The sequence below is a fragment of the Zootoca vivipara genome, chromosome 17, assembly GCF_963506605.1.
Source record: "Zootoca vivipara chromosome 17, rZooViv1.1, whole genome shotgun sequence".
Taxonomy (NCBI): Eukaryota; Metazoa; Chordata; class Lepidosauria; order Squamata; family Lacertidae; genus Zootoca; species Zootoca vivipara.
Genome location: NC_083292.1, coordinates 29,244,722 through 29,360,557, shown reverse-complemented (window position 1 = coordinate 29,360,557; position 115,836 = coordinate 29,244,722). Strand labels below are relative to the sequence as shown.

The 115,836-nt window shown below is 46.8% G+C and overlaps 4 protein-coding genes across 9 annotated transcripts; 1 reads left to right on the top strand and 3 right to left on the bottom strand.

Moving 5' to 3' along the window:
- The first annotated feature begins 1,877 nt into the window (after window positions 1-1,877).
- VSIG8 (V-set and immunoglobulin domain containing 8) lies at window positions 1,878-28,063 on the top strand. The gene is made up of 7 exons (XM_035099309.1): window positions 1,878-2,089; window positions 14,643-14,821; window positions 16,060-16,261; window positions 19,454-19,618; window positions 19,763-19,885; window positions 21,505-21,733; window positions 24,145-28,063. The coding sequence occupies exons 1-7, from the start codon at window positions 2,041-2,043 to the stop codon at window positions 24,623-24,625; spliced, it is 1,428 nt and encodes a 475-aa protein (XP_034955200.1). The 5' UTR covers window positions 1,878-2,040; the 3' UTR covers window positions 24,626-28,063.
- A 6,366-nt stretch (window positions 28,064-34,429) lies between these two features.
- LOC118076229 (V-set and immunoglobulin domain-containing protein 8-like) lies at window positions 34,430-43,959 on the bottom strand. Of its 2 annotated transcripts, none has more exons than XM_060269670.1 (6): window positions 41,969-43,959; window positions 39,542-39,881; window positions 38,182-38,346; window positions 36,988-37,110; window positions 36,412-36,547; window positions 34,430-35,752 (listed from the first exon to the last, which is right to left on the bottom strand). In XM_060269670.1, exons 1-6 carry the CDS (start codon window positions 41,999-42,001, stop codon window positions 35,329-35,331), a joined length of 1,221 nt encoding a protein of 406 aa, XP_060125653.1. In that variant the 5' UTR covers window positions 42,002-43,959; the 3' UTR covers window positions 34,430-35,328. The 2 variants fall into 2 exon arrangements, with proteins under 2 accessions (XP_060125653.1, XP_034954747.2); XM_035098856.2 differs by having other exon boundaries at window positions 34,431-35,752; window positions 39,542-39,851.
- A 3,434-nt stretch (window positions 43,960-47,393) lies between these two features.
- Window positions 47,394-79,634, bottom strand: LOC118076488 (NACHT, LRR and PYD domains-containing protein 12-like). Of its 2 annotated transcripts, XM_060269665.1 has the most exons (10): window positions 77,781-79,634; window positions 75,353-75,427; window positions 74,107-74,273; window positions 73,404-73,578; window positions 70,009-70,074; window positions 65,236-66,952; window positions 58,603-58,689; window positions 56,941-57,111; window positions 54,164-54,331; window positions 47,394-52,658 (listed from the first exon to the last, which is right to left on the bottom strand). In XM_060269665.1, the coding sequence occupies exons 2-10, from the start codon at window positions 75,387-75,389 to the stop codon at window positions 52,571-52,573; spliced, it is 2,676 nt and encodes an 891-aa protein (XP_060125648.1). In that variant the 5' UTR covers window positions 75,390-75,427; window positions 77,781-79,634; the 3' UTR covers window positions 47,394-52,570. The 2 variants fall into 2 exon arrangements, with proteins under 2 accessions (XP_060125648.1, XP_060125649.1); XM_060269666.1 differs by lacking the exons at window positions 47,394-52,658; window positions 54,164-54,331; window positions 56,941-57,111 and adding an exon at window positions 57,289-57,616 and having other exon boundaries at window positions 58,540-58,689.
- A 149-nt stretch (window positions 79,635-79,783) lies between these two features.
- On the bottom strand, window positions 79,784-110,108 carry SYVN1 (synoviolin 1). 4 transcript variants are annotated; one of them, XM_035098202.2, is made up of 16 exons: window positions 110,008-110,108; window positions 102,770-102,925; window positions 100,403-100,495; window positions 99,166-99,318; window positions 97,700-97,748; window positions 95,798-95,901; window positions 94,042-94,168; window positions 92,115-92,214; window positions 90,847-90,912; window positions 90,536-90,652; window positions 89,355-89,521; window positions 88,967-89,119; window positions 88,650-88,772; window positions 87,389-87,575; window positions 85,804-85,967; window positions 79,784-84,868 (listed from the first exon to the last, which is right to left on the bottom strand). In XM_035098202.2, the coding sequence occupies exons 2-16, from the start codon at window positions 102,899-102,901 to the stop codon at window positions 84,714-84,716; spliced, it is 1,890 nt and encodes a 629-aa protein (XP_034954093.1). In that variant the 5' UTR covers window positions 102,902-102,925; window positions 110,008-110,108; the 3' UTR covers window positions 79,784-84,713. The 4 variants fall into 4 exon arrangements, with proteins under 4 accessions (XP_034954093.1, XP_034954095.1, XP_060125651.1 ...); XM_035098204.2 differs by having other exon boundaries at window positions 88,650-88,769; XM_060269668.1 differs by having other exon boundaries at window positions 110,043-110,070.
- Between the last annotated feature and the right edge of the window lie 5,728 nt (window positions 110,109-115,836).

Genomic DNA, 115,836 nt, shown 5'->3' with positions numbered 1-115,836 from the left:
AGGACTCCCATGTCCTGAATGGGGTAACCGTGCCTCTGAAGGAGCAGGTGCGCAGCCTGGGAGTCCTTTTGGACTCACAGCTGTCCATGGAGGCGCAGGTCAATTCTGTGTCCAGGGCAGCTGTCTATCAGCTCCATCTGGTATGCAGACTGAGACCCTACCTGCCTGCAGACTGTCTCACCAGAGTGGTGCATGCTCTAGTTATCTCCCATTTGGACTACTGCAATGCGCTCTACGTGGGGCTACCTTTGAAGGTGACCCAGAAACTGCAAATAATCCAGAATGCGGCAGCTAGACTGGTGACTGGGAGTGGCCGCCAGGACCACATAACACCAGTCTTGAAAGACCTACATTGGCTCCCAGTACATTTCTGGGCACAATTCAAAGTGTTGGTGCTGACCTTTAAAGCCCTAAACGGCCTCGGCCCAGTATACCTGAAGGAGCGTCTCCACCCCTATTGTTCAACCCAGACACTGAGGTCCATCTCCGAGGGCCTTCGGGCGGTTCCCTCCCTGCGAGAAGTGAGGTTATAGGGAACCAGGCAGAGGGCCCTCTCGGTAGTGGCGCCCACCCTGTGGAACGCCCTCCCATCAGATGTCAAAGAAATAAACAACTTACTTTTAGAAGACATCTGAAGGCAGCCCTGTTTAGGGAAGTTTTTAATGTTTGATTAATTATTGTATATTAATATTTTACTGGAAGCCGCCCAGACTAGCTGGAGAACCCAGCCAGATGGGTGGGGTATAAATAAGTTGTTGTTGTTGTTGTTGTTCTTGTTGTTGTTGTTGTTCTTGTTGTTGTTATTCCTCTGCCACACACTGCCAGAGCCCCCTACCTGTCCCTGACATTGCTGCACTCAGGCCCCGATTTCAGACTTCCCAGAGGCAACTGGTTGGCTACTGTGAGAACAGGATGCTGGACTAGATGGGCCATGGGTCTGATCCAGCATGGTTGTTTTTATGGGGTGTAGTGCAAACACAGCAGCAAGGAGCATGCTGACCCCCCCCCCACAGCACCGCTGCATCACCCATCTCTCACACCTGCCAGGTGATGCTCTTCTGACCTACCTGGTGAGCCACTCCCACGTCCATTTTGAATTAACTATGGTTTGTCTTTGCATCCAAACCTCATACGGTAGTTTAGGGAAACCAGCCAGGATCCTAGACAGTGGTTTGAAGTTAGCTTGATTCTGAGCCAGAATTAAGACCAGCGATGCTTGAATGGACATTTTGTAAGCAAATTGACCCTATCCTCACTTCCTGGACTACTCCACAGGTCAAAAGTACAATCCTCTTCTCCGAATGTTGCTGTTTATGGAGCTCAGAAACATACCAAAATGTGTGTTTTAGATTAAAAATGTGCTCATCTGTGTGAAGAAAAATTTGAAATTCAGTGGTTAAAAAATAATAATCAAACGAATTGCACAATGGAGGGGAAATGTACTACAGGGCAGCACGTTTATTGTATATTAATTGCACAATACATCAAAATAAAGGAAAAGCTCCCTTCCTCAAGTGCTCTGTGCCACATCCTGGATCCAAAGCCTAGCAGCAACTAGCTGTGTGGTTTTCTTTGCAACGTATTATTTTAGGATAATTTAAAAAATAAAAAATAATAGAGCTGAGAAAACTGAACGGACTTGCCCTAAAGTTTAGGCGTGTGGATCCCAGCAAGGGACCTGACTTGCACACATCCTTGGTTTTTTTTTTTGTGTGTGTGTGTGTGTATGTATGTGTGTGCTTCTGTGTTTGGCAACCTCTCAGATGAAAGTGTGACCTAATTGTTAAGTGTGCGCTGCAATTACTTCAAAGGAAACTGGGATGGGTCACAGGCTCCTTTTACAGAGTTTGGAGGCCCTCAGTCACCTGCTGCAAGTCAGCCCAAAGGAATCCTGACAGCGCAGACTAAGTGAGCCCAGGAGAACATTTGACACTCGTCTCCAAATCATCAGTTGACAGACTCTGCCTGCCTTGGAGCCTGCAACAAGCCTCTTCAGCACCCGCTCTTCACAGAAGTCCAGCTTCATATATATTTTTTGCAATGCCAGAGAACAAGGATTTCCGATCCCTCGTCTTCTGCGTGATGCTAGGTAAGGCTACCTTTTCTTTCTTTCTTTCTTTCTTTCTTTCTTTCTTTCTTTCTTTCTTTCTTTCTTTCTTTCTTTCTGCATTTAATTTCTGTGCTGTAAAAGTGACAAAGAAGAGGCGAGCACAAACTAAAGGGCAATAGCCCGCTAGAGAACCCAATATTTTATGTTGTTTTACGATGAAGAAAAAGAGTGTTGCCATTGATGAGAAGCAGTGTGGTGTAGTGGCTGGGGTGTCAGTGGCTAGAGGGAGTTCCGGGTTCAAATCCCCATTCTGGTGACCCAGCCTAACCTACCTCACAGGATTGTTGTGAGGATAAGTGTACACCGGAAGAATCTTTAAGCAGAGGGGAGGATTTTATTTTATTTTTAAAAAGCACAATTTAGCATACATTGTTTTTTTACAATGCCATCATTTTTAATTGAAAGGATTGTATTCAATTTATTCTGTTTTATCATAATAAAAAAATGCAGGTAAGCAGATTGGAATAAATTTAAATAGATAAATAAATAAATGCAGAGAAAAGCAGTGATACTAATCATTAAAAGCCTTGGAGAAGGAAAAGCGCCAAAGGACATCCGTAATGTGGTCATCCAGAGTAGCCTGGCAACCACGTCCTGGGGCAGCGGTGCCACCACTGAAAAGGCCCTGCCTGTCCCCAGTCACCATTCAGCTAACTAATAATGGCTGTGCCAACAATAGGGGGGGGGAGGTTGCTCTTGAAATAGTGTGGAGCTTTGCACAGATAAAAAGCCCCCTGCCTGCAAGCTACATTTTAATATCAATTCAGTTTATAAATATAAATCGCAGTCCCTTCCAACTCTACAATTTTATGATTCTATTACTTTTTTGGGGGGGGGGTTAAAAAAAGAGAGAGAGGAAGCAATGAGCTCATGAATGCTCCAGCCTTGCTTCCTGAGGCTGCCCTATTCTTCCATCCTGCCAGAGTTTCTTCCTTCTTGTTCATTTCCTCCTTATTTACCTGGTTTTTGCAAGCATTTCCCCCTCTTGCCATGTGAAACTGTTAGAACGGGCAGCGTTTTACTTGATGATAAATTGTACCTAAGTTCTACTCAAAGTAGACCTGTTGAAAGTAATGAACCTGTTAGTTGTGCTCATTAACTTCAGTGGCTTTACTCTGGCTTGTGGGTGGGAAATAATCCCAATCAGCTGTCTGGAAACAAACTGGTAGACTTCTATGATGTTTGTGTGTGCTATGGTCAGAAGGGACTTACTTTGTTTTCCAGAACAGCAGCTGTATTGTAATAAATTATTATTATTATTATTACTATTATTATTAACTTTATATTCTACCCTTCCCCCCAAAGGAGCCCTAGTGGGTGGTGGGTGGTATCCATGGTATTCCTGTTTGAAAGCAAACCCAATTAGACTTTCGGCTGCGCAGATCTGCATAAGATTGGGAACTCCCCTTCTGAGATTGTCTTCCTTCAGTTTTCATCATGGCATTCCAGATTAGTTGAACAAGAATATCTGTCCCTGGCTCTGCCCATTATTGTCTTTGCTTTCCCCATTCTCTTTTTTGGGGTATGTGTGTGTGTGTTTTTATAAAAAATATCATTTTTTTATTAAATTTTCCATTTTAACAATCCAATCAAATCACATCAAATGTTCCACATTATACATATACATATCAAATAATCCAAATATTCTGCCAAATTATAATTTTGGGGGGACTCCCCATGCTTCGAAACTTTGGAGGGCTCTAATCAACATCATAATCCTACTACATTTCAAATCTTCTGGTAATTCTTATTTCTCTTTCTGTTGTCATCCTTCATTCATTCACAGCCTCTGAGTTACTCCCACAAGCAAGTTAGAACAAACACTAATATGTTTCTGTGTGGATTTTATGTCCTTGGTTCCCTTCAATTAGTTCGCAGTATCTCATCTGCTCTCCCCATTCTCAGTTTTCCTGAAAAATGCCCCGCGCCCCAATTTGCCTCCTCTTCTAATCTAAGCAAATGGAATTGTATATCCTCTCATGTTTCTTGCAGCTGGGTACTGAGCAGTAAGTGGTTTAAGTCGTGGGGGGGGGGAATGTGAGTTTCTTGAGGAAGGAAAGCAGGAGAAAGAGGTGTTCGGGGAAGATTCCCAAGCATGCTGCCTGCTTGAGATTGACCCCAATTTCGCACCCCTTAATTTGGGCAAACAAGTGGAGGATGTCCACAACTTGCTGTTAATTAGAATAGTGTTGCATGCCACCCCAATCTCAAAGCGCTGCGAGATTCCAGGGCTTCCAGGTGCTTACCGAGGGCTTACTGAGAGCCAGTGTGGTGTAGTGGTTAAGAGCGGTAGACTTGTAATCTGGGGAACCAGGTTCGTGTCTCCGCTCCTCCACATGCGGCTGCTGGGTGACCTTGGGCTAGTCACACTTCTTTGAAGTCTCTCAGCCCCACTCACCTCACAGAGTGTTTGTTGTGGGGGAGGAAGGGAAAGGAGAATGTTAGCCACTTTGAGACTCCTTCGGGTAGTGATAAAGCGGGATATCAAATCCAAATAATAATAATAATAATAATAATTTATTATTTATACCCCGCCCATCTGGCCGGGTTCCCCCAGCCACTCTGGGCGGCTTCCAACAAAACAGAAATTCTAAAATACAGAGATCCATCAAACATTAAAATTCAGAAATCCATCAAACATTAAAAGCTTCCCTAAACAGGGCTGCCTTGAGATGCCTTCTAAAGGTCTGGTAATTGTTGTTCTCTTTGACCTCTAGTGGGAGGGCATTCCACAGGGTGGGTGCCACTACCGAGAAGGCCCTCTGCCTGGTTCCCTGTAACTTGGCTTCTCGTAGTGAGGGAACCGCCAGAAGGCCCTCGGAGCTGGACCTCAGTGTCCGGGCAGAACGATGGGGGTGGAGACGCTCCTTCAGGTATACCGGACCGAGGCCGTTTAGGGCTTTAAAGGTCAACACCAACACTTTGAATTGTGCTCGGAAACGTACTGGGAGCCAATGTAGGTCTTTCAGGACCGGTGTTATGTGGTCTCGGCGGCCGCTCCCAGTCACCAGTCTAGCTGCCGCATTCTGGATTAGTTGTAGTTTCCGGGTCACCTTCAAAGGTAGCCCCACGTAGAGCGCATTGCAGTAGTCCAAGCGAGAGATAACTAGAGCATGCACCACTCTGGAGAGACAGTCAGTGGGCAGGTAGGGACTCAGCCTGCGTACCAGATGGAGCTCCTCCTCCTCCTCCTCCTCCTCCTCTTCTTCTTCTTCTTCTTCTTCTTCTTCTTCTTCTTCTTCTTCTTCTTCTTCTTCTTCATGTTTCCTTTTGGAATTATGCACAGCGGAGACTGCGGTGTCTTTATGATATATGGTTTATTTACACATATATGCAACCTGAGCCTACGATGGAAGGGTTCACAGCATCAACACCTCAAAAGGGTCATGTTTCTCCCATAACTGCAACCTTGGATTCAAACAAGGGGGTCCCGCCCATTTGCTGTCTCGCACCGAGCCCCTTAATCCCTCTTAATGGCTCATCACCAGGAGGCTAGCCTATCTAGTCCAAGTTTTAGAAGCCTTGATTAAGTTCTATAACTTTCTGGATCCAGGGATTAGAGCCGTCTGGCACCCAGTTTGACTCTCCTAACTCATAACACTACCCTCTCCCCAAGAACACCTGTTCCCAGATGTACAAACAACAGCAAAATAAATAGCAGGCAAGTTAGCAAAGGCATTAGAACACACATAATCAAAAACCAATAATAAAACACGATTACACTTTTAATCCAACACCAGGAGAGTAACAGTTTATTTCTTTCATGCGAGTTCCAGTCGATCAGGATCTCTCAAGGCCTCCCTCTTTCTCCTTGGTGCACACTCCCAGTCAGTTCTGCACCCCAAAGCAGCTTACCCAGTCTCCCACATTTGGCAGCCCCAAAATAATGGGCTTCCAACACGTTTAAGCCAGGATGCAAGCCTTAGTACTAGAGCTTCATTACCCTTGCTCTTCCTGGTGGTACTACAATTCCTAAAAACCATTACAGTTTCCAGCATGCAAAAATAACAGCATTTTTAAAATAATAATAATAAATGCTAAAATTTGCAGGAGGATCCCTGCAGCGAATAAGTAAGCAGTCCCAATAACCACCCCCACCCCCACGCCAGTTTCCTACATGGCTCTTTTTCTTGGGATTTCACAAAGGTTCTCAGTCCTAGTAGATTAACAGCTACTTGGAGGCTCAAATAACAGGATCAGTCTTTTAGGAGCCCTTCACTTTCACTTCGGCTCACCTCAGATTGTGGATCAGGGGCTCCAGACACACACTCCAGTCCCAAAACAGTCACTGTAGCTGCAAGCAGGACTTCAAGACCCAACTCTAGGAGCACATCTGCTTCCTCACGGGCACACTGGGGGTCTCCTTCTCTTTCTTCCTCTTGCTGCCCATCCACTTCATCCCCTGCCCCAAACTGCAAATCAAAGTCCTGGCACATGTCCTTATATTCAGGATCATGTGGCTCAATCCGCCCAAATTGGAGGCCAGGAATCCCACCACCTCTGCTTACTTCCAATGTCTCTCAAATGCTTCACGGGCCCAAACAAAGGAAAATAACCCTCACTGTGCCTCTTGCCCCCCAAACTCATGGGACCCTGGATGACCCTGGCTGCCCGGACTACTTAAGGCCTGCACCCAGTATAGGAACTGGTTCCCACCCCGCAATGCCATATCAGGGCACCCAAGGGCCAAAATCATTGAGGGGTTTATCTCGACCAATTCACCAGGAGCCAGCTGCATGCACATAGGTTTTCCTCCACCAAGTAAAACACCATCATTTCCTCAGGTGCTGGCTGCTCCTCCTGCACGTTCACAATTCCTCCTGTGCCCCATTCCCCACAGCAGGCTCCAAAGGAATGGAGAAATCGATCAGCAGCAGCTCCACAGCTCTAGCCTGGTCGCCTTTCTCTGAGGCACCATCTTCCCCCTTGCCTTCAGCTACTGACTGCATCTGTTTGCTGCCCAAGTCCTTCAGCTGCCCACCCACACTCTGGAAACTCCACTTCTGACACCGTGGTGTTGCACACCACCCCAATCTCTGTGTGGTGTGAGATTTCAGGGGTTCCAGGCGCTTTCCCAGGGTTCACGCTTTCCACAGAGGAGACTGTGGTGTCTTTGGGATATACAGTGGTATCTCGGTTTACGGACGCAATGGGTTCCGGGGAGCCGGTCACTCCCCGAGCAGTCCATAAATGGAGTGCCTCTTTTGTGCGTGCGTGAAGCGCCGATAGAGCGCTTCTGCGCATGCGTGCACCGCGCAGATCGCTTCTGCGCACCTGCGTGTCGTGGAACCCGGATGTAAGCACTGCCGGGGCCGCAGCGTTCGCAAACCGATCGATCGCAAACCGCAGCGATCGTAAACTGAGGTATCACTGTATGGTTTATTTATGCACATGTGCAACCTGAGCCTACGGTGGAGGGGTTCACAGCATTAATACCCCAAAGGGTCTTGTTTCTCCCATAGCTACAGTACAGCTTTGGACTCAAACAGAAATCAAACATTGGTCTCAATTGTTGCTTTGACTCTCTCTCCAGCTTGCTGCTTTACCTCTAGGTCACATCACTGCTACCTCTGCTCCAAACTCTGGCTTTTTCCGTTGAGGGAGGGAGGGAGGCCTGCCCACTTGCCGTCTCGCACTGAAACCCTGAATTCCGCTTAATGGCTCATCACCCAGGCTGTCACCTCAGCAGAAGGCTAGCCTGGCTATTCCAAGCATTAGAAATCTGTATTAAATTCTAGCACTTGCTAGATTAGGGGGTTCTGGCACCCATCTTAAAACCCGAACTCTTAACCATGGGTAGGCAAACTAAGGCCCAGGGGCCGGATCCGGCCCAACTGCCCGCAGACAGTCCGGGAATCAGCGTGTTTTTATATAAGTAAAATGTGTCCTTTTATTTAAAATGCATCTCTGGGTTATTTGTGGGGCATAGGAATTTGTTCATATTTTTTTTCGAAAATATAGTCCGGCCCCCCACAAGGTCTGAGGGACAGTGGACCGGCCCCCTGCTGAAAAAGTTTGTGACAATAGTTAGAAGCAAAGGGCTCCTGGTGCAGAATGGAGTCTGAGTCATAAGGGGCAGAGAAAGTGCAGAGCCATTTCCCCCTCATCCTTGCAGAGATCTCACTTATCTCCCTCAGCAAAGGAGTTTCAAAATGGCTGCAATATTACCCACTGGCGGGATGTGCTGTAGCCACTGACGCCACCAGCTCAGTGACCTTTGCTGTTGCTTCCTCATACTTCACTAGGAACGGAAGAAGCTACATCCTACTGAGTCAGTCCACGCTAGGCCACCTACTCCAGTATTCTCCACAGCCAAACCTGCCACGAATTCGCCTTCTGCATTCAAAGCAGATGCTGTGCCACAGAGCTATGTCAGTGCAAGCACAGGGAGATGGGGGGGGGGGGTCCGGCCAGAGGGTGACTAAGCAAAACAGTGGCTGAGCAGGTGGTCTGGTTGAGGGATACCAGTCTGCTGCTCTTTGTGAACTGCCGCCTGAGGCAAGAGTTTCAACCCGTCTAATGGGAGGGCCGGCCTGGCCCACAAGGCTAGCCCTCTGCATGGATTTCGCTCCCACCAGCTGTATGGGAGGGCCACGAACATGGAGAGGTTAAAAAGAGGATTGGACAAATTCGTGGGAGATAAGACTATCAGACCCTACAATGGCTGCGTTCTGCCTTTACTGTCGGAGGCGATATATACGCTCTGAATACTAGTAGTTGGGAACTGCATGTGGGGAGAGGGCTGTTGCAGTTATTATGCCCCACTTGTGGGCTTCTCAGAGGCATCTCATTGGCCCGTGGCGCCAACACGATGCTAGATTAGATGGGCCTTTTGTGTACTTGAACCTCCCTTCCACCAATGGTTTATCATTATTATGATCATTTTGGGTGTTGACAACACTTTTGAGTGGAGCTCCTCATGCGGAGCTCCGATTCTGTTATGTACTGTACTAAGCTTGGATCCTAGAACAATAGGCAAGTAGGATCCTAGAATGCAACAACTGATTGGCCTGCAGGAAAAGACCAATCAGGCTCCAGGAAGGAAGCAGAATCAGCCAATCAGATGGGACTCACTGTGTAAATAATGTATATAAAAGCCTGAGGTTTGGGGGGGGGGCGCTTCATTCACTGTTTTACAAGCTGCAATAAAGAGCATGAAGTCACTACAGGACTCCAAGTATATTCCAGATTCCCAAACTGGATGTTTCCCATTTGGGGAAATGTACAAGCCTACACCCTTTTCTTTACTCAATTCCTCAGTCTACAGGAACCAGGATTTCCTGGAGACAAGGCCGAGAAAATCAGGGTTGTTCCAAGTAAACAAGGACTGTTGGAGGGTATCCCATAATTTTAATTATATAGAGTTGGGGAACAGGTTTCTGAATGTTTCTAAACTATTATAATACCCATTTATTATCTTAATCCTAGACAACGATCTCAGTTTTCACAGCAGGTATGACTAAGTACAACAAGCACCAGAGACTTGCTGTGTTTTCAACGAAAGGGTAGGGAATGATCCTAATATCAGCTTAGGGCCATACTGGACTGACAAGGACTATTCCATAGCCATTGAAATTGCCTGTTTTGTTTCAACTATGTTTTGAGTGGTGATTATGATTATGATTATTGTTTTGTACGTGGGAAAGAGAATCGGAGCAGCAACTGCATTGTTTCCCTTCAGAATGCCCTTTTCTGAGGTGCTTGTTGAACTTTGGATAATTCAAAATGGCTGCCACTTACAGGGTGCTACAGTGGGCAGAAGATGACCAATATATAAATGGGCACCCACCCTTTTTTTCCTGAGGAGGAATATTGTTACTGCAGCAGCTGTGTTGAGTCCTCTCTAAAGAAAGGGCAGCAGCTGAAGGAAGCTTGCTAATAAATTAAATCCCAGTGTGCCATTCTGTGTAACCTCGTTTTTAAACCTGAGTGAGGAGAAAGATTATGAATCCCAGTTTGGATAGCGTTCTCAGTATGGTGCAGCAGTCGAAAAGGACCCAGGAAGGGCAAAGGGGCTCTGCGCTTCGAGGCCCATATTTGCACTGCCCCGATAAGCCACACTTTGGCTTACTGTGTCATGCGAACTAGGGCAAGGTGGCTTAGGGAAATCGAAAAACACAATAAAAGCAGCCGTACATTAAAAGGAAGAAACAGCAGTAAAAGCCAGCAGTAAAACAGCTTAAAAGCAGCTGCATTGAGAAGCATAATAAAACATCATAATAATCAGTGTGGAAAAGCAAAGTAAAAAATAATTATGGTAGGCAAGTAATAAATATCCAGTCTCTAAAGCAGGGGGTGGGGGGACTTGTTGTTGGAATAAATCGCTCATCATCCCTGACCCCAGTAAATGTGTTTTAGACCAGCTGAGGTTTCTGAGGGCTGCCCTTGACGTTTCAAGGGAAACCCCACAAATTGCTGTTTGTACATTGTGGTATTTTAATTGTATGGTGCTTGGTGAGGTTTCTATCCCCTACCCCACCCCACCCCGCCGCCCCACTTTAAAGGTGGCACAAGCATATTTAGAATGGATATGTTTGATCTTCTTGCAGTCCATGGGACTCTCAAGAGTCTCCTCCAGCACCATAATTCAAAAGCATCAATTCTTCGGCGATCAGCCTTCTTTATGGTCCAGCTCTCACTTCCATACATCACTACTGGGAAAACCATAGCTTTAACTACTATACGGACCTTTGTCGGCAAGGTGATGTCTCTGCTTTTTAAGATGCTGTCTTAATAGGTAAAGGTAAAGGGACCCCTGACCATTAGGTCCAGTCGTGACCGACTCTGGGGTTGCGGCACTCATCTCGCGTTATTGGCCGAGGGAGCCGGTGTACAGCTTCCAGGTCATGTGGCCAGCATGACAAAGCTGCTTCTGGCAAACCAGAGCAGCGCACGGAAACGCCGTTTACCTTCCCGCTGTAGCAGTACCTATTTATCTACTTGTACTTTGACGTGCTTTCCAACTGCTAGGTTGGCAGGAGCTGGGACCGAGCAACGGGAGCTCACCCCGTCGCAGGGATTCGAACCGCCGACCTTCTGATCAGCAAGCCCTAGGCTCTGTGGTTTAACCCACAGCACCAATAGCCATCTCCAAATGTCTGTCGCATAGATAATGCAGGATTCTGCTGCTTCAGAGAGGTCGCAAAGCAGTGGGTTCAAATTGCAAGGAAGGGGATTTTTGACAAATGTTGGGAAGAACTTCCCGACAATACGTTCAGCAGTGGAACAGAGTCTTGCTCAGAGGTTGGTGGGTCTTCATGACAGGTTCTTAAGCACAGACTGGATGGGCAGCAAGAGTATTGTTAGCACAAGGATGGAAGAATGAGGAAATCCCAACGAAAGAACAATGGCAAGAAAGACTGATGAGCTATGCGGAATTGGCAAAGTTAACATATAAATTACGAGAGAAGGACAACCGTGACATTAAGGAAGAATGGGAACTTTTTACAAACTATTTTAAAAGGCAACAAAAGGACTTGGACTCCTTGGCAGGTTTTGAATAAACACCCACAATTTATTAGTAGAACATAGGATAGATAAGGCAATGATATGTACAACTTTATAACATGCAGAGAATAATATGTGTAAACAAATCAGAGGGGGGAGCTGAGGGAATTCTCTGGAGGGTGGGAGAGGGAGGGATGGGAGGGTATAAAAAGGGGGGAATGTAATTGGCTATATTGATTGATAAATTGTTTTGTTAAATAAAAATATTTTTTTTTTTAAAAAAAAAGCTCAGACTGGACGGCCTGTCAGGAATTCTGTGGTAGTGGATCTCTGCCGCGTTCTTATGAAAGGCACCGCACTTTGCGAAACCTTTTCTGGTAGAAAAAAACCTGGTTTCGTTTTTTATATATATAATAATTTTATTGGTTTTTATACAAAGAAGACAAACATAACATAGAATATAGACTCTGTCCCTTCAATTTCCCTCCACCCACAAGACCACTTCCGCCACCAGTAGTACCTGTGAGCATTGGGAAACAAAGGGGTCCATTTTTGGCTGGGTTTGACCTCCCCCCTCCTTCCTCCCCCCTCATCCCCTCCCTGCCACTGAGAGGACAGGGATGGAGGTTCTCTGAGGCTTGGTTTTCCCCCAGTTGATTCTTCAGCATAACAATCCAATTTAACAAAAAACAACAACAAAAAGACAATAAGAAAAGAAGAAAAAAGAAAAGGAAAAAAAGAACTATAAATTCCCAAATCTTAATTTCTTAACATTGTAATTGTGACTTCCTCAAATCTCTTCCTCCTGGTCTTCCTAACTTCTCTAATTAATTATGGTGGGTTTTCTACTCTAATTCAAAACCTTATTCTTACCCTATTAACTTAATCCTCCTCCTTCTTCGTGCCGGCCTCCCACGAGCCCTCTTCTGCCACAAGAGGGACTCGCGGGGCCCAGCACTTCAAAGGTTCCATTTTTTGTGTCTGGGTTTCCCTCTACCCCCTCCCCTCCCCTCCCCCCAGTGCACCCCCTGCCACTGGGTGCCACCGAGTAAAGAGAGAGAGACAGGCAGCTCTCCACTCAAACACCTATCTAAACACAAACTTTTTCATATTATTCCAAAAATTCTTTCCTCAGCCCATCTTCAAACTCCCTCCAGAAAGGTCAATTTTTACAACACTCTCATTCCCCCCTCCCGATATCTTTTCCCCCAATTGGATCAGCATTCCTTAAGCAAGCCAAGATGTCAGAAACCGTCATTCAAAAACCAAAAAGCCTTTAAGCTAGCACTCTCACCCCACACCAGTTCTTTCCCCCTTGCAACTCCAGACCCCTATTCCCCCCTCCCCCTGCCTTTCCTCTCGCACAATGACATAACTCCCCACTTCAGTCCCTCCAGGTTCCTTCTTTCCATTAATCTTCATTTCAGTTTGCTTCTCCTTGTCACTCTGTTCTTCTTTTTCAAATCCTTGTTTTACCTCATCCACAAAGTATTTTTTATGGTCCAGATCACCTTCTTCTTTGTCATCAAATTGTTGCTCCTCATACTCTGTCTCAGAGTCAAAATTATCAGAGTCAAAATTGTCCAAATCCTGATCTGGAACCTCATTTTCTAATTTTCTAATGTTGTCGTTCCTTGTAAATGTCCTCCCATATTTGTAGATAATTCAGCACAGCCACCTGGAAGGCTTGAGAATACTTTGTTTTCATAGTTCTCTTAACCGCAGACAGGCAGAAGATAGAGGGCAAAGGGTGCTGGAAAATTCCTTGCTTTTACATGGTCGGCTCCATCTTGGCTGATCTTCTCTTTTGTCTTTAACTCCATCAAAAATCCAGTCCCAATTCCAAATTTTTACTTCCACAGCAACGCAATAGATTTCCTTAGTCTTTTAGCAACTTGACAGCTTTTGACAGCTTTTGACAGCTGTCAAAATACTTTCCCCTTATTAATGCTGAACCTCAAGGGGTGCCGGACTCGGGAGCTGAGAAGGGTTGAAAAAGTCTTTCTTTCTCTCGGGTTCACAATCCAAAAACTTTTTTCCTTTTTCGGCTTGAGGGTATTTAATGCGCCTCCCAATTAGCCAATAGGAAGAGATTGACTTCCGTTTTTTAAAAAAATCTCTCCAATTTTCGAGATTAATTTTTTAAAAGTCCAAATGTAAATTTGACTTACTTTGTGTAAGTCTCTTCTTTTTTTTTTTTTGGAAGAATCCACCGCTTGCCGGGTGAAGACTCGGAGCTTCGCCTCTCGGAGGTAAAATGGATCCCAAAATGGCTCCCGCGACTCCACTCCGCTGGCTCTCGATCGCTCTCCACTCCGCTGGCTCTCGATCGCTCTACTGAGCTCTCGGGCAGCGGAGGATTCGCGGAATGGAGCAGCTGCTGGGTCGTGAGTCACCGGGACGCTCTTCCCGGTGCTTTTGTGGGGAGTCCGCTCGCTCTGCGGGCTTCTCCCCCCTCCGAGAGGCAGGGACTTCGGAACGCGAAGTCCCTGCGTCCTCCTTCCTCGGCGCGACAGACCGGAAGCCTAAAAAGGGGGGAATTTAATTGGCTATATTGATTGATAAATTGTTTTGTTAAATAAAAATATTTTTTTTTTAAAAAAAAGCTCAGACTGGACGGCCTGTCAGGAATTCTGTGGTAGTGGATCTCTGCCGCGTTCTTATGAAAGGCACCACACTTTGCGAAACCTTTTCTGGTAGAAAAAAAACCTGGTTTCGGTCTGGGAGAATATTATCTGGGATACAGCAAGGTCTCACCAGACACAGGAGGGCAATTAAAAGCCTAATGATTAGAGACACCTTCCAAGAAACGGGGACCCCCTTCTTTAACTGCGTCAATGACCAAAAATCGAAATCTTCTTACACCAGCTGCTCAGTGTTCTCAGTGGAGAGCTTATGTTAAGTAATATGTTTGAATGTTGAATGTGTAAGTGTTATGTCTAGAGACAATGGATAAAACAAATGCTATTAGCTGTACTGCTGGATAAGTGTTTAATGGTTATTGTATTTGCTTAAAAACCAATAAAAATTTGGTTGTTTTTTAAAAAAACCCAGACTAATGTGCTATGTGGCTCTTTCTTTTTAGTTTCCTGTTTTGCTGTGAGGATCAAGGAAAGGGGGCAGGAGGTCATCTACCTTCCCAAAGGGGAGTCTGTCAAGCTGGGGTGCCCATTTGCATCAGACCCAGAAGATGACACTCCGGACAATGGCTGGGACATTGAATGGAAGCAAGTGAAGCCAGGCCCACATCCCCAGGATTACCCGGTGAGCTTGTGGTTTTCAAACCCTGTGTCCTCATCTCCCTGGCATACATGGGCATCTAGTGACTGCTGAGGCTGCTGGTAGGGTGGTCATGGGTTCTGCTTCAGGGAGGACAGCCCTCTTATTTGAAGGCATCTGCTAATTCAGGGGTCAGCAGCTTTTTAAGGGGGGGGGCCTATCGGCACACTTAGAATCCCCACCCAGAGTTGCTGGGGCAACTCAGTCAGATGTGCGGAGTATAATAATTAATATTATTATAATTGTTATTTTGAGGCAGTATCACGGGCGCCAGTCACAAAATGGCTGACTGAGCAGGAAGAGCACTGTGGATTTTTGAGGGGATATTTATTCAGCCTTTTCATGGGAGCCATGTTGGAGTTTCCTGCTCTTCTTGAAGAGTTGCCTGGTCCAAGCACAGTATAAACATAAAAAAGGCAGAACAGGGGTGCTGAAGATGCTTATTGACAGTGAGCATCTGGGTGGCAGACTGAGCAGGCAAACCATTCACCTGGTCACAGTCTTCCCCGCCGGTGTGAGATGGATTGTATTTCTGTTTACAGTTTAGTAATTTAGTTGCATCTATAAATAGAAAATAGCATATACAAGTTTTACGCAGATTTGTGCCCTCCGTTTTTGGCAATGCGTACGTGGGCCGCTGAAATCGCTGGGTTTCAGTCTCCCATCTTGAGAAAGAGAGGAACGCCTTAGCATTGAGATCCCTGCATTGCTAGGAGAGCGTTGTAGGCCGAGCCAACATGGCAAGTCAGAAGTAAACCCCACAGAGTTCTATGGGTCCTGCTCCCAATAAATGGGCACACAAGTACCGGTAGTTTGGTTGTCTCCAGAAAGTTGTGTTTCCTGCGATCCTGTCATCACACAGGGAGTAGAAGAGAGCCTCTGCCCCCAGTTAAATAACAACAATGCTAAATAATTAAGCAAAATCCCATGTCCCTAAGGAATTGTTCTCTCCCACCTGTACAAAATATGCAAATGATGGGCATTTGCATGACTTACTTTTAGTTTGCCATTTTTTACTGGTTTGAATAAAAGATTCTGGCTAAGCTAGGCTGGGTCAGCTGCTAAAACTATTACTCAGCACACTCCTCTGGCTTCAGAGATTTCTGTGGGTATTGCTGATGTCAAAACATAACTTCTCCGTCATAAGGACTAGCATCATAAAATGCACTCTCCTCTGTCCAATGTGTTTCCCACCAACCTCTCCTTGTCTGATTCCTCACAAGCTCCTGAGTTACCACAATAACCGTGTCAACTACCCTGGACCTCCTGATCTCCAGCAGAGGGTGGGTTTCATCTCTCCAGATCCCAGCCTGTATGATGCCTCCATGCAACTACGTGACTTGCAGATCACTGACTCAGCCACATACGAATGCACAGTGAAGAAGACCACAGAAGCCAGCCACAAAGTGACCGTCACTGTACAAGGTGGACCTCAGCTCTTGTTCCATTCTTGGGGTGATGGTGGTATCGCCTCACAGGAGGGGTTAGCCTTAAGCAAGTTTCAGAGGGCACATCCTCATCTTTTAATGCAGGGGTGGGGAAAGGCCCGAGGGCGACATTCCTTCCAGGACAGCTTTCCAAGGGCCACTATCAGTGGTGTGGGGGGCCAGAGGCAATAGTGGGCAGAGCAATGAATGCAATTTTTATCTAGCTTCCAAACACACGCCTCTCTGTCTTCAGTCCAGGCAGTTATTGGGTTGTATCCAATGCTAGTCCTGCTCAGAGCAGACCTACTAAAATCAATGGACCCAAGTTGAATGCCTGGATAGCTCAGTTGGTTGCAGCATGGTGCTGATAACGCCAAGGTTTCAGGTTCGATCCCCGTATGTGACAACTTCATGTTGGCTCCTTTCCAACTCTACAATTCTACGATTCTATTATTCCGAGTGGGTCATGTTTATTAATTTCAATGGGTCTACTCTGAGAAGGACTAGCACGAGACGCAGCCCTAAATCAGAGTTCAAGAACATATTCCTGCTCTGCAAAAGCCCTTGGCGTGCAAAGTAGGGCCAGGGAAGGAGAAAGCTGAGAGTGAGCTAGCAAAGCCTGAAAGGCCATATTTGGTCCCTTGAGGTTCCCCTTCTTTGAACATATAGGTAGCATCCAACCAGGTGTGGAATGCAAATTATATGCAGGAGGGATGGAGGGAGAGAAGCGAGTAGAAAGGGTGGTACCCACAGCACTCATCAAAAAATACATATATGCCCACTGTTATGGAAAAATTGGGGGGTTTGGTTTTTCTGCCCAACTCCCCAAGGGTCTGAGTCCCCTGAGTCCATGATCGGTCAGAGATGAATGGATGGAGGCAGGATGCAGTGAAAGCAAGGCAGATATTTAATTTTCTGTTGCAACAGAGTTCCCTCCCCTCCTTGCAAGGATGTAAAAGAGACCAGTGTGCAGGAACCTTTAAAGACTTTTGAAATTGCCCAACTCCTTAGCCAAAGACCACCCAAAGACCATACATACACCACAGGAGGTGGTCTACAACATAAATCCTGGTTACAGGTAGGTAGCCGTTTTGGTCTGGATCGAAGTAAAATAAAAAAAATTCCTTCAGTAGCACCTTAAAGACCAACTAAGTTTTTATTTTGGTATGAGCTTTCGTGTGCATGCACACTTCTTCAGATACAGTGAAATGGAAGTTTCCAGGCACTTATGTAGAGAAGGGGTGGGGAGGGGTGGGGATGGGGAGGGGGGATCACTCAGAAGGGTGGTGGAAATGGGTGATTGACTGACTGATAGCTGTTGATGACCGCAAACGACTGCAAATGGTTTTGCATGAAAAAGCAAGGGTTGAGATGGCTGAAGATCGCTTATCATGTATAATGAGATAAGAATCCGATATCTCTGTTCAAACCAGGTCCCTCCATGGTTTTGAGCTTGGTGATAAGTTGCAATTCAGCAACTTCTCTTTCCAGTCTATTTCTGAAATTCTTTTGTAGTAAGACAGCTACTTTGAGATCTTGTATAGAATGTCCTGGGAGATTGAAGTGTTCTCCTACTGGTTTTTCTGTCTTCTGGTTCCTGATGTCAGATTTATGTCCATTTATCCTTTGGCGTAGGGTTTGGCCTGTTTGTCCAATATAGAGAGCTGAAGGGCACTGTTGGCATTTGATGGCATACACAATGTTAGAAGATGAGCAATTAAATAGTCCTGAGATGGTATGTTGGATGTTGTTGGGGCCAGTAATGATGTTGTCCGGGTGTATGTGGCAGCAAAGTTGGCATCTGGGTTTATTGCAGGCTCTGGTACCAGTGTCCATGTTAAGTCTGGTGGTTGTATTATTGTGGGTGAGGAGTTGTTTAAGATTGGGTGGCCACCCAATCTTAAACAACTCCTCACCCACAATAATACAACCACCAGACTTAACATGGACACTGGTACCAGAGCCTGCAATAAACCCAGATGCCAACTTTGCTGCCACATACACCCGGACAACATCATTACTGGCCCCAACAACATCCAACATACCATCTCAGGACTATTTAATTGCTCATCTTCTAACATTGTGTATGCCATCAAATGCCAACAGTGCCCTTCAGCTCTCTATATTGGACAAACAGGCCAAACCCTACGCCAAAGGATAAATGGACATAAATCTGACATCAGGAACCAGAAGACAGAAAAACCAGTAGGAGAACACTTCAATCTCCCAGGACATTCTATACAAGATCTCAAAGTAGCTGTCTTACTACAAAAGAATTTCAGAAATAGACTGGAAAGAGAAGTTGCTGAATTGCAACTTATCACCAAGCTCAAAACCATGGAGGGACCTGGTTTGAACAGAGATATCGGATTCTTATCTCATTATACATGATAAGCGATCTTCAGCCATCTCAACCCTTGCTTTTTCATGCAAAACCATTTGCAGTCGTTTGCGGTCATCAACAGCTATCAGTCAGTCAATCACCCATTTCCACCACCCTTCTGAGTGATCCCCCCTCCCCATCCCCACCCCTCCCCACCCCTTCTCTACATAAGTGCCTGGAAACTTCCATTTCACTGTATCTGAAGAAGTGTGCATGCACACGAAAGCTCATACCAAAATAAAAACTTAGTTGGTCTTTAAGGTGCTACTGAAGGAATTTTTTTTATTTAACATAAATCCTGTCTGCCAGGATACCTGATAATGGTCACTGATGGCATTTCCTGGGCAGCCTGACTATTCCATTGAGATTGAAGATGCTTTAGTTCCTGAATCTCTTATTTACAAACTTACACCTATTGACAGTTTGCTCATTTTAACAGAAACTTGCCAGATTGGATTTGCGGGAAGGGGGTAAGCCCCCTCGATTCCAGGCAGTTTTGTTAACGGGATTTGCAAGTGAAAAGACAATTGGACAGCTTCCCCCCATTTCCTTCCTTCTACTGCAGAGGAATATTTGAGGTCATTTCGGGAGAGTCAAAATGGCTTTTGGGGATTGTTCTGTTTGCCAAAGAGATTTTTCTCAAGGAATATTCCCTAATATTTTGAAGGGTGATAGATGGGTTTCTGTGGAGTGTGTTTTGTCTACTATGTGTGTGTACCCTTAAAAGTTTATGACGCTCACTGATCTAGAAAGGTTGGTGGCTCCCTGCCATAATAGGAAACTGATGTCTTCTCTCTGCCATTCTAGAAAGACCCCTACTCCCCCAATGCTCGATCATCGGTGACATAGCCTATGGGGCGGATGTCACGCTGCGCTGCTTCACTTCCACGGGCTCGCCGCCCCTCACCTACCAGTGGTCCATGACGCACGGGCATCAATTCAGGGACTGGATGCCCCCCGGAGGATCAATGGGTGAGTGACAACAGTAGGGCCAGCAGGGGGAGGGAAACTACAGGGACATCCTCGGACCTGGCTTGGGAGAGGATCAGGCTGTCTGAACTTTCTCAGAAGCATTCCAATTAACCAGCCCTTCACACTCTTGTTTCTGCTAAGCAGGCTCTGTCCCTGGAGACCTCCACATCAGGGATTTGTGCGAAGACCACGTGGGTACCTACCAGTGCAGCGTGCGGAATAACGTTGGCGTGGCCTATTGCTCCGTGGACATCTCCTTTGGCGGAGGTAAGCGAGGGCGGGGTTTGTCACTAAGGCAACTTATCAAGACAAAACTGTCACAGATATGTGGGAGAGTGAATGGGGGGCATTTTTGTTCAGCACTACTTTTCATTTTTTTTTTGGGGGGGGGTGTCCATTTAAAAACAGGGCTGCACGTGCCCCCACCCCACATCCCACCAGCTTCATAGCTGCCCAGACATGTTGTTTTATTACATTTTTATTACAATTTATTAAATTTTATTACATGTTTTGTTTTTAAAGTTGGGTTTTTGGGGTGTTTGTTTTAATGAAGATTTATGTAAATCATTTCGAGGGGTGTTTGTTTGTTTGTTTGCCAGTATATAAATCCTGCTAAATAAATAGCAGGGGACCCAGGTGGCGCTGTGGTTAAACCACTGAGCCTAGGGCTTGCTGATCAGAAGGTCGGCGGTTCGAATCCCTGTGACGGGGTGAGCTCCCGTTGCTTGGTCCCAGCTCCTGCCAACCTAGCAGTTCGAAAGCACGTCAAAATGCAAGTAGATAAATAGGAACCGCTGCAGCGGGAAGGTAAACGGCGTTTCCATGTGCTGCTCTGGTTCGCCAGAAGCGGCATTGTCATGCTGGCCACATGAGCTGGAAGCTATACGCCGGCTCCCTCGGCTAATAATGCGAGATGAGCGCGCAACCCGAGATGAGCGCGCAACTCCAGAGTCGGTCACGACTGGACCTAATGGTCAGGGGTCCCTTTACCTTTTTACCTTGTGGACTACTTGAAATGAGGCTGCGTTTTAAATTTTAATCCTGTATTTTAATCTGTATTTTAATTAATTGTTTTTATGTTTTATTGTAATTCTGTTGGTGTCGGCCGCCCTGAGCCCGGTTTTTGACTGGGGAGGGCGGGGTATAAAAATATATAAATTATTTATTATTATTATTATTAAATATATAATAAGAAGCATGAAAGGGGTCCCAGGAGAGGCGGCAGATATTTTATTTACTTTTGAAGAAAATTGATTCATGGGAATGTTAGGTGATGGTGAGATAGCCTCCCAGAGGGGCTGTCCAAAATCTCACAAGATCTCAGAGGGCCCCACAATATCTTGTAGGAGCCCCACAGAGTTCTTTGAGCAACCTTCGCAGAGCTCGGTAAGCAAGGCAGAGGGTTCATAACCTCTTTCTGCAGCAACAAAACGTGGGAAGGTCATGCGAGATCTCATAGGGTCTTTGCGAGATCTCGGGTGGCGCCTTCTGGCCGTTTCCTCTCCCCTTTGCTCTTCATTCATTCATTCATTCATTCATTTCCCCACCACCACACCAAGCTGTAATGTCGCAAGTAAATCAGGCTTAAATAGTGCATCTACTGTAATACAGTGGTACCTTGCTTCTCGAACTTAATCCGTTCCGGAAGTCCATTCGAAACCGTTCGAAAACCAAGGCGCAGCTTCCGATTGGCTGCAGGAGCTTCCTGCACTCAAGCGGAAGCTGCACCGGACGTTCGGCTTCTGAAAAAACGTTCACAAACCGGAACACTCACTTTGTGGTGTTCTGGAGCCGATTTGTTCGGCAACTAAGCCGTTCGAGAACCGAGGTATACCACTGTGCTAGGGAACAAGAAAAAGAGTCACTGAAGAGCCCTTTCATTGCAGGTTACCGCAGCGGTTTGATCATCGCAGGATCCGTCATCATCGCCCTCCTGGCCCTGGCCCTGATCATTGGGGGGATCATCTGGTGCTGTTCGTGCTGCTGCGGGAAAAGCTGGTGTAGCGGTTGCCCAGGTTGCTACTGCGGGAAGGATTATTGCTGGGACTGCTGTTGCTCTGGCTGCGCTCAGGAGCCGAAGCAGGAATACCAGGAGACCAAAGCCAGCGAGATCTGGTGAGTATTGTAGCCCAAGGCAGGGGCGAGACTAGCCTTTATTTCACCCGGGTCAAAGAGCCCATTTGGCAACCCCCAAGCACGAAGGCTGATCGCCGAAGAATTGATGCTTTTGAATTCTGGTGCTGGAGGAGACTCTTGAGAGTCCCATGGACTGCAAGAAGATCAAACCTTTCCATTCTGAAGGAAATCAGCCCTGAGTGCTCACTGGAAGGACAGATCGTGAAGCTGAGGCTCCAATACTTTGGCCACCTCATAAGAAGAGAAGACTCCCTGGAAAAGACCCTGATGTTGGGAAAGATTGAGGGCACTAGGAGAAGGGGACGACAGAGGACGAGGTGGTTGGACAGTGTTCTCGAAGCTACGAACATGAGTTTGACCAAACTGCGGGAGGCAGTGGAAGACAGGAGTGCCTGGAGTGCTCTGGTCCATGGGGTCACGAATAGTCGGACACGACTAAACGAATAAACAACAACAACAACAAGCACATTTGCACACACACACACACACACACAGGCTGAGAGCCTCAAGGGCGCCCCCGGGAGGCTTCTCCCAGGGCAAAAAAACCTGGCTAGCTCCCACCACCACTGTAGTTACAGCTCTGCAAACTCCAGAGAATTGCAGACATCACAGGATGGCTGTGATTTGGTTCATGAATTGTTTTGGGAAGTGCAAATTGGGCCAGTTCACTCTTTAAAAGCAAACAGAATCAAATTTCATCTCCATTCTCCCATCTCAAAAGGAAGGATTGGAATAAGTGGGGGCGTCGGAGAAGAATGAAACACTATAATTTCTAAAAGACAGCCAGGGAAGTAAAAAAAAAAAGCGGGCGGGGGGGAGGGACTTCCAAGGTTAATCAGAGCAAAAGAATGAATAGGAAACACCAAAAAAAAAAAAAGCCAAGCAGGGAATCCAGGAGTAAACAAATGAATTTTATGAGTAATTGTTAATGGACTGCTCTGAGCATGGGAAGAACAGGCTATGAATTCCTAAATCAACTGTGATGGTTTTGTGCTCCTCCCTTCTCCAAGCAGTTAGAGGAAACAATTAAGAGGCTCAATTTCCTTGTGCAGAGAGAGAAATGTAATGGCTTCATAATGCACGGATATTACAAATTATTCACAAATATACAGGTCCAGTAGGCAGGTCCCTTCCCAGGACAGGCAGTGCTGGTATTCAAAGCAACACCAGCCCCTAGGACTCATATTCAGGGTAGCAAAACAATAACCTAGTTAACTTATGGAACTCCCTGCCACAAGATGTGGTGACAGCCACCCGTTTGGGTGGGTTAAAAGGAAGGGAAAGGGCTACAGCCCTTCCCCAGGAAAGTATCACCACCCTCTGGGGAATAATGAGGTTTGCAGAAGTGTGTGTTGGGGGGGGGGGGGAAGCAGAGCCTCAGTGGTAGAGCATCTGCTCTGCATGCAGAAGGTGCCTGCTCAATCCCCAGTAGGTAGGGCTGGGAATGTCCCCTGCCTGAAAGCCTGGACAGCTGCTGCCAATCAGTGTAGACAATATTGCGCTAGGAGGGCCAATCGTCTCATTCAGTATATATTTATTAATATGGTATTTCTTGCTATAGATTTTAAAGCATTGTATATACTGCTTGATTGTAAGAAGCACATTACAAAAAGAGCAAAACATTCAAATTACTGCAAAGAAACAGGCATTTAAATACATTTTATTAAATTTCCACAAATTTTCACATAATCCTTTCAATACACAATAATTTTTTCTTTTGTTTTATCGGGTTCCCATCCCATTTTCCATGGTGTTTTTTATTCCACCTCTTTGCTGCACTATGTTGTCGTTCTTGTATACCATAACCTTAATTACAATAACCTCCAATTCTTTCTGTTGCTCATGGTTCAAATCCTGCTCGCGAACTCATCATGTTACAATATTTCTTTAACTAATCCAAAAAAGGCTTCCATTCTTCTATAAGACAGCCATCGTTAAGTTCTCTTATTTTTAGTTTTTAAATTTGCTGATTCAGCATAGTCCATCACTTTACTGTGAGGCAAGCATTTAAAACAGGCATCTCCAAACTGCGGCCCTCCAGATGTTTTGGCCTACAACTCCCATGATCCCTAGCTAAGAGGACCAGTGGTCAGGGATGATGGGAATTGTAGTCCAAAACATCTGGATGGGGATGCCTGATTTAAAACATTCAGAAGGAAGAACTGAGATAAACGATAAGCTAAAACCAGATTCTTTAAAGCAGCCTCCTTTGTTCTCACGCTCATGAAATGGAACATTGCTGGCTGGTTAGGACGCTTGTCAGGATGAAAGCCCCTGTGCTGCAACATTTTGTTGCAGGAGTCATACGTTTCACCTAACCCTGAGCTGATTTGTGGTGTTTCCCCCCCTTCCTTTCCCACCCCCACCCCCGCCAATCCTGTTTCTTGCAGTGTGGATGCCGATGCTCCCCCAAGCAGACCGTGCAGCCAGGCATTCAGTCGCGCAAGCAGCCTCCATTCCTTGCTTGGGGGCTACCAGACGCGGACATCCCAGTACACGCAGTGCCGCAAGTACGCGACCCCCATCGTTCAGGTGAAGATGACGTCTCCCCCCGACAGTGACGTGAGCGTCGTCCTGGCCCCCGAAATCCCGTCTCCCCCCAGCTCGGAGCAAGGAGATGTTTCTGAGCACTACTACCCCACTAAAGGGAAGGATGTTTATCCCGGAGCAATCGACTCTGTTCCTGGATACGTCAAGGGGGACAACTACAAAGGATCCAGTCCGAGGCATCAGATCTACTCTGAGCCCCAAAAATTCTCCACGCCCGCCTCGGATCCCGGCTGCATCCGCTGGCAGGATGGAAACACCAGGCCCTACAAGGGCACCGTAGTCATGATGCGATCAGCAAGCAAAGAAGGGCTCTTGATATGAGGCAGATGCCGGGCGGAGGGGGTGGGGTGGGGCAGGGAATGATGACACACCACATGCTGGGGATAGATAATGCCGACTTCTCATTCAGAGCTGGAGATCAAACTCATCAGCCGGCCTCCCATCTTCATGTTTGTCTACAAGTACCAGCCACTGTTGGGATCTGTCTGTGTGCCACCGTCCTGTGTGGTGAATCACAGAACTGCAGGTCGCAAGGTTCTCCATCAAGGACCTTCTGGTACTGCTCTGACTCTGCCCACCCAGGCTAGCTATTGGATCCTTCAGGGCAGGAAGGAGTGCAAAGATGCTTCCTGCCCCAGCTGAGCCTTGAGCAATGAGGACCTCCTGAGCATCCTTGGCTATTCTTTGGCCTTGACTTCTGGCTTCCTCCTCCGTTTCCTGATTTGACCTTTGGCCCTGACCTCTGGCTTTCTCCTTGACCCCCATCTCCTGATTTGACTTTTGGCCTTGACCTTTGGCTTGCTCTTTGACCCCCATCTCCTGATTTGACCTTTGGCCCTGACCTTTGGCTTGCTCTTTGACCCCGTCTCCTGATTTGACCTTTGGCCCTGACCTCTGGCTTGCTCCTTGTCCCCGTCTTCTCATTTCCCCTTCTTTGGTCTTGATTATTGGCTTGTCCTATGACCTCTGGTTCCTGGCTTACCTTAGACACTTACCTACAGCCCAGCCCTGACAATGTATGGACTTCCACTCTGGCTGAATAGGAATGGGAAGGAGTAGCAGCTCCCCATGAGATAAACCTTCTCTCACCGTTAGAGTGAGAAGGAGGCCAATGCACTTTATTTTTAAGCCTTCAAAGTTTGTCTCTGCCTCAGCCCCATTACTGGCACCATTGGAATTATCCTAATATATTGGCCTCCTTTCCATAGGAAGGTATGCATCCTGAAATTCAACCCAAAAAGGGTTTTGCCTCCACCATTGTCACCTTCCCCTTCCTTAGACCCAACACCAATCCAAATTTGGGAGCAGGGAAGGCCGTGGCAGAGGGTTCCCCAGAGCTCCACCAGAGCGTTTTCTCTTGGAGGGTCTTTTCCCTGTTGGAAACAATGCAAATACCCCCCTTTTCTTGCTGGGGGTGATGGGAATGTGAATGACAGAGGTGGGGAATCTCTGACCCACGAGGCCGTTTCCTCCCCCCAAACTACCCCATACCTACCCACTCCCAACATCATGATGGCGTGAGACTGCCATCACATTGAAATCTGTCTGCAAGCATTTTGTATTGAATTCCCCTGCGAAGGGATTTCAAAGTGATGTCTCTCGGCGCCCATCAGCTGATAAGCGCTGAAAGGTCTCACTTTCTGAAGTCCAATTCCAAGTTGTTTTTATCCAATGCAAATGGACTCCAAAGCTGAGCCTTTTTCAAGTTGTCAGCCGACATCATCATTATTTCAGGTGATTGGCAGGTGGCCAGCCCTTCCTAACTGTCAAAGTTGGCCCGCAAGGGTAGGAGAAAGGGGGGATCTGGCCTGCAGACCACATCTGGTACTTTTTCCCTGTTCTGATGTCTCTGCCACTGATACTAGTCTCCTCCTGAGTTCGAGTAGCGAGTCTTCAACTGAGGGAGCTCGCTTTTGCAAGCACCCCCAAATCAAGCGCTCAAAACATTATTAGTTGTAAGTATTATGACAAGACGATGTATGAGGAATGCTTTCATCCCGCAAAAGCGCCATACAAATGCTGAGTATTATTAGAGTTAGGCTTGTTATTTTAGCAGCTTTTTTTGTTTTTATGAATGAATGCTTCTCAGAAAACAAGAGCACAATATGAAATGATAACAGTATTAGTTAAACTACAGAATGGCATTTGTAACAATCCTGTTTTCCTAAGCACACTTTCTACAGCAGTGGAATACAAACTCTTCTAATAGCCCGATCCTCTTGCATATTTTCTCAAAAGCAAGTCCCACTCAGTTCAGTGGAGCTCGCTTTTGGAGAAATCTTCATAGAACAGTATCCCAGCTGTGCATATGCCATTCTAAATCAGGGGCAAGGAACTGATTTTTCAGGCTAAGGTCCGCATTTCCTCCCAGACAACCTTCCGAGGGCCGTGTGACCGTAGTGGGTGGAGCCAGAGGCAACTGTGTGGATTTGTGGGGGGGGGAGGGACAAATGTAAAACAGTGGACTACTTTTTACACACACACTAAGCTCACTCACTTCTCTGTTATCAGAGTTCAAAGTCACATTCTGTCCTGCAAAATCACTCAGGGAAGGGTGTGACCTGGGGAGAGTTTTGAGGGCCAGGCAGAGAGGCCTTGAGGGCCCCACCTGACCTCTGGGTCGGTGGTTTGCCATCCCTTCTTTTCTAAAGGATGGAGGTGGTTTCGCACGCAGAAATAGACAGGGTCAATTACAGTGGCAGGTGAAAAATAAAATAAATAGCTCCACAGCTAAATGTTACTCTTAAATTTACTACGGCAGTTGTCTTTCTTGCCCTTGGAATTCCATTCACCAGGAACGGGTGACCAGTGTGGTGTAGGGGTTAAGAGCGGTAGACTCGTAATCTGGTGAACCGGGTTCGCATCCCGGCTCCTCCACATGCAGCTGCTGGGTGACCTTGGGCTAGTCACACTTCTCTGAAGTCTTATCAGCCTAACTCATCTCACAGAGTGTTTGTTGTGGGGGAGGAAGGGAAAGGAGAATGTTGGCTGCTTTGAGACTCCTTAGGGTAGTCAAATCCAAACTCTTCCTCCTTCATGCATAGGTCCACTTGCAGTCCTCAGTCTAATTTTATGTGACCATCAGTCTGATTTTCAAAAGTCCTATGCAAGGAATAGCTTGAGACTTCTGGTAAGGAACAATGTGCCCCTCCCCTGACGGCCTGGGGGGGAGGGGAGAAAGAGAGAGAGAGAAGGGGATGTCAGAGGGAGAGAAAAAATGGGGAGGGGAGAGAGGATTTGACCCTGCCCACTGTTGGCTTTGGCTGCACCCACAGGAAAAGCGGCCCCATCAAATTACTCACGAGGGAATGCGGTTCTTGACCAAAAAAAAAGTGTTGTCCTCTCTTGCCATACAAGGATTTCGAAGAGATCACACCCTCTCCTTCGCAAGACAGACCACATGAGCAAATGTTTCTGTTTGTAAATTGTCATGTTTGGAAACCATTTTGCCATTTTAAAATGCTTTTGAGAATGAATGTTCTTTTTTTATTTTAAGAAGCCCTTTTCAGTTCAAGATGCAGGATTTTTGTAACTGTATACTTGAGTATCATCATTATCCTTCTGTGTGTATGTGTGTGTGTATATGTTTTTAAAAATGTGTACTGTATATGGTTAGTTCCCTTCAATTAAATGTAATAAGGATTGTTAATTTCTTCTGAGATATTTCCCTGAAGGAGGGCTGTATAGCCTAAAAAATGCACTAGGCTCCTGAATATTTTTGTGGTTCAATAAATCATCTGCCTTTAATTAATGCTTCAATAGTAGTCATGTTGTTGTGTTGTGCCGAAACCAAGGCTTCATCCATACAGGAGTTTACTGTGGATTTGCTGTTACCTAAGCATGCAAGTATTTAAGAGCACCTACATGGTGTCACTTCATCAAAATCACAGAACTGTAGAGTTGGAAAGGACCCCCCAAAAGTAATCTAGTCCAACCCCTCGCAAGGAAGAAAAACTCCAACCTGTACATTCCCTCTCCATTTAATCCACATTTCCCCATGTTTTTGGATAACAAGATATGAAAAATAAATCCAGTTTCAATGTCTGTGTTGGGGGGCGGGTTATACAAAGGGTTCTATTCAATTTAAGGAGTCCCAATGACATTAAATGATCACGACTAGCATTAAATGAACATGACTAGCATTCTCTGAGTAGAGCTTAGGTAGATACAAGTCAAAGTACATATTGTTCGTTTCCTTGGGATAAAGATCAATGGCTGTGGTGCCTTTAGGATTTACACAAATATACTACCTAAGCAAGGGACGCGGGTGGCGCTGTGGGTTAAACCACAGAGCCTAGGGCTTGCCGATCAAAAGGTTGGTGGTTCGAATCCCCGCGACGGGGTGAGCTCCCCTTGCTCAGTCCCAGCTCCTGCCAACTTAGCATTTCGAAAGCACGTCAAAGTGCAAGTAGATTAAAAAGGTACCGCTCCAAGCGGGAAGGTAAACGCTGTTTCCGTGCGCTGCTCTGGTTCACCAGAAGCGGCTTTGTCATGCTGGCCACATGACCTGGAAGCTGGATGCCGGCTCCCTCGGCCAATAACGCGAGATGAGCACCACAACCCCAGAGTCGGTCACGACTGGACCTAATGGTCAGGGGTCCCTTTACCTTACTACCTAAGCAAAGAGTGGAGGGTTTTACAGAATTAATACTCCAACAGATATTGCCTTCCCATAAGGTTCCCAGGGAGATCCTTAAGCCAAAGCTTTGGGTCCGGCCCAGAAGAAGACCAGCATTTGTGTGTCCAGCTTCCAGCACAGCCCTGCCCTTTGCCTATTGTCCTCTGTCCTTACAAAGTGATGCTGCTTCCAAGTAGGTGGGGAGGGGGAGGACTAATCTCATTTGTCTCTTTGGCAACAGAGCAACCTTTTTGGACATGTAAATGGTGATACTTACTTAGCTAGGCAGCATTCTCTTACAAAGAAACTGGCCTGGCCGGTTCAGCAGCCTCTTCTACTAGATTCTAAACCTCCTTGGTAGAGAATCAGAGAATCATAGAGTTGGAAGAGAACACAAGGGGCCATCCAGTCCAATCCCCTGCCAAGCAGGAAACACCATCAAAGCATTTCTGACAGATGGCTGTCAAGCCTCTGCTTAAAGACCTCCAAAGAAGGAGACTCCACCACACCCTTTGGCAGCAAATTCCACTGTCGAACAGCTCTTACTGTCAGGAAGTTCTTCCTAATGTTTAGGTGGAATCTTCTTTCTTGTAGCTTGAATCCATTGCTCCGTGTCCGCTTCTCTGGAGCAGCAGAAATCAACCTTTCTCCCTCCTCTATATGGCATCCTTTAATATATTTTGACATGGCTATCATATCACCCCTTAACCTTCTCTTCTCCCGGCTAAACATGCCCAGCTCCCTAAGCCGTTCCTCATAAGGCATCGTTTCCAGGCCTTTGACCATTTTGATTTCCCTCCTCTGGACACGTTCCAGCTTGTCAGTATCCTTCTTGAACTGTGGTGCCCAGAACTGGACACAGAGAATCAGAGGCCTGGAAAGGACACACAGATATAATCGAGACCAAGACATACACTGCAAACCTATAACACTGTTAGGGAAAAGTGTGTACAATGTAAGGAATCCATAGAAAAGAAGAGGATGGAATGGGCTTCTGACTGACAAAACTGATTGTGAAACTGAAAACACACATTCCCCTGTGACCTGTGCTGCAACAGGCAAATAATAATACTGCCCTCTCAACAAATGGATTGGTGGTGCTTCTTTCTTCACACACCTAACACGATGCTTCAAAACCTAAGGTAGCAATTGCCAGGTCATTTGTAAAAGAAAAAGAAAAACAATGTCAGATGAAGCATGCGTTGTGTCTGACCTTTTAAATGACTGCCTTGGTGTTTGAAGCATAGTATTAAAGCATAGTATTAAAACAACACTAACAGTTTGTTTTAAGCAAGTCAAGTCACATCCTGCTAACCTGTTTATGGGGCACAAAACCTGATTCGTTTGCACAGCGTTTGCAAGGAGGCCTGGCGATCTCGGCTCTTTATTGAGCATTCATTCATTCTGGTTTCGTTGGCCTGGAGAGCATCCTACACAGTCCAGGGTATCTCCTCATCATTTTGCAGATTGCAAGGAAGTCCAGTTTGTGGGGGTGTGGATCTAGAATGCGAGGCCTCCAAATAGGGTTGCCAGACTCAATAGAGGACAGGACTTCTGTGCCTTTAATTGCCCTGCTCTCTTTTGAGTCTGGAAACCTTAAAGAGAAACCAGCAGACCCTGTGTTTACTTTCCAAGCAAAGGGTCTGCTGGTTTCTCTTTAAGGTTTCCAGACTCAAAAGAGAGCAGGGCAATTAAAGGCACAGAAGTCCTGTCCTCTATTGAGTCTGGCAGCCCTACCTCCAAATCAAGTTTAATTGTGCCACCTGAATTTGTCAATATGCGATTGAACCACACCCCACAGCGGCGACAGTCTGGAGGCGCCCAAGGAGCCCGGTGACACTTGATAGATTATCAGATCTGAAGACGCAAAGGATTTGCATCAAGTTGCTGGAACTCGGTGGACCTGAATCAGGTCACAACTAGGGATGGGACAATTTGGGTTTCTCTCAGTTTCTCGTTTTTTTCTAGGGTTTCAGACAGGGAATTTCCCCAGCCCTACTGAGAGATGCTGGAAACTGAACCTTGTGTGCAAGGAAGGAGCTCTATCACTGAGCTACACTCCTTCCCTAACATTATAGTCCTGCATTGTCATTTCTGCAGTCAGAATAAATGGCCTCCAGGTGCGTTCCTGCTCTAAAATTCTGTTTCTATTGCATCCCTGAGCAACAGGGAAGCATCTCTCCTTAATATTAGACCAGTCCTCAAGCAAAATTTAAAGGGGCTCCTGTGGCTGTTATTCAGTTTTAAACACATACAGTACACACATACCCATATGGAGTGCATGTAGAAGATAAATGCGTCCCACACCAAGCTCATAATACTCTCACAGCCAGAAAACTATACAGAGCAAAAAAAAACGAGGCCACGTTTAAACCTTAGCTGACCTCAGCAACCCCTCTTGTCACATTACAGGAAATTCTTCCTGAGCCTTCCCCCCCCCCCCCCCCGTGGAACTGGTTTAACAAGTGTCAATAAATATCTAAGCAGACTTGCCGAAAGGGTATCTTATGTACGTGAATGGGGACAGGTCTGTGTCAATGGATTCTGGAGTCAAGGTATTCATCATTTCAAAAGGAAGTCTCAGACAGGAAGGGCAATTAATAGCAGGTATTGCCAGGCGTCTTGATGGACGGACTTGCAAATGCGTTGGAGAAACATGACAGTGAGCATGATCTAATTCACATGCACAAGCACAACCCATTTTTGTGATATATCTGAGACATTTTTGGGGTGGTCCTTCTGTCAAGGGGCAGGTGGATAATTTCTGAGGTTTTAAAAGATGCCACACACCTTTGTTCTGGGCACCTCGGAGCAAGGAAACTCTGTTGCAACAGACCAATAGACTCCATTTGTATCTCTGACTTACAGCGGACCTCAAAGGACCCAAAGTCCCTTGATGGGGACTTGGGCTGTAAAAGCCAACTGTGTGTGTGTGTGTGTGTGTGTGTGTGTGTGTGTGTAGAACTGTGACCACAGCTGTGGCCTCAGACATGGCTGAGGTGTGCAGCAGAGGTGAGAGTCCCCACAGGCAGTAGTTGCCATCCCTTGGCCCAGCTCCCCCAGATACACACGTGGTAAGTGGGTCAGGATGTCTGTGCCTTTAGGCTTACACAAACATCCACCCACATGTGCAAACAAATGAGGATCTTGCAGAAAAGGAAGAGTAGCCACTGTTTGCTTTGCAAAAGAGTAAGCTGGTAATAATATATGAGCCAACCCCAGAGGGTGGCAACACTCTGGTTTGGAAGGAGCAATATATGAATCAGGCAGATAATAAACAAAGCTTGCTTGCCAGGATTTGGCGGGGTTTCACCGTTGACAGAGATTCTGATGTTAAACTAAGAGGCACAAACTGACTCACTGCCAGCCCTAAGAATAGATATGATATATTTGTTTGTTTGTTTGATATTTTATTGTTTTTAATATTCTGTTGGGAGCCGACCAGAGTGGCTGGGACAACCCAGTCAGATGGGTGACATATACCAATACATATTATTATTATTATTATTTGTGTGTGTGTGTGTGTGGCAACTGACTTTGCCAATTGCTTCCTCAAGGCTGCAAAAAAAGAGAGAGGTTATGGCTTCTGGTTCCGCCTGCAGGAATGGCTGACCTTTTTTCCATCCCTCCGACCTTCATGAGGAATTTGGCGGTTGCTAGGGGAGTAAATGGCAACCCCCTACCCTCTCCGGGGGTTACGGAGAGGGGCCGCTGGCCCGCGATGCCCCCAAACCCACTCCGATTGTTTAAGGAGTGGGGGGGGGCTTGGGCTGAGCACTCATGAGGAATGTCGGAACTCCCGGACGCCAAACTGCATGGCGGGATCTCCATGATTAAAGAAGATAATTAGGTTTAAATTCATGGACACGCTTCAGAAGGAGGGGCAGAAGCTCTGTTTACTGCCGAGGAATTTACGCTGCTGAGGGTGAGGAGTCAAAGGTTGTATTTTATCTGGAAGAAGGATTGATGGGGACGGAACGACAAGGGAAGTGAGTTTTTTTTATTTTTTTCATATACTCTACGAGTTACTCCATACCTTCCCGGACGTGATGTTCTTGCTTGTTTGGAACGAATGAGAAATAAAAGATATCTGTGGGAGTTGAACTTTATAAATTGTTGATATTGAGTATACTTTTTGAAGATGTAAAATTGTGGACGAGAGAAGCCCCCCTCTAATTGGATAGAAGGAGTGCCTGGAAAGCGTTCGGAGGATTTATGAGGCATGACGCACTTTGAATTTGAGCAGCGACCTGAAGCTAAGTTCAGCTATAAGGCAAGGAGAGCCACTAATTTATCAAGAGTCTATGCATAAGGTGACGGCTGGGTCTCCGGCCTGGAAAAGCTGTAAATTTCATAAAGATCGTTAATGAGAAGAAAATGAAAGTGACTTGAGTTTTCTAAGATGGCGCTGCTCAGTGTTGAAAGACCGACGCAACAGGGACGCTCCAGACCAAGAAGATTTATGGGGAGGCCGGACTGATCAACTCACACAGGAGAAAGAACATATATGAAATCTCGTTTGATACTTATCTCAGCAGCTGGGGAAAAAATCGGATGAAAGAGGAAAACATCTTTGTGACTGTAGGGGAAAGATCGGGACTATTACAGACTTTGAGTGATGATTTGGACATTAGAAAAAGACGGCAGTGAGCAGTTGCGAGGAATCCCCAATTTCTTGAAGCATGGGAACCCCGAAAATTTTAGATGATTTGGCATAACATTCGGTCTGATTGATATGTATTTGTATAATTTGAAATAATGGATGTGATATAATTGTTTTTAATTGGAAAATTAATAAAAATATATTATAAAAAAAAAGAGAGAGAGGTTATGATTTGGTGAATATATTGGCGGTAAAATCATTCAACGTTAAACCAGACCCACACAATCATGATGCTCTGCTCTTCCTCGATAGAAGGAAGCCGCCTTGATATGAGGCAGACCATTGGTTCAGCATAGATGCTGTTTCAAGCCACGCAAATCTCTGAGTGGTGAGAAACTCCAAGGCTTTCCTTGGAATGAAGATCAATGGAGACTGTGGTGTCTTTAGGAGATATGGTTTTATTTACACATAAATATAACCAGCGCGTAGGATGGAGGGGCCCACAGCATTAACACCCACAAAAGATCTTGATTCTTCAGCAGCCTCTTGACCCCCCTCCTTGGCTTCAGCCTCAGAGTTTGAACAGCTCCCTGTCACAGGCTCCTCCTGCTCACTAAACCCTGTTGCCCATTCAGCATCTCTCCTCCCAATCTCCTTCCTCCGACCTCTCCTCCGTGTCCCACCATGAATCCCTGGCTCTGAGCCTTCCTCCTCTGGGGTTTCCCTGGCTGGTGCCTCCCACCACCCCACTTTATCCAGCCAGTTCCTGACACATGGAAACATTAAGCAATTCTGTCAATGCATTAATGTTAATGTATTGCATGCATTAATGTACATTATTATTATTATTATTATTATTATTAGTAGTAGTAGTAGTAGTTTGCTGCTCGCTGCTTTTCACCGTTCTCACCTGTCGATTGGAAAAGAAGCTGCTCGGTCATTTCTTTTAATCATTTATTTGTTAAATTAAGGGAAGCCCTCGTTTCTTCCAAACGTGGGCTACAGCAAATAATTACATTCAGTCACATTTAAATACATAAAAGCATACAATGTACAATCAGTTCAAATAATCTGGAGCAGAAACCATGTCGAAGGTTGCAACCAGCCTGTCGCAAATGTATGGTGGAACGAAAAGGTCTTTTGTGATTTTTCAAAAATCCAGAGGGGTTTTTAATTTGATGAACTTCTGTGAGCATCGAACCACTTGGAGGGCTGGTTTGGCCCAGTTCTTGGCAGACAGCAATGGGGAAAGGGGGAATGGGGCTGGCAGAAGTGGAGCAGAAGTTATAACTTCCTTCTCAAAAGGTATATTGTTAGAGCAGGAGCGAGGAACCCTTTTGAGCCTGAGGTCTGCTTTCCTTTTGTAGACAACCTTTCTAGGGCCATATGCCAGTGGTGGCTGAGGCCCGAGGCAAGCGTGAACCGAGCAACTAGTGTAAATTTTACCTTGGTACTGTAGGCTAGTTTCTACACTCAACCACAAACAACCCATCCTCCATCTTGGAAAGAGTTCAAGGAGACATTCCAGCTAGGCAAAGACACTGAGGGGGGCTAAGCAGAGTCAGAATGAGGAGGATTCGGAGGGCTAGAGAGGCCTCAAGGCCTAAAGCTCCCCATCCCAGCATGAAAAGACCTGACCACTTAGAGGTTTTATTACAATCTAGCGGTACAGGGATTGTGTGAAATAAATAAAATCATTATGTCATTTGTCTCTGGCGGCTGCGCTTGAAATCCATTCACGGCGCACAATTGCGTCCAGCACACAGTTCAGGAATGTTCTGTTGGACCATCAGTTGCGGCAGTCTATACTAAAAGGCCATCTCTGCTCTTGGCTGGCACCATCACAGGAACGCCTCCATATTGCCCAGGATGGCCTCGCTTGCCCTTCTCAGACGTGGTAGAGCAGCTTCCTCCATTATTTGGGCCAGCAGCTGATGGCGAAGATGTCGCCTGGGGCGAGGAAGGCACAGAAGGAGCGTAGTGAACCCTGGCCTTTGTCGTGAAGGTGGTCGAGCAGCCGCCATGGGGGGCCTCGCTTTTCACGCCGCTGCAATCCACGGGCTGCGCCTCTTGGGCTGGGGAGATAATCTCGTTGCCTTCCTGCTCCTTGGGAGGGCCGTACTTGCGGCGCTGCATGAAGCTGATGTTGTGGGGCATGAAATCTAGGACGGATCGTATGCTGCTGTTCCGGCTTCCGCCTCTGGCCCGTGGGGGCGCCGTGTCAACCCTGCGAGGGGAAAGAGTTCTCTGTTTCACTACAGTATTTAATTTCTTTATACAGTGGTGCCTCGCTTAACGAATGCCCTGCTTAACGGAATTTCCGCTTAACGAAAGGATTTTTCGAGCGGAGGTTGCCTCACTATACGAATCCGTTTTACGAAAAATTCGTCTATCGAATTGCGGTTTCCCATAGGAATGCATTGAAATTCAATTAATGCATTCCTATGGGCAAAAAAAAAAAAAATTCAAAAAAAATTCAATGCATTCCTATGGGATTCGCTAGATGAATTTTTCGTTATAAGAAAAGACCCATGGAATGAATTAAATTCGTCTAGCGAGGCACCACTGTATATTTATCATTTCTATCAACAACAACAACAACAACTGCAGCTCAGGCCAGCTGACAAAGGAAACAAATGATTCGTACCTCTGTTGAAAGAGGATGTGGCTGGGTAAGGGAGCTTGGCCTTGGGAGAGTCTCAAGGGCCAGAAAGAAAGGCCTGGAGGGCCACATTTGGCCCCTGGACCTAAGGTTTCCTCCATGGAATGAAGACCCCCTTTCAATGTTCTGCAGCAGGAAGCGGCTTAATGACGGTAGGCTTACGACACGGACCTCCCACCCCCACAAACCCCTTCCTCTCATATATTCCTCTTGCTTCTAGTCACCTTATCTGGTTGGCCTCTTCCTTGTAACGCCTCTTCCTGCAGCAGCAGATCAGTCCCACGACGAGACACATGAGGAGGGTCAGAAAGAGCAGAGAGCCCAGGACTACTCCCACGATGATGCTCACTCGGTTGGACTCTGCAAGGGAGGAGAATACCATGGAGAACAATGAGCTGAGATGGAATGGCTAGGAGGTGCTAAGCTTGATGGCTTTTGATTGACTGGCTAAGTGTCATCTACCCTGATTACATTTCCGAAATCTGTCTGCGATTTCAAAAATTTAAAATAAAGGCAAGGGGGATATGGAAAATGAGTCCAGAAGCCAAGATGGAGGATAGTTCCTTATGCTAAGATTTAATTCCCCTGGAGTTCTCTGCACGACCCTGAAACTTCTGAAGATGATTATTTCTGAAGACCAGTTTCTGGAAACTGCAGGGGAGGAGAATTACTGGTACTGCTTGCGGGCTTTCCATGCATATAACTTGTGGGCTTTCTGTGCATAAAACTTGCTTTTCGGACTCTGCCAGACAAACATGAGATTTGGTATTTGGACAAAATGAAAAATGCTACTCTCTTACCCTTTGAGAAGGAGATCTCCACAACACACCTGGCCGATCCGACTTTGTTGGCCACACTGCACTGGTAAACACCAGCGTGGTCATTGGATAGGTTCTCAATGATCAGGTCACCGGGATTTGGGCCTTGAGAGAGAGAAAATCCAGGAAAAAACAGTTACGATAAGCTCACATAGATCTAGGTTACGCTCCTCCATGATGACTTCAAGATGAGCCAGGCAAGCTTTGCACAAGACAAAATACAGCCGTACCTCAGTTTTCGAACAGCTTAGTTCCCGAACGTGTTGGCTCCCGAACGCTGCAAAGCCAGAAGTGACTGTTCCGGTTTGCGAACTATTTTTGGAAGTCTGGCGCTGCTTACGCGCCTTCTGATTGGCTGGAGGAGCTTCCTGCAGCCAATCAGAAGTCGCGATTTGGTTTTCGAACGTTTTGGAAGTAAAACAGACTTTGGGAACAGATCCCGTTTGACTTCCAAGGTACGGCTGTAGGACTTTACCTTTTGCTGATCATGGCACACGTGTTTGTGGAATGGAGTCCACTGTATCAGATGCATGAAATGTAATCTGAAGAGTGTGTTCACATGTATCTATCTAACTAAATTGGCGGAAGGGGGAGAGGTGTAGGAGACATATGGAAATAGGATTGGCAAAAAAGTTAAGCCTGTGACCAACTCACCCCTGTAAGGAAATATGTAGCTATTGTATTTGTTCAGGCCCAAATGCGTGTTAAGTTCAGCAGTTTCATGCTGTCAAAGTTTTAGTTTGCAGTCTTTATCCCTAATTTGCTTTCATTGCTTCCCTTAACCCAAGGATTTTGTAAATTCATTTTTCATCTTGCAATTTCTCCTCAGCTTCATTTCCTGTACAAGCATCTTTCCTCTACTCCAGAGGTGGGGGACCATTTTCACCTGGAAGGCTGCATTCCTTCCAGAGGTGGGTGGGGGTGGGAGGAGCCAGAAGCAAAAGTGGGTGGAGCAATGGATGCAAATTTCACCTAGGCTAGTTTCTGCACACACTCATGCACCCGCCTCTTTCTTCCATCCACACAAGCAAAAGACAAGAAGCCCAAGGGCCAGGTAGACTGGCCTGGAGGGCCACAGTCAGTACCCGGGGCTTGAGGTTCCTCATTCCCAGTGTTGACCTGCCACTCCAGAGCAGCAAGCATCCCACACACTCCCCATTACTTCCTGGTTCTTACCTTTAATGGTGGTAGCGGAGAGCCAGTTCGCAAAAGGGCGATCTGTGACTTTGGCCCACTGGTACATGAGTGGGGAAGTGCCAGAGTTTGAGGAGCAGCTCAAGGTGACTTTCTGGCCCAAGGCTACCTTGCCTACAATTGAGCATTGTGGGTTGGATGGTCTCGCTGATGGAAGGGAGAGAAAATGTCCTCAGTTAGTAAGTCTGAAGGAAAGGAGGTGGGGGGGGGAAGGAATGAAGAATGTTGGGTGACTACCGGAAACTCTGGCACCGCCAGTACGTTAACCATAGGACCCGAGGCCCACCAACATGTGGGATGTAACACAAGCAGTCAAGTATAACACTTCCTGTTTGCCCAGAGTGGGGGGGGGGTGTTACTCCAGCCAGGAGGACTTCCTATCACACCTAGTCTGGAGCATCCTCCCCCTGCATGTGACCAGGTAGATAGACGTGACCCTGTGAGACCCTGTAAAAGGGCCAGCCAGGCAGCCATCTTTCTTGTTTGACTCTTGATCTCTTGATGTATTTTGCTGTCTGCTGGCTGTCAGCCAGCAGCACATGAGCTCAATCCCCACATGGGATGAACTCAAACGCTCTTCTGCAACTCCAAGCTAAAGCCTGCCTTCCGGGAACCAGCTGTGAACTGAATGTAAGTAAACTTCTCATCATTACTTCTAAAGAAGACTGTTGTGTCTTTATTCTTTTTAAGAGAGAGCAAAGGGGATTTACAGTACAGTGGTGCCTCGCTAGACGAAATTAATTCGTTCCACGGGTCCTTTCTTATAGCGAAAAAATTTGTCTAGCGAATCCCATAGGAATGCATTGAATTTTTTTTTAATTTTTTTTTGCCCATAGGAACACATTAATTGAATTTCAATGCATTCCTATGGGAAACCGCGATTCGCTAGACGAATTTTTCGTAAAACGCATTCGTCTAGCGAGGCAAGCTCCGCTCGAAAAATCCTTTCGTTAGGTGGAAATTTCGTTAAGCAGGGCATTCGTTAAGCGAGGCACCACTGTACCAGGATCAAAACCAATCTGGGCAAGACAGATTGGATTGCTTAAGTAAAGAGATTCAAACGACTCTACCAACTAGCTTCCTGCTATATACTGGGGGATGTATTCTGCTACTGACTCACTAGCGTGAGTGAGGAAGGATAATATTTAATCAATATAGCCTCTCCTACTATCCACAACATTTTCACAAAACATACAAAGAGGGGGAGCATCTATTCCAGCATCCTGCGGCCCCAGCCATATGACTCTGCAAAGCAAGGCAAGTCCCTCAAAACCAGAGCAGTCCCGGACCTCTTGCTCTGCCATGGGACCACAGTCCCTTTTTCTGCATCAGCAGGACTCACCTAGCACCATGACGGTCACCTTGCGGGTGGCCACTGTGGTCTTCTTCACCTTGCATTCGTAAGTTGCCGAGTCGGAAATCTGAACATCCTGCAGGTTGATGGAGGCATCATACTGGCTGGGGTCTTGGATTGCAAAGGTCACCCGCTGCTGCAGGCCAGAGCAGCAGTCGTGGCTGGAGCCCCCGATCACCATGTTCTGCTGCTGGCCAGAGTTGCCAAAATGTCGTGAGTCGTGGGCTGCAGAACCCCCTCTCGTCTGCAGGTAATGGTAGCCAGGGTGGATTACCTGGTGATTGTTGTAGCTCAGGATCTGGTGGGCAGGAACCAGAGAACAACACCGCTGAATCAACAGAGGAAGATTTCCAAATTGCTTATGTGGTCACAGATCAGATCATCAGATCATTCGCAAGCAAATAATAATAATAATTTATTTATACGTCACCCATCTGGCTGGGTTTCCCCAGCCACTCTGGGCGGCTTCCAGCAGAAAAATAAAATACAGTACAGTAATCTATTAAACATTAAAAGCCTCCCTAAACAGGGCTGCCTTCAGATATCTTCTAAAAATCTGGTAGTTGTTTTTCTCTTTGACATATGATGAGACGGCATTCCACAGGGCGGGCGCCACTACCGAGAAGGCCTGGTTCCCTGTAACTTGGCTTCTCGCAGTGAGGGAACCGCCAGAAGGCCCTCGGTACTGGACCTCAGGCAGAACGATGGGGTGGAGATGCTTCTTCAGGTATACTGGACCGAGGCCATTTAGGGCAGGGGTCCCAAAACTAAGGCCCGGTGGGCCGGATGCGGCCCACATGAGCCAATTGTGCAGCCCCCAACGACCCCCGCCACCCACCCTTACCGGCACGCCTCAGTGCGGTTGCCCATCTCCAGGTCGGCGCAGCGCCAGAAATAGCTTGTGTGCATGCACACAAGCTATTTCCAGCGCCGCGCCAACCCGGAAGTGCACCGGAAGTGCATGCGCAGAAGCCATTTCTGGCAGCACCCCACGCCAGAAAAAGCAAGTGTGCACGCATATGGGAGCGTGTTCCCCCGCCCTCCGGCCCGCCGCACAATCGACGCCGGAGTAACCGGCCCAAAGCCGGGTAAGTTTGGGGATCCCTGATTTAGGGCTTTAAAGGTCAGCACCAACACTTTGAATTGTGCTCAGAAACGTACTGGGAGCTCCCAGTCACCAGTCTAGCTGCCGCATTCTGGATTAGTTGTAGTTTCCAGGTCACCTTCAAAGGTAGCCCCACGTAGAGCGCATTGCAGTAGTCCAAGCGGGAGATAACCAGAGATGCACCACTCTGGCGAGACAGTCTGCAGGCAGGTAGGGTCTCAGCCTGCGTACCAGATGGAGCTGGTAGACAGCTGCCCTGGACACAGAATTGACCTGCGCCTCCATGGACAGCTGTGAGTCCGGAATGACTCCCAGGCTGCGCACCTGGTCCTTCAGGGGCACAGTTACCCCATTCAGGACATGGGAGTCCTCCACACCTGCCTGCCTCCTGTCTCCTGCAAACAGTACTTCTGTCTTGTCAGGATTCAACCTCAAGCAAAACAACACCCTCCTCCTCCTTCACAAAACTATATTTGCTTTCCCCTTGGTATTCCACAGATTATTTTGCCTGAGGAGGTGGGAAACTGATGGCGCTTCTCATGTCAGGCGGTAACAGTTTTGCCAATTGCATAGAGGTAAACTCAGTGGGGTTACAGATGGGTAAACCTATCAATTTCATTTTCTCTCCATTTCTCATTTTGATCTATTGTTTACTTCATAAAAATTATACACCTCTTGATTGCAAAAACAGTTTACAAAGAGGAAAAAACAATAAAATGGCCAGTAATTCCAATCTTAAATTCAGTCCTCCACGTTTCTGCATTGATTTGCATTTTTTAAAAAAGTCTTCATGGAAATTCGTTAGTTCATTCATGAAAAATGTCCCCCAGCCCCTGTTCTAGTAGACTCTTGAGTTTCCTGTTTGATAGGGAACAAAGAGATCAGGGTCCACTACAGTTCTGACCATAGCTGCCAAGTCTCCTGTTTTTCACGGGAAACCCCCGTATTTTAAACTGTTTCTCGCTGGCAGCCCGGATTGGAAAAAAATCCCGTAAATCCCCCGGATTTCCTACCTGCCAGGGAGGCTCCATTTTGGGTCCTGGCGGCGCCCGATTTCCGGTGCCCAGACATGGGTAGCGCAGCACTGGAAGTTGCTTCTACGCGTGTCCGGACATGCGTAGAAGCGACTTACGGTGCTACGCCGCTGCTGATCCCGCATTTTTCAGTGGGAGACTTGGCAGCTATGGTTCTGACAGGTTCCTGTCCTGAACAGGCTGTAGTTGGGTTCATCCTGGTTCAGTTCACTTCTGGTACCACACAAGAGGCCAGATGTTTTGAAACCAACAGCTGAGCTCGACCCACGTACTCACCACGTTGTCCAGGTTTGTGGGGTCAGAGTTCATCTGTGTCCATTCGATGTCCAGGTCGCTTGGGCCATGGTCTTGCGGTTCCAATTCGTAGGGGCAGCCGAGCTTGATCGTCTCGCCTTCTGCCAGGTAGATCACCTCCCGGCCCTTGGCATTGATCTTCACAGCAGGTAAAAGAGCTGGTGGCCAAAAAAAGAGAGAGGTATGTACAGCAGCCTGAGCGTCCAGAACCGGCTGCAACTGGTAATTAAGCTCATCCCACAAAGGAAGCCTTTATATATGGCACCCAAGTGTGGAGAACGATTCAGGCAAAGCATTTGGCTCAGCTCTTTAATCTCTGTAGCCCAATGGAGAAGTTCTGAAATCGGGGCCAACAGATGTGTGGTGGTCCACACATTCCATGGAAAAGTCATAAATATGCATACTTAGAATCATGGAATTGTAGAGTTGGAAGGGACCCCCTAAGGTCATCTAGTGCAACCCCCTGCAATGCACAAATGATTACTAATAGTCATAATTACTGCTACTAAATATGTTTTTATTTGGTTTCTATCTTGCCCTTTCTCCCAAAGGATCCCAAAGTGGCAAATACATAAATAATAAAACTTTTTTAAAAAGAATTCTAAAAGCAAAGAATTCTTTCTACCAGTGATCTCAGGGTTGCCAGGAACAGTGTCTTTCAGCCATCAAATGCCGAAGCGAACAAGAATGCTCTTAAAGTCTACCGAAAAATGAGGGAGGAAGACACGCCTGACCAGGAAGGACATTCCATAAATAGGGAGCTGCTACTGAAAAGGCCCTGTCATGGGTGAATGGAATTGGGCACCACCAACAAGGCATCACTTGCTAATTGTAAGGTTCAGGGTGACTGATGATGCTAATTAATTAATTAATTGTTGTTATTTACAGTAAAAACCACCAACCACTGATACAGGGTTTAAGAATTATTTATAATCGAGACAAATTGAAAACACATACAGTGAGATTTTGAAGGAAGGTGACAGCCGAAGCTCTGCGTTTTATATTAGAATCATAGAATTGTAGAGTTGAAAAGGGACCACAAGAGTCATCTAGACCAACTGCCTGCAATACGGGGATCTTTTACGCAACATGGGGGTTGAGATCAAGAGTCTCATGCCCTATATTTTTTGTTCGCTTGTTTTAAAAGAATTCTTTGCACGACGAAAACCAGTAGATATAAGGGAGAAGGATCCCGGTCTCTCTCCCTGACATGCTACAATCCTATATTCTGGGATTCCCACCCTCATGAACAAGCTTCAAAACTCTTGACACCCCACCTGCCTCCCGCAGCCTCACTTCAGTTTTACTGCATTTCCACTTCTGTCTATGCACCCCCTGGAAGATAACTGAAACTGGGAGCTGTATGGAAGGAACAAGTCTTCACAAAACGACCCTCTCCCTGTTTTGTTTTGTTTTTAGCTCAGTCCAAATCCTATTACACTCATTGCTTCTTATATTCACTATGCGCGCCTGTCACTCTCTCTCACACACACACTTTTGCAACAATAAGGACTAGAAACTTGGTGTGTGTGTTTTTAAAGGTATGCTTTGTGGCAAAACCGGGGCAGTTTACACCATTACTCCAGCCTCAGAAAACAAAATTTATTAGGGCTTCCTGACTGTCACTTTCTTGCAGGAGCGATGCAATCCCATAGCAGCAAATTCAGCCTGTTCAATGAAAGTTGCTTTGGTGCCCTCGGGCAACAAAAAAAAAACAGCTTCCCCCACAAAAAAGCAGACCTTTTTATAATATGGAAAGCGAGGGAGAGATGTACGGGAAAGTGCTGAAAAACACTTGCTTGGAGGCAAGTCTAACCTCTCTGCAAACAAATGAAAAGGAATGCTCAATAAATGCTCAGCGTTGTCTGACCTCGCAAATAAAAGGGTTTGCCTGCAAGCAACCTGTGTGCGCTTGAATGCCAGCAACCATGCTATCAAACCACATGCAGAACTCTTTTTTAAAACAGAGGAAGAAGAAGAAGAAGAAGAAGAAGAAGAAGAAGAAGAAGAAGAAGAAGAAGAAGAAGAAGAAGAAGAAGAAGAAGAAGAAGAAGAAGAAGAAGAAGAAGAAACATCCATCATTATCCTCTGGCGCTACCCAAAGGCTCTTACCTGGCGTCAAACACAAAAGGAAGATCCGCAGGCCCCATGTCCCAGCCATAATTCTGCAGTGTATTCCGGAGCAGCAAATATTTCTCAAGGGCTGGGTAGGTCTAAGGCAAGGTGAGCTTTGAGTAGAAGTCCTCGGAAGCTCAGGGTTTTTGATCTCCTTGGCCTGGCTCCTCCCCTCCGGGTGCAAATGCCTTTGGGGTGAATTGAAGGCACACCGTGCAACTCCCAAGGGATGAGTGCTGCCTCTCCCCACCCGGTTTCCCTTCCAGAGATGCTCTTACTCAGTCGTTAAATGACAACTGTATACATCCTTTCGCCTGAAGTGCCAGCACAGCCTTATTCATACCAGTGAAATCATGTCTCGGGGGCTATTTGACTTGGCATTTGGAAGGACAGCAATGGACGGTGACGTCCAGAGAAGGGATTTTGGCGGAAGACCTCCAGAGGACCCGTTTATTGAGCAGGCATCCAGATTTGCTTGCACAAAGTTTACATAATGGTGATACAATGGCTGGACTTTATAGCACATTGGTTCCAATTTATTATATTTTGTTTCGTTTGCACCCTTCTGCCCTTCCTCCCAAAAGAGCCCAAGGAGAAAAACATCAGAATGTTAAAACAACAGTGTTTTAAATGAAATTAAAAAAGGATTTAAAACAGCAATTCCAAAACATTTGAAACATCTAGAAACATATAAAAGCAATCACACGCCTTCACAGTTACTAATTTCAAAGTTGCCAGGGCCAGTAAAAGGTAAAGGAGGCTTGTTGTTGTTGTTGTTGTTTAGTCGTGTCTGACTCTTCGTGACCCCATGGACCAGAGCACACCAGGCACTCCTGTCTTCCACTGCCTCCCGCAGTTTGGTCAGACTCATGTTGGTAGCTTCGAGAACACTGTCCAACCATCTCATCCTCTGTCGTCCCCTTCTCCTTGTGCCCTCAGTCTTTCCCAGCATCAGGGTCTTTTCCAGGGAGTCTTCTCTTCACATGAGGTGGCCAAAATATTGGAGCCTCAGCTTCACGATCTGTCCTTCCAGTGAGCACTCAGGGCTGATTTCCTTCAGAATGGATAGGTTTGATCTTCTTGCAGTCCACAGGACTCTCAAGAGTCTCCTCCAGCACCATAATTCAAAAGCATCAATTCTTCGACGATCAGCCTTCTTTATGGTCCAGCTCTCACTTCCATACATCACTACTGGGAAAACCATAGCTTTAACTATACGGACCTTTGTAGGCAAGGTGATGTCTCTGCTTTTTAAGATGCTGTCTAGGTTTGTCATTGCTTTTCTCCCAAGAAGCAGACGTCTTTTAATTTCGTGACTGCTGTCACCATCTGCAGTGATCATGGAACCCAAGAAAGTAAAATCTCTCACTGCCTCCATTTCTTCCCCTTCTATTTGCCAGGAGGTGATGGGACCAGTGGCCATGATCTTAGGATTTTTTTTTTTTGATGTTGCGCTTCAGACCATATTTTGCGCTCTCCTCTTTCACCCTCATTAAAAGGTTCTTTAATTCCTCCTCACTTTCTGCCATCAAGTTTGTGTCATCAGCATATCTGAGGTTGTTGATATTTCTTCCGGCAATCTTAATTCCGGTTTGGGATTCATCCAGTCCAGCCTTTCGCATGATGAATTCTGCATATAAGTTAAATAAGCAAGGAGGGTTATGTCCAGTCAAAGGCAACTATGGGGGTTGCAGCGCTCAGTGTCCGGGATGAGAGATGCGGGTGGAGATGCTACTTCGGGTATACTTGTTGGGAGTCACAAGTGGGGAGATCTGCTTTTGTACTCGGGTCCTGTTTGTGGGCTTTCAGAAGCCACTGTGGTTGTCCACTGTTTGAACAGGATGGACTAGATCAGGCATCCCCAAACTGCGGCCCTCCAGATGTTTTGGCCTACAACTCCCATGATCCCTAGCTAACAGGAACAGTGGTCGGGGAAGATGGGAACTGTAGTCCAAAACATCTGGAGGACCGAAGTTTGGGGATGCCTGGATTAGATGGGCCTTTGGCCTCCCCCAGTTGGGCTCTCCTGGTGTTCTTACCTTTTGCCTGCCAGAGAGGATGTGACTCTCTAGTGTCAAGAAAAAGGCAGGAAGTGAATACGAGAGTCAGCTGTATACCTGGCTGTTACTCATCCGTATAAGGCAACTCCCTCGGACTGTGATTTTGGGTTGGGATGTGAGGGGAAAGGGTGGAATGTTCCACGTGCTCCAAATCTAGCCATGCCATTTCCTTTCTTGCTTTGCATGTGGATGATAGTTCCTGGGTACAATGCTACAGACATAAAACAGGTTCATTTTGTCATTGAAGTTCCTTTGTCACCGTTTTGTCACTGAAAATGAAAGCTCCTGGGGAACTCTGAGAACTGTGGTTTTTCAAAACAGGATGGTTAAATTTGCCAGTAAGCAACGACAGCTAAAAGCAAAGCAAACTTTGATCAAAGAATGCTAACTCTGGAGCAGCACTGAGATATCCCCCCCCCCACTTTACGAACTTACTGAATTTTTAAAAATACAATTACCAAAGTGTTCTCTTCCAAGACTAATACATATACAGATGTTGAGTCTTGCAGGCAGTCAACCACACGGCATCAAAACAAACTTGGAAAATCTTTTACGTAACAAATTCAGCTCACGTCCACGGAGTGCATATCCATCTAAAGTGTTAAGATATTTTCTCCATGGTGGCTGCTGCAACTGAGATGGAAGGATATTATTGTACAGTACTATTGTTAATGGGGACGCAGATGGCGCTGTGGGTTAAACCATTGAGCCTAGGGCTTGCTGATCAGAAGGTCAGCGGTTCGAATCCCTGCGACAGGGTAAGCTCCCGTTGCTCGGTCCCAGCTCCTGCCAACCTAGCAGTTCAAAAGCAACTGGGCCAAAGGAAACATGATGAATTTTAACAGGGAAAAATGTAAAGTACTACACTTGGGCAAAAAAAATGAAAGGCACAAATACAGGGTGGGAGACACCTGGCTTAAGAGCAGTACGTGTGAAAAGGATCTAGGAGTCTTGGTAGACCACAAACTTGACATGAGTCAACAGTGTGATGCAGCAGCTAAAAAAGCCAATGCAATTCTGGGCTGCATCAAAAGGAGTATAGCATCTAGATCAAGGGAAGTAATAGTACCACTGTATTCTGCTCTGGTCAGACCTCACCTGGAGTACTGTGTCCACTTCTGGGCACCACAGTTCAAGAAGGATACTGACAAGCTGGAACGTGTCCAGAAGAGAGCAACCAAAATGGTCAAAGGCCTGGAAACGATGCCTTATGAGGAATGGCTTAGGGAGCTGGGTATGTTTAGCCTGGAGAAGAGAAGGTTAAGGGGTGATATGATGGCCATGTTCAAATATATAAAAGGATGTCATATAGAGGAGGGAGAAAGGTTGTTTTCTGCTGCTCCAGAGAAGCAGACACGGAGCAATAGATTCAAGCTACAAGAAAGAAGATTCCACCTAAACATTAGGAAGAACTTCCTGACAGTAAGAGCTGTTCGGCAGTGGAATTTGCTACCAAGGAGTGTGGTGGAGTCTCCTTCTTTGGAGGTCTCTAAGCAGAGGTTTGACAGCCATCTGTCAAGAATGCTTTGATGGTGTTTCCTGCTTGACAGGGGGTTGGACTGGATGGCCCTTGTGGTCTCTTCCAACCCTAAGATTCTATGATTCTATGAAAAGCACGTCAAAGTGCAATTAAATAGGTACCGCTCCAAGCGGGAAGGTAAACACATGACCTGGAAGCTGTACGCCAGCTCCCTCGGCCAATAACGTGAGATGAGCGCCGCAACCTCAGATTCGGTCACGACTGGACCTAATGGTCAGGGGTCTCTTTACCTTACTATTGTTAATAAATGATACAAATTGAGACCATATAAAGTCAAACTCACTTTTCTTTGTTATCCCTTTGGTTTTGTTGAATGCGAGGGGGTGAGAGACTCTGTGTTGGACACCCAGGGGTGGAGAGTTGCCACCTGTCCTATATTAATACATTATTGTCCTGTATTTCAATGTAAAATGCTACGTCCTGTATTGATACTGTTTTGTCCCGTAGTTCAGATCCTCTCTCTCCCTAGTTAGGGCCATCTTATTAGGCTGCAACGGATTGCTTTGAAGTTACTTCAGCACTAGATGAAAAACAAAACGAAATTGTCCCCCAAACCACCCGCTCTGCCCTGCCCTGCATTTTGCCAGAACAAAGGTGGCAACCCTACAAGGGGGGCTTTTTCCATCTGCCTTGCCCCCCCCCCCTGCCTTGGGAGCACCCAGAAATGAGCTGCTTGCCAGAACAGCGGTCCCTTAATTGGATATTTTGACTTGTATTAACAAGCTGTGTGTTTTGTTAAATGTTTATATACGTCAAATGGATTGCTAATTGTTGGCTATTATTTTTGTGTGTTATTCTGCAGCAATATGGCTTATTATGGATTGTATTATTGTATTTAGCACTTGCTTTTTGGTGAGCTTCTTTTTGAGGATATTTAGCTGAGAAAAACCGGTTTGTAAAAAAAAATGACAATGAAAACATGCTGTTCTTTTGCCCATCTACCCAGCTCTCTCTAGCTGAAGATCATCCTGCAATTTATTATACGATCCCCTGAAGCCATGATGGGGAACTGCAAGTCCAGGGCATAGATGCTGCTGTCCTTGCCTTCCTATCTGGCCTTCGTTCTGCCCGGACACTGAGGTCCAGCACCAAGGGCCTTCTGGCGGTTCCCTCACTGCGAGAAGCAAAGCTACAGGGAACCAGGCAGAGGGCCTTTTCGGTAGTGGCACCCACCCTGTGGAACACCCTCCCATCAGAGGTCCGAGAGATAAACAACTACCTGACATTTAGAAAATGCCTAAAGGCAGCCTTGTTTAGGAAAGTTTTTAATCTGTGATATTTAATGTATTTTAATGTTTGTTGGAAGCCGCCCAGAGTGGCAGGGGAAGCCCAGCCAGATGGGCGGGGTATAAACAATAAACTATTATTATTATTATTATTATTATTATTATTATTATTATTATTATTATTATTATTATGTCCTCTTCCCCAGGAGACCCTCCTCTCGCTCGTCCTGCTTTGCACCTTCCTTGAGGGTTTTCAGCTGCTTGCAATGTGGTATTGAACTCTGATAATGCCCCTTGCCTGTTTTCAAGGGGTTTGTGTTGGGCGCGAGTGTGTAAAAACAAACCTCCTGTACAAAGGCAAATTTTTACATTGTTCAGTCCACTTTTGCCTCTGCAGTGGCATGTGACCCCCGCAGCCCCTGCCCCGAAAGCTGTCCAGAAGGGAACGTTGCCCTTGAGCTGAAGGAAGTTCCCCACGGCTGCCCTTGAAGTGTTTGCTGTCTCTCCTGGATTTATGGCCGAGGTGACGTCGGCAGTTAAGCCATATTCACAGGAAGGATGACTGTAAAGTATATGTTTCCAGAGGTGTGATTACTATGATGTACAACTCCGCACGAGGCAGCATCTTCTACAATCTACACATCATAGGGTGAAAGACAGAATTTGAGAGTCTGGAAGTGTCCTGCAGTGGAAAGATTTCAATCAGGAAATTGCATGAGTGTGGAGGGCTTGGCACTCAAATACTGCAGTAGCTGCTTTCTGGCTTTTCTTTAGACATGACTGAGTCACAAGGCAGGCCTTGAAAAGCCTGCTACTTACTGCTGTCGTTAACAAGCTCTGTTATTAAAAATGTTATCCGGCGTCATATTTTTTTGGCAGCAATTAAGATCAGCTTAAATGAAAACAATTACTTTCTGCTAATGAATATTGCTGTGGCTGTAGCGATCAATACAGGAGGTGGAGCAGGTGAAGGCAAAGGAATAATTAGGCATGTTTTCAAGACAGAACATGAAGACATCCAGGTACTAGCTCTCTCCAAAGGCTTACTAAGGGCAGCGTGCCAAGTGGAGCAGAGCTATTGTATCTTCTCCTTTTATTTATTTTTTATTTAAAGATAATTTTTATTAAATTTTCCAGATAAATAAAAACAAAACAAAAACAAAAAACAATTTTTTTTTTACATTTTATCTTATATTCGCCTATCTCAGTTCATTTTGCTCTGCCGAGCTTTGACTTCCCTCCCTCCCATCATTCAGTTTTCTTTCCCGCTCCTATCTCGCAGTTTCTTTTAGTCCATCTAGTTAAAACCAATTTGTAGGATTTATTTCAGTCCTGCAAGTGTCTTTAAACTTCTACAGTTCTTCTCCATATAGTCCACGAATTTACTCCATCATTCCTTTTGGAACTTTGTCTCTCCCTGGTTTCGGATCCCGCAGGTCAACTTTGCTAACTCTGCATAGTCAATCGTTTTCGTCTGCCACTCCTCAATTGTCGGTGTCTCTTGTAGTTTTCATTTTTGGGCTAATAAAGTCCTAGCTGCAGTTGTAGCATACATAAATAGTCTCTGATCTCCCTTTGTTATTTCCTCTCCCATCAGTCCCAATAGAAAAGCCTCAGGTTTTTTGGGAAAGGTATACCTAGACATCTTTTTCGATTCATTATATATCATTTCCCAAAATCTTTTTACTTTTTCGCATGTCCACCAAATATGTTAAAAATCACCATCTTTATCTTTACATTTCCAGCAAGATTTACTACTCATTCTATACATTTTGGCTAATTTTACTGGTGTTAAATGCCATCTATACATCAACTCCTTTTCTTGAGTGGGTGGATCCTGACCAAATGTAAGGTTATAAACGGTAAACCAAATCAGAAAGTAACTTGAGAGAACAGTGAATTAAAACTGTAGATAATCAGGTAAAATCTTTCACTTTTCATTTACATCATGACAAAATATACTCTTATTCCTTAGAAGCATGAATTTCAGTGAGCAATTACCCAGGATTAAACAACAGCGATTGAGGAATTGCATTTTGGATCAGAGCCCTTGTTCTCCTTCACCAGTTTCTAAGCTGCTTTTATACAATTCTGTTTTCTGCTGGGGTACTGATTTTCGTTTTGAAGCCAGCGCTCAGATCCTATGCCTTATTGAATTGTATGTGTGTTTTATTGTTTGTTGTTGTTTTTTGCAAGCTTCCCAGAGCTCAATGGGCGGTTCTGAAATTTAAGTAGTACTGAATGAATATGACTGGAACAAGGAATTTCCTAAACCAGCCTTCCCTAACGTGGTGCTGTCCAAATGCTGGGCCTTTTGGGTTGGTGAATGCAAGGCAGAGGAAGGCAGCCCTAAAACCTTTCACCCTCTTTTCCTACTGTCGCTTTTCAGTGGCCCTTTTTTCACATTTCCAACTCTAATATTCCTCCTCCTCCTAAATCCAAATACAGATTATTACAGTCTAACAGCACATGATTTTCAAAGCGCAGTGTGTGCGTGTGTGTGTGTGTGTGGTTGGTTGTTGTTTTTAAGGACGGCTTTAAAAAACCAAGTAAAAATAAAATCTGGGAGCAAGATGAAGTTATCTTGGAGAGAAGAGAATTTTATATAGTTCCCTACCCACCACCCTACTTCAGACTGGTGAGCACTAGGGAATGTATAGACTATCTTTGGAAGTCAGCTGCTTGAAGAACCAGCAGGTGCACATACAATCCCTTTATAACAAGTTACAGGAAGGTAGCCGTGTTAGTCTGCCGTAGTCGAAACAAAATAATAATAAAAATCCTTCCAGTAGCACCTTTTGTTGTTGTTTAGTCGTGTCTGACTCTTCGTGACCCCATGGACCAGAGCACTCCAGGCACTCCTGTCTTGCACTGCCTCCCACAGTTTGGTCAAACTCATGTTTGTAGCTTCGAGAACAGTGTCCAACCATCTCGTCCTCTGTCGTCCCCTTCATCTTTCCCAACATCAGGGTCTTTTCCAGGGAGTCTTCTCTTCTCATGAGGTGGCCAAAGCAGCGTTTCTCAACCGCTGTTCCGCGGCACACTAGTGTGCCGCGAGACGCTGGCTGGTGTGCCGCGACGTGCAGCGATGAGAAGGGTGATTTGCATTGTCACGTGCCTGGCGGCCGCCAATACTCAGCACTGACCCGCCGGAAAGCAATATTTCTCCTCCTCTTTCCCAAAGCTCAGTGCAAACGAGCCTGGCGGCCACCAAGACTCAGCACTGACCCGCCGGACGGCTTGTGAAGCCTTATTACAGGAGATTGCAACCAACGCAGCAATTGGCAAGTGTTTCTTACAGTCATAATTATAGTCAATATAGGGCGGCACAGAGTTAATTTTTTAAACTTTTTTAATGGTGGTGTGCCTCGTGATTTTTTTCACGGAACAAGTGTGCCGTGGCCCAAAAAAGGTTGAGAAACACTGGGCCAAAGTATTGGAGCCTCAGCTTCAGCACCTTAGAGACCAACTAAGTTTGTCGTTGGTTTTATTATGCCCTCCCCCCTCGACTGAGGTTGAATGGATTTTATTTAAAATTATTTTTGGATCGGACCAGGAGTGCGATGGGGCAACGCAGAGCAAGAAGAATGAGCAGGAGTAATAATTTGGAAAATTAATAAAAAATAATTGGGGGGGATGAGTTTTAAATGTAGATCTTGATGCCTTCTCTGCAACCTTCCAGCTTTTTCAGATGTTCTTCCATCGTTGGACTGATATCAGTTAAGTTTAAGCTAGAAAAAAAGCACAACAAATGTAGCTATGACTGTTATCACTCAAGTAGACTGCCAATAATTGCGGTTTTCGGGAAAGAAAAATGTAAGCAGAACATGGCAAAGGGGAACGTTAGGTTTGCACATTTGAAGCGGATTGAATAACTCTGTTGCTCTAGATCAGGCATGCCCAACCTGCGGCCCTCCAGATGTTTTGGCCTACAGCTCCCATGATCCCTAGCTAACAGGACCAGTGGTCAGGGATGATGGGAATTGTAGTCCAAAACATCTGGAGGGCCGAAGTTTGGGCATGCCTGCTCTAGATAAACATCCATGCTCTTTTTAATGACTGCAGGTTGGAAAGTGATGGAAAATGCACTCAAAGTGTTGCATGAATGAATAAAGGGAAGATACGTAAACGCATGGTGAAACCTCATAGTCCTATAACCACCACCAAATAAATCAGTACGTATGCTCAATAGTGGCAGGAGAAAGGGCACTTCCTGACAATCTGCTTTTTGAGGATTCATCACAATTCATTTTGCAGGGAGGTTACATGATGTTGCCTCGAAACAAGTGCTATCTCACAAATCACAGTGATTTTTCCTATCACTTTCCCTATTGCAAAATGCCCAATCTTTTTGGGAAGGCAGGCGGTCGTTTTTATCGTTATCAGCATTATTAATTATTTGATTGTTTGTTACCCGCCCTTCAGCCTAAGGTCCCAACAATTTAAAACAAATTACAGCCACAAGAATATGGCGGGTTATCTATCTATCTATATATATATATATAAATGTAAAAAGGGCATGTGGGTGGCTGTCCACTTTTCTCTGAAACCGCTTGACCGATTATGTTCAAATTTTGACACAACATCACATGCGAATGTCCAAAGGATCTTAAAAAGTTTGCTAAGACAGATGTCACACATCCGCCAGGTAAAACCCCCCAAAAACCCTGTTCCAGAACTCACAAATCACCCTCAAGTGCATGCTGGGAGCACAGATGTTGCAAAACAGTACCCTCTAGCGACTGCTACACTGGTACTGCAGCTAAGAAAGCTTTCCTCTCCACAGCATCTTGCCTCGGCTTCGCAGACTGGGTCGAGGGGCCAGGATAGTTCATGGGTCAGGACAGGGTATGGCCAGTCACAGGGATGAGCTGGGGGGGGAGGGACAGAATAGCTCACAGGTTGGGACAGGATGGGGGCAGACACAGGGATGAGCCAGGGGCAGGAAGGAGGGGGCAGAATACGTCATGGATCGGAACAGGATGGGGGCAGTCACAGGGATGAGCCACAGAAATGCGTGGCAGGGCCAGCTAGTCAAAATATATATCTCAAATGTTGGAGGCCAGGTTAAACAGTTGCATCTTCAGAAAACAATAAACATACAATGCACAAATGAAGGGGGGCACCACAGAAAACACCCTCCCTCAGGCTGACCACCCCTCCAAACTTCCAAGGTTTAGAAGTTTAAATTCCCTTATGAGTGAATACACTTAGGAAGAGTGAGGCCTGATGGTACCTGATTTCTGTAAGAGCAGGACAGGTCAAAATGAGAGTGTGCACATCTTCAGCACACTCATCCGTCAAAGGGTTGCCACTCACGTCCAGATACCTGAGGCTGTTGTTGTTGGCTAGAGCAGAGCAAAGTGCCCCAAAGGACACATCGGAGAAGGCGTTTTCCCGGATTCTGCAGCAGAGGAAGCAAAGACGTCAAAAGGTGCTCCAACCTCTTCAGAGCCTCGCACTCATGTATAACACGACCCCTATTTTTTGGGACTCAAAATAAAGAAAATGGGGGGAGATTGCCCAGAGTTGTTAAGCTTTTTGGGGGGAGGATTTTTTTTGGGAGGGGGGATTGCCACGAGTAGTTGAGCTTTTTGCCCAGAGCTGTTGTTTGGGAGGGAGGAGGGTTGCCAAAAATTCCTCACATTCACATTCACCCAGTGCTATACCAGCTGCATTGTACAGTACAGGATCAGGTTTAAGGTGCTGGTTTTAACCTTTAAAGCCCTATACGGCCTAGGACCTTCGTACCTACGGGACCGCCTCTCTTGGTATGTCTCACAAAGGACCTTACGGTCTTCAAATAAAAACATCTTGCAGATCCCGGGCCACAGGGAGGTTAGGCTGGCCTCAGAGCCAGGGCCCTTTCGGCCGTGGCCCTAATCTGGTGGAACGCTTTGTCACAAGAGACTAGGGCCCTGTGGGACATCTTTCTGCAGGGCCTGCAAGACGGAGCTATTCTGCCAGGCCTTTGGCCAAGGCACAATGTGACCCCCACTCTCCTTCTGTAATCCTCATAGACCTCTAGCCCAATGGTTGCCATTAATTTGATTCTGAATTGATTTTAGAATGTATTTTAATTACTTGACTGTGTGATTTTATGTACACTGTGCTATTTTTAATTGTTAGCCACCCTGAGCCTGGCTTTGGCCGGGGAGGGCAGGATACAAATAAATTTTATTATTATTATTATTATTATTATTATTATTATTATTATTATTATTATGAAAATGCTGCCTGAAATGTATAAAGGGGTGGAGAGGTAATTATGGTTGCCCACAGCAGGGACAGCTCAGTAGCAGCATCTTGACTCTGGAAATGTTTCCTGCCAATCTCAGCTCTAAGCACCGCAGAGGTAAGATAGGAAATAAAAAAAACCCCTGCATGCTCTTTAAGAGCTGCACTTTTGCTGAAGGCTCTTTAAAAATAGATTGAGACACTGTGTTTTGCTTTGCAAAGCCCCTCCTGAAAAAAAAGGTTGTTTTTCCAGCCACTGCAACGCTGGTACAGTATTGTGTCTGCGTGTACATCCAAGTTTTTGCATGAGAGTTTACGTAGTAGTGTGTGCATGTGAAAGAGAGAAAAGAGGGCTTGATGAATAGGGTTGCCAGACTCAATAGAGGACAGGACTTCCGTGCCTTCAATTGCCCTGCTCTCTTTTGAGTCTGGAAGCCTTAAAGAGAAACCAGCAGACCATTTCCTTGGAAATTAAACAAAGGGTCTGCTGGTTTCTCTTTAAGCTTTCCAGACTCAAAAGAGAGAAGGGCAATTAAAGGCACAGAAGTCCTGTCCTCTATTGAGTCTGGCAGCCCTACTGATGAATGCATGTCTGATGTATACTGAATTACAGCATATTACCAAACTAAAAACTATGGAGAGACCTGGTCTGAATAGAGATATTGGATTCATGTCCCATTATACATACTAAAGCTAATTTTGGTCATCTATCCCTTTAAAAATCCCTTGCCCTTCCCTGTGGAACCAACTCCCATAACAGTTGTCAACAGTTATAAGGCAGAAGCCACCTCTGCTTCAGAGTATCTGATGAAGTGTGTATTACACACGAAAGCTCATACCTTGAAAGCTTTTATTTAGTTGATCTTAAAGGTGCCACTGGAATTATTTAAAAAGTTTTCCCCCCATCTTCCATCTTGTTATTTATTATGTCTGATGAATGTGTGTGCTGTGAATATTTGGTTGGTGTGTTTGTGTGCATAATTTGGCCATGAACACTCCTGGTTTGCGGCCCCCAGACTGATCATCAATGAAACACTTGAGATGAAAGGGGTTAGCATTGGGATTTACTTCCACATAGGTGTGTATGGGACTGTAACCTGAACTAGTGACCGTCACATCCTGTAGCAGTAAGTTCCACAGAGTAGTGAAACGCTGCGTGCAGAAGTGCTGATCCTTTGTCAGTCCTGAAACACCAACCACCAGTTTCATAGGTTAATGCCAAGTTCTAGCACTATGAGAATGACAAAACTATTTCTCTCGCATGACTCTTACACACCCATCAACATATTATCAACTTGGATCTGTATTTTGTTTCGTATTTTCCAGTTGCTAGCTCCTCTGATTGATTGATTATTATTTTTTTTGGATCCTGTACAGTATTCTCTATTTTACAATGTATTTTCATTTTAAAAATCAACTTGAGACTCAGCTATACAGCTGCAAATAGAATGTTTTAAATGTGTTGCAAAGTACAAATGTGACACTAGATGGTGAGAGTGAGCTGTGCAAAATTCAATGTTTTTTTCAAAATGCATTTCCAAGGCTTTTAAAAAAAAATATGTGTGTGTAGATTCCACCTTGGTAATTCAGTGGGGCTTTTTATTGTTTGGATTAGGGGTTAGGAACATCACCTTCAGTACCTGACAGAAAGGCTGCTCGTATATTTTCTTAATAAACATTTTAGAAAGGTTGAACCAAACCTCTGGAAACGTACAGGTGGCCTGCAAATATTTTAAAATACTCTGCATACCTTGAGGTGGTTGCTTTGACACTTACACTAGTTTCTGTATCCTGCTCTGCGAATTGCTGAACAGCTCCACTAAATCAGAGAGTCCCTGATCATGCAGCTTGTTCTTGGACAGGTCAAGATTTAAAAGGGTCCGATTCTCCAAGAGGGCCAACCTCAGGTCTTTACAGCACTGTCCAGTAAGCGCATTATTTGCCAAGCTGGGAAGAGCAAAGAAGAGAAGGTGGAAAATTAGGGATTGCTAGACTCAATAGAGGGCAGGACTTCTGTGCCTTTAATTGCCCTGCTCTCTTTTGAGTCTGGAAACCTTAAAGAGAAACCAGCAGACCCTTTGTTTAATTTCCAAGCAAAGGGTCTGCTGGTTTCTCTTTAAGGTTTCCAGACTCAAAAGAGAGCAGGGCAATTAAAGGCACAGAAGTCCTGTCCTCTGTTGAGTCTGGCAACCCTAGAAAACATGGACACACACGGAGTTAGTCTCTCTGAACAGCTCAATTTTCCTTCTTCTATTTTAAAGGCTGGACTCCTAAACCCATTTACTAGGGACCAGTTACCTCTGGATTCTGCAAGGCTGGATCCTGAGCTCCACCCCACCCCACCCTGGTGGGCAGTTCTGACAGGTAGGCAGAAGTGACCTATTCCCCCCCCCATACAGCTACATCCTTAAAGGTAAAGGCACCCCTGACCATTAGGTCCAGTTGCGGATGACTCTGGGGTTGCGGCGCTCATCTCGCATCCTTACCTGCCCCTTTTGTTATCAGGTGTGGGGCAGGAGGTTGTGGCTTGCAGGAAATAGTTCAGTGCCTGCCCAGCATTGCTGTTGCTTCTTTCTCTCTTTCATGCTTCCAGAAGTACCTGATCGCCTATACATTTCTGTTTCATGAAAATGTATTATTAAACAAGTAGGAAAGCGTTGAGTGGCAAGTGTCAAGTCTTGATAACAAATAAATAAATGTGAAATACTGCTGGGCTTTGACAAAGATCGTTGTAATGACGACTGCCAATCTGAACTTTCCTATGGTTTGTCCTGTAGATCATTGATGGCTATAAAGAACTTTCTATAAAATCAAGTCTTACAGACTAGTGATTTAAATCAATTTTATTTAAATCAAATCTACCCTGTGAGAAACTCAGAGAAACCAAAGCTTACACATTCACCCACCTCTGTTTTCTAACAAAACCGCCCACAACTCACAACAGAACAAATTGCAAAAGGGATCAGAATTCAAAGAGCACGAGAGCAAAATGTTTCCAATTTAGTTTTGAGTCAGGAACATTTGCTAGAGGATCAGGAGACCAGTGCAGACCCAGTGAGGATTTGGTAAGGAATAATAGCAGAGTCTAGGGCTTGCTGATCAGAACGTCAGCGGTTCGAATCCCTGCAACGGGGTGAGCTCCCGTTGCTCGGCCCCAGCTCCTGCCCACCTAGTGGTTTGAAAGCACATCAAAGTGCAAGTAGATAAATAGGGACCGCTCCGGCGGGAAGGTAAACGGCGTTTCCGTGCACTGCTCTGGTTCGCCAGAAACAGCTTTGTCATGCTGGCCACATGACCCGGAAGCTGTCTGCGGACAAACACCAGCTCCCTTGGCCTATAGAGCGAGATGAGCGCCGCAACCCCAGAGTCGGACACGACTGGACCTGATGGTCAGGGGCCCATTTACCTTTAATAGCCCATTAGCTGCAACAAACATACCTCAGGCTTTCCAGTCGACACTCTGTATGTTTCAAGATAGAAACAAGCTCCTTTGCAGATTGATTGCTCAGCTCATTCTTGCGAAGACTGTGAAAGGAGAAAAAAAAATATAGGAATGCAAAAAGCATTTAGTAGTCACTGTAGACCTTGCCCCCCTCCTTGTGTCCTTTATATTATTGTGGGTGTTATGTACTGAGCGGAATCCTAGAACAATAGGATTCAGAATCAGCGGGAGCTACCCAATCCAACTCCAGGTGGAAGTGAATCCGCAACCTGATTGGCCTGCTGGAGCAGCCAATCAGGCGGCTGGCAGAAGTGAATCTGCTACCTGATTGGCCTGTAGGAGCAGCCAATCAGGCTGCAGGCAGAAGTCAATCCACAATATAATTGGCCCACAGGTGTAGCCCTGAAGTAGCCAATCACGCAAGGCCCATTGTGTAAATAATGTATATAAGCAGATGGTTTTGGGAAAAGAGCCATTCGTCTTCTCTTCTCCTCCTTGATGAATATGAGCTGAATAAAGAGCATGAAATTCACTCTCGACTCCGAGTATATTTCACTGGCGACGAAGGTGGGATCCTGCTGAGCTGACCGCCACCACGCACTGCACCGCAGCACCGCCACCTGCTGCACCGCTGCATCGCACCGTGCATCCAGGCTTCAGCTCCAGGACCCAAGGAACCCAGAATGGCAACCGACAGCAGCTTCTCGCCATTCAAACCAGCATCAGGAGACTGGGAAGGGTACGCCGCCCGTTTCAACTTCCTCCTGCAAGCGAAAGAAGTCACCAACGATGCCATGAAGAGGGCGACATTCTTCAGCGTCTGTGGAGAGGAGACGTTTGAAATCGCCCGGGCTCTCCTTGCACCTAGAGATGTCGCTACCGTCTCTTACAAAACAATAATGGAACGGCTGAAGGAGCACTTCTCACCACAGCCCTCGGTGGTAGCTTGCCGAAATGCCTTCTACGCAAAGCGGCAAGCCCCGGGGGAAACCATAACTGGGTTTGTGACCTCCCTCCGCCAAGCCGCCCGGTTATGCAACTTCTCAGAGTTGGAGAACATGCTTCGTGACCGCCTCGTCGGTGGCCTGAGGGACGAGATGTTGCAACGACGCCTCTACGCCAAAAAAGACCTCATGTTCCAGATTGCTCTGGAGGAAGCCCGGGCAACCGAAGCCGCCGAGAGGTCAACGCAAGAGGCACGACCGGCCCCGCCATCCCAACCGAGGGTCTACCACGAAGACCTCACCGACGAATCCGAATCTGACAGGGAGGAAGTACACCGAGTACAGCGGCGCACTCAAGCAGCACACACACCACAGCAGCCTCGACGAGAAGGAGGGAACTGTGCAAGCTGCGGGGAGAACCACGAGAGGAGGACCTGTCGTTTCCGCAACGCAGAATGCAGGCAGTGCAGAAAATTGGGACACATCGCCCGGGTGTGTCGGGCTCGACTCACCCGTCGACAAGCATCAGATGACCGACCCAGGAGCCCCAGGTCACACGGCACCATGCACCAAGGCAACTCGACGGAGATCACGGACTACCAGGTATTCCAGTTGCCCCATCCCAGCACAGAGAAAATTTATATAGAGGTACAGATAGAGGGAGCCCCATGCCGCATGGAGCTGGACACGGGTTCAACTCTATCCATAATCTCGGCCCGAACATTAAGGGAACTGTGCCCTAATGGGGGTCCCAAACTAAGGCCGGCCCCATTCACCCTCCGGGACTTCCAGAAACGTAAGGTCCCTACAATGGGGGTGGGGACCTTCAGGGTGCAATATCGAGGGCGAAAGCAACAATTGGACTTGCTGGTAGTTAAGGGCCCCTACGTTAGCTTACTGGGACTGGCATGGTTTGGACCTCTGGGGCTAGCCGTTACCGGGGTGAACCGCACTAGCTTACAAGTGGACGTGGACGCCATATGCAAAGAGTTTCCAGGGGTTTTCGATGGGGCATTGGGACGATATACAGGACCCCCCATTGCCCTACAGCTAGACCCCGCTGTACGACCCATCAGGCACAAGGCCCGCCGGGTCCCGTTCGCCCTGAAACCCCGCATAGACGAGGAATTGGACCGGCTCGTGGAGCAAGGAGTGCTGGAGCCGGTGCCCAACGCCCCCTGGGAAACTCCAATTGTCACACCCGTCAAGCCTAACGGTTCGGTCCGCATCTGTGCAGACTACAAATGCACCATAAACAAGGCTCTCACGGCTCATGCATACCCAGTGCCAGTGGTCAGCCATGTCCTCGCCACCCTGGCTGGGTCAAAAATCTTTGGCAAACTGGACTTGGCCCAAGCGTATCAACAGTTGCCTGTGGACGAAGCCACAGCAGAGGCTCAGACGATTGTGACGCACAGAGGGGCATTCAGAGTAAAGCGGCTGCAATTTGGCGTTAGCGTGGCACCAGGCATATTCCAGAATCTAATGGACTCTCTCCTTAAAGGGATTCCTGGCGTCACCCCCTTCTTCGATGATGTACTGATCGCCGGGCCCACACCAGAGGAATTTGAGGACCGCCTCCGCTCCGTCCTGCACCGTTTCCAGACGGCGGGCCTCAAGGTGAAGCGGGAAAAGTGTTTACTGGGAGTGCCGCAGGTGGACTTTCTGGGATTTAAGGTGGACGCAGAAGGGGTCCATCCAACCGGTGACAAGGTACGGGCCATTTGTGAGGCCCCAGCGCCCAAGAGCAAGCCCGAACTTCAGTCATTCTTGGGACTATTGAACTTTTACCATGCCTTCCTTCCCCATAAGGCAGCGATAGCGGAGCCCCTACACAGACTCCTAGATAAAAGGGCCCCTTGGGTGTGGGGCCAGCGACAAAGGGCCGCATTCCAGGCAGTCAAGGACTTGCTCGTCTCGAACTCGGTCTTGGCACACTTCGACGAGAGGCTGCCAGTGGTGCTGGCATGCGACGCCTCTCCCTATGGCATCGGCGCTGTCCTGGGACACCAACTCCCGGATGGAAGAGAGGTGCCGGTGGCATACTTCTCCCAGACGCTTGCTGCAGCCGAACGAAACTACTCACAGATTGACAAGGAGGGTCTGGCAATCGTGAAGGGCGTAAAAAAATTCCATGATTTCTTGTACGGGCGGCCCTTTACCATAGTGACTGACCACAAGCCGTTGCTTGGCCTGTTTGCCCCCGAGAAGCAGACCCCCCAAGTGTTGTCTCCACGTGTCCTCAGGTGGTCAATTTTCCTTGCCGGCTACCAGTATGCACTAATCCACCGCCCTGGGAAGGCGATGGGCCACGCAGACGCACTCAGCAGGCTACCACTACCAGAAACAGGCCCCGACCCAGCGCCTGCGCAAGAGGTTATGACCCTGGAGCTGCTTCCCGACCGACCCATTCAGGCACAAGAAGTTGCGCACCATTCCACAAAAGATAGGGTCATCTCCCGGGTCCTGGACTGGGTGTGGCGAGGATGGCCCAGCAGCAGCCCCGGGCCAGAATTCGCTGGCTACACAAACCGCAAACATGAACTGTCGGCCCACAAGGGGTGCCTGTTATGGGGAAGCAGGGTTGTTGTTCCCCAGCCCCTCCGCAAAAGGGTCCTCACAGCCCTACACGAGACACACCCAGGGGTAGTGAGGATGAAGGCCCTTGCCAGGAGTTATGTGTGGTGGCCGGGGATTGATAGAGAGATAGAGGCCTGGGTCCAACACTGCCAGACCTGCCAAGAATCCCGCCCGGATCCCCCAAGGGCCCCAGTCCAGCCCTGGGAGTCCGCCCGACATCCATGGTCACGCTTGCACGTGGACTTCGCTGGCCCCTTCCAGGGAAAAACATTCTTCATAGTGGTGGATTCCTACACCAAATGGCTGGAGGTCGCACTGGTACCGTCCACTTCTACGGCGGCAGCCATCCGGGTACTACGTAAGCTGTTTGCAACCCACGGGCTCCCTGACACCCTCGTCTCGGACAATGGAACCGCATTCACGTCAGAGGAGTTCCAGACCTTCACAGCGCAGAACGCCATCCGCCACATCCGCTCAGCACCATTCCACCCTGCCACCAATGGCCAAGCGGAGCGCATGGTGCGGACCACCAAGGACAGCCTCCGCCGCATAACACAAGGGGACTGGGAATACCGCCTTGCCGCATTTCTTCTAGCACAGCACAGCACCCCAAGCACAACGACGGGCCGGAGCCCAGCTGAACTACTCATGGGCCGGCGCCTTGCAACTAGACTGGACCGACTTCACCCCGACAGACCTCAGGATGAGGTAGTGGTGGGGAAAGGCAGGAACCCCCGGACATTTGTGGCCCAGGACCCAGTGTATGCGAAGAATTTTGGGGCAGGCCCAGCATGGGTACCCGCCACAGTCACCAAGGTGACCGGTCCCGTGTCGTACGAGGTACTAACGGAAGGGGGGCAATGTTGGCGCCGCCACTGCGACCAGCTACGGCGACGATTCCCAGGAGGAACCCGGGAGGAGAGCGGGACAGAGGGGTCCCAAGGGGACAGCAGGGCAGTGAGGCCTGTAGAGCGAGAGGGGTGGGCAGGGGAAGCAGAAGCAGTAGGCACAGAGGGGCGCCCCGAGGCTGGAAGGACACCGGAACCAGAGTCACAACCTAGTGGTTCAGTGGCGCCAGACCAGACAGCCCCGGCACAGCCAGCAGCCTCGGAACACGAGCCAGAACCAGAACCCCTGACCAAGGAACACCCCAGGCCACAACGCACACGGAGGCGGCCAGCAGACCTTGGGGACTATGAATGCAACTTCCCAGGCAGGACTGGAACTTAGAGGGGAGGGGTGTTATGTACTGAGCGGAATCCTAGAACAATAGGATTCAGAATCAGCGGGAGCTACCCAATCCAACTCCAGGTGGAAGTGAATCCGCAACCTGATTGGCCTGCTGGAGCAGCCAATCAGGCGGCTGGCAGAAGTGAATCTGCTACCTGATTGGCCTGTAGGAGCAGCCAATCAGGCTGCAGGCAGAAGTCAATCCACAATATAATTGGCCCACAGGTGTAGCCCTGAAGTAGCCAATCACGCAAGGCCCATTGTGTAAATAATGTATATAAGCAGATGGTTTTGGGAAAAGAGCCATTCGTCTTCTCTTCTCCTCCTTGATGAATATGAGCTGAATAAAGAGCATGAAATTCACTCTCGACTCCGAGTATATTTCAGTGGGACTGAAGGGACTGTCCTCTCACTGATAATTTGGAAACTGGTTTGGGAGGCTTTTTCATCAAAATTGGGACCTGCTGTAGTTGGATGGTTTCCCCCCCCTTCCTTCCCCTGCCCCCAAGCTAAGAGACATCATCTGCCTTGATGGGAAAAGGACAGAGAGGGATGTAGGCAAAGGCCACACCCACACAATACCTTTACATAACTATAAGTCCACTTTAAGAGCCATGGCTTCCCCTAACCACCTTCAACCTTCGCAACTGGCAGACTGTATGAAGCTTCTGAACTGGCAAGGCCTAATATGTGTTCGGTTTCTGACAATTGGTTCTCATGGGAAACTTACTTCACACAATTAACTCAAGGCAGTGTCAATTTACTCTTGGCAGAAAGCCAAGGTCTGCCTGGCCTGGAAACTACTCTCTGATTGGTTAATGACCAGCACTGAACTCTGTTATCTAGGAATGCTAGCACAGTTGTTTCTTGTTGGGTGTTAGGAGTAGGAGTGCTGCGTATGGTTGAAGAGAGAGAGAGAGAGAGAGAGAGAGAGAGAGAGAGAGAGAGAGAGAGAGAGAGGATTTATTTTGCTTTGCTTTGTATGCAGAAACTCTGCTGCTTTTATTTTCTTTTAATAAATCCTGTAAATAGTTATTCTGCGTCTAGCCGACTAGTCATTTCCACCTCAACTAGCTTCTGCGCTGTGCAGGGAAACTCTGCTACGTTTGGGCTAAAGCCACTAGAGCTATGCCTGACACTTCAAAATTCTAAGAATACGAACACTTGGAGCCTGCCTGTCTCTTCATCTGCTGCCTCGTTGAAAAGGCCAAAACTTTTGCCGATTTTGATCCTGATATTGGCTTCAGTCTCCCGCTCCTGTGCCAGCCCTTGGCTCTAGTCACTGACCGCAGGGACCTTTGGATAGGAAGACTGTTTGTCAGGTCTCAGGTACATTCAGATGTCCAAGCCTGGCTCTGTGGCAGATACCTGAATACTAAATAACACTTGTCGTGAAGTATGCAACCTACCCATTTAAAGTAGTTCGAACCATGGGCCCCAATCCTTCTGCAGGTGCTGTTTCAGTTTGTGGGTGGGTGGGGGGTGGAGTTGGGCAGATTTAGCAAGGTCCAAAGACTAAATTCCACGTGAAAGCTGCTCCATCAATCATTTGGACTGTTTAATCAAACCTTGGAAGTACAGTCACACCTCAGAAGTCGAACAGAATCCGTTCTGGAAGTCCGTTCGACCTCCAAAATGTTTGACTTCCAAAACGCAGCTTCTGATTGGCTGCAGGAAGCTCCTGCAGCCAATCGGAAGCTGCAGAAGCCCTGTCGGACGTTCGGCTTCCAAAAGAACGTTCAAAAACCTGAAACACTCACTTTCGTTTTTTGATCGTTTGGGATCAAAACGTTCAACTCCCAAGGCGTTCGGGATCCGAGGCACGACTGTACTTGTAATTTGACATCAGCCATGAATTGCATTTCAGCTGCTTACCTCAGTTCTCTGATTATGTGCAGCTCAGGGCTGAGCCTCTGCAGTCCCTCGTTCTGAATGAAGCACGCATCAAGATTTAGGAGGTCAATCTTACCGCAGCATCTCAGCACATAAGCAAGGATGACACAATCCACAGGCATCAGGTACAGTTCCGAAAAGTCCATGGAGGCATCATCCCCCAATGCCTGACACACAAGTGACTTGTTGTGTGCCTCAAAAAGCAAATTGAAGAAATTCAAGGCCCTCTTTTTCCCATCAAGATCCGTTTCCCTACGAAGGATCCAGTCAAGGACTTGCCTAGTGGTCACTGGTGAGAACTTCCCCAGAATAGACTCCAATGGTACCCTGGTTGAAGAGTGAGACAAGCCAGAGAGGAAGCGAAGAAAAATTTCATACTCCCCACCTTGGTCGTTTTGGACTGCTGCCATTATATCTCCAAAACTGTCCTCCTTGAAGTCTAAGTAATGGACGAGGGCAGCAAAAAACTCTTGGACAGTGAGGTGGACAAAAGAATAGGTGACGGCAGGAGGTGAAGTGGCACTTTGTATGTTTTCCACCAAGAAGGTTTTGAGGAGGGGAGATGAAGCCACATTAAACTTGTCCAATAGCGCCTGATCAAACAGAAGAGTGCGATGCCGGAGGCCATACGCAGCCAGCCGGCCAAGTTGTATCATCATCTCCCGCGCCCTTTCACACTCAGGGAGCTCCTTGGTGTGATTGACCATCACATGCCTGGTGTAGCTCACAAAGAGCTGAGTTACCGTTTTGGGAAGGGTGTGTGGCTGTCCGGCCTTGGGGACGAAACAAGGCTGCAAGGCTGTGCAAGTAATCCAGCAGTAAGAAGGATTGTAACAGAGGGTGTACAGAACCTGGCTCTCCCTCACGTGGGCCAAAGCCTCCTTGGCCACCTCAGCTTCTCCAAAGAAGTTGTGGAAGTACTTTTCTCTTTCCTGGGAGAGGAAGCCCACAATACTGGCCACTCTGTGGAAGATCCCTCTCTCCAAACGGGCAAGATTGCTTGGGCGGCTGGTCAGGAGGACGGAACATCCCTTCAGAAGCCTCTCTTTCAGCAAGCTGGCCACAATCACCCCAACCGGTTTCACATCTTCTGGTTGGGCACAAAATTCCGCGTTCCTGCCCAAGTCAAGGTTACTGTTGCTCTCATCCAAACCGTCAAATATGAACAGCAATTTTTGGGGTTCCTGTAGAATTGTGTCAAGTTTAGAGGGTAAACTGGGATACTTCTCCTGGATCAGGCTTTTTAGGCTGGTCATTCCCCCCACCGTGTTGAGGTCTCGGAATTTGAAGAAGAAAACAAAAGTGAATTTCTGGTAGTGTTTTCCAGTGGCCCAGTCGAAGACAAACTTCTGCGCTAGGGTGCTCTTGCCGACCCCAGCCACGCCGCTTACCATCACAAAGTGGGCCGTGCGGCCTGATGGATAGCAACAACGGAAAAGGCGGTCCAGGGTGATCCGCTCCAGCTCCCCCTGCATCTTGCGGCGGACGCGATATTCGTACAGCTCTCCAGCAGCAGCAGCCAGGGCCTCATGTTCTTGAAACGTTTGTCTCCTGAAGTCGACACCAGCGACTATTTTTATATCCACATAGCGGTTGAGGATGGGGAAACTTTGCCCATGTTCGGGCCGTGTTATTGGGCCGGTTTCTTTCAGCAACTTGGTCTGTTCACACAGAATACGTCTGTGTTCAACCTGACAAGCTGGACAGAAGAAAAAAATCGCAGGGTTTACTGAATTAGGCCCAGCCTAGCAGAACAGGAGATCAAATAGGCAAACACTTCCTGGATTGTAGCCTCTCTGGCTACTGGTAGAGCAGGCATCCCCAAACTTCAGCCCTCCAGATGTTTTGGACTACAATTCCCATCCTCCCTGACCACTGTTCCTGTTAGCTGGGGATCATGGGAGTTGTAGGCCAAAACATCTGGAGGGCCGCAGTTGGGGGATGCCTGTGGTAGACGATCCTTACAAGAAACACTGAGAGCCAGTGAGCTGGTTTGGAAATCGCCATAAACCTTCGTTCTAGTCCCTCAGCTTGCTTTTTCAACACATCCAAGAAACTGTGGTTAATCTTAACCAGGCATGATCCCTATCCCATGATCCCTAGCTAACAGGACCAGTGGTCAGGGAAGATGGGAATTGTAGTCCAAAACATCTGGTGGGCCGAAGTTTGGGGGTGCCTGATCTTAACTATGGTTTGAAACAGGGCAACTTGGAAAGCATGGGTTATTATGGAACTGGGCTATTTGCCACAAATACTAGTTATGATTAGGGTACAGCTCAGGGTACAGACAAAATGTTAAGCAAAGCTGAGATCCTTGGAAGGAGGGGAAGGGATTAAAGAGGCATGTAAGCGCATGGCTTTCGGTAGGTCATTCCTGTCACAATAAGCCATGGTTCATCATTGTGTCCAAATTGACCCAGTAAAGCAGAACCGACAGAACATTGCATTTAGACCAGGCATCCCCAAATTGCGGCCCTCCAGATGTTTTGGCCTACAACTCCCATGATCCCTAGCTAACAGAACCAGTGGTCAGGAATGATGGGAATTGTAGTCCAAAACATCTGGAGGGCCGAAGTTTGGGGATGCCTGATTTAGACCAAGGAGAGCCAGGTTCAAATCCCTACTTATCCATGTAGCTTCCTGGGTGTTTTGTGCTAATTGTTGTTATTTATACCCCACCCATCTGGCTGGGTTTCCCCAGCCACTTTGGGCAGCTCCTAACAGAATATTAAAAACATGATAGAACATCACACATTAAAAACTTCTCTAAACAGGGCTGTCTTCAGATGTCTTCTAAAAGTCAGATAGTTGTTTATTTCCTTGACATCTGATGGGAGGGTGTTCCAGAGGGTGGGCGCCACTGCCAAGAAGGCCCTCTGCCTGATTCCCTGTAACCTCACTTCTCGCAGGGAGGGAACTGCCAGAAAGCCCCCGGAGCTGGACCTCAGTGTCCAGGCTGAATGATGGGGGTGGAGATGCTCCTTCAGGTATACTGGGCCGAGGCCGTTTAGGGCTTTAAAGGTCAGCACCAACACTTTGAATTGTGCTCGGAAATGTACTGGGAGCCAAGGTAGGTCTTTCAGGACCGGTGTTATAGGGTCTCGGCGGCCGCTCCGAGTCACCAGTCTAGCTGCCGCATTCTGGATTAGTTGTAGTTTAAGGTCACTTTCAAAGGTAGCCCCACATAGAGCACATTGCAGTAGTCCAAGCGGGAGATAACTAGAGCATGCACCACTCTGTGGGCAGGTAGGGTCTCAGCCAGCGTACCAGATCACTTTCTCTCTTGCCATATTTACCACATATTATTACCGTGAAGACAAAATGGGATAGAGGGCCACAAGCTTCACCCCTGAGCAAGCCTTGTTTTATGTTTATTTTACTTACGCAATCTCAGGCCATGATTGCAGTGGAAACCTAGTCTCCATTTATTTCACCACCACCTGTGCAAAGCTGCGATTGATCTTGGGAAGGAGGCAGAAGGGCTCTGGTCTGGTAGGGTTCCAGATTCCTCCCACCTCCTTCCCAAAGCTGGGCAAGCGCTTACTGGGCTTTGGGAAGGCAGCCAAGCAGCCCCCCACCTTGCAGGGGGCCCTGGCTTTATGCGTTTTTGTATTAACATGTGGCCACCCAAAACTGAACCCTTGTATAAGAAAAGGGCTTGCTTTATTGAAAAGAAGGGCAGAATTAAAGCAAATAAAAATATTTTCCCCATATGAATAGAGATCAATTAAATGAGAATCTCAGTCAACAGGATTTGCACCTCTCACGTAGGTCTGAGAGGATCTCCAGAGGACCCAAGAGGTACTCCCAGGAGTTTGCCAACACAGCAATTGCAAATATAGCTGTGCTTCATACTCCAACACAGGCAACATTCACACAGGCTAAGTACGCAACTGTGCCTAAGCCACATCAACAGGTTGTGAGACGCAACACTGTTTTTGCCAACAGAGCAAAAGCTCTGGTCCCCTGGAGGATAGGCTCACAAAAGCCAGAGAGTGCCACAGCAGGAAAGTCGTACTATGTTTATGACAACTTCTCTTAATGATGCTTTTGCATTTGCAGTTTTTTCGTTTCAGAATTCAGGGGAGATGTTAGCATTCAATTCTGTCCACTGCCCAGCTGCATGTGAGACAGGATAATTGTTTACTGTTTGGATGTGTGACTGCTGTACTTTCCCACACAGGAGAACAGATGTAACCTCATCTCCTGTCATGTGATGTTCTTTGCTTTTCCCTTTCACTTCTGACTGAGAGTGATGGCGTACACACTTTTCCATCGCTCTCTAATAAAAGTAGCTAATAGCTACAACTGTCTACGGTCTTCTTTGCCGGAGCCAGTGGCAGCAAAGAGAATATAGGGCTTTACATCCCTATATTCCAGGCATCCCCAGACTTCGGCCCTCCAGATGTTTTGGACTACAATTCCCATCTTCCCCCAACCACTGGTCCTGTTAGCTAGGGATCATGGGAGTTGTAGGCCAAAACATCTGGAGGACCGCAGTTTGGGGATGCCTGCGTATATTCTAACAACTCCAAGGTAAGCAAGGCTCACCACTCTGCACAGAACAGTCAAGATCAGGTGCAGCTTAAGGAAACACTAAGTTGGCACGTCCCACTCCTTTCAGGTTGCAGGGGGAGCTGCTCACTGAGTGCCCCATGCCTGAGGGCCACCACAATCCCAGAACCAAAATCTGATTCCCTTGCATTGGTTCAATGGACCAATGTTGGTGAACTTTTTTTATTTGCTATCCGGTACCTTTCATTTCCGGGGCAAGGTTGTGTCCGGTTTCATTTAGAAGAATCTCCTTGAGTAGCGCTTGATCTTCAAAAAAAGAGAAAAAGCAAAACAGTTGGAAGTGAAATTTGGCATAGTCTAAGCCACCTCTGGGACCCAGGTGGCGCTGTGGGTTAAACCACTGAGCCTAGGGCTTGATGATCAGAAGGTCGGCGGTTCGATTCCCTGTGACGGGGTGAGCTCCCGTTGCTTGGTCCCAGCTCCTGTCAATCTAGCAGTTCGAAAGCACGTCAAAATGCAAGTAGACAAATAGGAACCGCTATAGCGGGAAGGTAAACAGCGTTTCCATGTGCTGCTCTGGTTTGCCAGAAGCGGCTTTTTTTTTAAAAAAAATATTTTTTATTAAACATTTTATAACAAACAAAAAATACCAAAAATACCAAAAATACAAAGAACATCATTACAACAACAACAAAAACACCAATACAAACAAAAACATAAACATATCATCTTTAATCAACTTTTTAAATCATTGTCTTTTTGGCTTCCCCAACTCCCCACTATCTGATTTTCATTTTGAATATCACTGTAGCAGTTTCTACTTCATCTCTTTTACTTCCTTCATACTATAATCTCCTTAGTTCCTCTTAATCTCATCTTTATATTTGCGTATCAATTTTTCAACCTTATAAACTCCTCTTATCTCCCTAATGCCTTAACTTCTGTATTTCCCTAGATATTCAGATTTTCAACTTTCAAAAGTAGTTCCCTATATATATTTTAAACTTTCTCCAGTCTTCCTCCACTCTTTCCCCTGCTTGATCTTGGAGTCTTCCTGTCAGCTCTGCCAGTTCCATAAAGTCCAGCATTTTCATTTGCCATTCCTGTAAAGAGGGCAGTTCCTCTTTTTTCCAATATTTTGCAATTAAAATCCTCGCAGCTGTGGTGGCATACATAAACAGATTGACATCTTTTTTGGGAATTTCTTCCCCTACTATTCCAAGTAAAAAGGCCTCTGGTTTTTTCAGAAACGTATTTTTATATATCTTTTTCATTTCATTATAAATCATTTCCCAGAAGCCTTTTATCTTGGGGCATGTCCACCACATATGATAGAATGAACCATGCTGGCCACATGACCTGGAAGCTATACGCTGGCTCCCTCGGCCAATAATGTGAGATGAGCGTGCAACCCCAGAGTCGGTCACGACTGGACCTAATGGTCAGGGGTCCCTTTACCTTTACCTAAGCCACCTAGCATATACAACGCTGACTGGACTGGCAGTCGAATCCGACATTGACACTGGTGATGAGACAGCAAGCTGACTCTGGGGACACTGGTCAGGCCGCCGGGCGCAAGCACAGCTCTGTCTTCCCTCCAACCCTATTCTCTATAGGGCTGCTGCCAGAGGTGGCTGATTCATTCTACCCGACCGTAAGGCTGGCTGCGATACAAGGAGAACTGGATTAAAACAGCGTCGCCTCCAGACGTCAGCATCTTGTAGGGTGCTGGTAAGGTAGGATTAGCCCAATTAAAGTGCATTCAAAAACTCTGGCACAACAAATCCGTTTTTATATTGATAATAGTAATAAACTGTTTGCCATTACTTATTTTTATATCCTATTTAATAAAATTTAGGTACTGCTTGATTGTAAAAAAAAACCCCAAAAAACTCCTCAAAGTTGTTTACAAACAAAAAAGAAAAAAGCAGTGAAATGCAAGGGGATGGGGGAAGAGAACCCTACTTTAAAAATGCCAAAATGCTAAAACAGATTTAAATTACCTCAACTTTCTAAGCATCTAGGTAGGCTTGTCTAAATATTCATGTTTTCAGCAGATGCTGAAAAGAATAGTGAAGGATCGACCCTAATAATAATAATAATAATTTATTATTTATACCCCGCCCATCTGGCTGGGTTTCCCCAGTCACTCTGGGCGGCTTCCAACAGAAAAATGAAATAAAATAATCCTATTGAACCTGAGGCCTGGTCCTGCCACTCTCCACCTGGCCCAGGGCGGGTCCTGTCAGGCCTCATAGAACTGCTGCTGGGGATGCTGCCCAGCAAGGACTGGGGTATTTGGGGGGAAGATTTGTTGGGAGTTGTTCCTGTTGTTATTGATATTAACTGATGTTAACTTTTTGTATCTTTATTTTTATGTGGAAATTGTTTGGTTTGTTTAAGGGGGTGGGCTTACAGGGAACAGCCACCCCTCATCAAATCCAGCTCTTCAAACGGCTCTGACAACAGCAGAGGTCAGGAGACAGGAAGGAGGAAGTGAGCGGAGCGGGCCAGGGCTCAGGCAGCATCCAAGAGCACTACCTGCAGCCTTTGATACCAGCAAGGGAGGAGGGACCAGCAGAGATTTCTAGCGGGGAAAGAGCAGAGGGGCATCCTTTCAAATTCACCCCAGAACTGAGGCGATCAGCGGCTCACAAACGCAGGGGGTGGAGATTTGGGGTCCCCAAACTACTCTGCTGGGGGAGGAGCCGAAAAGCGCCATTGGGAGAATCTGATGATATCGAGTAGACATGTTTTCATGAAGCTCTTGCACTGTAAATAATATTCACAATAAAAGTATTAAAGACAAGATGGTTTGGAGTGTCGCTGCTCGAGGGTAGCCAGCAACCTCCCTGACAGTTTGGTTATGTAGATTTCAATGTGTTTTATTCATTTTTGACTTCTTTGCTATGTTTGTAATCATGTAAATCCTTTCATATTGAAGCACTGTTTTAACTGTGGAAAGGTGGCATACAAATATAAATAAATAAATAAATCCAGTTTGAGTTTTACAAATGCAAAACAGGCATTACATGGCACCTGTTAGCACTGCCAATTCCACCGACTGAAGCAGTTGAGTGAGCATATGTGGGGAAAGGAGAGCTCAGGCAAACCGGCCCCGAGTTGTAAAGGGCTTTATATACTAATAAAGTAAAGGTAAAGAAACCCCTGACCATTAGGTCCAGTCGTGACCGACTCTGGGGTTGCGCGCTCATCTCGCAGTATTGGCCGAGGGAGCCAGCGTACAGCTTCCAGGTCGTGTGGCCAGCATGACAAAGCCGCTTCTGGCAAACCAGAGCAGCACATGGAAACGCCGTTTACCTTCCCGCTATAGTGGTTCCTATTTATCTACTTGCATTTTGATGTGCTTTCAAACTGCTAGGTTGCCAGGAGCTGGGACCAAGCAACGGGAGCTCACCCCGTCACAGGGATTCGAACCGCCGACCTTCTGATCAGCAAGCCCTAGGCTCAGTGGTTTAACCACAGCGCCACCTGGGTCCCTATATATACTATATACTAATAGTATACTATCCCTATATACTACCGGTAATAGTAACTCCTTAATAAAACCTTAATTAAAAACACAACAAAAAAGAAAATTCTCACCACTCAGGGAGCAGGGGACAATATATTACCTTTGCGGGCGATTTCCCCCACCATCACCTCAAGGTTGGGATGAGACCAGTGGCGCCTCAGAGCGTAGACACTCTTCCAAAGCCCTATTGCCAAAGCCTTGTTACTGGCAAGGTCAGCAACTAGCTTCTCTGCTGCTACAGTTGAATCCTGGCGCTTCTCTATTTTTTCATAGATCTAAACGAAACACAGAAGACAGAGTTTAGCTAGCTAGCTGATGATGGGGGGGGGGGAAATACAGCAATCTTCTCACTCAGATCAAGGGCCCAGCTATGCTGGCAGCCCTCCTCCTCTGCTGTTTGTTCCTATCAACCGATATTCAGGTATACTGTCACTGAAATGGAGGTTCTATTAAGCTTCCATGGCCAATGGCTGCCAACAGTTATCCATCTCCATGAATCTGTCTAAACCTTAAAAGAAAAAACTGGAACGCAACACTAACCCCAGCCTCCCTAGCTGTTTGGAGAATGTGTCTTTCTCAATATGATGGTATTCTATGGCTCACTGCCATTTAGAGGCTTCTGGGTAAGTGTGGCTATTTTGCCCCACAGCTCCCTCCTTAGGCCAGAGTAGAATGGGGGTTGCATTGGCCAAAATCCCCCCAAACACTCCTTGCATTTGGGATTGTGTTCTCGAGGATCCACCGTTCCCTTAGAACTGCAGCCCCCGCCATACCTTTTTTAAGGACCTGCAAAGCATTGTTACCTGGGCTTGCTCAGGTGTAATGACCTTCCTGCTCCTCAGTTCCTGAACCACCTGGGCGATGTAATTTTCGATGACGTAGATCAAATCCGGGTGGAAATACTCTGTGACTCTCCTTAGCTGGCTTTCTGCGAAAGCCTCTAAGTGTTCGCCAAAGCGTTGCAGGTCCCCTGAAAAGAGACAGCACAGCAACCATGAATGCAGCCAGGAGTCAGAAGTTGCTTTCATGGGGTTGGAATGCTCAGAGAAACACTCCTGAAAGCCTAGAAATGTGGTGCTTTAGCCACATAGACACTAGTACATTTTATATACAGTGGTATCTCGGTTCTCAAACGTAATCCGTTTCGGAAGACCGTTTGACTTCCAAAACGTTTGGAAACCGAGGCACAAAGGGCTGGCTTGCAGGTTCAATTGGAAAAACTGAAAAACACACAGCGGAAGCCGTTTGACTTCCAAGGAGCATTCGGAAACAGAAGCAATTACTTCCTGGTTTTCGGTGTTCAAAAACCAAAACGTTAGGCTTCCGAGACGCTCAAAAACCGAGGTACACACACACACACACACACACACACACACACACACACACACACACGGTTTCCCCCTCCACCATATCCTAAAATATCAGGGCAGTGAACAACAAGCAAACTTTTCTGCAACTTTTCATGGGCTGTTTCACTTAAGTGCTCTTTCTTGAACAGATTAATCAGAACACCTGAACTATCTAGTCTCAGTTACAGGTAGGTTGGTCTGACGTAGTCAAAAAAAAATTAAAAAAAATCCTTCCAGCAGCACCTTAAAGACCAACTAAGTTTTTCATTTTGGTATGAGCTTTCGTGTGCATGCACACTTCTTCAGATACAATACTGGAATTGGTACTAGATTTCTTTAAAATAATGCCTTTTGCAACTCATACACTGGGTTGCTGAACCATGTACAGTATATAGATCAGGGAAAATGCCACAGCTCAACAGTACAGCATCTGATTTGCATGCAAAAGGTCTCAGGTCTCTCTGGCAATCTCCAGGTTAGGGCTAGGACTGTCCCCTCTCTGCCATCCAGTCTACTGAGCTACATGGACCGGCTGTGGGCAGGATTGCTGCGTTGCAGGGGGTTGAGCTAGATGGCCCTTGTGGTCCCTTCCAGCTCTACAGTGCTATGCTCTGACTTGGTGTGATTCCTTAATCCCAATTGCAAGCCTGCTGCTGATGACAGCAGTCCACCTGTCACTCACTCACAGACACAAGCTTACCTTCGGTTATTACAACACCTCTGCAGCTTGCAGCCATTTTGGATTCCACCTTGCTATGATGCCACTCGCTAAAGACTGAAAGGGAGAGAATGAAAAAAGGGGGGGGGGGAATCAATGCTGGAATAGTACTAATGGGGGTCATGTTTGTTAACACTCCCGGTTTTTAAAACCAAGAATGACTGGCCAAGCATCTCACTGCATAACACAGGAGCCAATTCCTAGGGGCCAAGGTCCCTTTGCCTCCACCCCCCCCCATCAAATATTTCAGGGGACTGGGCCGTCCAAAGTGAATGGGCATTGCCATTCAAACGGTTGCCTGTGCACTGGGGCTTACCTGGGCCCCCCAATATTTTATTCAAGTTGGCATGACTGCTGCCTAGGCTCTGTACTAGTCATTCTCACAGGGTGTGGAACGGCACACTGGTGTGGCAAGAGAGAATGGCAAGTGCGGAGGGAATTGAGGACAATCGGGGAAACATTTCATTCTTTCCCACAGCACTTTCTTTGCGGCAAGGAGTTTAACTCAGACTTTTCTTCAGCTAATTACATACATTTACCGTGGGAAATTATTATTATTATTATTATTATTATTATTATTTCTATCCTGCCCATCTGGCTGGGTTTTCCCAGCCACTCTGGACAGTTTCCAACAGGTTAAAAATACAACAAAACACCAGTCATTAAGAACATCCCTAAACAGGGCTGCCTTCAGATGTATTCTAAATGTTTATTTCTTTGACATCTGATGGGAGGGCATTCCACAGGGCAGGCGCCACTACCAAGAAGGCCCTCCACCTGGTTCCCTGCAACTTGGCTTCTCGCAGTGAGGGAACTGCCAGAAGGCCCTTGGCACTGGACCTCAGTGTCTGGGCAGAACGATGGGGGTGGAGATGCTCCTTCGGGTAAATGGCACAGCAAGGGGGCAAGGCAGGCATGCAAGATAGATCTGGGTGCAGCCTTTGGCGCTCAGACCCACCTGGAAGTGAGTTGCAGCCCACTGCTTGAAAAAACGCTGCCAAAATGGCGAAAATCTCCGGGAAGATCAGAGACCAAGAAGATAATAAATTTAATAAAGAACGGGGAAAATTTGTAAGTTACTTAAAAGACCACTGTAAACAATTAAAAACTTTGGCAGGATTCTAAGAAACACTTGCAATGTAGCAAGAACTATGGTGAGAATCGAGTATTAAGGAAATATGGAGAACATTACAAGATGCAGTTGGAAAAGAATAACGATGGAAACCATGGAGGGGTGGAGGGAAGCCCGGGGATTCAGAGAATCCTATCTGTATATGATTGTGATTTATTTGTGATAATTGTTAAAGATAAAAATGAATAGAAATATTTAAAAAGTAAAAAGAAAGGGAAAAAACCACTGCTCTAAGCAGTAACGAAAGCAAGAAAACAGCATCATAATAACAGTAAAAAAACACTTTTTAAAAAGAGAGAAAAACAGAGAAATGGGGTCTGATCTGATGGGTCAGGTGGGCAAGCTGGTTCAAAAACATGACTTCTGAAGCAACAGGTGGAGGTTGCTTTTTTCACCTGTGGCTAGGGTTGCCAGACTCAATAGTGGACAGGACTTCTGTGCCTTTAATTGCCCTGCTCTCTTTTGAGTCTGGAAACCTTAAAGAGAAACCACCAGACTCTTTGTTTAATTTCCAATCAAAGGGTTTGCTGGTTTCTCTTTAAGATTTCCAGACTCAAAAGAAAGCAGGGCAATTAAAGGCACAGAAGTCCTGTCCACTATTGAGTCTGGCAACCCTACCTGTGGCACGTTCCACAGAGCATGGACAACAGCAGAAAAGGCCTGTTTTCAGGACCCAGCACTGTGATATTCTGTAAGGTCCAGTGCCATGAGCAAAATACACCCCCAGGTGATCTAAGTCTGGTATGGGTCACCTTTAGCCTGCCAGGTACTGCGGAACTACAACTCCCATCAGCCCCAGCAAGCATAGCCAGCAGTCAGAATTGATGTGAATTGCAGTTCAGTAACACTATGCAGGGACGGGCAAGGGCGTAGCCCCAAATCAAGCAAAACAATAGAAATACTTAACTAACGGACCAATCACGTAGGTTCTGCCCCCTCTAGCAAAAGCCCTGCCCCCCAAGCCAAGTCCTCCCACCCCCACAACAAAAATACTGGCTACGCCCTTGGGGACAGGAGGCTGTCTCTCAAAGCACCTGGCCCCAGGCTGCTGATACTGTACATTTTCGCAGGGCGGGAGAGAAGATTGAAGGATGGGCTAACGACGACGGCGACAACAACCCTGGACAATGAACGCTCTGTGTTGGAGGGAGAATGCACTCTGTGCATGCTCGGTGACCCTCATCTTTTATTTGCTGGCCAGATTCCAAACGTCAGGAAGTCCCCCAGAGTCCTCAACTGGGACCATGAACTTCAGCTCACCCGGCGGAGAGCACTCACCTGCCCGATTACAGTGATGCTCAGCCTTGCTGGTCTTCTGGAAGCTGACTTTTATGGAGGGCCAGAGAGAGCCGAGGCAAATAGGGATCTGTGCGTACTCAGATCACTCCACGGCCTGGGTCGCTACTGCTGCTGGTCCTTCTTCACAGGTGGCAGGAAAAAAAGACGCCATTTCACGCGAGAAACTTCTCGTTCTGCTTTCACTTTCAGTAGATCGTGGGAGGTGGCTTTCAGGAAGCAAACACAGCCAGCTGTCGAGTAGTTCCTGGTTTCACGTTTCCTCTTATTTCATGCTGCAGATAACAGTCCTAGATTTCTTGGAGGGGGGGGATTTTAGGGCTGCAAACCTTTGCAAAAGTGAAGTGGATAACTGCTTCCAAGTAATCGTCACCCGGTAAGCCAGTGGGGAGGATTCAGGCCTTGGGGCATGATGAGACTCCCCCCCCCAAAGCCTCTTTATCTTACCCTTGCAAAGTTCTCCAGCAAGCACCCCCTCACTGACCCCACTGCAATAGGCACTTGAACCCTTGATAATGCCTCTTTGCTTGTCTGAACGAAGAGAGTGGGAGGATCTTTAGAAGCAAGCTTCCTGTACAAGAATAAACAAATCTACTTTTGGCCCACCCGTGATATGTGGCCCTTGGGTGTTTGCCCAGAAGGGAATGTGGCCCTCAAGACTTAAAATCATGGTGCCGGACCCACAAGTGTTTTGGGCAACTGCCCATTTAAGTAACTGGCTGAAGTAGAAGTAACATAAAAAATAATCATGGTTTTTAAAAAAATGCTGCCAGAGGTGCTTTGATTGCAACCTCTTATGAGGTTGTTGTTTTGCTGTTTTAACTATTTGTGCTTTTATTTTGTATTCTTTATCTTGTGAACTGCCCCGAGATCTTTTGATGAAGGGCGGCGTATAAATCAAATAAAGAAAATAAAAATAAACCTGGATCAGATGAAAGGCCTGTGGAATCCAACATCTTGCAGTTGTTTCTCACCGTCAGACTGCAGGCAGCTCTTCTCCTACCTGGGCAGTTATCTTTCCACAAGGGCCGACATTGATGCCGAAATCCAGCATTGCCCAAGCTCTGCGAATGCAGCTTTCTCCCAACTGAAGTGCAGTGTGTTTGACATTTGCAGGGAAATCAAAATACTTGTTTACAAAGCTATTTTACTACCAACCTTACTGTATGCTTGTGAAATGTGGACCACTTATAAACGCCATCTCCAACTCCTCAAAAGATTCCATCAACGGTGTCGCCGAAAAAATTTACACATTAACTTGGGAAGACAGGCGAACTAATATCAGTGTACTGGAAGAAGCAAAGATCACCAGTGTTGAAGCAATGATTCTTCAACATCAACTTCGTTGGACTGGTCATGTTGTGTGGATGCCTGATTATAGTCTTCCAAAGCAACTACTATATTCCAAACTTAAAAATGGAAAGTGTAATGCTGGTGTTCAACAAGAGGTTTGAAGACTCTCTCAAGGCAAATCTTAAAAAATGCAGTATAAACACCGATAATTGGGAAACACTGGCCTGTGAGTGCTCCAACTGGAGAACAGCCTTTACCAAAGGTGTCATAGGCTTTGAAGACGCTCAGACTAAGGACTTAAGGGAGAAACATGCTAAGAGGAAGACACATTTGGCAAACCCTCACCATGGTCAACTCCCATCCAGAAACCTCTGTCCCCACTTGGAAGGACGTGTGGATCCAGAATTGGCCTCCACAGTCACGGATTCACTGTTAAAACTGTGTTCATGGAAGACAATCTTACTCAGCTATGAATGATCGCAAAGGAAGAAGAAGAAGCCTTTGTCCGTGGAGGCAGAACAGGGAAGCTTATCCTTCATGAATTTGCCTAATGCTGTTTCAAAACCATGCAAGCCATGGTTCCTTTTGTCTATCCCAAGTCTTCCAACCTTCAGCTCTTGGTATCGGGAGGTAGAGAGAAAAAACATTCTCAGCTACTTTCTCTGCACAACAGAATTACAGATAGCACACCATTTTTAATGCAAGTTTTTATTTGACGTATATACACGGTTCAAGCTATTAAAAATTATACAATATTTACAAAAAAATTAAATAATTATCCAAACCTCCTTCACCTCCATGTTAATACACAGCGTTCATATCAACTCCTAAAGGAGCCAAGTTTGACAAAAATAGTAATTATTATTTGCGGCCTTCAAAAGGACCCTGAGCCAGCTGAACACCACTGATGTTAAAAATAAGAAATGAGAACAGAGGTATTGATTCTTCCCAAAGCAATTCCCTTCTCCCAGGTGACACAATTTGAAAACAGATTTTTCTTTTTAAATGACATATTACAGGTTTAATCCAGGTCATACTCAGGCAGATCCATTCAAAGCCATGATGGGCATTGGATAAAACCCAATGAATTTGACATGTAAACAACAACAAAAATGGCAATCGTTTTTACAAAATACCATTTCCCGCTCCCCCTCCCACTATTTATGTAAAGGGGGAATCCAGCAGCTGTAGGATTTCCGCTATCACTTTGACTAGCCATCTCATTTGGTTAAGACCCGGAATGCAGAAGTGAAACCTGGGAGGCTGCTTTGTCAAAATGCATGTAATTATCTGTTCCAAAACCCATGAAATGTTGCAGGAGAGGCTGTGAGGAAGGTAACAGAATCTGGCCACTTTCAAATGTGTTTTTGGAGGTGTGGGGGGAAAGGCCACTCTGCTCTCAAGAGAGAAAGTGTACACAAAATCAAAATATCTTTTTTTAAAACGGGAGGGGAGGGAAACACATGGCTAATATGCTGAGCAGCTGCAAACAGGCCACAAAAACTCAAAAGCCTCCTTGTAAGTCAGGGATAGGGGAGCCTGTGGTCCTCTGGGTGTTGCTGGGCTCCACCTCCCATTGATCAGAGAGATGGGGAGTTGGAGTCCACTGACATCACAGGTTCTGAATGCCTGTTGGTCTTCAGGGGGTCACTTGTGTGGAAACAACTCCATTTCAAATCAAAGCCCCCATGATGGGCTGTGTGCAGTGCCAGGAGCATGGAAAATCCACTGGCAAGACACAGCAATCGCGAGCACACCTCTCTCCCCTCCTTCTGCCCTTTCTGCCAACTTTTCTTCTGTATACAGCAGGTGTTCGGAGAATTTTGGCCTTCAAGATGTTGCTGAATAAGAGTTTCCATCCTCTCAGTCACCACCTGCTTGCAGGGACTGATGAGACATCAGCAACATCTAGATCAGCGCTTTCCAAACTTGGGTTCTCCAGCTGTTCCCATCATCCCCGAGCACTGGCCTTTGCTAGCTAGGGATGATGGGCGTTGCAGACTAAAATCAGCTGGAGGCCCAAGTTTGGGAAACACTGATCTTGAGAGCGAAAGGTTTCCCACGCCTGAATTACAGGTGCTGTCACTTGTGTGTGTGTCCCCTTTGGCTTTTTGCTCCTCCAAAGTTTCCCTTCCCTGCTGCTTTGGGCAGAAGGGAACACATCCATTGCACACCTGAGCGATGGCATTCACTCATTGAAAAAGCAAGCAGCCGAACTTGCTTCAAAGTGCTATACAATGGCATATTTGATCTCAGGTTCATTCCTAGGCCTAGGCAAAACCTGCACAGCAAATGGAAGGGAGAGCCACCAACTGCACCCCCTGGCAGAATCCAAACTGATGGGATCAGACCATCAATCCTGCCTGCCCCCCTAAGAGAAGAGGCTCTAGTATTTATACCCCGGTGAGGAACCTGCAACCCTCCAAAAGTTGCTGGATTACAACTCACATCATCCCTGACCGCCAGCTGTGGCTGATGGGAGTTGGGAGTCCAACAAGACATGGAAGGTTGGCAGGTCCCCCATCTCTGGCTTACATGCAACACACTTCCAAAGCATTGTAATATGGGTTCCTTGAAAGTAGAAGTATCAAGAAGGGTACTGGCAGAAAGGCCACAGCGCAATGTAGGAAATGGGGGAGGGGGGATATGAACAACAGAGCCCTGGGTTAGTGGGACAAAGCACAGAAAGGGCAGGAAGGAAATTGAGGGGTGAGATTTCAACCCGACTGCCTTGTGCTACCCACAGCAAGCTCTCCCACAAAAAAAAAAAAAACCTCTCGCCAGGCATTAAGACAAGGTCACTGGACATTTTGCAAGATGGTGATATGTACTTGATTCAGGATTTCTTTTTCTTTTTGCACATGTACAGCTTCCTGAAACAGAAAGGCTGCTCAAGGGTCCATGTGCAAAACCGCTCTACTACAGATGGTCTTTCAGTGCTACAATTAGAGCGTAATATTCTACCTCCTGGGGGATGTATGCATCTTTCTTAACATTAGCCACATGCACATTCCAAAAGGAGACGGGAGCCATGTTCTCCTCCTAACGTTACGAAATTGGATTCGCAGGGGAGGTGTGGACAAGAAAAAGTCACTTGCTTCTTGCCTTCCTCAAAGGGGCAGGTGGTTTGCAGAGATGTGCCCACTGTGTCAGATTTAGGACACCTTATTACAAAGCGTGGCACGTGCTAACTTTCTCCTGTCTGCCAATTCTGTAAATCCACCTCAGTTTTACTGTGCAGAAAGGACCAAGGGAGCCTTTTCCAAAATTTGGAAAGATGAAGCTAACAGGAGCCGTGATCAAAGTCTTTTATTGAAATCAATACTTTAAGCCACCCTTCCCATGCGCCCCTTTCCCACAACCTCCACCTCAAATCTAAACTGATTGGTTTCTTCCTCTTCTGCTGAGTAACAAACATGAATACTGCATGTCACAATGCCCTAACCCGTCTCGAAGTGGGACAACTCAGACCCCAAAACAACTTGGAAGTTACAGGAAGGTGGCCCAGTTTCTCTGAAAAAAGAAATCTGAGGTGGCCTAGCATCAAATATAGATGGTCCTACAGGTGGTGTCCCAGGAATGAAAACAAAATTAAGCAGGCATCTTGCCAGGGGGTGGGGGGAGGGTGGGATTTCATATTCCATGAGCTGAACAATGCAGCATTTTGCTGGGAGCATGGGATGTTTCAGTGAGAAGGGGCAGAGTCCTATCTCAGGGACAGGACAGTGTTTTCCACCCTGCATGGGAGCAGGGACCCCAGAGGGAGCCTGACAACTTCAGACTGTTTACAGCATGGGGGTCCCAAGTGCAGGGGGAAAGCACACACTGCTGGATCCACCGGCTGAGGAATGTGTCCCAATTAGTTTCTGAAAACTGCCTGTTCTTTAAAAGCAAGGGAGAAAGCATATCACACTCAAAGAGTCTTGTCCCCTTCCAACCCCACTGCAAAGCTGGAGATGAGTGCACTGAGATGAGATGCAAAGGCAGGCAAATGTTCCCAGCCCCCTAACCCCACTCTCAGAATAGCTGCTCAGGTAACATGGGGAGCCACATCACAGGCTCCACTCCTCTCCCTGCTGGCTTTCAGACAGCTTGATCTGGTGTAGCTGGGATCCACAAGCTGATGAACATTATTGTGAAGATGCCAGAAAAGAGGTGTTGGTATTCCCAGAAATGAAGCCAGACAGACACAGGCACGAAGGTCGCAAAAGGCCTGTTCCCCATTGCCGGAAGCTTCAGGAGCTGAGGAAGGGGAGGGCCTGTTGCCTGTGGCGACTCTCAAATAAGCATTTGCTGGTTCTGAGCATTTGGAAAAGAGAGGGTGAACAGGGATTGCAAAGACGAGCAGGCAAACCTGGAATTAATGGAAGCAGAGGAAAGGCAAGAACTGGAAATGCAAACCACCACTAGGAGGACTTGATGGCTGATGTTCCACTTAACCAACGTGCTTTCAGATGCCCTCAGGTGTCCTACGGTGCTTGCATTCGTTCTAACTTTCTCAGGATTGCACCCACAGCCTGCCACATATTGTGCATGCTCAGAACTCGGGACTCTGGATTAGGCATTGCAAGGCCCACACAGGCTGCAGCTGAGAGTCAACTAACACCTGGTTCCAGCCCTTGAAGCAGCAGCGGGGCAAGGCAGACGGATGGCCACCTTGGAGGGCACATCCCACCTCCCCCTGTAACCCTCTCACAGCGAGACCCCAGGACCACCTCTCCATCTCCTGCTGCTTGGAGGAATCCTTGCTTAAAAGTCAAGTAAGGGAGTATGAAAGAGTTTTAAATCGCAAGCCGTATGCCCAGAGAGAGAGGGGAGAGCAAGTGCTACAGAACTCACACCCTCTGCTGCCAAGAATATGTCTCCTCTCAACCCGAGCTCAGAGAGAGCCAGCAAAATTAAGCATTGGGGTGACCTGCCATTTCCCCAGGGTGTTCGTTTGTTTGGGAGGGTAAAAAAGACCTTGTGGTGGGAAGCTGTGGCCTTAAAACGGCTACTGTGAAAAAAGCATCTACAAAAATGTCAAGCATATGTTCCATCCAGTTGGCCTCCACCACCCCCCACCCCCCAAAAATTGAAAAGGCTGCTTTGCTGAGAAATATCCAGCGAAGAACCCACCTAAAAATCCCGCCACAGAATCAGAAATGGAGAACTAAACAAACAAAAGCAAATTGCTTGCAGGAGAAGCCACCCTCCAAAACTGTTGATGGGGAAACCCTTTCAGCCAGGAGATGGTGTGCAAAAGGGAAGGAGGGCCTTCCTCGGGCTGCTCCCATGGAGTCAGAGTCCGTCTGGCTGAGACGAGACAGACTTGGGAACTAGAGGCATTGCTGTCCTTCTGTGAGGGGGTCAGAATAAGACTGGTCTGTGTTGTAGGATGGGCAGAAATCAAGGCAGAGTCAAGTTTTGGAGGCGCATCCCCCTCCCACCCTCTCCAGTCCTGCAGAAAAGTGTGCACCCCCCCTCCCCAGAGGCGGCCGTGTATCGCATCAGCGCTCAGTAGCGCAAGTAAAAGGCATCCAGGTCTCCTTTCTCTCACCGCATGTTGCTTTTCTTTGTCTTTTTTTCTTTTTTTGGAAAAGGGAAAGAAATAGCACAGGCTGGGAGGGGGCAGCAGGGACATCAATGGGAGGAGGAAGGAGGAAATTCCAGTTTTTGAAGTCGGCGCCTGCGCAGCTCTGCAGTGTCTGGTTCCTCTGGGGAAGATTGAGCTCCATCCTGCTCCTGGCCAGATGGCTCTGTGTAGCCCTTGGCACCGGCTGCTGCTGGGGACAGATCTGGGGGGGGGGGAGAAACACCACAATTTGGGGGGTCTGTGCCAAAACTGGCACAAACACACAAGGAGGTAGCATTCCTCAGCATCAAGTTTCTAGTCCTTTTAGTTCAAAGTGTGTTGTGTGTGTCTTATAAAATTTATATACTGCTTGAATGCAAAAAAAAAAACCCCTCAAAGCGGTTTACACAAAAAATTAAGCAAATAAAATACTTGTTTCAACTCAGCTGGAATTTGTTTTAGAGGTCTATTTCCATCCTCCTCCTAACTGTTTGTGTAGTTTTATTTTATAGTCTTGTTCTTATTTATGGCAGGGCTGTAACATTTATTTTTTGTTATGTTCCCTGGGCTCTGTTAGAGGAATAGCAGGATACTAATGTTTTAATTAAGCAAGTATTATTCCATTTTAAAATAAAAACCATTCATTCTACACCCATACTTGCATCTGAAACAGGCTCCCCTGTCCACTGATTAGGGCAATTCTTTCCATCATTCCCCCTCTGGCCAAATCTTTTCTAAGTCACCCTAGGTGCACTTGAACTCAGTAACCACCGCATTCCCCAAGGCTGACCAAGTCCTGACTGTCAAAATGCGGGGGCTATGTTACTTCTGTGATACCCCCACTAAACATTTCATTAGCATCAGCAGCATGCTAAGGAGAACCAGCAGCCAGGAATCCAAAACCCAGCAGCTTCAAAGAAGTAAAATGTGTTAGAATAATAGAATCACAGAACTGTAGAGTTGGAAGGGACCTTAGGGTCATCTAGTCCAACCCTCTGCAATGTGGAAATCTTTTGCCCAACATGGGGCTCGAACTCATGATTAGGAGTCGTACGCTCTGCTGACTTTAAGCTAATGAAGCTGAGAAGCCTGGCATGCTGCCTGCAACTGTATCCCCCTTTCAAAAGCTACATCTCAGCACCAATTGACTCTGGCTACCTGCTTGACCTGCCGCGTCTGTCTCTTCTGCTGGTGAAGAGGTGCTGTCTGCAGACTGGAAAGTGGTGGCAGCGGGTTCACTTGTTCCAGGTACAGGACTGGGGGTCTCCGAAGGGGGTGCTGAAGCAGCTGGGGCACTTGGTGGCTGTGCAGTACGGGGCGTCCTGCGAGAGACAGAGAGGTAAGAGATCCAGCAGGCAAAATGCAAGAACTGCCAGCAGGCAAAATGCAAGATCATACACCAGGCACCCCCAAACTGCAGCCCTCCAGATGTTTTGGCCTACAACTCCCACGATCCCTAGCTAACAGGACCAGTGGTCGGGGTAGATGGGAATTGCAGTCCAAAACACACACACAGGCAATCTGTGACTTACTAGCTGGGCTTGGACATGATACTGCTTTCCCATTTCAATTCTCATTTTATAGATGTAGAAAACCAAATGGTGTATCCTTTAAAAAATTCAACTAGGAACAACAGATTGCCATCAGATGCACGCAACACAGTCTGCACATCAGTGGCTGAAGAAAAGAATCAGAGGAAACTAACATCTTACTACCTTAAGCTGTGGGGAGAGCTAGAAAATGCAAGTTTATGCAACAAGAGAAGTCAAAAGATGCCTGTATAAATAATCTGGTTCATCATCATCGTCATCATATCGGAATATACATTATACTTCTATTACTAGCAATGTTTATACCCTGCCCTTTTAGTCAAAAAGGCTCTCAGATCGGAAAACAGAAATCGTCCCTGCCTTCAGGCTCATAATCTAAAAGACATGCTGCAAGAGGAAAAAGGAATGGAGGGGAGGAGGGAAAAGCAAGCTTTAGCACAAATTCTTCAAACCATAGCCAAAGTCAGTGGTGGTTCCACTTCTACTTAAATTGCACAATCTATTCTGCTATTACTATTCATGGAGAAGGGGCAACATCCCCAATCCTTGACTCTCATTTAGTCACCCTTCTGGCTTTGTAGGAAGCTGAACTCTTGAACCTAATCCAACACTCTGAAGACTTTCCCCTTTCCTGTGGAATTCAAGCAGTCTCACCCTTGCAGGGAGACTTTAGAAGACATCTGAAGGCAGCCCAGCTTAGGGAAGTTTTTAATATTTGATGTTTTATTCTGTTTTTAATCTGTTGGCAGCCGCCTGGAGTGGCTGGGGAAACCCAGTCGGATGGGCAGGGTATTATTATTATTATTATTATTATTATTATTATTATTATTAGAGAGAGAACATCCGAGTAGAAAATGAAGTTAGGGTAGTTCAGGGGGAGATGAGTCTTCGAGATATTGCTGAACTACAATCCCCATCACCGCAGTCCATATGCCCATGCTTGTTTGGATGATGGGAATTGTAGTTCAGCAACATCCGCAGGGCCAAACTAGGCTTGTTGTAGTTTGTGACCGCCCAAAGCCACCCACGCACCAGGACACACAACCAGCCTGTTGACCTCTAAATACAGTAACTGCTCCAATCCCAAGCAACGTCCACCTACTTTAAGGAAATGAAGGCTTGTCTCAAGGCAGAATCAAGACCTGCTGCAGCAAAATGTTGTTGGGGAGCAGGGAGAGAACCAGGGAGATTACCCGATCGTTGCCAACACAGTGAGATACTGGTTGATCTGCAGCATGGCAGCGTCAAGGAGTGTGTGGATGTTCTGCAGGCACTGGAGACGGGCTTCCAAATGCTGCCGCTCATGGCCTTCCATGGCCCGCAGCTCTTCCTCTGTCAGCCCAGCAAACCCAGATGGTGGAACTGGCATCGGAGGGAAACCTTTAGGATGAGAAAGAACAGTGTGCATATGAGACAAGGCGCAGAGGGAAAGAGAGAGAGATCGGCAGGACAAGGAGCTAGTCCCTGGATCACACAGACTACTACCATTCAGATCATCTGTGAAAATGATGGCCGGTGTCCAATGTTATGCCCATTCATTTCAATACGTCTTGTCTGAGTGGGACAAAGGTTGGATACAACCAGGGCTTTTCTTTTTTTTCCAGCTGGAACTCAATTCCGGCACCATTCCCATTGTAAGAGAACAAGGGAGGTGTTTGTGGTGAGTTCTGGCACCTCGTTTTCTAGAAAAATAGCACTGGACTCTCAACCCTTATTTAAGGCACCACCCCCTACACAGGATCACATGTTAGTGACCAGAAAAGACATTTTTTGCCATTGCCCCAGCACCACGGAATGGACTTCCCTCTGCCACAATGGAACCAGAATCAGGACAGACCAAACGAGGTATTTCTTCCTGTGGAAAACCCTTCTCTCTGCATACATGAAGCGGCTGCCTCCAGCAAGTGCTTCAGACACCTTGCGTCGACATTTATTTTTGCCCAGGCTTTCCCTGATCCAAAAGATTGATAGCTAGCTAGCTAGATATCACATAGGTTTTTTATTCACTTTCTTCTTTAAACTGTTTAACATGGTAGTACTGAGATATATCTTTGTTTCCATTGGAGTATATGACATGCAACCATTACATTAATAAATATATATAAAACAAAATGACACAATAAATATTTCTGAATACAGTAACAAAATTGTGCCAACGTGTATATACCAAAATTATTACGATTACAGTTACAGCTCAGATCCTGTTATTACTAGATTTGTCCTCATGCTTTTCTACTGGCTTTTATTCTGCATTTCTGTATAGCACTTAACAAGCATTTTAAATTAAATTTAAACTTAACAATTACCCAAAATCCCACTGATATAAGCAAAAAAGCGAGGCTAATGTTGTGCCACACAGAAGGAACCACTGGTACGGCCTGCTTCCTCTGCCCAGCCAGGCTGCCATCCATAGAGATACAACCACACACAAGTGTTCGGGTTTCTGAGACTCACCAAAGAGAGGTGGGAACGGCATCCCCATCCAAGGCGGAGGGAAGGCGAAACCAGGCACTGTCCCTGCAGGGGCTGTGGTGTCTGATCCGGATGCTGAATCGCCACTGGGCCTCGAGGCGCCTGCTGGGGAAGATGGCAACGTAAAGCTCATGGTTGCCCCACAAAGCTTAAAGCAAGTTCACACAAGTCTATTCCTCTTCCTGGGCTGCACTCAATGGGAGCCAACATACTTGACTCAGGGACCCCGGAGGCACAGTTCAAGGGATGCTCCCTATAGCAGGGACAAGGAACTTGTGGTCCTTCAGGGGAAGCCTCACCTGATGTTTGTGTTCCTGAGGTGGAGGGAGTGGCTGCTGAAGCGTTGTCTGCATTGTTGGGTGGCTGGACGCCAGGCACTGGAGGGAAGGGGCCCATGGGCGGCCATAGCGGGAACATCCCTGGGGGGAAAGGGGGCAGGATGCCTTGGGGAACTGCAGGAAATAATAATAAGAGAGAGAGGAATATGGAAAGATTAGGAGCCACCATGCAAAAGGAACACCAAGGGTCTTTCACAACCCCGGTTGTGGGAGCTACAGTGCTGAGCTCCCCAAATTACAGCGGCGCCTGTGGGAATCCCAGAGCACCACCTGTTCTCTGGTGTTCCTCAGGGGTCACTTGGTGCCAGGAGTATACTGGGGTGAATTCCTGGGAACCAGCTTGACTTACAGTTTGGCGGCTGAGGAATCAGTGGAGTCTGATGCTGCTGCTGCGGTTGCTGCCCTCCCTCCTGTTGCTCAGGGGGGGTCTGCGACTGAGTGGGGAGGGAGGCTCGGAGGACGTCCATCCGGCACGTGGGACAGGTCTGCTGGCGCTGGAACCAGGACCGCAGGCAGCTGTGGAAAGGGAGAGGCAAGCTGGTTGGAGCAAGCGGCTGGGCCGCAACTACTGGCTTGGCACTCTACCTGCTGAAAGCTCTCCTTTGGGCAGGCCCAAGCTGCACCCTCCAATCAAGAGGCAGCAGGAGAGGGGGGGAAGCATCAAATAACACAAAAAGTCCAACAGTGCAATTTTTAAAAAGAGGTCCCAGCTACAAGGACCATAAGCTGCTTTCTGGAGGGTTCATTGCACCAAGCCTGTCTGCTCCATTGCCCTAAGATATAGCACACAATGAATGGAGCATGCAGACATCAGCCACTGATTTATTCAGGGTTTATTACGGACACAGGTGGCGCTGTGGGTTAAACCACAGAGCCTAGGGCTTGCTGATCAGAAGGTTGGCGGTTCGAATCCCTGTGACGGGGTGAGCTCCCGTTGCTCGGTCCCAGCTCCTGCCAACCTAGCAGTTCGAAAGCACGTCAAAGTGCAAGTAGATAAATAGGGAAGGTAAACGGTAGTAGATAAACAGCGGGAAGGTAAACGGAGTTTCCATGTGCTGTTCTGTTTTGCCAGAATTGGCTTTTTCATGCTGGCCACATGACCTGGAAGCTGTACGCCAGCTCCCTCGGCCAATAATGCGAGATGAGCACGCAACCCCAGAGTCGGTCACGACTGGACCTAATGGTCAGGGGTCCCTTTACCTTTACCTATAGCACACAATGAATGGAACATGCAGACATCAGCCACTGATTTATTCAGGGTTTGCAAAAGCACTCCCCAGAATCCCACTGGCAAGCATTCCCCCACCCTCCTCCAGCAGAACGGCAAGGAACCCCCCACTGATGCTACCCTGTGACCTGAAGGCTCAGTGCCAACAAAGTCAGGCCTTCCTCGCTTGTCTACCTTCTGTGCTCGAGACCCTGGACAGTGACCACCAGTCCTAGGCTTAACTGTACCGACTGAACTATCTCAGTGCTGCATAAAACCCATCTCATACATTCAAGCTTCTTAAGTATCAGCCAGCCTCCTACCTGGTGTGGAATATGTGGTTGCAAGGCAGGCGTTTTGCACCCATTACCATCTCCTCCCGGCAGATAATGCACACATTGTCCATGGCCTGCAGTTCTTCTGGAGTGGCGTCGGGGTACCTGGGGAGGAGGAAAAGGATTGCAGATGGTCATGGACCTTCTTCCCTGCCTTTCGTAAGGTCCAACTCATGGTGTTTTATTTAAGGCTCCGGAAAAATACGAAAGCTCTGCCCTCCCCGCTCACCTCAGTAACCCAAACTTGGAAAGAAGAACCACTTTCTACAGCCCTCACCCCCTTCCCAGTGAATACTCACAGGGTGTTCATGTTGCGAATAGCTCGGCGGGACATGATTGCATCTGTCACAGCTTTCTTGAACTGCCTGGATGGACATACACGAAAATCAAGTCTACCACTGATTTGAAAAGTCTTACCAAAACATCTTAAGAGAATACTGGGCAGGACACCCTTCGGTTAACATCTTGCCGAGATAATTACTGAAAACCTGTATGTCTGACTCCTAATTCTGTCCAAGATAGCTGTTCTGAATGTTATGGCTCTGAATCCTTTCTCCTGGGCTTCCCTTCTCCTGCTTCTTTTGTTGATGCTGCTCCCCCATCCTCCTAGTCCCTATTATTTAATGGAATTATGCCAAAAGACATGCAGACTGAAAGCACTGCATGTTCTTTCCCTACCTGCCTCCATCTCCATCCCATTCCTCTTAATTGTTTCCCTGTGTCAGTTTCAGCCACTTGGGGCACAGGTCTGTCAAACCTGCTCAATATAAAATGCCACGTACATAGACTGTGCTATAGAAATCATAACCTTGCAGTAATAAACCACAGGTGGTTTGGGAACACACCAGCAAACAAGTGCTTTTGTTTTAATAAAATTCAGCCTTGCTTTAGCTGTTCCAGGTGTGCATGATGCTGTACTTAAGAGAAACAAGCATCTTCCCCGGCTGATGAGAAAGGCCAGTTTCTTGATGTTGGCTTATTCTGTTTAGAGAAGCTTTTAATGTTTAATAGATTATTGCATTTTAATGTTCTGTTCTGTTGGAAGCCACCCAGCGTGGCTGGGGAAACTCAGCCAGATGGGCGGGGTATAAATAATAAATTATTATTCTCCTCTAAAAAATTTTTTTTTAATTGTAAAATAGTGCTTTCATAAGCGAGTGTGGTATAGTTAGAGTGTGGGACTACGACCTGAGAGATCAGGGCTCAAACCATCTTCTTGTCTATGAAGCTCGCTGAGTGACCTTGGGCCATTGCCTCCGAGGTCTAACCCCATGTGAAATGGGGAGGGGGGAATTGATGTCTGCTACCTTGAGCTCCTTGGAGAAAAGGTGGGATATGAAAGAGGCAAAAAGCACTACCTCATTCCTTCCATAGATGCGACAGACAATAAGCATTAACATTATCTCTCTTCAAATGGCATTGGCCCAAAGTGTCTCCCCTCCCCGAAGACTCTTTGGAAGCTATTTTCAAGCCAGAGGACTTATTTCCTGCACATGTGGAACCCCACAGGCAGACTGGCGCATGCATTCGCAAGTCTGCGCATACGCTGATGCCAACCGCATCTCACCTCATAGCCAGGTACATGGGTCGGATGGCAAACAGTGGGAAGGTGTGCACTTTGATCATGATGGTCATGAAGGCCATGTACAAGAGGACCTTGATGAATCCTGCAGAAGAAGAGGCGGAGGAGGAAAGCAGGGGTCAAGCCAGCAAATAAACCTTCATGTTGCCAAGAGGCAAATCCTTCCCCGCAAACAAACCACAGATGCTCCGTGTCCTCTTCTCACCAGGGAATTTGCTAAGCTGTCACAAATCAAAACCTCCCACCCCCCAAAAAAATTGGCTTGATTTCTCCATGAGGAGTTGCCACTAGGCCCAGGAGAAGGCAGGTCTTTAAAACCCTAAATGGCCTCGGCCCTAAAGGAGCGTCTCCACTCAGCACTGCTCAGCCCAGACACTGAGGTCCAGTTCTGAGGACCTTCTGGAAGTTCCCTCACTGTGAGAAGTGAAGCTACAGAGAACAAGAAGACCTTCTTAATAATGGTAATAATAATAATAATAATAATAATAATAATAATAATAATAATAATAATAATAATAATAATAATTTATTTATTTATACCCCACCCATCTGGCTGGGTTTCCCCAGCCACTCTGGGCGGCTTCCAACTGAATATTGAAAACAGTACAGCATCAAACATTAAAAACTTCCCTAAACAGGGCTGCCTTCAGTTGTCTTCTAAAAGTAAAATAGTTGCTTATTGCCTTGACATCTGCTGGGAGGGCGTTCCACAGGGCGGGTGCCACTACCGAGAAGGCCCTCTGCCTGGTTCCCTGTAACCTCACTTCTTGCAATGAGGGAACCGCCAGAAGGCCCTCGGTGCTGGATCTCGTGTCTGGGCTGAATGATGGGGGTGGAGACGCTCCTTCAGGTATACTGGACCGAGGCCGTTTAGGGCTTTAAAGGTCAGTACCAACACTCTGAATTGTGCTCTGAAATGTACTGGGAGCCAGTGTAGATCTCTCAGGAACGGTGTTATGTGGTCCCGGCGGCCACTCCCAGTCACTAGTCTAGCTGCCGCATTCTGGATTAATTGCAGTTTCCAGGTCACCTTCAAAAGTAGCCCCACGTAGAGCGCATTGCAGTAGTCCAAGCGGGAGATAACTAGAGCATGCACCACTCTGGCGAGACAGTCTGCGGGCAGGTAGGGTCTCAGTCTGCGTACCCGATGGAGCTGGTAAACAGCCGCCCTGGACACAGAATTAACCTGTGCCTCCATGGACAGCTGTGAGTCCAAAATGTCTCCCAGGCTGCACACCTGGTCCTTCAGGGGCACAGTTACCCCATTCAGGCCCAGGGAGTCCTCCACACCTGCCCGCCTCCTGTCCCCCAAAAACAGTATGTGCACCCTGTGGAACACCCTCCCATGAGATGTCAAACAGATAACCAATTATACGACCTTTTGTAGACATCTGAAGGCAGCCCCTGAAGGCAGTTTTTAATGTTTGATATTTCATTGTGTTTTTCTATTTTACTGGAAGCCAACCAGAGTGGCTACAGCATACAAATAATAAAATTATTACTACTACTTTTATGGCTGGCATGTGCAGGAAGGCTGCTTTGTGCCCACCCGGCCAAGCCCCACCAAGAACTGCCACGGGCCAGAAAAATAACTCCAAGGTAGGAGCCCACTGTCTGCTTTCTTCAGTCACGAGGCCCCCGTTAGCTAGGAAGCCGCTTTATATTTGATCATTCATTCACTCATTTATCATTTTATTTGTATGCCGCCTTTCCATAGTTAAAACAGTGCTCAAGGCGGCTTACCACATGACAAGATTTACATAATCAGACCCTGGGGTCATCTAGCTCAGTATTACAACAACTGGCAGAGGCTCTCCGGGGTTTCAGGCAGGGGCTGTTCCCATCCCTGTCTGGGGCCTCCTGCATGAAAAGCAGGTGTTCTGCCCCTGATCCAGAGGCCTTCCCCCATCACCTGTGAAGAGCTCTGTGTAGAGCATGTAGACGGCCTTGTTGTCCCAAGGGTTCTCGCTCTGGAGGTCGATGGAGTGCAGGATGTATTTGATGAAGATGGTGAGCACCATCGTCATGAGGATAGCATACTGTGGGAAAGGAGCAGCGAGAGAGAGAGGACCAAGTCAACTGACAGAACGAGGCATCGATTGGCAAACATGTCCCTAATTCTGCCGTCGCTTCCCAAAACCAAAGCAGCTCGTGGATCAGAAGTCCTCTTCCCTGCTCCCACCAGACATCACTCCTTCACGGTTCAATCCACCCTGAGGGCAACATGGGGGCAGCCATGTCAAGCCAGGCACACCACATCCAGACACCTACAAAGCTGGCAGTGCCAAGGAGCTCACATCAAGCCATTAAGTTAAACCAGCAAGCAATGCAATTCCAACCTACGACACATACCTCACCCTCCCTGCAGTTCTTTGTTTCTGGCTAAGGGGTTTAACAGGGATGCATTCTTGAAGCAACAAAGCAACAGCCTTCCATGAGACTTCGGTGAAGCAATAAAATTGCTAGCACATTTGCAAATTTAAGCAGGGTCCAGTGTGGTTTCAAATTGGTGTGTGGTTCAGGGTCCAGTGTGGTTTCACGTGTTGAGATTTCTGCATTGCAGGGGGTTGGACTAGATGGCCCTCGGGGTCCCTTCCAACTCTACAGTTCTATGATTCTATTATTCTCTCTGAAAGGATGGGCAGCGGCGGGGATGGCAAATACCTTCCTGTGCTTTCAGCGTAATAAAAGACACTCAATGCAACAGGTAACAGCCAAAGTATCAGCATGAAGAGGATCTACAACACATCCCCTCCAGTAGTGGCTGGTGTCCCTTGGGACTGGCAGGGAGTCCAAGAGGAGCTGGAGTCAGAGCTGCTGACAGGCTGGGGAAACTCATTCTAGCTTTGTCCCAATCCTCCTCATCCCCACCTAAGTTCTGCAAGGGCAACCCCGGGACTAAGGAGGAAGAATCCAACAGGCAGGGCCACTCCCTGGACTGGCTGTAAGCAGGAAAGCAAGCAGGTGGGAGGCAGCTTAGGTTCGTGGGCCGCTGCCCTATGGAAACTAATGGACCAGCCTCCACAGATCCCCCTCAAACTCTGACACAGTTCTATCTGGAACTTTAAATCCCTACTGGTTTAGAAATTACCTCCTTAAAAGCAATGAAAATTACTGTCCATTTTCTTGTTTTTAATCTAAATTAAGTCTGTCTTTACTCCAGCTCTAAAAACACTCCTTTGCTCAGAATGTATATGGTGGCAGCTGGTGTAAGGCAAGTGCGTCCTCCCCCTGAACATACACATCTCCATGACTGTAGATTATTTCGTCTTCTTAGACTCACAGAATTGTAGAGTTGGAAGGGTCCACAAGGGTCATCTAGCCCAATCCCCTGCAATGCAGGGATCTTTTTCCCGAGGTGGGGCTCGAACCCATGACCCTAAGATTGAGAGTCTCATGCTCTACTGACTGAGCTATCCCAGCTTAGTTCTTCACACTAGGCTACTGAACAAGAACTTCTCCATGGACTTGCATGGAGAAAATGAGTTTCTGAATTGCTGAAACCCAAGGTTACATCTCCCCACTCCACTTCCCTGCTTCCCAGGGCCATTCACAGCTGCTGGTCTGCTCTCCTCTTTGCAATCTGTGGTCTGTGTCATCAAAGGCTGCCAGAAACCTCTGCTAGCTACTGTGAGCAATGACTTCCATGCAAAGCGCACTCCATTCACCTCAAAGCCAAAGACCAGCTGGACGGAGGCTCCCCGTGTGAGGATGCTGTGGTAGGCATGGCTGACAAACAGGAAATCCAGAATGCCCAGGAGCAGCATCAGAGCTAAAAAGAGGGAGAGAGAGAAAGAGAGATTCGCCATTTCTAGAAGGCTAGCCAGATTAGCCTGTTGCATCAAAAACCCCACACGGTCTTGTGACACCTAAAGGAAAAGACTAGCAAATGTACTACGGCATAAGCTTTCTGAAATGGTGATATTCAGAAGCCAGTAGGAGAACATCCAACCTGCTAGGACACGCTGATATTGACCTCATGGTGGCCCACCCTTGAAAACAAACTTTGAAGGGAAACTCTGGTGTCAAGCAGCTGAAATGTAGTTTGCCAAAAAGTTCGGTTCATCAGACGCTGAATAGAGAAATGGTTTCCTGACCCACTGTGGGTGTTGAATTACTCAGTCGTGCTAAGCCCCTGCTCGTTTCAGCACCAATCACTGTGCTTGCAAATGATCACCGTCTTTCATTTTATTTCATTTTTTGGCAGGCACCTCAGCTTTAATTGAAGCATCACAGGCTGTACTTCTCACACTTTGCTGCCATTTATCTCCAACATTTACAAAAGCCTGCCAAAGGGGGATTACACTTCATAGCATCTTAAGAGAATACGCCAAGGCATTCCCAACAGAAGAGCAGTTACAGCAGAAGTCAGCCCAGAACTCCAGGAATCCCATCACAGCAATAACCAGCTGTGCACCAAAGGATCCAGCACAGGCATGGGGACCACCTGTGACCTTCCAGGCAGTGTTGGACTACAATTCCCATCACACCTGGCCCCTGACCATGCTGGCTGTGGCTGAAGGGAGATGGAGTCCCTCAACATCTGGAAGGCTGCAGTTCCCCAAGCCCTTCTCCAGCAGCTCAAGCGTTCTCCCTTGGCCCCCTTGTTCTTTACTTATTTGCTTAAGGCCTTTATAAACACCACTTAATCATCTGCATTTCAGCTTGAGCAGGTTGAGATAATGGGAAGTCCCACAGACAGTGGCCATGTAGGGCTTTGTGTCAGAGCACCCAAGTGATCTATATCCAAAGCCAGCATGAAATAACATTTCCTGCAGTCCCTGCATGCAAATGTCATCTTCAGTTGTCCTCCTTAACCAACTGCCTCCTTTGCAGAGCCCCCAGAAGGAAGTGCTTAAAGCTGTGCCGAATGCCAACCCGCCCTCACCCTTCATGCCACAAAGTGTCTGACCGAGAAGCTCTTTTTACTCAGGCTCCCCCTTCCGCCATCCTCCCTACTAATTATTCCACCCTTGCGCAAAGCCACAAAAGCCTTACAAGCAGACCAGCTGCTGCTCTGCCAGCAGAAGTGGTGTGAAGCATTTTTAGCAAAGCCTTCACCGGGGCTAAGTTTTAGCCGAGGCTCAGCTAAGGAAGAGGGCCCATGCCAGCAGCTCAACCCTATGCCTATTAGCCCTAAGGGTCTAACAGTTGGGAAATGCTCATCCCGTCAAACTCTTGGCAGAGCACATGAATGAGAACAGGAGTTTTCTTAGGCAAGAACTCCTGTTTCAGCTCAGCAAATCAGCTATCGAACCTCCACATCCTGCAGCCACCAAAATCCCCAAAGAAATTGGAACTAAGCCAAATCACACACAATGGAAATAATTGCCATATTCTTCCTCTGAAGTATTGCATATTTATTCCTCTCTCTCTTCCTCAGGAAGCTGGATTGTTAACCAATCCTATACCTGCGCTCAGCACAGGTGGGTGGGTAACAACCTTTGCTGTAAGCAAGAAAATGGGCTAGATTTGGGGCAACTGCAGGTATGTCCCTCCTTCATTGAGAAAGGACTGGAAGCAGTGGGGCAGTGGAAGAGAAAAGCCTTGAAAGGAAGGCAGGTACTTACAGACAATGCGAAAATGGAAGAGCCAGGAAATGTTTGGGCTCCTCTCCATCTAGAGAGACAGGGGAGAAAAGAGCAAGATTAAGTGGTCTTATCATCACCCAAGATAATCAGCAACTTTTATTGACTGGCAAAACTCATGTAAGGCTCTATATCGAACATGTGCTTTGCCGACACATCTTGACACTCTACCCTGAGCATGGTTGTTCTGCATTCTGGGCAAATGTCCAGAGATCACAAGGATCCCTGTAGAAAAGAAATGTCTGAAGGTGGAAGCACTTAAAGTAGAAATGGAGAACTTGTACCCTCCAGATCTTGTTGGGATTGCACCTGTCATCAACTGCACCTCACATATCCAACAGTAAGAGATGTTGAGACTAACAGCATCTGGAGAGCCGAAGGTTGCCCATCCCTGACTTAAAACTAGTGTTGGAATCTTACAAATTCCACCCGCTCCAATCCCTGCTCAAGACTGGTTATTAACAAGAGATTCTAGTGCCAAGAATCCATTGCATTTGAATAGCCCTGCTATTAACATAGCTTGGCCTGGGTTGGTGTGTGAGGCTGATGGGAAGGAAAGAGCCACCATTTTGCCCAACTTCAGAAACCTCTGTGCAGAGTTACTTTGACAGGCGTCACACATTTGCAACAGCTGCTCTTCCTTTCACCCTTACTGTGTCACATGCCACAAGCTTTGCCGACCTGGTGACCTCCAGAGGTTTTGGACTACAACTCCCATCAACCCAGTCGGCATACGTCCAAATCACCTGAAAAGCACCAGCTGGACTTAGGCTGACTTAGTGTGTGGCATGCACCAGCAGGAACAAGGTACAGCAAGCCTTGAGTTGACATGCTCCTCTCTTCCCCTCTCCTTCTCCGATGCAGAGATAATGCAAGCCTTTTGGCTTCTACCATTGCCTTGCATGAACTGAGAAGTGGTTCACCAACCGTCTGGTGCCATTGGAAGCTTCTCAGAAATCCTAGTCCAGAGGGTGGGGACAAAAGACTGGGGGCTTCTTTGCAGTAGCCCCATTTTTAAAGGAATGCTCTCCCCAAGGAGGCCCACCTGGTGCCCAATTTTGTCACTATTTCGGCACAAGGCAAATATGTGATCCCCACCCCCACTCCTAGGCATTTTGAGCAGCTCCAATGATATGATTGTACTATTTAATTTGTTTTTAAATAATGTTTATGTGATTTTATTATATTTTTACTTTGATCGAAAAATGCTTTGAGATGTAAAAATGTAATATACCTAAAACTATCAAAGCCCCAGGTGTTCCTAGGAATGCACATCAGCCTTGCTTTTGAGCCACCATACAAGAACCGCCAAACTGGGCTGCTGCTTGAACTGTTCAGGAAACCATTTTATTTCTCCCACCGCCACCATGCGTCTGAGCGTCAAGAACCGTTTCAGCCCACCCTACCCCTTCCTCCAAGTGTTGCAACCCTGGGGCCATCATACTCACAAAGTCCACACGGTCCTCAGCCAACCAGTGGAAGCACTTGAGGAAGAGGAGGAGAGTGAAGAGGGCCACAAAACGGGGGCTGAAGTCATCCCTGAAGACTGTGAAGGCAAGGCAGGTCTCGGTCACTGCATACCATGACCGCTCAAGCAGATGCTGTGTGAGAGAGATTGATTTAAGGAGCTCTCTCTAATCCTGGGCCCATCTGTCCCCCACAAATGCAGCCGTCTCCAGAAGAAGCACCCTCCTTGCTCAGGGCCAGAAACATCCTTCCGGGGGCCTCTCTTCCAACTGTCTCCAGGTCACTCCCTTCACCAGCCTGCTCTATGCCCTCCTCAAGTGTTTTTGCCTCACTGAAAATTGCTCTTGAATTGTGATAACATATCTTGCTTGCCTGGATTCCTAGCCAGCACTGCTGCCATTTTGGGGGTGGTGTGTTAGAAATCCCACCACTGCTGCAGCTGTTGGAATTGAGATTGTGTCTCTCTGACCATTTATTTTATCTGCTTTCATAAACTGGTTTTTATTTTAGTGTAACCCACCCTGGGATTATATGATAATGGGCAGGCTAGAAATTCCCTTATAAAAAGGGCTTTTTACCTTTGGTCCCTCCTTCCACTAGTATGTGGCACCCAGAAGGCTGCTAATAAGGGGATGCAGCCCTCGGCCTAAGAAAGGTTCCCCAGCTAGGCTTACTGACAACGTTGACACCTGCAAGCCTGGAGTTAAACAACACAGGTAGAAATCTAGCCAGCTGGCAGGGAAGTCAGGGGCTTGGGCAGAGATTTGAAATTCTCCAGCTCCATGTGAACAAAATGGTGTTTCTAGGCCTTCTAGCTACCAAAATGTACAGAGGCCCAGGAATTAAAGATCTATCATTCAGAATGTTTCGTATGTAACTGAATGTAGCTGAACATCTCGTCTCTCTCCTCCTATCTGCTGTGCCACTACAGCCAAAACTTAAAGGAATTCAGGACACATTAGCTGGTAAAGAAATGCAAGTTATTTACAATTTAACTCTAGGAAATGATGCCAAAATCCTTCCCCGCAAGCTTACAGCACCCTTTAGAGATGATTGATACAGATCCCCCATTGTGAGCCAAACCTATTTTCTCCTCTGTGATCACACGATGTTGCCGATTGAGCAAAGGGGACTGCGGAGTTTCTGGCTCTTAGTTTAAGCATTGAATGTGTGCCCTCCCACAAGGCCCACAACAACCATGCACCCAACAGGGCTCACCTCCATTTCCGCTGCTCGGAGCTGTCCGAAAAACACTTTGCCCATGAATTTGCCTAATAGGAACACCAGGACAAAAGCTTGAATGTACAGCACCTGACATAGCAAGGGGGAGAGAAAAATGGCAGAGTGGGAAATCATTTTTAGCAAACATCCCTGTGCAGGCCAGACAAAACTTAAATGTGTCATTCATTGCTGCCCACAATCCTCCACTCAGAAGCTAACAGAATAGACTGTGTTGCTGAGCTCCGTGGTGGGGGAGAATCTTTTGATCTCTTTCTGGTTCCTCGGCATCTCCCCCTAATCTCCCAAACCAAATATTCTTTTATGCATGTATGTAACAGGAAACCCCAATGAAGAAACCTACAACTGCAGATGGAAGCATTCCAGGCTCCTGGTTGGCAAAGGACACATGAATTTGATCTGGGGTACAAGCCCGGGATTCAAAACTGGTTAATTTTACTATGTGATGCAGAAATATTTTGTGAGCTCTATATGTCAGATGCCCTACACCTGGATCTCAGAATACCTCTATTATATCCAGATTATTTAGGTTCTTCTATTCCTTACACATGTAGGTCTAAATAAGGCTTTACATTGAAGGCTTCCCTTGAAATGCAGACGGCAGCTTTGATGAGACCATTTTTGAGGGGACCCTGGCAGGGGAAGAACTACACCTGGAATCAACATGTTACTTTGGTGCAAACTTAACAGTAAAAGGGTTTGAACTGTCCTTGTTACTTTCATACCACAGTTCCATCACCACAAGCTTAGTCTGCAGATTTTACTCTGCCAAACTCCACTGAGGGCTGGGATGGGGCCAACAGTGCAGTAACTGGATTTAGAAAACTTTATTGTAAACTCAGTCACCACAGAATACCACCACAGAAAGAGAAGGCAGCCTTTCCTCCTCATTCCCAGTTCCTGTACTGGGTGTTGCTTTAGCCTGGGTCATATAACCTGAGTCAGTCTAGGCCAGGGGTGCAGAACCTCTAGCTCGGGTCACATTTTTTGTGCCAGGCCTCTCCATTTGGTTCACTAGGCCATTTGCCCAAACCACACTCATCTTCTCCATTCCCAATGTCATATGTGACATCAGAAAGCAGGAACAAACTCCCAACATGTCAGCTGATGAGCAAGGAGTTCAATCCTGCTCAGCATCTCTCCAATCCCAACCCCCCCAAACACACCTGTGAGCAAACTTTGACAGGTGGGCGGGAGCAACCACCTGACTATATTATGACATCAAATGACTGACAGGTGGGTGGGACAAAGCTGGGTCACAGGGGGCAGGGCAGAGGGTAAGAAAGATCTGGCCTACTGAACCAAATGGGTTCCCTGCACCTGACCTAAGCACCCAAGGTAGACAATCCTGGACAGCAGGAGTTCCAGAGTCTCGGGCAGCAGGCTACAGAGCCCTGAATTTGAGGAAGGAACTCTTCCTCATCTGGAGGTCATCTGGATCAACACTTTGTTTGATGCCAGAAGTTCAAAAACCTACTACATCCTCAATTGTCCTAAGTGCTGTCTAGCCTCTGCTTGAATATGTCCAGCAAAGGAGAACCCCTTGACAGTCCACATCCACAAGCTTACAATCTAAAATAAAAATTACACACAATGGAAAAGGGACAAACCTCATATCAAACTGCTCTCCTCACCACAAAGTTTCTCCTAATGTTCAACTGTAATCTACCCCTTTATAGCTTAAGCCCATTCAAGCTAGTCCTGCATTTATTGAGCAGCAGAAAACAAAGCAGCATTCACATGGCGCAAGAACCCTAGGCTGCTGTGCACTGCCTCAACTGCTTTTTGAAATTTTCTGGGTTCTGGTGCACTGCACAGAGGGAGCAGGTTCACATATTATATGAACCAAAGTTTGGTTTCAGAAAGCCATGATGATCATATGCCAGAGGCCCAGGGTTTGAAGAGATGCTGGCTAAGCATCCTTGAATGGTTGATTATTCCTCCCACCATACAAACTTCAAAGATTAAACTCAGCAATGGTATCTGGAGTGTGCTTTCATGTCTTCTCTGCCTTCTCTCCTCAGGCTGAACGTATCCAATTCATTCCACTTTTCCTCAAAGAACCTTTCCTTTTTCAAATGAAGACTTTTTAAAGCCACCTAATTCGTTCTGGAGGTCCGTTCTTAACCTGAAACTGTTCTTAACCTGAGATACCACTTTAACTAATGGGGCCTCCCGCTGTCGCCGTGCCGCTGTCACCCGATTTCTGTTCTCATCCTGAAGCAAAGTTCTTAACCCGATGTACTTTTTCTGGGTTAGCAGAGTCTGTAACCTAAAGCATCTGTAACCCAAGGTACCACTGTATTATGCCCACCTCCCTGCAGCAACTGGGATAGGCAGACTCACCGCCATGCTGGGACTGGACTTCGTCAGATACACCACCGTTGGGTAGAACTGGTGCTTAAGATAATAGGCGTGCGCCACCACTGCAGAGGTCAAGGCCAGGCTGGCAGCCATCATGATGGCTGTTCGGAACATCTCCCCAGCCCAGCGCCCAGCAGCCTGTGTAAGAGGAGAAAAAATGTGGTTGAAGACAAAAGACTGGGTCATTGCTTGCCTCGGCTTGTGAATAAGGCAAAACAGGACAAGCCACCCAATTTGCATCGTAACGGCCCAGTGCATCCATGTTGCTATTCTCAGAAGCCTTATGAGAAATGCTGTTACTGTGCCCAAACCCTCTGCTGACACGTACTACACTATGGCATTGCAAGTAGCCAATCACCTAAGGCTTGCAAGAGCTGCCTCATGACAACTGGACAGAAACACTTTTTTATATATGAAAAAGTCACCAATTAGCAATATGGGCATGGGGTTGGCTAGCTGGCTTATAAAATGCTTTCCAGACTTGGAACACATGTGGATGAATGTGTAAGGCTGGAATTAAACGCTTAACTTTGACAGCAGGAAAACCCCTCCCTGAAGGTAGCAGGGTTAAGGAAAGGGACGCGATTTGTGGATTTTGCTTCTACTACCTATTCAAATCCACTGTTACGTAGAACACAGGAACATCTATCTCCTCTCCCCAAAATCAAGTCCTGCACCCCACTGCCTCCTCCAACTTCTATGACTTTAACAAAAAGTGCCCAGATGGGCGGGGTATAAATAATAATACTAATAATTATGCTTCCTATCTTGGAAGCCATGAGGGTTGGAAGCCTGGTTTTGCTACAGAAAAATAACAATAGATCAGGGACGAGGAAACCCAACAAGCATGGGCCAATGGTCAGGGGCAGTGGAAGCTACAGTCCAACAACACCTGGAGGACTACAAGCAGGAGAATCCCTGCTTGACATGCTGAATTCTGTGTCCCATTATACCGTAGTCTCCACTTGTGTGAGGCCTGCACTGAGTTATGCTAACCAGGAAATGTGGCAGTTGTGAAGTGGGACTGAAACAAATTTGGCAGGATCAAAACTGACATGACATACACTGTAATGCAGCAGCTTAGTTACAAGGGCTTTGGTGTTACCTACAGAGAAGATTATTTGCTGATTAAAAGGTTACTTGCCAAAGAGTCCAACTGATACTTCCAGCAGCAGAGCCTGAAATATAACCAGGCAACCAAACTTGATCCAGAAATATTTACAGCAAGCCACAAAGGCAGACAACATGGAATTTCACTTTGGAAGCCTGCAAGTTATTTTTAATGTGTGTAAACCAGGCTGCCCACTGTAGGAAAAGCAGAGTATTGATCCGACGTGGTTTTGTGCTCAAAGGTGAAGATGCAGAGCGCAACCCACCAGGACTTTACCCACTCACTGCACAAGAGTCCAGCAGTTCATTTGAATTCCTGTGAAACAAACTCCCTTCCCTCAAAAGATCAGACTATTTAAATTAAGGAAAGTGATAGGAGGATGCACTGGAAAGTGTAGGATTAACACTTGTCATCTAATTTCTCTGTAAACAAAGCAGGATGAATGCTCATTAAATAGCCAACATCATCCAGTCTCCCTGAAAACAAATCAGGTCAAATGCTCACTACAAAGGTTGTCCAGCAGTTACACATCTCTAACTGTGGCTGTCCCGATAGCTCCAAGCGCCAAAAGCTGCTGGAGTAAAGATCAGAAATCTGGAAAAGAATAACTCTAAAGGAGCAGATTGGTTTAGCGCATTCAAGAACATGAGCCTTTTGGAAACAAAATTATTTTCGTATCAGAATGTGCTGCTTTCTTAGATTTTCAGCACATGCACACCCCACTCCCCAATCTCACAACAACCCCAAGAGTCAAGCTAAGATGTGGTTGCTGAGTGAGCTGGATGGCTGTATGAGAATTTGAACCCCATCTCCCTGCTCGGTGTTAACTCCAGCTATTACACCACTCTGGCTATCTTCTGCCATAAATCTAGAGAACTCCCCCTCACACCCTTTCACAAAGTAATGAAAACCTGTTACGTTCTTCATTCTTTCCCCTGTCATCTGGCCTGACCAGTTGGAAAACATTCAGCTGAAGAGAGGGAAGGCAAGAGCTATCAGTATATAGAGTCTTAATAGGATAGTCTGTCAGTATCTTAGGAATTTTTGTTTTTCTCTCAGGAGATACCAATACCTCCCTCTCATTTCACACACCTGGTAACTGTGTTGAAGACAAAGTTTTGTCACTCTCCAACAGACTGAGGAGTAGCAATGGGGTAATTTGCTCTATGGGTCATCATAGCAAGAGGCAAAGGTAGCTGAGCTACGGTAACCTGTGTTTACATCACAGAAGCATCACAGATGCAGCGGCAAAAGAGGATACTGTGCTGCAATGTGAAATGAAAACCAAGCTTGGAAGCAGAATTAATCATCTATGTAAGATGGTTCTTGGAAGAAGGAAACTCAACACATACATATCAACCCCACCCACTTAAGATTATTTATACCATATATTTAAAGCAGGGCTGGAGGAACCTGTGGCCCTCCAGGTGCTAGACTCACACCCACTTTAACATCAGATATCGGTAACTGGTTGGTGACTCCTTCTGTGAAGTTGTGCCCCACTGTGCTTAAATATTGAGGTTTTCTTTTTCTTTTTCAAAGGGAACTGTCACAGACAGTTCAATGTGTGCAGTAGACACAAACAATGAGCCCAGACAGTGATCTTTGCTGAGAAAATAGGATGTTCGATAGAAGTACACAAGCATGTATCAAGAACGTAAGAGGGGCCCTATTGCATCCGGCCAAGGGTTCACCTGGTGCAATACCCTGGTTTCAAGGTGGTTTCGCCAGATGCCTCCAGCCAACAAGCAGGGCATGAAGGCAACAGGCCTCCCATGTCTGTCCTCAGCATACAGAACTCAAAGGTATCCTCATTCACTCAGGTAACATAAAGTCATGGACAGACACTGCCTGCTCCCTTTCAAGAATTTGCCTAATCACTTTAAAAAGCCAACACTGCCTATTGTGGCAACTAGTACCACAAGCTGATTATATGTGCAGAGTATGTGTCTTGACTTTCCATGATTTTTTTGTCTACTCAGAAATAAAGCCCATCAAGTTTAGTGGGGCTTATTCTCAAATACATGGGCATAGGATTACAGCCAAAAGCATGAATTATGAAGACCTTAGCATAAATCTCACTCCTGTCACAGAACACATAGACCAAGATTACGGTCTCAGCTCCTTAAGAGTGTGGGTTGTGTGTGTTTTATATTTTAAAAAAGCTGAATTTCTGTACAGAGTTGTTGTAAGGAGTACAGAAAGATAATATACATGAAATGTTTTGAGCACCCTAAAACACTATATAATGATCACCCCAATATGTACTCATCCTGCTGAATCAGACCAGCATTCAGATCGCTGCCATACAGGAAGCTACTCTATTTTGGAATCCTAACATTGAAATCCTCCTTTGACCAATTTTCCTTTTCCAACTGTGCTGTGAGGGAGATTAGCTGCAGCGAGGAACTGCCACCTCCACTTGCTGTTTCCACCAGCTGCACTGCTCCCCACCCACCCTGATGCTTTCAGAACTTACTGCACTGTAAGGGCTGCTTGCTCTGGGGTTGATAGTATCAACAGGTCTCCCTTTATGTACTTACCATGATGGAAATCCCAGCTAAGCCCCAGAAGGCCATGGCCCCACCTTGCAAGGTGATTCCACTTACATTGCAGCCACTTCCAGAAAAGTCTAGTTGCCATACTATTTCTCAGAGGCCCACCAAAGCTTATGAACAGTCTGTTTACATTCCAACATTATGGTAATTAGGGACGCGGGTGGCGCTGTGGGTTAAACCACAGAGCCTATGGCTTGCCGATCAGAAGGTTGGTGGTTCGAATCCCCATGACGAGGTGAGCTCCTGTTATTCGGTCCCTGCTCCTGCCAACCTAGCAGTTCGAAAGCACCTCAAAGTGCAAGTAGATAAATAGGTACTGCTCCGGCGGGAAGGTAAATGGCATTTCCGTGCGCTGCTCTGGTTCGTCAGAAGTGGCTTAGTCATGCTGGCCACATGACCTAGAAGCTGTACGCTGGCTCCGTCGGCCAGTAAAGCAAGATGAGCGCCGCAACCCCAGAGTCGTCTGCGACTGGACCTAATGGTCAGGGGTCCCTTTACCCTTTATTATGGTTATTATTAAGAACTGTACAACATTAAGAATTTGAGCTTGCTTCCTTGCCTCTTTTTTCTCTATTCCCTTTTTGTATTGCAAGCCTGAGAGCAGAACTATGCTATATCTCAGGGGTCCCCAGACTACGGCCCGGGGGCCGGATGCGGCCCAATTGGCCTACCAATCTGGCCCATGACTCCCGCTGCCCGCCGCCCGCTCTTACGGCGCGCAGCGCGGCAGCGCTCTTCCGGGTCGGGGAAAAAGCGCCGAAAATCCTTTGTGCGCATGCGTATGGGCCTCTCCCGACCCAGAAGAGGTCATTTCTGGTGCACTTCCGGGTCGGGGGAGGCCCATACGCATGCGCACAACGGATTTTCGGCGCTTTTCCCACCCTGGAAGCGCGCCACCGTGCCCGAGCGCGCACTCCCCCGCCCGCCGGCCCGCACAGGCACGCGCTCCCCCGCCCTCCGGCCCGCCGCACGATCGGCGCGGTGGGAACCGGCCCCAACGCCAGTAAGTCTGGGGACCCCTGTTATATCTTTTAAGAAGGCCTTTGGGGTCAGTGTTCGTTTATCATTTGTGCATATGTTAGATAGCTTTCTTTTTCTAGCTGGACTGCACTGGTCCTTCTCATTTAATTGTTTTAGGATGATTATCAGCTGTTTTGAACCTTCTTCAGAATAGATGCAGCAAAAATGTTTAAACAGGTAAGCACAGTCCACTTGCTTCTTGTCCACTTGCAGATTCTACACAAGCTTCTCATCCTTAATTTAAAAGTCCTCCAAGACCTTACCCACCTAATCTGCCTGCTCTTATATCCCAACTGTAACTGTCCTTCCACTGGATCCATCAACCTCAGTCATTAGAAGGTGTCTTGCTCCCTCAAATGACTTGTCTCTTTCTCCCTTTCTCTCTCTCTTTCTCTGCATCCCAGAACACCTCCATGTGTGGCCACCTCTCTTGCTTCCTTCAAACATCACTTCAAAGCCCACCTTTTCGATGAAACCTTTGGAGACTCCTTTGTCACCATACTCTACTGTAACTGAAATACAAGAAACAGAAACAACTGCAGATTCCACTCCTGCTTGTCCTGCCTCAGTTCCTCTCTCCTTTCTGCTGTTACTGTTTTTATGATTAATGAAGTACATCAACTGAAAACTGATGTATACCTTGGTTCTCAAACGGAACCCGTTCCAGAAGTCCGTTTGACTTCCAAAAAAGTTTGAAAACCAAGGCGCAGCTTCCAATTGGCTGCAGGAGTTTCCTGCACTCAATTGGAAGCTGTGGAAACAGCATTGGACGTTCGAGTTCCAAAGAACGTTCGCAAACCAGAACACTCACTTCCGGGTTTGCGGTGTTTGGGAGCCAAAACATTCGAGTCACAAGGCATTCAACAATCAAGGTACAACTATACTTTATCAACCGAGAGACCAAGCTACAAATCAAAATGTCCTCAGTTCAAATTTCACATCTGCCATGAGCTCCTCATTGGTTCTTGCAAAAACACTTTATCTCAGCCACAATGTGTACCCATACTAATACTGGCTTACTTTATAAATTTGTTGTAAAGCTTACAGCTAGAAAATCCTATACTGTATAAATATTAAGTATTAACACATGCTGTATGTCACTTTGAATGTATAAAAAAAGTTTAAATCATTTTCCGTTTATACCTGTATTTATATACACACAAGGTTTTAAAAATTACATAAGCAAATGACAGCAAGGTAAAGTCACACCAATTACTTTTGAAGCAAACTAAGCTGGTGTGAGCCAGATTACAGTTTTTGCAGAGACCAAAGGGAAGTTTGTCAGCATGCTCAGAAGTACTCCAAGATTTCATTCTGTATTTCAGCAAAACAAAAAACTTCATTGGAAAGAAACCAAAACAACTAAACGTCTGTTTGGGTAGGATGCAGTATCTTGGAAGAGGGCACACCCAGTGGGGAGGGTGGCAGAAAAGATAAACCACAGAACTTTGTTGTTTTACAATGGAAACCTGCAACAAACAGTAGCAGGCAAATTCAATCCACCATGACTTACTTCTCCTCAACACATACGGCAGTACACGTGTACAATACATCTTGACTACGTAGTTAACAAGCCACACCCACAATAAGTTTAAACTGTCTACTATATGTGTCCCTTAACTTGCCCACCCCCTTGAAGTATCCAGGAAGCTGCCTGTTTATCAAGCCCTTCTGTCTAACTATCTAGCTCAGTAATGTCTGGATTTTGCAGCAGCTCTCCAAGGTTTCAGGCAGAGGAATGAATCAGGGGTCCTCCCACATACTGGGAACAGTGTTCGAAACTCGCATTGTTCTAGGTGCATTTTGTGACAGGGAATTTCATTAACGCAAGCAATTTCCGAGCTCTGGGTGCAGTACTGCGCCTAAGATTTCAGATTAAAACTGCAGAGTGGAAGGAAAGGAGGAACTTTTTCTGCCTCCCCACTTACTGCTATTCTCTGAAGACTGGAGAAGAGACTCTCTTAAGAATATTAGGGGTGGGCGGGCAGGGGAAGGACCAGAGCACGTGAAAAATGAACATAATATTTTAGCTGCAGTTCACTCATTTCCAGCTTTGTATTCTTGTGATAAAAAAGAGTGCACCTAGACATTCCATTGCTGCACCCATAACCTAGGTTTAAGGTGCCATTCAGCTCCTAGCTTTCATAACTCAGTTTCTAACACTGGCTGGGAATACGCTTAGCAGCAGGGATTGGGGAAGAGGGGGCTGTGACCTTTCAGACCCTGCTGGGCTGCAACCCCCAACAGCCCCAGCTAGCAGGACCAATGGCCAGAGATGGTGGCAGCTGCAGGAGTCCAGCCACGTCAGCAGGGCCAGATCTCCCCGTTCCTGGTTTAGGCTGTTGAACTGCAGCCTTTCCACGTAGCTTCACCTGGAAGCTGGTGCCAGGGCTGGAGGGGAGGGGGAAGGCCTCACCTGCGTCCGAGAACCATGACAGCTGCTTCCCAGCCCTATCTGGGCCTAGGCCCACGTCCCTCCACTCTCTATTGACAGCCACCCGCGACCGTCTCCCTCTACCCTAACGACTCACCTAAACCCGGCAGCCCCGGAAGCCTCTGCGCCCACCTCAACCAGCACCAACTCCTCTCTTCTCTGCCTAACCGGAAGCCCCGACGCTCAGCTGATACCTCACTTCCGCTCGGGACCTACCAAACGCTTTCCTCAGCCATCTACTTTCTCTCCGACCCCGCTCTGTTTCACAGCCTCCCGACCGGAGAGTCGTAGAGTCATTCTCGTCGAGTGATTAAAACTTGTATTTCGAGAGAGCTTCATATCGAAGAGGGTAGTCCTTTAATTCCTCGCAGTCTCCCCCCTTCCAGTCTTCACATGGTACAATCCAAACAGATCCGCTCGGTGTTGTCCTCCAGCACCGGACAGGCGAAAGAGAGTCCCGTGGCTCCCGGTGATTGGTCCAAAGTCTGGAGTCTCCTCCAATCAAATAAATGTTCCCAGCGGGGCCAATTGGGTTGGAACCGCCGTTGCTAAGCGGGAGGGCGGTCTAAGAAAAAGTCTGGGGGGGGGGTATTTAGAACTTAAGTCATGAGTTCAAATCATACCTTAGCCACGTCGCTTTAACTCTTCTGCCTCAGGCTGCTCCTACATAAGCTTATTGTGTGAACATTAGAGAAAATGAATGATTTTGAGTGGGTTGGTAATCAAGTAAAATCTCTGCCACAAATGTAACACATGGACTCTAGTCCTCATTGATTTTGATCCTCCATTTTTAGGAGGTTGCAACTAGTGCATTTCATTACACAAATATCCCTCCTCTACCAAGGAGCTCAAGGCAATATATGTGATACTTTTCCACCCTGTTTGACCCTCACAACAGTCCCGTGAGGTAGGTTAGGCTGAGAGTGGCAGTTTCCAGACCAGCTGTTATCTGATATGCACAGGAGACTATGCCCAATATCTGATATGTTCAAAACTCTACAATTTTGCCAGCTAGTGGTTGCTATCCTGCACTTTCCGGAGCAATTTTCTGTCAATTTTTAATCAGGCTACTTTTTGCGATTAGTACAACGATCCCATCAATCAATGATCATGTAGAATAATCTAGTGAATTAGGCCATTGGCCCATCTGGCACAGTACTGTTTACACCAGGGGTCAGCAAACCTTTTCAGCAGGGGGCCAGTCCACTGTCCCTCAGACCATGTGGTGGGCTGGACTATATTTTGGAAAAAAATATATGAACGAATTCCTATGCCCCACAAATAACCCAGAGATGCATTTTAAATAAAAGGACACATTCTACACATGTAAAAACATGCTGATTCCTGGACCGTCCGCGGGCCGAATTTAGAAGGCAATTGGGCGGCATCCGGCCCCCGGGCCTTAGCTTGGGGACCCCTGGTTTACACTGACAGGCAGTGGCTCCCCAAAGTTTGAGGCAGGGGTCTCTCCAAGACCTACCTGTAATTGAAAATAACCTGTGTATTTCAGAAGGTGGTCTGTCTGCGAATATTGTTGCAACTCGCAAGCCACCCCAACCTCCGAGCAGTGCGAGATTCCGGGGGATCTGGGGCGCTTACCTAAAGGGAATGAGGTTTGCTGCGAGGATAATGTGGGCATGCCTGCGATAGCTCAGTTGCTGGTGGTCCCCTCCGATCTCTGCAGTTCCATGGCGTGCAAGGAGGGCAGCTGATCTCTGCTTAGTCTACTTTAGAAAGTTTTCAGACAATAAAATTGAGAGGCCCTTGAGCCAGTCGCTCTCTTCTTACCTATCTCCACAGGGTTGCTTTATAAAATGGACGGAGGGGGCTTGAGTCAGCCACGCTCTGCCCAGCCTACCTCACAGGTTTGTTGTGTTGGCGCAGCATTGGAAACCATGGCTGGATCTAGACCCAGCGAAGAAAAAACTTTATTTGAGAAAACCGCGTTGGCAAACACGGAACTCCACAGCGCCATCTTGGTGTCACCGTGTGTTACAATGCATATAAAACACATTTACTGTACTGTACAGTACTGTAAAACGCTTTCTTAACAAATCTACAGCTGTGTAGGTACCGTAACACATCAAAGAAGCGATTCAGTTAAATGCGTTATAAGCTTCCTACGGGGAAAAGACGGGACTCCACATCGCCATCTGGTGTCACAGTGTTATAAGGCAGATAAAGCGCTTTATCTTTACCAATGTAGCTGAGTCAATGCATGTTTACTCTCTTGAGCAATATATATATTGTCTGTAGTGTGTTGTTGTTTTTGTGTGTGTGTGTGTGTGTGTGTGTGTGTAAAAACATATAACTGTTAGGAAACCATTTGAACACACACACTACAAAATGCACATTTTCAAATGTTTTTAAAGGTATATATGTTTATTTTAATTTTGTTAATTAAAAAACCAAAACGTGGGAGTGCAGCTCCATTATTAGCCGCAGCCCCCAGTGATTTCTAGGAAGGGTTCGCCACCACGTGTGCTACTAGAAAGTTACGCAGCGCAGTCCTGCAGGGCAATGTAGAAGCATGCGGCAGGCGTTTGATCTCAGTGGGGCCAAAGCCCAGGCAAGCGTGCGGAAGATCGCAGCCGTATTTATTTATGCCTGTTTACTCAGAAGTAAACCCTGCCGCGTTCCATCCGGCTCGCAACCCTCCCCCCCCCAATAAGCGCGCCCCCGAGCGCACAGAACCCTCGCAAAGTGATTTACTGCCCGTCAAAGAGGCTCGAACCTTTGACGGACAGCTTCGCGAAAGGGCACGAGGGGACTGGATGCTCAATAGCCTTGGTTCCACCCTCCGTCCGTCCCGCGGGCGGCGATTGGGTTAGAAGGATTCCCGGCGGAGCCTATAAAAAAAAAGCCTCGCGCGGGCTGTGGGGTGAGGTGAAACGGCGTTTAGCGTGGTGCTCCGCCCACCTGTGGCTTTTTGCGAGCTGGGTGGTTTGCTCTGTTCAGGTGCAAGGGTGGGGGGAAGGGAGGCGAGGCAGAGAAAAAGGCGGGAAAATGTGTTTTGAGGGAAGGGGCCTTTTGGAGAGAAGGGGGGTGTCTCCACTTTCTTTTTCTTTGGTGTGTTTCCCTCAAAGTCAACTCGCCCTTGAGTTCCCCAGAAGAGAAGTTGATCTTTCCTCCTCTTTTTGGCATTTTAGCCCCCCCCCCCAGGGCACATGCCACCCCAACCCCCTCAAGCGAGCTTCCTTACAGGGTTGTTTGTAAAATAAGCCGCAAAATCTTGTTGGTTTAATTGGAGTGGGGAGGAAATCCACTACAAAGGCGATATTTTTGGTTTGTTTTTAATTGGAGACAAACTTAAAAGGTCCACAAAATAGAGAGCAAAAGTTTTAATTTCTTGGCATTTTGTCTTTGGGCAGGAGGTTAAGCTAAAGGAAGGATTTGGGTGGGGAGAGGAAAATGGAGGTAGCGAAGGAGCTGCTCCTCCTTACCCCAATCTGCAGTTGGAAATGTGTAATATAATTGTGTGTAGCAGGATGATGTATTCCCAAAGGAAGCTGTGTTAGTCTCTTGCTGCAAAAACAGATAGGCTTGTGGTATCTTGAAGGCCTAACCATTTTTAATGGTTTGCAGACTAGAGTCTGCTTGAATTTTTTAACATTTGGAAGTGTTAGATATATGTGTTTGTGTACAGTGCGTGTATTGCTCTGAACTATTTACTATTCCTTTGATTCCCCCAGTTTTTAATCACAATACATTTATATTTTAAAGAGTTCAGCAAAATCCTTGCTTCCCTACTAATAGACTTTGCCACCCATTTAATTTTGGGTGGTGCACCTTTTTAAATTTTAAGCCCATTACTTAAATTTGTGGCTGATTCAGAGCTTACAAGAATGAAGTGCTTCTTTACTGTGTTTCAGATCAGTAGGTTACATGTACTAATACACTGTACTTGACCCATCAGAAATTGGGGCTCTCTCATTTTCTTCAGCACCAATGTATGCTTCCTGTTTTTTTATCGTTAGGTCTTGTTTGCTCCTCTTAAGAAAGTACTTGGGGAAACTCCAAGCGCCTGTGTGACAGACTTCAGTGAAAGAACATGACAATGGTAACCTGGAAGGATTTTAATTTTTGTTTTGCAATGTTGCCTTTCTTTTTCTCTCTCTCCACTTACCCCATATTAAAAAGGGAAGAAAATGTGATGAAAGTGGTTGAAATCTGGTTTATTTTAGTCCCGATAGAGTTCAATAATGTGTTGGTCACACGTTTTTTTTAGAAGCGGTGCTATTTTTACCTCTCCCTGCCATTGGCAATATGGCTTGTTAATCGCTCCCACAAAGTGGGGGGTAATTGATGGATAAGAAGTAATTCTAGCAGGATAGCCATGCCAGTCTGTTACAGCTAAAGAAAGCCTTCAAGCCCCTATAAACATAATAAACTGTGCGTGTTATGCAGGAAGTCTGGTAACCTGGGGCCAAAGGTGCTGCAGGACCTACAGGTGTTACTAAAAGGTTTGGTGCAGTCAGAGATTAAATCCTGAACTACTTCTCTTCCTAATTACTTGTAAAACTGGAGTGCCCTTCCATAAACATTTGGTGGCAGTAGCAACAGGGGTACCTCTGAGTATGTATGGATAACACTTTAGGCAACTAGGTAACTGTGGTTATCCTCTGGATCTAGAACCTGTGCACTAAGTTGGACACAATGGCTTCTATGTACAGTACGCCTGTGGCCCAGCAGCACCACTGCTGCCAACTTCTAAATGTTGCCTAGTCCAGTGCAGTGAGGTATGTTAGATAATGGCTATGTACATCTTTAGATTTTCCTTCCTCCAGTTTGATGGAGCTGGACCAGATAGGGTTGGTTTACCAATCACTACTCCCAATATCAAAGTGGTGTAGAGTCCTTGAGTCCCTGTATTCATAATAAATTCCAGAATTGAGTGCATATGTTGGCCCACTAGCTGGGGCTCAGGTTAAACCTCTGGGTATGTGGGTGATATAAGCAGGAGTGTTACTTTAGACAGGATAGAGTGTGACTCGCAGCAGTTGCTTCTGCCCTGTGCTGCAGACCATGGCTGAGCACACAGCACAAAGCACATGGCTTCTTCCAAAGAACCCTGCAACTGTAGTTTACGCCTTACAGAGCTACAATTCCTAGTGCCCATGTCACATGTGTGGTCTAAGCTCCAGGAGGATAAAAATCTGGCTCAAAGCTTGCATTGAAAAAAGTTGTACCAGGGTACTCCTAATGTATGAAATACTGTAAATTGTTTTGGGATGCAATTTTGGGAAATGATTTACATTGAAATAAATAAAAATAATACAGCCTATTCTGTGATACAACCTGCTAGTATCTCAAGGAATTAGCCACTGTGTTTTAATGACTTCAGTCTTCCTAGTGCTTGCTTGTATATGTATTCTCAGCCCAAAGCATTGGGGGAGACAGCCTAAATGGGAACACATGTCCTCTTCAGCCTCTGGTTTTTCCAGTTCCCTTGAACTATTTGCAAGCTTTTTATAGGAATTTACGACTTGTATAACATTTATACAGAAAAAGGGTGTGTGCCATCCCTACTGGGAAGGCTTGCAGTCCTCGTGCCTATTATAAGAATTCTAAGGTCTCAAATATAAATGTTCATAAATGCACAAGGTGAACACATACGTAAGTATAAATAGTACAGGAGAGCAATCCTGAAGCCATCTTGACTCCCAAATGGACCTCAAATATATCCCCTGCAATAATGGAGGCAAGTGGGGGAAAGCCTTCCCATTATCTTTTTGCTTACAAATCCCGTCTTAAGGGTGTATTTACTGTATGTATGAATAGGGTGAGCCTGTGACCTGGATTCAGGAACTAAAGTATTTACCATCACAAAAGAATGCCCAGGCTGCCCAGGTAATGCAATCAGTACCATTATCAGGTATCTTGGCAGACAGCTTTTCTGCTGGAGACCACCGCCTTCTGTGATGTA

Coding starts and splice junctions, on each gene's coding strand:
- VSIG8 (XM_035099309.1), top strand. CDS start 2,041: ATGCCAGAGAACAAGGATTTCCGATCCCTCGTCTTCTGCGTGATGCTA. Junction 19,619..19,762: donor GCCCCCCGGAGGATCAATGG/GTGAGTGACAAC, acceptor TCTGCTAAGCAG/GCTCTGTCCCTGGAGACCTC. Junction 19,886..21,504: donor GGACATCTCCTTTGGCGGAG/GTAAGCGAGGGC, acceptor CTTTCATTGCAG/GTTACCGCAGCGGTTTGATC.
- LOC118076229 (XM_060269670.1), bottom strand. CDS start 42,001: ATGAACTCTGACCCCACAAACCTGGACAACGTG. Junction 39,882..41,968: donor CCACAAACCTGGACAACGTG/GTGAGTACGTGG, acceptor CTGTTGATTCAG/CGGTGTTGTTCTCTGGTTCC. Junction 38,347..39,541: donor GGTGACCGTCATGGTGCTAG/GTGAGTCCTGCT, acceptor CCCTTCCATCAG/CGAGACCATCCAACCCACAA.
- LOC118076488 (XM_060269665.1), bottom strand. CDS start 75,389: ATGGCTGCAAGCTGCAGAGGTGTTGTAATAACCGAAG. Junction 70,075..73,403: donor GGGGGAAATCGCCCGCAAAG/GTAATATATTGT, acceptor CTTTTTTTGAAG/ATCAAGCGCTACTCAAGGAG. Junction 66,953..70,008: donor CCTTGCCCCGGAAATGAAAG/GTACCGGATAGC, acceptor TCTTCTGTCCAG/CTTGTCAGGTTGAACACAGA.
- SYVN1 (XM_035098202.2), bottom strand. CDS start 102,901: ATGTTCCGAACAGCCATCATGATGGCTGCCAGCCTGGCCTTGACCTCT. Junction 100,496..102,769: donor AGTCCAGTCCCAGCATGGCG/GTGAGTCTGCCT, acceptor TTGCTATGTCAG/GTGCTGTACATTCAAGCTTT. Junction 84,869..85,803: donor AGACGCGGCAGGTCAAGCAG/GTAGCCAGAGTC, acceptor CCCCCCCCCCAG/ATCTGTCCCCAGCAGCAGCC.